At 38.4% G+C, this 125,544-nt stretch overlaps 1 protein-coding gene and 1 pseudogene across 1 annotated transcript; one reads left to right on the top strand and one right to left on the bottom strand.

Moving 5' to 3' along the window:
• Positions 1 to 13,148: 13,148 nt before the first annotated feature.
• Positions 13,149 to 13,443, bottom strand: LOC130707399 (transcription and mRNA export factor ENY2-like; annotated as a pseudogene).
• An 8,176-nt stretch (positions 13,444 to 21,619) lies between these two features.
• LOC130707137 (peroxisomal multifunctional enzyme type 2-like) lies at positions 21,620 to 97,415 on the top strand. The gene is made up of 16 exons (XM_057540368.1): positions 21,620 to 21,629; positions 23,156 to 23,290; positions 25,221 to 25,280; positions 26,558 to 26,579; positions 26,680 to 26,726; positions 28,551 to 28,635; positions 29,721 to 29,908; positions 36,029 to 36,120; positions 51,620 to 51,644; positions 53,231 to 53,359; positions 56,575 to 56,682; positions 58,130 to 58,359; positions 60,845 to 60,896; positions 67,049 to 67,120; positions 83,930 to 84,038; positions 96,909 to 97,415. Exons 1-15 carry the CDS (start codon positions 21,620 to 21,622, stop codon positions 83,941 to 83,943), a joined length of 1,269 nt encoding a protein of 422 aa, XP_057396351.1. The 3' UTR covers positions 83,944 to 84,038; positions 96,909 to 97,415.
• Positions 97,416 to 125,544: the final 28,129 nt, after the last annotated feature.

Raw genomic sequence — 125,544 nt, 5'->3', positions numbered from 1 at the left:
ATGTATGTCAATTATTTCTCAATAATTGGAAAACTGGAAAAAATAGAGAAATAAAAAACCAAACATAAATTAAACTTTTGTTCATTTGAACATTTTCTTTCTGGCTACCTAGAAGATTTCATCTTTTCTTCAATATTCTGTAATTTTACCATTATGTAGTCAGGTTTAGTTTTGTTTGTATTTATCTTACCTGAATATTCTAAAGTTAGATGCTTTATATATTTTTCATCAGTTTTGGTTAATTGTCAGTCATTATTTACTCAAATATTGCTTTTTCTTCATGTTCTCTCTTCTCTACTTTGGAATTCTTACACATCTCTTTGACCTTTAAGTTTTTCCAGTATTTCATGTTTTTATTTTTTCCATGTGCTTATTTCACGTATTTTATCTGACCTATCTCAGGTCACTAATTCTATCATGTGTAATTTGATAATAAATACATTTTTGAAATTCTTAATCTAGTCATTATGTTTTTATTATTATTTTAAAAAATCCATTAGATCATTTAAAATTTTCCATTCATGGCTTAAATTTTCAATCATTTTTTATTACCTTGAACCAAATAAGAATAATTATTTTGAAATCTATTATCTGGAAGCCCTTGGTGTCTGTTTTATAACCTTTGATTTCTCCTGGATTTTGTTCACATTGTCTTGTTTCTTCAAATGCCTGGCCATTTAAAACGATATGCTGGAATATATATGTGTGTGTATATATATATATATATATATATATATATATATATATATATATATATATATACACACACACACACATACACACACACATACACATGCACACATATATATTCATATGTATATTATTTTATATATAATATATTCTAGAGTATACTTAAATATGTATATTCAGCATATGTTAAATATATATGTATATGTGAAAGATAATTTAAAGTTTTTAATATAGTATAATATGCATAATATTCATATTATCTAGCATAATATATAATACGCTAGACTTTATATAACACCAGCTGACATTTTTTAAACAATTTTTAAAAATTGAAGTATAGTTAATTTACAATGTTGTGTTAGTTTCAGATGTACAGCAAAGTGATTCAGTTATACATATGTATATATATCTATTCTTTTTCAGATTCTTTTCCATTATAGGTTGTTACAAGATATTGAATATAGTTCCATGTGCTATACAGTAGGTCCTCATTGTGTATCTATTTTATATATAGTGTTGTGTATATGTTAATCCCAACCTCCTAATTTATCTTCCCCCCATACCCCCTGCTATCCCGTTTGGTAACCATAAGTTTGCTTTCTATGTCTGTGAGTCTATTTCTGTTTTGTAAGTAAGTTCATTTGTATCATTTTTTTAGATTCCACATATAAGTCATATCATATGATGATTGTCTTTCTCTGACTGACTTACTTCACTTAATATGATATTCTCTAGGTCCATCCATGTTGCTGCAAATGGCATTATTTCATTCCTCTTTTGGTTGAGTAATATTCCATTGTATATATATATATACCATACCTTCTTTATCCAGTTATCCATTGATGGACATTTGGGTTGTTTCCATGTCTTAGCTATTGTAAATAGTCCTGCTGTGAACATTGGGGTACATGTATATTTTTGAATTAGAGTTTTCTTCAGATATATGCCCAGGAGTAGGATTGCAGGATCATATGGTAACTCAACTTTTATTTTTTTAAGGAATCTCTCTACTGTTTTCCACAGTGGCTGCACCAGTTTACATTCCCACCAACAGTGTAGGAGGGTTCCTTTTTCTCCACACCCACTCCAGTATTTATTATTTGTAGACTTTTTAATGATGGCCATTCTGACCGGTGTAAGGTGATACCTCATTGTAGTTTTGATTTGCATTTCCCTAATAATTATCAATATTGAGCATCTTTTCATGTGCCTGTTGGCCATCTGTATGTCGTGTTTGGAGAAATATCTATTTGGGTCTTCTTCCCATTTTTTGTTTGGGTTGTTTGTTTTTTTGATATTGAGCTGTATGAGCTGCTTATATATTTTGGAAATGAATCCTGTGTCAGTAGCATCCTTTGCAAATGTTTTCTCCCAGTCTGTAGGCTGTCTTTTCGTTTTGTTTATGGTTTCCTTTGTTGTGCAAAAACTTTTAAGTTTAATTTGTTTATTTCTGTTTTTGTTTCCATTACTCTAGGAGACAGATCCAAAAAAGTATTGCTGCGATTTATGTCAAAGAGTGTTCTGCCTATGTTTTCCTCTAGGAGTTTTATAGTATCCAGTCTTTCATTTAGGTCTTTGATCCATTTTGAGTTTATTTTTGTATATGGTGTCAGAGAATGTTCTAATTTCATTCTTTTACATGACCAGTTTTCCCAGTACCACTTACTGAAGAGACTGTCTTTTCTCCAATGTGTATTCTTGCCTCCTTTGTCATAGATTAATTGACCATAAATGCATGGGTTTATTTCTGGGCTTTCTATCCTGTTCCATTGATCTGTATGTCTGTTTTTGTGCCAGTACCTTATTGTTTTGATTACTGTAGCTTTGTAGTGTGGTCTGAGGTCAGGGAGGATGATTCCTCCAACTCCATTCTTTCTCAGGATTGTTTTGGCTATTCGGGGTCTTTTGTGTCTCCGTACAAATTGTGAAATGTTTTGTTCTAGTTCTGTGAAAAAATGCCATTGGTAATTTGATAGGGATTGCATTGAACCTATAGATTGTCTTGGGTAGTATGGTCATTTTAACAATATTGATTCTTCCAATTCAAGAACAGAGTATATCTTTCCATCTGTTTGTGGGGTCTTTAATTTCTTTCATCAGCATCTTATAGTTTTCAGAATACAGGTCTTTTGTCTCCTTAGGTTTATTCCTCTGTATTTCTTTTGGATGTGATGGTAAATGGGATTGTTTCCTTAATTTCTCTTTCTGATATTTTGTTGTCAGTGTGTAGAAATGCAACAGATTTCAGTGTATTTGTTCTGTGTCCAGCAACTTTACCAAATTCATTGATGAGCTCTAGTAGTTTTCTGGCAGTGTCTTTAGGATGTTCTACATATAGCATCATCCCATCTGCAAACAGTGACAGTTTTACTTCTTCTTTTCCAATTTGGATTCCTTTTATTTCTTTTTCTTCTCTGATTGCTGTAGCTAGGACTCCCAAAACCATGTTCAATAAAAATGGTGAGAATGGTCATACTTGTCTTCTTCCTGATCTTAGAGGAAATGCTTTCAGCTTTTCACCATTGAGTATGATGTTAGCTGTGGGTTTGTCATATATGACCTTTATTATGTTGAGGTATGTTCCCTTTTTTCTCCCTTTCTGAAGTGTTTTTTATCATGATTGGATGTTGAATTTTATCAAAAGATTTTTCTGCTTTTATGCTTTTCTGAGATGATCATATGGTTTTTATTCTCCAATTTGTTAATGTGTTGTATCACATTGATTGATTTGAGGATATTGAAAAATCCTTGCATCCCTGGAATAAATCCCACTTGATCATAGTTTATGATTGACAGTTTTATATCCAACTGAATTATCAATTAATACTGAGGGTGAAATGAAGATATTTTCAAGTAAAATAGGAAGAGTTTATCAACAGTAATCTCTGTTGGTGCTGCATTGTGTTCCCTCAAAATTCTTCTGTTGAAACCCTGACCCCTAGGACCAGAAAATGTGAGTGTATTTAGAGATAGGGCCTTTAAAATGAAGATTAAGTGAAAATGAGGCTGTTAGAGTGGGCCCTAATCCAATCTAACTGGTGTCATGTAAGAAGAGGAAATTTGGACGTACAAAGGGACACCAGGGTATCTGCTGCAAGAAAAGACCATGTGAAGACACAGTGAAAGGCAGCCATCTGCAGTCATTAGGAGAGGCCTCAAAGGAAACCAAACCAATCGACACCTTGATCTTAAACTTCCAACCTCTCCAACTGTGAGAAAATAAATTGCGGTTTTTTAAGCCAGTAGTCTGTGGTATTTGTTATGGCAGCCCTAGCAAGCTAATGAAGATTCTTATAAGAAGTACTAATACTTTAACTCCTAAATATTTTCAAATCGCATCACACATATAAAATATTCCTGCAGTATTCTGACAGAAGTACACAGGGGTTGGGGCGCTGAACAACACAGGGGTTGAACAACCCCTTGAACAGCACAGGGGTTGGGGCGCTGACCCTCTGTGCAGTTGAAAGTCCTCATATAATTTATAGTTGGTCCTTCATATCCATGGTGCCACACCATGGATTCAACCAACCTCAGATCTTGTAGTACTGTAGCATTTACTATTGAAAAAAAATTCACCCATAAGTGGTCCTGCACAGTTCAAACTCATGTTGTTCAAGGGTCAACTCTAGATAAGAATGGTCACAGGCCAGAGATCAGCCAGGGGGTTCTAGCCATTCTGTTCTCCACAGCCACACTAAGCGTTGAGGATATCAATATTTCATGCACATCTGTAACCCATTCATGACACCTCATCTGGGAAGCTCTTTTCTAAAGGATAAACTTCAGGAAGAAGTAAAATGATCTCATAAGGAATGTCTGACATTCATGGAGGAAGTTTCTTTCTATATATCAACTGAACCCCAGGCAGAATTTCAGGATGGCTATTAAAAAAAAATTTTTTTATAAACAGAAGGACACTAACTGATGACTTCTCAGAGAGCTGAGCAACAATCTTCTTTATCACCTTTACCTTCCAGGTATGTTTTCCTGCTTCTGCACTTGGATTCCAGTAAGTTGTGAGGATAGGTCTGTGAGTATAGCCCCATTCTCTGCTTTGGGTTTCTCTCTGGAAATACAAAGATTTTTGTTTGATCCTAGTTTTATAATTCTCTTTTTGTATTTATCATCACTATGTCCTTTTTTAATTTATTATTTTTAAAAATTTATTTTATTTTTGGCTGCGTTGGGTCTTCATTGCTGCACGTGGGCTTTCTCTAGTTGCGGTGAGCAGGGGCTACTCTTTGTTGCAATGCACGGGCTTCTCATTGTGGTGTCTTCTCTTGTTGTGGAACACGGGCTCTAGGTGCCAGGGCTTCAGTAGTTGCGGCACGTGGGCTCAGTAGTTGTGGCTCGTGGGCTCTAGAGCGCAGGATCAGTAGTTGTGGCGCACGGGCCTAGTTACTCCACATCCTGTGGGATCTTCCCGGACCAGGGCTTGAACCCGTGTCCCCTGCATTGGCATGCAGATTCTTAACCACTGCGCCACTAGGGAAGCCCATATCATCACTATGTCTTTTGGACCGAGATAGTATATTGAGAGTGTGAACAAATGGAGACTTAATCGGAAACCAAGCATAGCCATTATTCAGAAAGTTTCAGATTCCTCTTTGCCTAAGATATTGATTTCTGAGACACCACATGAGGATTCATATGTTCAATTCAGTTGTGTTAAAGTGCATGACAATACCCAAAATGAAACTTCACGCTTGAAAATTGGACACCACTGAAGCTATTTAGTAACTATTTAGAAAGCATTATTTTCACCTTGGAAAATAAACATTAAAGTTTATTTATGCTAGTAAAATTATGTTTCCAAAAATGTTACTTCTGAGGCTTAGTTTATCTTAGTATAAACTAGTTGTTCTCTTTCAGGGGTTATGCCCACCCCACCCCAACTGAGGACATTTGGCAATGTCTGGAGGCAATTTTGATTTTTGTGACTTGGGGGGGGTGCTACTGGCATCTAGTGGGTAGAGGTCAGGGATGTTTCTAGACATCTTACAATGCACTGAACAACCCCACATAACAAAAAAATTATTGACCCCAAATTTCAATAGTGTCAAAATTGAGAAAACCTACATCATTTGACTGTACTCACCATACAAAAGCAAAAATCATTTAGGAGCACCTGTTGACACTTTTTTGTCCCCTGAGATTCTGTTACCAAGGCTGTTGCCCCAGAATCATACCCCTGCCCCTCCCTCGAATGGAAACCAGTTGTTCTTATCTAAGTTCAGGAGGAAGCTGCAAAGAGAAAAGCAAGGACTGGTTAGAACAACTAGACCCAAGATGACAGAAGATTTGACTTCCAGTAGACCTTGATCCTCATTATACGCTCATTGTAATACGTTAGCATGCTAAAGGGCCCATCCACCAGCACCATGACAGGTGACGATCGCCTTGACAACAACTGGAAAAGCCCATACAAGGACTGAAAAAGAGTGTTGCATCAGTTCTGTGTCCAAACCACAACCCTGTTCTCAGATAAGACGTGAGTATGCCTCCCACTCTTTCCAATTCCCTCCCTTTTACCTCGGCCCTCCTAAACATATGGTGTCTCTGTCCCAATTGGGTTGTGAAGTTGATTTGCGAACTCAATTTGCGCTTCTCCATTCTTTGGCCATTAATGAAAGCTTGTGCTGTTCCAGTCTCAGCATAGGTTTCATTATTGGCTGTGCGAATCTGAGCGGAAAAAGAACCTCCCTGGGCGTCGGCGCCTGGCTAGGACTTTAGTGAGGGTCCAGTTGACCAGTTTGGTAACAGTTCCATTTAGGAGGTCAGCCTGGGGTCCCAGGACTCTGCATTTTTCCAGGTGGTTTCCATCCAAGAGGTCCAAGGATTACATTCTAAGAAATCTTTTTTACCCCTTGCTATTTCTGAAAGCTACTTAAGGATAGGGGCTGCATCCTCGCCTAAATCCAGAAAACGCTTGTTGAGTGAATGACAAAACGATGGATGAAAGTATGAATGAAGTTAGGGGAGTCAATCATTTTACTACACAGGTCCCAGCAGCTCCCGTTACTTACGGCCGCAGAACGGGCCCTTTCAAGCCAAGCCTCTTGGGCAGGCTCTCGCCGCGACTGGAGGCATGCTGGACTACATTTCCCAGAGTTCCAAGGGATCGCTGCGCAGGCGCACTTGGAAAACTCGGGCGTCTCTCTCCTCCGCAGAAACTGGCAGGTCGTTGCCGTCCTGCCCCAGCCTGTCCTCCTGTCCTCCTTGTCCCGCAGTCTGAACTCCAGTAGTTCTCCTCGTGTATGTGTGTCGCTGCAGGCTAGACTTATGGCGTCGCCGTTGAGGTTCGACGGGCGGGTGGTACTGGTCACCGGCGCGGGGGGAGGTGAGTACGCGAAGGCTAGAGGGCCGGCGTCCTCCAGCGGTCCGGGATCCACACGCAGCTGTAGCTGCGATCTCAGCATCTGGGCTGCGGGCAGCGGTGGCGGGGCGGCTTGGGGAGCGAGCGACTGGACTCGGTGGGGTTGAGGGTGGGAGGACGGACAACGATTGTTCTCCGGGCGCCTAATCGGCTGAGGATGGTGAGGAGGGGCTGGCCAGCCTTGAGTGGGGAGCCAGAAACTCCTGGTGCAGCCCACTTCTCCACCCGCCCCAACCCTGTGGGAGCTTCTCAAGGCTTCAGATCTTGAGAGGAGAGAGGCCCGGCTCGGCTGCGGGTTGCAAAACTAGGTAAAATTCATCCCGACGCCCGTCTGTGCGTATCGATTGCGACTCTTCCTGTTAATAGACTCCCTAGGCCTCTGTCAAGTGTTTTAAACGTGGCGGAAAAGCCGCCTGGGGGCTGGAATCACCCCCGCAGGAGTAGAGATGTCAGCCCCTTGCCTTTGAAAAGTCAATCATCTTTCCCTCTGTCGGATGATTTTAAGTTCTTGAGAGGACCTTCTTTAAAAAAAGGCATCTGATAAGAGTCCTCCTTTTTGGACTTTGTGTGTTTATCAAGCGGATTGCAAACTCCAATGCCTGCAGGACTCAGGCAGGTGATAGAGGAATAAAATGAGAGTGGGGTGGGGGCAGTAGGAAGTAGAGAGCAGAGACCTTTCTGAAGTGAGCCAGATCTTCCTGTATTTCAGAAGCCAAGTGGAGATTGGTTATGTGAAATAACCCTATTTTTATTTCTATTTATTTATTTATGGCTGCATCAGGTCTTTGTTGCGGTGCGCGGGCCTCTCATTGCGGTGGCTTCTCTTGTCGCAGAGCCGGGCTCTAGGCGCGCAGGTTTAGTTGCTCCACGGCATGTGGGATCTTCCCGGACCAGGGCTCGAACCCGTGTCCCCTGCATTGGCAGGCGGATTCTTAACCACTGCACCACCAGGGAAGTCCCCAAATAACCCTATTTTTAAAGGACAAAATTTAAGACAAACCACTCATACCCACACGGATGCTTTGCAGTGAGGTTTTACACTATTTCCCACCTGTCCATGATCTCTGTAATCTCCAAGTGCAGGGATGTTGACCTTACGGGCCTTTGATTACCCACTGGTAGTGCCTTATACCTAGAATGGACCTAATGCAGAATTAATATGAATTATCTATTAGAAGTCACAAACAGTGGAATTCTGACAGTTAATTCATACGTATTTTCACGTCTCCATTTATAAAATGGATTCACATGCTTCCTTTCAGAAAATATCTTTAGTATTAATTGGTGGCCAAATGTTTTCTATCCGTAGCTATATTTATTCTAAAATGATTATGTTTTTGGGAAAACATTTTGTTTACACTTTGCTTTTGATGGAAATAATTAAGTAAAGCACTCATGTTTTAAACCTCTTTTGACAGTGAGTGATTCACAGTATGAAATACATTTTATACCAGGACCTGGTATGCACACACACACACACACACACACACACACACACGCACCATATTTGAAACAAGCTCATGACACGGTACATAGTAAATGCAGTGCACTTTGAACGTTTCTATTCTGTTTCATTAAGTAAATGCAGATTACAACCCACTAAATTGATTTTGTGAAGTATTAATGGGTTGTGACTAGACAGTTCTGAATTTAGCACCTCCTGTTCATGAACTGATCCGTATTTTAAAGAGCCTGGATTATGATATAATTACTAGCCATTAGATTTGAATACTGATCTGGGGCAGATATAATTTTGTGGTAAAGTTGAGACTGTCATTAGGTCTACACTGGGCCATCATTATGAAAGAGAGATTGAGATCTAATTCCAGTCCTCTCATGAAGACTGTTGTCCTTGAGGTCTTGGGGTTCTCATTTAAGGATACATATCTGTAGAATTGAGGCACTGCTAAACATCCCAGGAGGGTGTCCGTGAATGCCTGCCAGGCCTGTGTCTGGGAATTAGTCTGACTCCAACCCACGCATGTTCTAGAGATGAATAGAAATATCTTTGCACTATTCAGGTGCTGTTGTTTAGCTTGGAATATTGAATAGTTTAATGGGAGACCTGGAAGGAGAGGTTTAGAATTGTCTAGGATTAAGGGAAACAATTTTGCCGTGATGGGTGGTATAACGGGAATTCGTATTTATTAGCTGATTGTAGTAGTTGCTGGGGATGTAGTTGTGAGAGTGGTGGAGGTGGGCCGTGGAAGAAGGGAGTCTGGCCATTGTGAATTTGAGATGGTTATAAAATAGCAAGCTGTAGCTCTGGAGATAGTGAGAAGTGTGTGAGTAGTTGGAGATTCTGGAGTCAGGAGAGGTTTCGAAGTCATTTGACTTCCTTTGATTGGTAAAGCTAGAAGGTGAAATAGTCCAGGAAGCTAATCTCAGAGGCTCTGTCAGCTTGAAGCAGAGAGAAGTCTAACCCACTGAAGAGAGCACTGAACAAGCACTGTGAGAAAAGAATCAACTGATATTTGACAGTGCTAAAGAAGTTAAGGTCAGAAGAGAAATGGGGGAGAGAGGACGGTTGACAATGAACTTCGGTGTGGGAGAAAGTTAAGACAGGATTTAAAAGAGGATTAAGAGAAAATAGAGGCTCTTGGCTTTAACTTTTTGTGCATTTTGACTGTAAAGATGTGCTGGGCATTGTGGGAAATGTAAAAGAATGACATAATCTCAACCTACAAGGACCTTCTAGTTTAGTTGGGGAGACAAAGACACATAAAATATTTAAATAATGTTTATGTAAGCACAGATATAAAAACGTTGGAGGACACTTAACGAACCTGTTAATGGACGAGTGGTGTTACAGGGAAACAGGGAGGAGAATGTCACTTTTAACTTTACATACAGATTTGTGTACAGTTTGCATGGGCCTTTATGGTAAAAGTAGATTACTGACATATCTTTTCAGAGAATTGTATAGCTTGGTTTTGAGATAATTCTCTGATTAACTTAGATCAATCTCTACGAGAGACATACCCCATTCCTTTCATCTGATGATTTTCTACTTTGTTACCTTTTTTTTTTTTTTTTGCGTTCTGGTTATGAGTATTTGATTTCTCTGAAAACCTCATGTTTCGAGCAAGTGCTTCAGCCTAGATCTGATAAAATATGAGGAGACTTGAGTTATTATATTGGGTGGGTTCTCTCTCATCCATTCAGAGTGGATTAAATTTTAAAATAAATTATTTGGTGATCTTTTGGTTTTGGAAAACTTTATAGTTTGGGTTCTTTTTAGAAGAGCCTGATAATTTAGCCATCTCAATATTTGTTTACATGTTTATCAATTAATTCAAATTAAATTTAAACTACCAATTAAATTTCTCAATTACATTTTAAAAAACGTGTGCACGGGGCGTCAGGGGCACAAGGCGGCGCCGGCCTGGCGCGGCGGCCGCGTGGACCGGCGCCCGGGGCGGCAGAGCGGGGGCGGGGCCGTGGTTCCGGAGCGCAGCCCCGCCGCCGCCGCCCGGGCCGAGGCGCTAGGGCACCGGGGACGCGTGGTGGGCGCAGGGCAGTGACGCCGGCCCGGGCAGAGGCTGCCGGAGCGCCGCAGGCCTGGAAGTCCGCGCGGGTCGCCTGGAGACGACGCCTCCGCCAGGCCCTGCTCGAGCCCGCCCCGCGCCCAGGCGCACTTGGCCGCCCGGTGCCCACGGCGCGTTGGGCCTCAAACCATGCCGGTGTCTGACCAGGCGTTTGTCACGCTGGCTACCAATGACGTCTACTGCCAGGGGGCCTTGGTGCTGGGGCAATCATTGCGGGACCACAGGGCCACCAGGAGGCTGGTGGTGCTGGTCACCCCTCAGGTGTCCAGCCTGCTCAGGGAAATTCAGATTATCCACATTGACACCAGAAGAAGTGAAACCCTTCTGCTGACCAGTAACAATGGGAGACATGGAGAATGTTATCAAAGGCTTATCTGGGGGGAAGGACCTGGGCCTGGGCAATTGTAAGGGATGTTCTGTAAAACTGGGCAGACTAAATTTCCATGCAAAAAGGAAAAAAACAAAAAAACAAAAAAACGTGTGCATGTTAAAATAATTTAAACAATGCAGAAGTAAGCTTTCCACCCCTTGTTGCTAGTTACATAATTCTGTTCCCCAGAGGTAACCCCTAATTGCCTGTCTCTTATATAGTCTTCCTGAGATATTCTCTGCCTATACAATTTATATGGGCACGTATCCATTTTTGGATGTATAAATTTACACCTCATACCTTTGAGTGTGAATTAAATATTTCCTGTGTGTGGTGATTATGTAGTCAAGGTTCAGAGCAGGATATAGAAACCACTAGATATTTGAAACAGGAAAGGACTTAATTTAAGCAGTTGGGTTTTAGGCAGTTCCTCTTGGAATTCCTTATGGAACAGTATAAAACTGGTCCATTAGGGGAGCCACTACCTCTGAGGCTACCATTGGAACTGCCACAGCCCAAATAGCCACTGGCCCCAGGGATCTAGAGAATGGAAGCTGCCATCCAGAAATTAGGGAGCTAGATCTAGAAGCTGCCACTATACCTGCTTAATACCTAGGAAGCCTCAAGAAATCAGCTTCTTAACCAACAGTAACATCCAAAAGTCACAGTAAGGTGGCTTCTGCCTCATTCCCTCCTTCCACATTTCATGCAAATGCGTTTAATGGTGGAACCCAATTCACATCTAGCGTCCATCCTAGAAGCTAGGTAGAATGATAGGAAATGGTAGGTAGAATAGGTGGAAAATACAGTTTTAAGCTTTCCAACCCCTGAAAGTAGAAGTAGGTGAAGTAGAGGCTGAGAGTACCAATGAAAGCTCTACCTTTGTAATGTAATTAATTGCTCACCAGTTACTTTGCAATAGGGATTGAGTTGAGTGGACCAGAAAAATTATGCTAACATTTGCTCAACCTTCTGATTTTTTTCTTTTGTTTTCAATAGGATTGGGCCGAGCCTATGCCCTGGCTTTTGCAGAAAGAGGTGCATCAGTTGTTGGTAAGTTGATACATTTTTCTTTTCATTCAGTAGCTAGGAACTAAAATACAGTCTTCACAAGCCAGAGGCCTTTGTATTCACATCAAATAATTTGTTAAGGTCAAATTTCATCACTAATTTTTTCTTGTGCCAGCAAAATTTTTTTCCCCATTGAGGCTAACTTTGTAACTTACTTTTTAAAGTGAACTAGTTTCACAGAATTTGCAACTTAATAGAACTGAGAAAGATGAGCCGACATTCATTATATAAAAGGAAATTCTTGAATTTGGTCTATTGTGGGCTGTAATTTTTCGATGTAGAAGACTGGTGCAAGATGAATCCTTGTAAGTGTAAATATATTGATAAGGTAAGAAATAAGTGCATTTTCATAACTAAATGTTTGGAATCAGGGAATCGAAAGTATTTTTTTTTTAATCTCTTTCATAAAAATTTTTCAAATGGAAGCTTTTATAACAGTTAAAAATTTTTTAAATTAAAGGGGCACTTGCATGAGTTTTATTATGGGGGGATCAGTTGGAAGATGGTGTATTGAAGAATACACCAAAAGTGGGAGGTTTTAGTAATCTTAGTGGTTTGCCTGATGTACTTGGCAGTTGGTATGGACCTAGGAGTGGATTTGTCTACAGCCAAGTCTTTGTGGGGAATATCTAAATGAGTGCCAGGTAGGTACATAGGGCAGATGTATGGCCCAATATTTATTAATATCTGTCCTGGGCTAAAATTGTTGGCCCACATTATTGTCCCCCCAATCCCAGTTTTCCTACATCTTATCAGGGAATACAGAGAGCCAAATTTCTCCCAATTTGTTTACGGAGATGTGTAATAAAAGACTGAACAAGCAGCCAGGTTTTCTAAACAAAGAAGACCTAAGCAGGATATTGAATATACTTTTCTTCCTCAGCATATATCTTTTTTTTTTTTTTAATTCATGAGATATTTATTAAAATAACACATTTAGGGAAAAATATCAATACAATTGTATACATCATTACTGAAAACTGTATACCATCATACAAAAAAGGATTTTATTTTGGGAAATCAATTCCTAATTTATGGCAAGTTTTACTTTCAGAAATAAAACCACAAAACAACACAATCTAATTCAATCTTAACGGCTGGCATGCTGAGCAAGGAATGTTCTTATTCTTTGTAGGAGCTCCTTCTTTACACTGTCAGGTACCAGGGCTCTGCCTTTTGGTGTGATTTCAGCCACCAAGTCATCAACAGTAACGTGTTCTAGTCCTTTTTCTTTAATTACCTTTACAGTGTGCCTTCAACTGATCCTTCCAGCCACATTCAATTAATTTAGCTCTCAGCAACTCTTTGAGGCCTTCTCTTTCTCCGGTTTCTATCAACTTTTGGTTAATTGCTGCTCTCATCTGCGCACCTTTGTTCATCTTGCTAACCACACTCTTCGGCTGCCCGGACCTAGCATATATCTTTATGGAAGGGACACAGCGACTTTGGATGTTCCTTGTTTAAGGTCATAGCCACTGGCTGTTAATCCAGTCTACTTCTTGGGGCAAGGACAAATTTTGATATTGTGGTATTTGGTCAGGGCGTGTATAGTTCAGGCCTTTTTTGCCAGGTTTTCCCCAAAATATTTCATGTCAGGGCCTAAAGGCACATGTTGTTACTTTTTTTTTTTTCCTTTAAAAAAAAATATTGTTATTTATTTATTAATACTTAAAACTTTTAATTTATTTACATCTTTTCCACTCAATTCCGTAAGTGCAAGTATCTCATTTTATCTTTTGTATCTCCTAAAGTTCTGAGAATGTTGCCTTTTGTAAAGAAGGGACTTTGTTCATTCCTTCCTTTATTGTTTGCTGTAGCCCTTTTCAGGGGGTGGGGCGGGCTGGGGAGTGGTTGGTGTGTCTTTGAGATTGGTTGAATAAATTTCTGCTTTTTTTGTTGTGACTAAGTTATAATCTTAGTTTATAAACTTGTTTTGTAAAACCTTTTGCAGCAGTATGTGTTTATGTGGATCAGTTTTCCTATATTTATTTATTACCTTTGAATTTGTTGAACTCAGATTGGAGTTTTTCAGTTCTAAGAAAAAGGTAAACAGGGACAGTGTATCTGTTTATTTTGTCATTGCCTCAGGGATGGTATCGCAGCAAGTGCTTGTGAGAGTCCAAAAAGGCAGAAAATTAGTGTTTTGGGAAAAATATTTACCAAACTAGGCTGGAGAGCCAGATTTAGTTTAGCTTAGTTTATGTGAAAATGTAGAACTTTTCACTGATATTTTCTACCACTTTTTAACCTGTGACCTAGCTGTGAACTTTCTGGGCTACCAATGGGTTTTGTTCTTCCTTAACCACCACTACCCTCTGCTTTAATTTTTTTAAAACACAGATGCCCTGAGTCCAGGTTGTATCATGTGCACTAACATTTCTCCTGTGTTAATTTTGTTCTGCTCAGCATATTTTTACCTGAGTAAGCAAAAAATAGTAAAGAGGAGTAAGCAAACCTAGGATTTATGACATCAGAGTATCTTGTTTGTGGAAAAATTACTAATCAGTTAATCCTATGACTAGCTCAGAGGCCAGTAAGAAGTAAGACCTTAAGAAATGGAGTACCTTGTTTCTCATATAAGTCAACTTTTGCTAGGTTATGCCGAGTTAACAGACAAATCTCAATGGTTTATAATAATAAAGGATAATTTCAGGACTTCCCTGGTGGTGTAGAGGTTAAGAGTCCACCTGCCAATGCAGGGGTTACAGGTTCGAGCCCTGGTCCGGGAAGATCCCACATGCCGCGGAGCAACTGAGCCCGTGCGCCACAACTACTGAGCGTACGCTCTAGAGCCCACGAGCCACAACTACTGAGCCCGTGTGCCACAACTACTGAAGCCCATGTGCCTAGAGTCCGTGCTCCGCAACAAGAGAAGCCACTGCAATGAGAAGCCCACACACCTCAATGAAGAGTAGCCCCTGCTCGCCGCAACTAGAGAAAGCCCACGCACAGGAAGGAAGACCCAACACAGCCAAAAATAAAAATAAATAAAATAAATAAATTCATAAAAAAAAAAAAGGGTAATTTCATACCTACCTGACCTTTCAGCTTCTGGTCAGCTGTGTCTCTGCTTTATGTGTCGTACTAATTTCAGGATCCCAGCTGAAGGAGCAACTTTCATCATGGCTGTTCTTCCGGCAGAAGGAAAATAAAAATGGATCCCCTTGGTGTCTCATAAAGCTTCTGTTTAGAAGTGGCATGTCATTTCTACTCACCTTTCATTGGCCAAAGGAAATCACCTGGCCAAGCCCAAAGTTAAGGGTATCACTTAAGGGCTTCCCTGGTGGCGCAGTGGTTGAGAATCTGCCTGCTAATGCAGGGGACACGGGTTCGAGCCCTGGTCTGGGAAGATCCCACATGCCACGGAGCAGCTGGGCCCGTGAGCCACAATTGCTGAGCCTGCGCGTCTGGAGCCTGTGCCCCGCAACGGGAGGGGCCGCGATAGAGAAAGGCCCGCGCACCGTGATGAAGAGCGGTCCCCGCACCGCGATGAAGAGTGGCCCCCGCTTGCCGCAACTGGAGAAAGCCCTCGCACGAACCGAAGACCCAACACAGCCAAAAATAAATAAATAAATAAATAAATAAATAAAAATTAAAAAAAAAAAAAAAAAAAAAAAGAAAAGAAAAAAGGGTATCACTTAAGATATTCTCTTCATGTAAATATGATTGCTATGTTTTATATTCCGTAATATAAAGCATTATGGGAGATTTAAATCTGGGTATAAGAACTGCTAAGCCTGTGGCTGATAATTACAACAAGGGACATTTGGTTTCGTACACGTTACATCTTTCAAGAAATGTTCGCACATGTCTGAAGGAAATGTTGGGAATGGAATAGGTTTGAGATTTCCTCAGTAGGTGAGCTGTATCGAGTTCTCTGAATATTAAGTTTTGTCTTGAGGGCGTGAACACAAAGAAGATGGAAGTGTTCCAGCAAGGAGAACCTCTTTTTGGACAGTAAGAAAGGCAGAATGCTTTCTATTCTTGAACTGGAGGAGTAGCATTTTTGGGTAATTGAAACTGCAATCTTTTGAAGTAAGATCGACATGATTTCTTTTCTGTACTGCAGTTGCATAATCACTGGTAAAGATGAGTTACAAGTTCCTGTGGTCTGATGCCAGAGCCTGTGTTTTTAACCGCTGTGTGATCCTGATAGCCAGAAGGTGAACTGCAGTGGGGAAAGTGAATTGTCTTTGAAGTTAGGTCAGGCTATAAATCCTGTTTCTGCTGTCTAATTACATGACCTCTGAATATTAGTAGCCACCTTACCTAATAACTTCCAGGATTATGATGGGGATTAAATGACATCAAGAATTAAAACCTTTTGTAAAGGGGGTAAAAAGCGAATAATAGTGACTGCCTACCGTGTGCTGGGCACTGTGCTCAAGATTATGTCAAAGTGAGCTTAGGGGGCATCCCAGGCTGGCGTGAAGTCATCTAGGGGAACAAAGTGAGAGATGAGAGATCACAGGAGGTCAGGTCATGTAGGACCATTTAGTTCAGAGTAAGGACTGGCTTTTACCCTGATTGAGATGGGAAGCCATTGGAGAGCGTGGAGGAGCAACATGACCTCATTTAAGGTTTAAGTGGATCATTCTGAGTGCTGTGTGAGGAATAGGTTCTAGGGGAGCAGGCGTGGAAGTGGAGAAGTACGTTGGGTATATTGGGGTCTATTATCCTATTAACAATTCTTGTCCACACTTGTGATTTTTTGTTAAAAAAAGAAGAGGAAGCAGAGAGATCTGTCAGGTTATTGCAGTAATCTACATAAGAGATGGAGGTGATTCAGACAGGTGGTAGGGATGGAGGTGGTGCAAAGAAGTTAAATTCTGGATATATTTTGAAGGTAGGTATGGCAGGATTTGCTTATTTGCTGATGTGGGTTGAAAGGGAGAGAGAAGGATAAAGTGGTGGTTTACCGAGATAGGAAAGACTGGAGGAGGGCCGGATTCGCAGAGAGGGGACATTCCCAGTAGACTTTCAGATGGGGATAGTAGGTAGGCAGTGGGACATAGGACTCTGTAGTTGGGGGGACAGGTTGAAGCTGTGTAAATCTGTTTTCAGTTTCTAGGTGGTATTCAAAGCCAGGAGACTGGATTAGATTACCCAGGTGGTGAGTGCATATAAACAGGAGATAGGGTCCCAGCACTGAACTCTGGAGGGGACTCAGTCTCTCATTTTCAGTTTCTTCTCCCTTTAAGGAGACCTTTGATGCCTTCTTGTTGTTGAGACAGATTAAGTCCCTTAAATTAAAGAGACCTAATTTAAGACGTTGCTTTCTAAACTGTCACAACATTTTGGAGGTCTTCAAATATTTAGATACATTTATGGCCATTCTGGAAAAGACTCTGATGAACTAGGGTGATTGTATCTTTCTACCAAACGTGAAAATAGTATGGCAGCTCTGTGTTTTCCGCCTTTTCTTTGGCTGTCAAGAAGCTTGAGGGTAAACCTGACACTGTCCCCAAATAGAGTAACTACCATTAGCATATGCTTTGAGTAGGCTTCTCTTTCTCTGATGTACGTTTTCTTAATTTTTCCGTTTTTTAATAGTCCTTGCACATTTAAGCCACCTCAAATACTTTTTGGTAGCAGTCAGGACATGAACAGAATACAGGAAGAAATCCCCATTGGGCCCACAGCTCTAAAATCAATGAAATGATTCTTAATGCTATTGTTTGCTATCGGAAACTTTATCAAAATAGGAGGAAAGGCATCAAGCATAGAAAACAGAAATGTCTGGAAGAACATCCAAGAGATGGTTAATAGCAGTTACCTCTGGGGTAAGACAAGGATTAAAACGACTTTTTGAGTCTGCAGGGTTTGAATTTCTTGAAAGCATTAAAAAAAAAAAAAAAGTAAATAACCTCTCCAAAAAATAAGTACACTTGTAGTATAATATTGCCCGTGTCATCTTTTTATATGCTTCTCAGATTACTCATTGTAAAGGATTTCACTCACAGAATCAATACATATGCAAGTTATTTTGATTTTGTAAATTTGGAAGCACCATTTTACTTTGGAAATAAAAGTCGTTTATAGATATGTCATTGGTAGTGGATATGACTCAGCTGGTGTCAAACCCTTGGATTGAATAAATATATGAACACGAATATGTGTAAGCACAGTGATAAAGCACTCTTCAAATACAAAGCATTATAACATTATTACTCTTGATAATTAAGTGGCAAGTTAGAAACTGCTATATAAGCAATTTCCCGCACTGAGCTACAGCAAAAAGGACGAACTACTTATAGTAAAGTGAAGCAGTAAAGTGAGGGCAGACTTTAAGGGATCTTGAAAGTTAGGCAGTGAATAATTAGGGTTCCACTGCAGATTTTGAGCAAGGGGATGACGTAGTATAAAGGCTGCCTTTGGGCCATTACCCAGCAACAGTCTGCTGATTGCCTGGAAAGATTAAGATTGGAGGCAGAAGACCACCGGGAAGGCAACTGTAGTAATCTGGGCATGAAATTATAGAATAGGAAAGAAATGGCAGTAAACGATTCCTCGAAAGAACTGGAAACTCCTCAGTGCACAAACTGTCTACCTTGCGAGCTTAAAGCACCTAGCACAGTGCTGGATACAGAGTGGGAACAGAGTGAACATTTGAAGAGTCATAATGAAATTGATGTCAAGCCTTGATGGCTCAGTGACATGTGCTGTTCAGAAATGGGAGAAAGGAAAGAGTACCTGGGAAATAACTCACCCAGCAAACTGATGTTGAGAAGATGGGACAGTTTGAGGAAGATGATAATCAATTTGCTTTGCTTTTTTTTTTTTTTCCTATCAAACTATAAGTGACGTATATTCCCTCAGCTGGTTTAGCAGCCCTGATATCAGGAGACCCAAAGCATGTTTCTTGCTCTAGTCTTTGGAGCCAATAGTCAGGGCTGAAGGATAGCAAGAAAGAACAAGAAAACCAACTTCTGAGAGCAAAGTCCTGTACACAAATAGGATTGCTAAAGACAAATCCAGATTTCTCAATCTGGTTTTTGTAACAAAACACTGGAAAACAATGTATGTAATGCTCATCAAATAATATTAATGCTCCAATGTTACCTCTGTTTCTCTTTCAACATTTCAATAAAGGAACTTATGATCTGCAACACGTATAAAGAATTAAAATCTTTTATAAGTAAGGGACACGTACACATCTGTAAGAAAGAAAAACACCCCAAATGAAACGTGATTTAAGCAGGCAAAACAATAAGAAGTATAAATGACCAATAAGCCCATGAAAATAATGTTACCTTACTAGTGCTCAAAGAAATGTAAATTAAATAATGAGCTACAACTTGTAATCATTTAATTGTTATACTGAAAAGAATGATGATGTCCAGTGTTGGGAGGATATGGGGAAACAGGCATTGTCACAAACATGGTTCTGTTTTCAGGCTTGGATAGCTGATAACTTGATACTTTGTATTTAGGTATCCATTTACCTATTAATAGAGTACTTTTACAGGCTCCAAGTGTGTTTTAGAATTCTCTGGATTCTTATATCCCTGCTCTAGTGGTTAGCATATTGCAGGTATTTAGTAAAATCTTGGGGTGGATTTTTAGTAAAAAACCTTATGTAGTCTTTAGTAGACTATCCAAGTCATTGATTTATTTAAAATGACAGAAATAGGAAAAAGATTTTACATCTTAAAAAAAAAAAAAAAAAACTCTTCAGAGCTATAAACTGGATTTTATATGGAGGATTTACAAATATATCACTTTGGGGGATATTTTGATGGTTTTAGCTGAAAAGACTCTGTCCTTAACTATCATAATCTTAACCATTTTTACTCCCTAATTTAAGGCTATTTGTTTGACTGGGGTGGCTGATTTACTGTTTCTTCTATATTCTCCCCAAGCACATGTGATTTTTTTTTTTGTTTGTTTTTTTTAGTGGAAATAATTAGGATAAAAGAAACTTGTTTACAGCATTAGAGGAGCAGAGTGGTATTGTGGTAGGTCCAGGTTCTAGTCTGAATTTTGCCATTTCATACAGCCTTGGAGCCTGGACAAGCTTTGGAGCCTGGAACAAGTTACATAACCTTTCCTAAACTTTGCTCTTCTGCGAAAATAGGAACAACTGTTCCGGCCAAACTCCTAAAAAGCTGTATGGAGATCAAATGCAGCAATGTACATAGATGGGTCTTTGAAAATGTAAGGTATATACATACCAGTATAAGGCGGTAATGGTATTTTAAAATATTATTGTGATTAGAATTTTAGTCATATATTTAAGCTGAACAGTGTCACATAGTGTGGATGCATTTCTCTTTGTATACAATCTGTGAACATTGTTGCTATCCAAGCCCTTCAGCGTGTAACCAGTGCTTTTCTAGTTAAGCCTGAAATCCCTGTGATTTAGCTCTGGTGATAGTGGGATAACTGAGTGGGGTCAGTGTTAAGTTTGTACTCTCTAAGGTGGAGACTTGTCTTGAATAAATCTATTCTGAAACTGTTTCACTGCACATCATTGATCTCAATAATTATTTATACAGTCTTCAGTTCTTACCTTTGCTTGCACTTGGTTGCACTTTGAACAGTTTCCACTTGGGGGTAGTGTTTCATTTCACAATTGAACAATTCTTTCTTTACTTTAGTATGGCCTTTGCCAGTTTGCTCTTGAACTTTCTCTTGCTTAGTTAAAAAGGGTCTTAATAGACTGTTAGCCGCATGTTTTAAAATCTTGATTTTTAAAAACTGTTTCCTGTCATTTGAGTAATTGTACAGAAATGAATAATTAATAGGAATTTAGTCTTGAGAATCTTAACACTTTTTTTTTTAAATCTCTGAGGGATAATGTAAGCCTTTTCCCCATTATTTTGTGTCTTTGCGGCATTTTTTATTTGCAGTAAGGCTGTTAAGACTATATTGTTAGAAAAAATATATCCCAGTCCACATTTTGAAAAACTCATTTCCTTTAAGAGTAAAAGCACATTAGGCTAGCTTTGCTCGGTATCATCCCTGTATCTCCCTTTACCACCCAACCCCACTTGCAGCCCTCACTCCAGCCCCCACCAAAAGAGACCCATTCTTGAAAAGAAAAACAGATCTTGTGGGTTTTTCTTTTTTCCCCAGGTATGGTAATTATCAATTTGGTAATATTAAGAGACTTTAAATTTTAGTATATACCTCTATGCCATTTATTAATTAGTAATTTTTAAATTGTTATATTCTGCACAGTGTGCAATAACCCTATAAAAATGATCACTTTGCAATGCAAATTAATTCTTTGTCCCAGGTATTTGTTTTAAATTCTGTTTTTTCCAAGTTATTTGGCATTGATCTATATATCTTTTCATTTGTTTTTGCATGTTATTTTGTAAATAATTAAATTATTGTATAAATTACCTTCGTTATCATATTATTTAGTTATGTTGGCTTTTATAAACTTTATGATGCAATTAGTGCATTAGTGTAGTTACCACATACTTAACTTTCAGTAGATTATAAACTCTGAGGATAGGCACCATTCTTATACATCTGTAGATTTCTGTAGATTTCCTTGCAAATAGTAAATGTGCAATTAATGTTTGTATCTATATAATTGGATATAGGGAGATGTTATGTGGTAAGTGTGGTCAGTTGTTAAACATATAAATTACATATATGCTATAATTAGTGACTGAACACATATTAGTTGTGTATGTAATTTTTGACCTCTTTCAATAAATAGTTTTTATTTCTTTTTTTGGTAGACCATGACACACTATGTTTTATAAAAATTCACGTGTGCTTCTCCAAGAGTTTAATATTGTGCTTGTTCTTTTTTTTTTTATAAATTTATTTATTTTTGGCTGTGTTGGGTCTTCGTTTCTGTGCGAGGGCTTTCTCCAGTTGCGGCGAGCGGGGGCCACTCTTCATCGCGGTGCGCGGGCCTGTCACTGTCACGGCCTCTCGTTGCGGAGCACAGGCTCCAGACGCGCAGGCTCAGTAGCTGTGGCTCACGGGCCCAGTTGCTCCACGGCATGTGGGATCTTCCCGGACCATGGTTCGAACCCGTGTCCCCTGCATTGGCAGGCAGGTTCTCAACCACTGTGCCACCAGGGAAGCCCCTTGCTTGTTCTTTATCACCATTCCTGTAAACAAAGACCTTCTTGACGTGGAGAAGATATTTCACATTGTGTATTTAACCTTTCTTTCTTTCTTTCTTTCTTTTTAATTATGGTAAGAACATTTAATATGAACATTTAACAAATTTTTAAGTGTACAATACAGTATTATGCACTGCAGGCACTATGTTGTATGGCAGATAAGATCTATAGAACTTATTCATCTTGCATTATTGAAACTTTATGCCCACCGATTAGCAACTCCCCATTTTCTCCTCCCCCTAATCTTTGCAACCACCATTCTACTCTCTGATTCTATGAGTTTGACTATTTTAGGTACTTTGATGTAAGTGGAATCATGCAGCATTTGGCCTTCTGTGACTGGGTTACCATATTATCTTCAAAGCTCATCCATGTCATTACATATTGCAAAATTTCCTTCTTTTTTTAAAGGCTGAATAAATACATTGTATTTATGTACCACATTTTCTTTATCCATTTTTATCTGTCAGTTGATATTTAGATTATTTCTACATCTTGGCTATTGTGAATAGTGCTGCATTGAACATTTGGAGTGCTGTTGTCTCTTTGGTTCCTGATTTCAATTCTTTTGAATAAATACCTGGAAGTGGGATTGCTGGATCGTGTGGCACTTCTAGTTGTAATTTTTTGAAGAATGTCCATACTGTTTTCCTGTGTATTTAATCTTAAAAGTGATCTTTAGGTTTTTTTCTTTTCTTTCTTTTTGCTAAAAGTGGTTTGAATCATGGTCTTTTTCTTTCTAAAAAAGGAGAAGCATTGCACAGTTAAAAATTTCATGACATGAACCTGTGTTTAAATATTTTTCTGCTTCATATCTATATATGTATATATATTTTTTCATATCTATATTTAAAAACAAAGAGGCATGTTTTGAAAGTACGTATCTCATGGTGTGTTCAGTAAGATGGGAATATAGTAGTAGGGAATTAGGAAGTTGACTGAAGAAATACACTAATAATATAATTTCATTTCCAACTCATATTTTTAAGGTCTAGAACTGAATTCTTATTTGTTTATTTTTGCATTGCAGTGAATGATCTAGGAGGGGACTTCATGGGAGTTGGTAAAGGCTCCTTAGCTGCTGATAAGGTTGTTGAAGAAATAAGAAGGAAAGGCGGAAGAGCAGTGGCCAACTATGGTACAATATTTGAGAGAACTATACTGCTTGTTTTATATTTCCTCCACTGATGCTGTTTCTCATGTTAATAAGTATTGAGCAAATATCTTGGCATTCCAGTATAATTATGAAATTAGATTTTACCTAAGTCTGCCAAAGATGTTTAGTGACGTATTTTTTAAACTTTTGATGTAGATTATTTCATGAGTCTAACTTTTATTCAGTTGTCTATTTAATATTTTTAATAATGAGCGCATGATATAATCAGTACATTACTGTAGATGTGAATATGAATATGCTCTTTTCTTAAAAGACCTGCCTTAGCTAAAAGGTCTTATGTATTTCTACAGAGTAACATTAAATTCTTCGTTTTAAAATTGCTTTTAAAAAACATTTCTTAAAGTAATATAGTGTAAGAAGTGAAGTGCCCCCTTTCTGCACCCAGCCTTCATATTACATTCTGCACAGGTGATCATTGCTGTATGCAACTTTCTTATCTTTATGAAAATGTAAGAGTCAAAGTTAGGCATTAGAAATAAAGACAGCAAATACAACCTGTATGTTTGATGTATTGATTCTAATAGTATTTGTAAGGAATCCTCTTGAGTAGATTTACTTTAAAAAGCTAGTGCTTACTGACTTTTCTGCAAATTAGATTGTTTTTATGGACCAGGGAGAAAATTAGATTGCCAGTGACTTTATTCTGAAATTTTAGAGGAAAGGAAATAGGATATGATTTGTTTTGAGAGTTCAAGGGAATAATGAGACAGACATTTTAGTATCTTATTTCCACATTGAGAGTCTAGAAAAATGTTTTCAACTTAAAAAAATTTCTGGGGTTTTAAAACCTATTTTGTAAAGATAAAGATTTCAGACTCTCTTCCCTGCCCCTCAGTTTTGATATTCAACCTGTATCAATCAGGATTCAGTCAAGAAAACAGAAGCCCCTCTCGGTTTTCCAAGTGTGAAGGGTTTTATACAAAGAATTAGAGACTTACCATTGGAAGGTCTGGGCAGGTGCATGTCAGGGAAACTGTCGATGACCATCGCAGCTTGTGGCAGGTGGTTTTCAAGAGCTCACCTGGATGTGCTGTCAGTCTCACATCTGCCGCCTGCTCACAAGATTGCCTGCGTTTACAGTCTCTTCCTACTTTTCCTCCCTTTAAGCGAGTATTTCTTTTTGGCAGATCTAACTCAGGAGCTTATGGGTCCCAGGGAAGGGACCTGGCTCCCGCTGTGATTGCAGAGGAAGTAGAAAGAGGCAATGGTGATGTTGAGTTGACAGCTGACCATTTGACACACAGCTCTGGGGATATGAGCCCTTCTCCTGGGCTGATTAGCAGAAAATCACAAATCCGTAATATTTCATTGAGCTTTTCTTTTTGTAGTTAGTATTACAAAAACAGTAGGTTTGTTTTCCAAATGTAGTGATACAGAATTGAACATGCTTTTTCAAATTAAACACGCTTCTCCTTCCCTCCCTCTGAAAGTCTCATTTGCATCCTTAAGGGGAAGTGCTTATGTGGCTATTTAAAATTCAACAGAAATGAAATAAAATAGATTATTCCATTTGTCGTACTAGCCACACTTCAGGAGCCACATGTGGTTTGTGGTTACCATGTTAGTGCAGAAATAGAGCATTTCCATCCTCACAGAAAGTTCTGTTGGACCATGGTGTCTTGGATATTATTTGTCAAATACTTCTCATTTACCCCCTCTCTCTTTTTTTTTTTTTTTGGTAGGTTAAAGGATTGCCTTAGGGACTAAATTTCTTTTGTAACATGTATCATTTATATTTTAGTTTGTTACGTGCCTGCAATATAAATGTATTTTCCTTGGAAATGAGTTCTGTTGAATGAATAGTATCTGTCATGTGCTCTGAGCCACAGAATTTAGAAGTCCTTTGTAAGGGATATTACTGAAGTTTTGTCCTAATTTCCCTTTCCCTCAGATTCAGTGGACGCAGGAGAGAAGGTTGTGAAGACAGCACTGGATGCTTTTGGAAGAATAGGTAATGTTTCTTTGCATTTATGGTACTAACAGAGCAGCTTCTACCTTTCTAATGAAATATTTTTTATTTCACTTTTGTTTATTAAAAACTCTTTTTTGGTAATCAAATTTTTAGATTTGTTTTAAATTTTAATTTTTTTACATACCCTAATCTTATTCCACAAAGGGCTTGAGGTGACAGTTTTTATGCATGTATGTGTTGAGTTTGTTTTATATTTTTTTGTACTTTAAGAGCCTTTAAAAAAACTTGTAAGTATTCTCTAAGTTTCCTTTTTATAATAATTTAATCATACCCCAAATATATTTAGAAAATAAAAAATAAATCAGTATTTTGGCAATAGAGGACCCAGTGGAATATTTTAGATAATTATAATGATTCAGATGAAAATGATTCAGTATCTTGCAAATTAATTAAGATGAATTATATAAAATAAAAATCTTCATTTTTAAGAAGCATTTCAAGCATTTCAAATATATTGTTTAATTTTCCTGACTTAGTCCCATACATTGTTAGTAAAAGGTTATTGAATTACTAGAGGGAAACTACTGCAGATAAGCCCAACGTGTTTATAATCTGAAAAATGTTAATTTTTGTAGTTTGAATGTGTTTCCCCCCCCTTTTTTTGGTCTAGCATATATATTTTTCTAGCTATATTTGGTTGAGCTTGTGAGAGACATGTTCACATAGTGTCTGACACAGGGATAGAGACCACAAAGTTCTGAAGTCATAAGGTGAAAATAGCCACAAGATGGTGGTTGAACCTTAAGAAACAATCCCTTCTATTTTATAGTGAGAATGCAATTATGTATGAAGACAGGCCATCAGTTTCTAACTCTAATGGTTTCCTTTCTGGGCTTTTGACTTTTGAGTGGCAAGGAAAAATCTTTTAAACTTTTAACTTTCCCAGTGAATTTTGAAGTTAATTGAGGGATGGTTTACGATTACCACTGAATTCTAAGAACCTAAGAGTTGTGTGACTGCTAATTCTGTAAATAAGCTCACAGAAATTTGGCAGGAGGTAGAGGTGGAAACATTTAGGTATGTAGACTTGAGAGGAAAGCACTGCTATAATGGGGTACTTATTGTGCTTTTGTGAATCCGATTTTTTTTTACTATAGGTATAAAATTGTGTTCTGCTAGCACTTGTTACCTATTATATCTACTTTTCCATGGGCAGGGGGGAGGCAGGGAACGCTTTTGAAAGAAATGTGTTGTAAGCAAAGGCAAATTAATATGCTTGCTTTTATATTTGTGACTTGAATATTTTTATATTGTAGATGTTGTGATCAACAATGCTGGGTGAGTATTTCTTTTTAAATTTCCAATAAAGTAATGTACATGCAAACTTTTTTTAAGTGTTGACTTTCTCTTCTCAACATATATAATATCAGTTTTTTAGAATTTTGAGGGACCGTTCCTTTGGTAGAATAAGTGATGAAGACTGGGGTAAGTTATTTTAAATATACGTTCTCTGGAACATACTTATCCATTTAGCCTTCTAATATTTGATACATTTCCACACTTAAGGAAAAACTTGCTTCTACCTATTTTTGCTTCTGCTAATATAACTGATGATGAGTAAGCTTTACAACTGAAAATGAACAGTTGGAAGAAAAGGCTTTTGTGACTTCGTTCGTTTCCCTTTTTCTCTTTGAGAGATTGTCAGCGTTTTCTTGCAGTATTAGTTGTTTCTAACAGCCTTTTGCATGCTTGTCTGGCTGTGTGATTCTTATTTCAAGAGCAAGAGTAGGCTGTGGAAGAGAGTCTGAGGCACTAAAAACGATGGAGATCTGAGAACTGGGTGGGAAAAACCTAGATATAATTTTGAAACTTCTAATAAGTAGGAAAAATTTCCATTAGGAATGTCATGTTGGAAAGATTGAGTTTAGATGATGAACAGTCACAGTTATAAAATTTTTTTATCCTGTTTGCTCTTTTTTGCCCTTACTTTCATTGGCTATCAGAACTAAAACAAGCATTGGTGGCTGCGACGGTGGCAGGCATGGTAACTGAGATGAATTACATCATTGTTTATAGAGTGTGTTTCTGGGAAATATTGCCAGAAGTTCTTTTGGAAGAAGGAAGATATCTTTCTGACTTAGAATTAAGCAAAGACGGCTTTTAGCTTCCAATTCCCTTGTAATAACTGGAGAAAAAAAGGAGCTGAGAAAGATAGAATTTGTTGGCAGAGGGGACTTAAGTCGGTGCTTTGCTTTGAGCTCTGATGGGGCTGGAGTGTGTCCTCTTCTGGTTTCATCAGAGTAAGATTAAATCTGGAATTGTTTGTTTATCTGCATCATCCTCCAAGTTGTCTGTTCATTAGATTGACATTTCAGAAAGCAGGCTTCTCTGTCTCTCTTTTTCCCTCTTTCCCTCCCCCTCTTTCCTACACCTCCACGCCCCGACCCCCAGCTCTCTCTAACTCATTTGCAAATCCTGTTAAAAATAGGGATTTAGGGATATACTGAACATTTTTTTTTTTTTTTTTTTTTTTTTAAAGGATTTTCTTATTTATTTATTTATTTATTTATTTTTGGCTGTGTTGGGTCTTCGGTTCGTGCGAGGGCTTTCTCCAGTTGCGGCAAGCGGGGGCCACTCTTCATCGCGGTGCGGGGACCGCTCTTCATCGCGGTGCGCGGGCCTTTCTCTATCGCGGCCCCTCCCGTCGCGGGGCACAGGCTCCAGACGCGCAGGCTCAGCAATTGTGGCTCACGGGCCCAGCTGCTCCGTGGCATGTGGGATCTTCCCAGACCAGGGCTCGAACCCGTGTCCCCTGCATTAGCAGGCAGATTCTCAACCACTGCGCCACCAGGGAAGCCCTGAACATTTTATAAACATTTCTTGATGAAGAACTGAGTGGTTTTTGATTATGCTTTAACTAACGTTTGTGTTGAGTCCCAATTATGTATGTAAAATTCTTGGTTATTTGTATTATGAATTTTTATATAAAATAGGCAAAAATTAAAGATGGCATTGCACTTAGATATGCATAGGCATCGTATTTAGGTGGCATTATATTTGTGATAAAGTTAGATATATTAGATAATAATCTAATCATAAATTATCGGCAAAATAGGTATGAATTATTGATTGGTTATGTAACTGGAACTAAAGCAAAAATGATTACTCAGAGTGCAATGTGACAATAGCTGATTTTGAATGCTAGGTATAAAATGAACATCTTTGTATAAGTAAGTCTTTGCTTATGTTGATTCTGAGATAGGTCTGTCTAAATTTGACAATATTCATGATAAAAATGTCTTGTTTTAGATATCATCCAGAGAGTTCATTTGCGGGGCTCATTCCTGGTGACCCGGGCAGCGTGGGATCACATGAAGAAACAGAAATTTGGAAGGTAGAGTTGTATGTGGCTGTCAAGGGGGTTTGGAGATGCCGTGTGTGGGTTCTTATGTCCAGAGGAAAAGAATTGCTTTGACGTTGAAAAATACACCTTCAGATATGCACAGGCTTTTTAAACGTAGTTTTGGAAGATGCCTCCCCGTTACATTGGTGTCAGTCATAGATTAGCGAGGTGGACAACTTAGTATTTCTTTTCACCTCCTACTTTTCATTATTAATGATTCTCCTGCTATTCTCTGATATTTTAGCAGTACAAACATTGAGGATTCAGCAGTACTTTATTCTCTAACCAAAATATCATTTTTTGTGCCCAGTGACCAACTGGGGAGAGATGAGTGGCTGTTTTCTACTGGCTGACACTGGTCAGACATGAGTTAGTCTTTGTAAACTAGGAACGGTAAGACTCTTATAGTTGCGTCTGTGTGACTCAGACGTGGCAGACCTAGTAAGTGGCCCCATGCTCTCTAACATAAAAGTTATTCCTGTTAACTCAGGGTTCACACACATCTACTAGAAGTAAATTGCGTGTGATATCTGTTCTTATTGGAGAGTTCTAGTATATCTTGATACTAGCAGTTTCTGAAAGTCAATGATAGGATTTACTTGTTCTACTAAGTAGAGTAAGTGAGATTAGGTCAGATTATGAGATGGTATTATTTAATATGAGGCATTTAATATTATCCAGAAAGGGAAAGGAGCAAAGTTCTGAGGACTAAAGAATTAGAACTTCATGATCTAATATTTCTTACTAAAATTTTAACTTGTAAATTGGCAGTTTATTTTATGTTTATAAATACTTATTGTTTTCAGTACATAATGAATATACATTCTTACACTTGAATTCATTTGATCCTGACCAGGGATTCTTTCTAAAACAATAAAATCTCACAGTTGAATTTTGAGAGATTACTTTTATTATTTATATTAATTTAGATATATGAATCATGACTTTAAGAACCTAATGGCAGTATACAGAGTTGCTTTTGACAGGTATAATAGTAATGAAAAAAAAAATGCTTAGAGTTGCAACATTATCAAAATATAGAAAAGATGATGTTGAGAGATTGATTTTCCTTTTAGGATCATCATGACTTCATCGGCTTCAGGAATATATGGCAACTTTGGCCAGGCAAATTATTGTGCTGCAAAGCTGGGTCTTCTGGGCCTTTCAAATTGTCTTGCAGTTGAAGGCGAGAAAAGCAACATTCATTGTAACACTATTGCCCCTACTGCTGGATCACGGTTGACCCAGAACATTTTGCCTGATGGTAAGTAGTTTAGTTTTTTTTTAATGCTGTTCCTCACATACCTGTGTGGCGTGAGCTTTGTAAAAGTATTTAATTTTTTGAGTAGCTAAAAAAATTTCCTTACAATTTAAAAAAGCATAATGTGTAGTTTATGTTCATTATAGAAAATTTAGGAAAGCACAAACAAACAAAATGTGACCCATAATTCTACCACACTCAGCTAAACTTTTTCTCTTTGTGTAGGTAGACATACATACATTTTTTCTTTACAGAATGAGGTAATACCATTCTTACTGGTTTATAATAATAATTATTTAAAACAATTAATAGATTGTTTTTTAGGGCAGTTTTAGGTTTATAGAAGAATTGAGCAGGTAGTAAAGAGAGTGCCCATATACTCCTCCTCCCACACAGTTTTACATCAGTGTGCTACATTTATTACAGTTGATGAACCAGTATTGATCAATGTTTATTTATTTATTTATTTATTTATTTGGCTGCATCGGGTCGTTGAGGCATGTGGGATCTTTCGTTGTGGTGCGTGGGCTTTTCTCAAGTTGTGGCACGTGGGTGTTCTCTCTCTAGTTGCGGCGCATGGGCTTCAGGGTGCGTGGGCTCTATATTTTGTGGCACGCTGGCTCTCTTGTTGAGGCACGTGAGCTCGGTAGTTGTGGCACCCGGGCTTAGTTGACCCTCGGCATGTGGGATCGTAGTTCCCTGACCAGGGATCGAACCCGCATCCCTGCATTGGAAGGCAGATTCTTTATCACTGGACCACCAGAGAAGTCCCTGATTGATTATCATTAACTATAGTTAATAGTTTACTTTAGGGCTCACTCTTTAGGTTGTATGATTTTATGCGTTTTCACAAATGCATGATGTTACGTACCCACGATTCTAGATCATACAGAATGGTTTCACTCTAAAAATCCCCTGTGTTCCATCTCTTCATCCTCTCCTCTTTTTCCCAAATGACTGGGAGGATTGAAGCTCATTTCTTTTTATCACTACATAATATTACATGGTATGTAGGTGCCACAATTTGTTTTTTCATTCACCTATCGTGGAACATTTTGATTGTTTCCAGTTTTTGACAGTTGTGAGTGAAGCTGCTATAAACATTCATGTGCAGGTTTTTGTGTGGACGTAAGTTTTCAACTCATTTGGGTAAATATTAAAGAGGATAATTGCTGGATTGTATGGTAAGAGTGTCTTTAGCTTTGTAAAAATTTCCAAACTGTCTTCAAAAATGGCTCTATCGTTTTTCATTCCTACTAGCAGTGAGTGAGAGTTCTTGTTGCTCCACATCTTTGCCAGCATTTATTATTGTTTATCTTTTGCATTTTAGTTCTTTTAATAGGTGTGTAGGGTATTTCATTGTTTTAATTTGCAGTTCCCTAATGACTTATGATGTTGTGCATTTTTTTCCTGTGCTTATTTGCCATTTATTTGTCTTCCTTGGTGATGTGTCTGTTCTTATTTTTTGCTTATTTTTAAATTGGGTTCTTTGTTTTCTTCTTCTTTTTTGGGGGGGGGTTCTTTGTTTTCTTGTTGTTGAGTTTTAAGAGTTCCATGAATATTTTGGAAACAAGTTCTTTATCAGATATGTGTTTTGCAATATTTTTTCTCAGTCTTTAGCTTGTTTTTTAATTCTCTTTAGTCTCTTTCACTTTTGAAGGATAATTTCACTGGGTACAGAATTCTGGGTTGGTAATTTTTTTCTTTCAACACCTGAAATCTTTCACTCCACTCTTCTTTTGCTTACATGGTTTCTGAAGGAAAGTCTGACATAATTCTTTCCTTGTTTCTTTATGCATAAGGTATTTTTTCCCCTCTGTGTTCCTCCAAGATTTTCTCCTTGTTTTTTCCGCAGTTTGAATATAGTATGCATAATAATAGGTGTAGATATTTGGCAATATTCTACTTGATGTCTTCTGAGCTTCCTGGATCTGCGGTTGGTATCTGTGATTAACTTTGGAAAATTCTCAGCCATCACTGCTTAAAATATTTCTTCTGTTGTTTTCTTTTTTTCTTCTACTTCTGGTATTCCCATTATGTGCCTGTTCTATCTTTTTATTTTAATTAATTAATCGATTAATTTATTTGATTGGGCCGGGTCTTAGTTGCAGCAGGTGGGCCCCTTTAGTTGCAGCTTGCAGGCTCCTTAGTTGTGGCTTGCAAGCTCCTTAGTTGCAGCACGTGGGCTCCTTAGTTGTGGCATGCAAACTCTTAGTTGTGGGATCTAGTTCCCTGGCCAGGGATTGAACCCGGGCCTCCTGCATTGGGAGCGTGGAGTCTTAACCGCTGCGCCACCAGGGAAGTCTCAATGTATCTTTTGTAATTATACTACAGTTCTTGGATATTCTATTCCCTTTTATTTTTTTGTCCTTTTTTCTCTTTGCATTTCATTTCAGTTTGGGAAGTTTCTGTTGACATATATTCAAATCAAGCTTACTGATTTTTCATTTCAAAATGTTATATTGTTTTTGTTTTTTAGCATTTCCTTTTGATTTTTTTAGCATTTCCTTCTGTCTGCTTACAGTAGTCATCTGTTCTTGTAAGTTGTCCACTTTTCTCCATTAGAGCCCTTAGCATGTTAATCACAGTTATTTTAAACTCCTAGTTTGAAAATTCCAAAATCTCTGCTATATTTCAAGCTGGTTCTGAGGCTTGCTTTGTCTCCTCAGCCTGTACTTTTCTTGTCTTTTAGCATGCCTTGAAATTTTTGTTGAAAACTGAACATGATGTATTGGGGTAGTAGAAAGTGTGGTATACAGAGCTTTATTGTGAGGTTTCATGTTTATCTGGCTAGGAGTTAGGTTGCGTTTATTGGTTGCTGTAGCTGTTGGTGTCAGAGGCTACATTTTCCTCTTTGTCGTTGTTTTTGTGTCCCCTGTTGTCTTTGGGTTTCCCTAGGTACTCTTTGTGTTTGCAGCTCTCTCAGTTGTAATCCACTGTTGTTATACTGGAGGCCTGTTGAAGTGTCTGTAAATTATGGCGAGGGGAAGTGTTCTATAATCTTATGATTAAATCCGCAAGTTTTTTAGCAGGTCAAAGTCTCTGGACTCTGAGCTTCAGTAGAGTTTTTTAGCCTTTTTTTTTTTTCTCCCCTTATTTGAGACAGGAAGGCTAGAGGAGTTACACTAGTCTAATTGCTCTTCCCTTAGGTCAAATAAGGCTCTGGTAGCTTCCCTTGAGGATAGGCCTTTGTTAAGGAGAACAGAATGCTCTGGGCATATTTCAAAATGATTTTGTCTTATTGATTTATTTATTTTGTTACCCTCTCCCTTTTTCTCTGTAACATTTCAAAGCAAATCTTAGATGTTGCATTTCACCTAATAAATACTTGGAAATGTGTCTCTAACAGATATGGACATTATAACCACAATGCCAATATCACACCAAATAAAATAATTCATTACCATTGTCTAATACCAAATTTATATGAAAACTTCCTCGTTATCTAAAAAATATCGTTTTAGAGTTAGTTTATTCCACAATGGTCTAAACAAGGTTCACAGTCGTTTTGTTACTGTATCTCTTAAGTTTTATTTAACATATGATAGTTCATTCTCCTTTTTGAAAAAGTGCCAATTATTTGTTGAAGAAACCGCGAGTTCATTTGTCCTGAAGACTATTCCTCATTCTTGATTTGGATTGCCTTTGCACATTTGTGGAAAATCAGTTGACCATGTATGTATGTGTGGGTCTATTTCTGGATTGTTTGTTCTGTTGTATTGATCTCTGGGCCTGTCCTTTTACCAATACCATGATGTTTTGATTACTATATTTTTATAGTAAGTCTTGAAATCAGGTAATGTGAGTCTTCCAACTTTGTTCTTTGAAAACATGAAATATAAAGTTTTAAATTTAAAAATTTAAATGTATGATTGAGAGCCAATGCTTATTTATTTAGTTATATAAGAAATAGAATACTTGACTGGTGGAAAACTGTATGGTTTTTGATACTCCTGGTTTTAACATATATCTAAAAAGAAAATATCTGTAATACTTTAAAAGTAGTTTCTGTGAAACAGTACAAAACAATTGATGAGTGAAATTACTTTAGAATTAGCTGCTTCATGGCATACAAATGCTTATTCACAGTACCATTTTACTTCCCACGTTTGAGCTAACATTCATTTTAGAACTTGGGATTTGTAATACCAAGTATGTACTTGCTAGCTTTTCCTAAGAGCTGTGCCTAACCAGTTTGCTTTAGTGTAGAATAGCTATTTGTACCTGAGATCTAATTTTTTTTTCCTTTTCTTTTGTCAACAGGGCCATTTAAAAAAGTCCCTTATTTTAAAAAAAAACTTTATACTCTCATGTCTTATTGAAGGAATTCTTGTTAAAGAACTGGATTATTTAAGTATAATGCTACATATATATGCACAACAGTGTAGGTTACTGGCAAGAAGTAAAGTATCAAAATGTAATGCATAGTCATGAACTCACTGCTCAACCCAAGAATTGGAACATTACTTGCATCTAACTTTATACCTTCTGTTCTGTTCCTCTGCTTCATGCCAAGAGATAACCACTATTTAGAATTTTATGCTTATCATTTCTGTGCTAGACTCCTACCTTAGTCACTTTTTGCCATTGGCTGTAGACTTTCTTGGGGAAGCAGCAAGTTTCCAAGAAAATATTGAAAACTTGAGCTTTTAAATTTGCTTTCCTTTGGGAATGTAGCTTCCATTAATTTTGACCTCTAGAGATGTTAGGTCACTGTTTAATGTAGTATCTTTTATGCCCACCAAACCCTAGTGAAAGATGTTTGGAGAATAAGATCTACTTTAGACAAATAATTTAAGTTTCTGGACCTGCTTTCTCTTCTGTAAAGGAAGAGAGTTGTTACAGATCATTTTTAAAAGCCCTTCAGATTCTGAATTCCTGTTATTTTAAATTTTGGTATTTATTACTTTTTTATAGTTTAGAAAAAGCCGAAAATTTATTTTGCCTCAGCATTTTTCCTCTTTTCCTCTGAAATATTAACTTACAGGCTGTCAAAGGAATTATTTGTTAAAGAACCAGGTGTTATGGGTAATGTGCGGAGACATTTGCAATTTCATTTCCCCCTTTGAAATATATTTGAAAAATGGAAAGTCATGTATGTGACTTACATGTTTCTTACATGAAATGAAACATAATCTTAGGATGAATACCCATGAACTAACTTCCCAAGCTGTATTAGTTATTTACTGCTGTGTAATAAATTACTTCAAATTTTGTGGATTAAAACAACAAGTATATATTATCTCACAGTTTCTGGGGTCAGGAATACTGTAAAGTGAAAGGTTCTTAGAGCTGCTCTTTAATTTACAGGGACTGTAAATGTCATCTTTGTCACTTTAAAATATAAAACTGTATTTTGTCCCTTCACAGTTAAAATTTACATTTATTTGATTCTTTAAAGATTATAAGATGTATTTACAAATCGTGTCTCCTTTGAGCCTTGCAACAACTTAGTAGAATAGGCAGGTAACGCATTTTAATTACCATCTTACAGATGCAGACACACGTCCAAGAGAGTTGAGCACTGTGCTCAGTGCCCTAAATTGCCTACATGGCAGGGCCAGCAGTAAAATCTAGGTGTTCATGCTCCTTGTGTAGTACCTTTCTGCTCTGTTAAGTTGCTCACAGAAGGTATGCAACAGGAAAATATTTCTTACACTTTGTGACTCATCAGTCACGGTTGCAAGGTCCATTTTACATCATCTTACTGCCATTACAGTTGTCAAGGCTGTTTTGTAGTTTTCTAGCTTCTGGGAGAGCAAAATAGTTTTGGGAATGAATGGTATCTAAGTTCATTATGCTATGTATGCCTTTGCTCACCAGTCTTTGCCAAGGCAGCTTTAACTTGTCTTCTAAACAGTACGTTACCCATCTTGGAAGGGGATATCTGATGCCTTCTGTGTTAGAAACCTGAATGTCTCCATTGGGATGAAAAGATTCTTCTGAAAGCCTTGGATGTTAATACTAATTATTTATGTATATCTAATTTTTTTCTTATTTATTTAAAAAGTCTCTGAACCTATAATTTTATAAGTGAGGAATTTTCAGAAAGTAAAATGATTGATTGAATATGTATATATTCTTATTGATAGTTTTTTTTTTTTTTTTGGCTATTTATTTCAGATCTTCTGGAAGCTCTGAAGCCAGATTACGTGGCACCCCTGGTCCTTTGGCTTTGCCATGAGAGTTGTGAGGAAAATGGTGGCTTGTTTGAGGTATTCTGCACCTTTGCACTTTCTCCCAAAGCAATATTTGTGTAATTAAATATAAAAAATCATTCAAAAATCAGTATTTTCCAGTTGTCCACATTTGTAAAAATCTGCATCAGTTGGTATCACTTGTATATTTTTTAATATTATGTATGTGTTACAGTTAAGGAACAAGTATGACTAATGTCCTTTTTTGAGAAAGTAACAGCAACTTTGTAAATTGTTCTTCCCTAGTTCTTCATTTCTGATATTCTTGTCAAATGAAAATGTGACTGGCTGGTTTGATGTGTTTAGTCAGATACAGAAAGTCTCATTTGGTTAGAGATGCTGAGTAGTAAAGTGAAGGGACAGAGGTGGTGGTTTAAAGTCAGCCAGGCCAGGTTTTGATTTCTTGCTCTGGTAATTGCTGGCTCGCTGGAATATTGTACAGATTAACCTCCCTGAGTTTTAGTTTTCTTGGGGTTTTGTTGTGAGAACTGGAGATCATATTTTTAAACTCTTAGCCTACCTAGCAGTCACCCCTCAATTTTAACTATTATATCAGTATAGCAGGAATTCAGTCTGGGTATGATAGATCAGTAAACACAACTTACTATTTGTATTAACTTTAAAAATAAACTTTGCTATGTTTCCCTATCGCAAAGCTTTACATGTTTGCTATAAAAATAAAAACCACACATAATCCTACCATCCAGTGAGGTTCAGTTTTCACTCTATAATCAAAGTCCCTTTAGATTTCCTTATGCTGTTTTATATATTTTTTGGTCCTCATTTGAGTTTGATCTCTTTTTTCTTTTCTAGCATAAACTGTTATATTTTAGACCACCCCCCTTTATTTGATTCTCTGTGGTAATATAATAATAAACCTGTTGCATGCAGAATACATGACATCCAAAGATATTTCTTGGTAGCAAAATTACCTGGCTCAGTTTGAAGTGAATGATATATTAGCCTGATTTATTTGAATAAAAAGCTGTTTAGTAAATGAAAAACAGTCTACACCTGTCTATGCAGAGATAGGCACCTCTGCTTTCTTTTTTTTTTTTTTTTTAATTCATTTATTTATTCATTCATTTATGGCTGTGTTGGGTCTTCGTTTCTGTGCGAGGGCTTTCTCTAGTTGTGGCAAGTGGGGGCCACTCTTCATCACGGTGCGCGGGCCTCTCACTGTAGCGGCCTCTCTTGTTGCGGAGCACAGGCTCCAGACGCGCAGGCTCAGTAATTGTGGCTCACGGGCGTAGTTGCTCCGCGGCATGTGGGATCTTCCCAGACCAGGCCTCGAACCCGTGTCCCCTGCATTGGCAGGCAGATTCTCAACCACTGCGCCACCAGGGAAGCCCACCTCTGCTTTCTTAATCACAGTCGTTGATTGTGAATTGTGGAAAATTAGAGGTGGAAAGAACTTTACAACTCTAGATTTACAGAAGAGAAATTTAATAATATCAAGCCATGTGGAGCTCCAAATTTGGTCTGCCTGTCTTTTATCTCATTAAGGAATTAAACAAAAATTCTTTGTCTTTTACATTTATATTTGTTATTAATTCTGTGAACAAAAATAATATATGCTTTTTGTAGAAAACTTCAAATATATAGGGGAGTTTATAGAGGAAAATAAAAATCACCCACATTACCACTATCGAGAGATAACTCCTATTAATATTTTTATGGATATTCTTTTCCAGTCTTTTATTAGATGTGCATTTTACACGAGTAGTCTTTTTATTTTAGGTATACAATTTACACACATACCCAGACATGCACAGATAACTAGGATAATGCTGTAGATGAAGTTTTGTATGTTGTTCTTTTATTTTACTATACTGTGAACAGTTTTAGTAAGGGACATTTGCTGTGTGAGATTGAGTGCAAAATACAGTAAGAGCGGTGTGTAATATCCTGACTTAAACCTTGAATGTAAATTGACACTTTGTTTGCCAAGTTTTGATAGATATCTAGAGTGGCAGATAGAGATTTTTTGGATCGACTGGAGCTGTCGTTTCTAGCACCTGCGAGGAGTTTGCAGCTTGTTGCTTCACTCCCCAAATATGATAAAAGATGATATTTTTCTTGCCTGTTATCAGTACCACTGCCACTTTAACTACTCTGACAGCATCAAGGCCGATTGTCCTGTTAATATACGTAAAGGAATGAGTGATTTTTAAAAAGCCATACCCTTGAGCGTAGAGCCACTGAGAAGTGTGCTGTCTGCTGGTACAGTTTCTTCTGTTATATGCATGTGGAACACTGTAGTTGTGGTGTTTGAAGATATGACAAACAGATTTTCTTACATCAGACATTTTCTTCTGAGGATTTCCTTGAATGGCTTCTAGAAAAAATACCATCTTTCTGTACGGTGATTAATGTATTTGGTCATTTGCCATATTTCTATATAAAGGTGTTTCATTAAAATGAGTATATGTAGTTCATTAAGTCAAATCCTGGCTTTATTTTTCTTTGCTTTTTATTTTTTTTTGATTCATTAAGTCTTTCTAGAAGGACATGTATTTCAAGTGATGTGCTGGGCAAATTTGGTATTTATATTGTTTAACCTTCATGGTTACTTCATGAAGAGTGTATTATTATCCTGATTTTATATAAGGGGAATCTTGAGTTTAGGGAAGTCAAATTATTTGACCAGGAATCAGACAGCTAGTCTGTAGAAGAACTGGTATCGCACCTTGGTTTCTGTGCAAAGTCATGCTTTTCTACTACATGCATTTCTGCTATATTGTGTTGCTTTATTTTTCTACTCTGATAACATGAATAGTGCAAAGTCATGCCGGCCAACGGAGTTTTGTAGAGCTGCATTATTTTCATCCATTGTCATCTAGCATTCGGATACTCGTAAAAAGATAGCTGCCTGTTTTGTTAATTTCATGAAAATTCTATTAGTAATTTCACATTAGATGGTATAACTTCTTCCTCCTCTTTTTGGTAGGTTGGAGCAGGAAGGATTGGAAAATGTAAGTCCCTTTTGGTTTTTGGTTTGCCATACATTATTTCCATATCTTTAAACCTGCATATCCAGGTAGAGCTGGGTAAAGACCTTGTCAAATGCCGAACCATTGGATTTAGTGCACGCATAATCAAACTCAAACATTGTTATAGCAACAGGTCTTCTAAAACATGGAAGTTGTCCTGCAGGCCTGTGGTATTTTCAAGGATCTTTTCAGTTTTTTTCCTATTAGCAGTGCTTATTCAATATTTGTCCTGTCCTATTCAGAACTGGCTGTTTCTTCAGGCAGCACAGTCTCTCTTTATATTGATGTTTGTCTTCCCATGTCTCCGGCACCCCACATGCTTGTTCAGCAGAGTAGTGAGTGGGAGGGAGGGCGTTTTTTGAAGATGGGAAGAGCTCTGTCCTAGGCAAGTTCTCCAATTCTCTCAGTGATTCTTTTCTTCCTTGGAGCATGAGACATCAGAAGGAGACAGTGGGGAATCACACTGGACAGCTTTGTAGAAGAGAAATTGCAGCTGATCTATAGAAATTATTCTCCTTCAGCCCAACAGTAAATTCATCTGGCTTAAGTCCTCTTTTACCCCAGTTCTTAAACCTTGTGAGCTCCAAATTGGATAATTACTTTATGGTGTTTAAAAAAAATTGTGAACATTCCAATATCCCAATTCAAGTTTTCAGTTGGATGCTGGTATCAAAATTAATTGAATTATTTAAAAGGCTGCCATTACTGGATGACATTGTTACAACATATTGTAGAATATTATTAATGACTGTTCTCTAAGTTATGAAGGAACTTATTCAAACATTTTTAAGTGTCTTATGACATCTTTTAAGAAAGGAAGATCAGTTGTTGCAATAAAAGCTGTATATGGGACTTTATCAATAAGAAACCTCTAGAAGCTTCTGTCATTCCCCAGGACAAATCTTCAATTTAGTAATCATCAAAGTCTGACCATTCTGTTTAAATAAGGTTCTGTTTATTCCTCAGGCTTTTTAAAAAAGACACAATGTTAAAAATTATCTTCATGGAACTTACGCAGCAATGATGATTTTTGTGAATCTGGGCAATCTAGTTGACTTCCCATGGACAAGGAGGAAGAGCAAAGGGAGGAAACGGGAGAACTATGTGGGGTTGTCTGATATATTAATTTGATTATCTGGAGTCTTTGGCCTGTTATCACCACTAGTTTTCAGTTTGCTATTCAACAAAGCTCTATTCTGTTCTGTTACCTTAAAGTGTATTATCTAAGTGATCTGTGGTGATGAAGACAGTCTTTTGGTGTGATTATATATAATTTAACTTTCTGATTCAGCATTTCATCCTACCTTTAGTAGTATCTGGCATAGTCAGAGGAGGGAGAGGTTTTCCCTTCAGCTTCAAATATTAGAAAAAGAAATTTGACATCCTAATGGGTTTGTTATTCTTTTAAAAAAAATTTGTAGTAAAAATCTTTCGAAGTTAGAATCTTTTTTCCAAATTCCATTTTTCTTGAAGTTAAAAAAAAAAATTCAGGGGACTCATGAATTCTGCTTTCTGTCTCGCTGTTAAACTGTGTGTTCAGTATCTTAGTTTTGTTTCTATAACCAGTACGATGGGAGCGGACCCTTGGAGCCATTGTAAGACAGAGGACTCAGCCAATGACTCCTGAGGCGGTGAAGGCTAACTGGACGAAGATCTGTGACTTTGATAATGCCACCAAGCCTCAGAGAATTCAAGGTAAAGAGTCCCAAGTCAGTTCAGTCCTGGTTGGGGAATCAGAGGCAACAAAGCATTCTCTTCTCTTATGGAATTGTCTTCTTAATTGTGATAACTTAGATGCTCAAATCATCTAGAGCACATTTTCTGCTCCAGTAGGTATTAGAACTCTCCAATTTAAGGTATGTATGTTACTCCCACTGTCAGTTTTTCAGTTTTCTTATGATCCTGATTTTTTGGTATATGTGTGATGGAGAGGATGGTAGGAGGTGTTTACCCATTTGTGCTCAATGCATCTATTCCCCATCTGGTGGTTGGTTTCAAAGTCTTGCCTTATCTAATCACATGCTCCTTATCTGACCTGATTTTTCCTTATTTCCCCAAAAGTTTATTTAAGTCTTATATTATTTAGGCTTAGGTCTTTTCTCTCTAGTGAATAGATTTTGCTTTGTTTTAGCACTTTGTCTTTGCTACTGTTTCTCTGCCTTTCTAAGATGCCTCTTATTCCTTTTATCACCTCTGCTAATCTCGGTGCTTCTTTAGAAAAACTCAAGCCCCAGATGTTCAACAAAACTCCCCAGATATTCTGGGCTTCAGAAGATCTCTTTCTTAGCTGAACTCTTACAACTTGAGCGTCTAATCATGACTGCTTTCCACTGCTTTTGTTTCATAAGTGTGTGGTTTCTTAGCTGCATAGTAAGTTCCTTTGGAGGCAGAGAATGTATCTTGTATGTCCTTTTATATTTGGTGCTAGTATAGTGCTGAACTCATAGAAAGGATTTAGTAAATGCTTGTTACCTTGAATTATTGAATCATCTATGATATGCCACAGGAAGAGATGGCCAATAAAAGTCACATTATTTTTTCTATTGTAACTCACATATGTATATAGTATATGAAATTTAAAGGACCTTTCTGGGAAGGATCATGAATCAGGATTATTTTATAGAAAAATCTTTTTTTCCCTTCCTAGTATTATATTTAATGTTTGATAGAAGAATATATCTGAAAAATGACTGTTCTTTTTTTTTTTTAATCCCAATGTTACTTTCCCGTCTGCTGGTACACTCACTGAAATATTCATTGTACTTTTCTCAATCAGAGGATAACATGATTGTTATGTCATTAGCGGTAGCATTTTCTGTATTCTTTTTTTAGATATTTGAGATAAATTTAGTCTCCGAATAGCAGTCACCTATCAATGAAAATTAGGAAAAGGAAAAAGGAAGAAGTATCTTAAAAACTCTTCTCTGAGGTCAGAATTCCATTTTATTGCCTTAAAAGTATTAGACTAATATAAAGAAAAAGCTAACAATGAATTATATAGTTATAAATGAAAAGATACCCCTAGTATTTGAAGTACAGTTAGAAAAAAAATGTTACACTTTCTGTAGAATCACGACTTTCCAAGCACCCATTTCATCATTCTCATTTTACAGATGATGGAACTAAATCCCAGAAAAGCTGAGTAAGTGGCCCAAGCTTTCTCAGTGTTTGAGCCAAGAGTTAACTCCGGTGGTCTGTCTTTGAGTGCAGTACCACCAGCCTGTACCGAGGTTACTTTCAGTTAAATAGCCTCCCATCTAGGCAGCAGCCTAAATGGGGTGGTAAGAGGAGGATTGGTAGGCAAGAAACCTACCTAGTGTCACCAGGAATGGCAGAGAGCCCTGGTCATCTCACATTCTGTAGTTTAGTTATAGTTTTTGTCTGAGTTTAGAAGGAGGTTTGTTAGAAAGGTCCCAGAGCTTTTGGAACCTTATGGCATATGTGGATACTCTGTGAATCTCCTTTATTAACCTTTCAGACCCCAGAATAGCAGCTTCTGAATTCTGTCCATAGTCGCTGGTCATAATGGTGGTTTTCTCTGGAAGAATTTTCAGTAATATTTTCTGAGCAAGTTACCTGTACAGAGACCTGGGGGGTAATCTTGACATTGTTGCATCCTGGAGGAGGGGTGATGGTGGGGAGAGAAGGAAAATTAGTTGTCCCTCCACCAGATGGAAATTGCACATCTGTGGACAAGGATCCGACTTTACAGAGTTGTAAAAATCACTCAAAGACTGCAAAGCTCAGAGCCTCTTTGGAATCATAACGTGGGGAGAGTATGTTGGAAACACCCAGTTATCTTTGGTCTGTTCAGAGTCTCACGATTTTTTCCTGCAATAGCCTGACATCATACAGTCAGTTCATGAATGCCAGCGAAGGTTCTGCAGCAGGCTTGCTGGATGTTATAGGAATGATTGTCTAAAGCATTGTAGCTTTTCTTAGTCACGTCTGTAACAAAAGCTTTTTTTTTTTTTTTTTTTGGAAATAGCTTACATTTATTTGGATTTCACCAGGAGAATATTAGCTCTTTAGGATATTTGAAAGATGATGCTTTTATGATCTTTATGTAATAGGTTTACCAAAGCACTCTGTCTTATTTAAATTCCAGTGATCCTAAAGAGAAAATTCAGTTCGTTCATCCTTATTTATCCTGAAGTTGATGGACTTGAATCATTCATGATTTAAATTTTTTTTCAGTACAAATGAAATATAGTTCAACTATATAGGAAAAATCTGGAAGTTTGTCCTGTGGGTCACTATTTCAATAGCACTGTAAAATAACTGGCTAGATATTTCACATATGCAAATGCTCTTCCCACACCCTAGTGGGACTGATTTTTCTTTTAATTAATTTTTATTGGAGTATAGTTGATTTACAATGTTGTGTTAGTTCCTGCTGTATAGCAAAGTGAATCCATTATACGTATACATATATCCACTGTTTTTTAGATTCTTTTCCCATATAGGTCATTATAGAGTATTGAGTAGAGTTCCCTGTGCTATACAGTAGGTTCTTATTAGTTATCTATTTTATATATAGTAGTGTGTATATGTCAATCGCAGTCTCCCAATTTATCCCTCCCTGTCTCCCTCTCACTTGGTAACCATAAGTTTTCTACATCTATAACTCTGTTTCTGTTATGTAAATAAGTTCATTTGTACCATTTTTTTAGATTCTACATATAAGTGATATCATAGATATTTGTCTTTCTCCTTCTGACTTAACTTCACTCAGTATGACAATCTCTAGGTCCATCCATGTCACTGCAAATGGCATTATTTCATTCTTTTTTTATGGCTGAGTAATATTCTATTGTATATATGTAGCACATCTTTATCCATTCGTCTGTTGATGGAAAAAAGCATTATTATTGTTATTTATTCCTTTTTTTAGAATCAATTGGCGGTATAATTGAAGCTCTAAATAAAATAGATTCAGATGGAGGAGTTTCGGCAAATCATACCAGTAATGTGACATCAACAGCTACATCAGGATTTGTAAGTGGAAGAGAAAGCCTAACGCTTTGCCTTCTCTGGAGACTTTTTTTCTTTTCTTTCCTTTTTTTCTTTTTTCTTTTCTTTTATGCAAAAAATGCTTTTCCAAGCTATTAATTTATTGTTAAATAGGAAAGGTGAGTGACCATAAAATTTTATAGAACATGTACTGAATGTTTATAAAATTTGAATGAACATAAAGCTAAAATATTAAATGTAACTTTTACTTTCTCTTCTTCAGTGTAATAAACAAGTGTTTTTTTTTGTTTTTTGGAGCATTTTTGATAATTGTCCTTCAGTCACTTTCTAACTCTTTAGAAAAGGATATTTAACTTAGTGCCTCTTTTGAGTCATTTCTTTTAAGGAAAAGCATTGATAGGTTGTATTTTGGAACTATTTCAGCATGGCTGCAAGTAAAAAGTCTCCCATTGTGTCAGAAATTCTAAGAGAGCTGTGGTTATAGCTCTTGTGAAGTTTGCTGATTAACTATCTCCAGTACTTCTTTTTTAAAAAAAAATTATAGTGCATAAATAATAAGAAATAAGTCATTTGACACATTCAGTTGTGGTGCTTTGTGACTTAGGGGAGACATAGTGATGAAATAAACAATCTAATTGTAACCCTGAGAATATGATCAGTTTATAAATGTGATTTTACTTTAGAGCAGGGGTTGGCAAACTTTTTTGGTAAAGGGCCAGATGGTAAGTATTTTAGGCTTTATGGACCACGTACTGTTTCTGACACATTATCTTCTTTTTCTTTTTTTAGACCACTCTTAAAAAAATGTAAAAACCATTCTTAATTCTCAGCTGTTGTTTGCTGACTCTTGCTTTAGAATGAAAGTGATCAAAAATTGGACATGATTCTTTTATAACCTAACATATGCTTCACAAATTAGCTAGGCATGTCATTAGCATGTTAATCACAGTTATTTTAAACTCCTAGTTTGAAAATTCCAAAATCTCTGCTATATTTCAAGCTGGTTCTGAGGCTTGCTTTGTCTCCTCAGCCTGTACTTTTCTTGTCTTTTAGCATGCCTTGAAATTTTTGTTGAAAACTGAACATGATGTATTGGGGTAGTAGAAAGTGTGGTATACAGAGCTTTATTGTGAGGTTTCATGTTTATCTGGCTAGGAGTTAGGTTGCGTTCATTGGTTGCTGTAGCTGTTGGTGTCAGAGGCTACATTTTCCTCTTTGTCGTTGTTTTTGTGTCCCCTGTTGTCTTTGGGTTTCCCTAGGTACTCTTTGTGTTTGCAGCTCTCTCAGTTGTAATCCACTGTTGTTATACTGGAGGCCTGTTGAAGTGGCTGTAAATTATGGCGAGGGGAAGTGTTCTATAATCTTATGATTAAATCCGCAAGTTTTTTAGCAGGTCAAAGTCTCTGGACTCTGAGCTTCAGTAGAGTTTTTTAGCCTTTTTTTTTTTTCTCCCCTTATTTGAGACAGGAAGGCTAGAGGGGTTCCACTAGTCTAATTGCTCTTCCCTTAGGTCAAATAAGGCTCTGGTAGCTTCCCTTGAGGATAGGCCTTTGTTAAGGAGAACAGAATGCTCTGGGCATATTTCAAAATGATTTTGTCTTATTGATTTATTTATTTTATTACCCTCTCCCTTTTTCTCTGTAACATTTCAAAGCAAATCTTAGATGTTGCATTTCACCTAATAAATACTTGGAAATGTGTCTCTAACAGATATGGACATTATAACCACAATACCAATATCACACCAAATAAAATAATTCATTAACATTGTCTAATACCAAATTTATATGAAAACTTCCTCGTTATCTAAAAAATATCGTTTTAGAGTTAGTTTATTCCACAATGATCTAAACAAGGTTCACAGTCGTTTTGTTACTGTATCTCTTAAGTTTTATTTAACATATGATAGTTCATTCTCCTTTTTGAAAAAGTGCCAATTATTTGTTGAAGAAACTGCGAGTTCATTTGTCCTGAAGACTATTCCTCATTCTTGATTTGGATTGCCTTTGCACTTTTGTGGAAAATCAGTTGACCACGTAGGTATGTGTGGGTCTATTTCTGGATTGTCTGTTCTGTTGTATTGATCTCTGGGCCTGTCCTTTTACCAATACCATGATGTTTTGATTACTGTAGTTTTATAGTAAGTCTTTTTTTTTTTTTTTTTTTTTATAATTTTTTTTTTCCCCTACTTTATTTATTTATTTATTTTTATTTTTGGCTGTGTTGGGTCTTCGGTTCGTGCGAGGGCTTTCTCCAGTTGCGGCAAGCGGGGGCCACTCTTCATTGTGGTGCGGGGACCGCTCTTCATCGCGGTGCGCGGGCCTTTCACTATCGCGGCCCCTCCCGTTGCGGGGCACAGGCTCCAGACGCGCAGGCTCAGCAGCTGTGGCTCACGGGCCCAGCCGCTCCGCGGCATGTGGGATCTTCCCAGACCAGGGCTCGAACCCGTGTCCCCTGCATTAGCAGGCAGACTCTCAACCACTGCGCCACCAGGGAAGCCCTATAGTAAGTCTTGAAATCAGGTAATGTGAGTCTTCCAACTTTGTTCTTTGAAAACATGAAATATAAAGTTTTAAATTTAAAAATTTAAATGTATGATTGAGAGCCAATGCTTATTTATTTAGTTATATAAGAAATAGAATACTTGACTGGTGGAAAACTGTATGGTTTTTGATACTCCTGGTTTTAACATATTTCTAAAAAGAAAATATCTATAATACTTTAAAAGTAGTTTCTGTGAAACAGTACAAAACAATTGATGAGTGAAATTACTTTAGAATTAGCTGCTTCATGGCATACAAATGCTTATTCACAATACCATTTTACTTTCCACGTTTGAGCTAACATTCATTTTAGAACTTGGGATTTGTAATACCAAGTATGTACTTGCTAGCTTTTCCTAAGAGCTGTGCCTAACCAGTTTGCTTTAGTGTAGAACAGCTATTTGTACCTGAGATCTAATTTTTTTTTTCCTTTTCTTTTGTCAACAGGGCCATTTAAAAAAGTCCCTTATTTTAAAAACTCTTTATACTCTCATATCTTATTGAAGGAATTCTTGTTAAAGAACTGGATTATTTAAGTATAATGCTACATATATGCACAACAGTGTAGGTTACTGGCAAGAAGTAAAGCATCAAAATGTAATGCATAGTCATGAACTCACTGCTCAACCCAAGAATTGGAACATTACTTGCATCTAACTTTATACCTTCTATTCTGTTCCTCTGCTTCATGCCAAGAGGTAACCACTATTTAGAATTTTATGCGTATCATTTCTGTGCTAGACTCCTACCTTAGTCACTTTTTGCCATTGGCTGTAGACTTTCTTGGGGAAGCAGCAAGTTTCCAAGAAAATATTGAAAACTTGAGCTTTTAAATTTGCTTTCCTTTGGGAATGTAGCTTCCATTAATTTTGACCTCTAGAGATGTTAGGTCACTGTTTAATGTAGTATCTTTTATGCCCACCAAACCCTAGTGAAAGATGTTTGGAGAATAAGATCTACTTTAGACAAATAATTTAAGTTTCTGGACCTGCTTTCTCTTCTGTAAAGGAAGAGAGTTGTTACAGATCATTTTTAAAAGCCCTTCAGATTCTGAATTCCTGTTATTTTAAATTTTGGTATTTATTACTTTTTTATAGTTTAGAAAAAGCCGAAAATTTATTTTGCCTCAGCATTTTTCCTCTTTTCCTCTGAAATATTAACTTACAGGCTGTCAAAGGAATTATTTGTTAAAGAACCAGGTGTTATGAGTAATGTGGGGAGATATTTGCAATTTCATTTCCCCCTTTGAAATATATTTGAAAAATGGAAAGTCATGTATGTGACTTACATGTTTCTTACATGAAATGAAACATAATCTTAGGATGAATACCCATGAACTAACTTCCCAAGCTGTATTAGTTATTTACTGCTGTGTAATAAATTACTTCAAATTTTGTGGATTAAAACAACAAGTATATATTATCTCACAGTTTCTGGGGTCAGGAATACTGTAAAGTGAAAGGTTCTTAGAGCTGCTCTTTAATTTACAGGAACTGTAAATGTCATCTTTGTCACTTTAAAATATAAAACTGTATTTTGTCCCTTCACAGTTAAAATTTACATTTATTTGATTCTTTAAAGATTATAAGATGTATTTACAAATCGTGTCTCCTTTGAGCCTTGCAACAACTTAGTAGAATAGGCAGGTAACGCATTTTAATTACCATCTTACAGATGCAGACACACGTCCAAGAGAGTTGAGCGCTGTGCTCAATGCCCTAAATTGCCTACATGGCAGGGCCAGCAGTAAAATCTAGGTGTTCATGCTCCTTGTGTAGTACCTTTCTGCTCTGTTAAGTTGCTCACAGAAGGTATGCAGCAGGAAAATATTTCTTAACACTTTGTGACTCATCAGTCACGGTTGCAAGGTCCATTTTCCATCATCTTACTGCCATTACAGTTGTCAAGGCTGTTTTGTAGTTTTCTAGCTTCTGGGAGAGCAAAATAGTTTTGGGAATGAATGGTACCTAAGTTCATTATGCTATGTATGCCTTTGCTCACCAGTCTTTGCCAAGGCAGCTTTAACTTGTCTTCTAAACAGTATGTTACCCATCTTGGAAAGGTATATCTGATGCCTTGTATGTTAGAAGCCTGAATATATCCATTGGGATGAAAAGATTCTTCTAAAAGCCTTGGATGTTAATACTAATTATTTATGTTTATCTAATTTTTTTCTTATTTATTTAAAAAGTCTCTGAACCTATAATTTTATAAGTGAGGAATTTTCAGAAAGTAAAATGATTGATTGAATATGTATATATTCTTATTGATAGATTTTTTTTCTTTTTTTGGCTATTTATTTCAGATCTTCTGGAAGCTCTGAAGCCAGATTACGTGGCACCCCTGGTCCTCTGGCTTTGCCATGAGAGTTGTGAGGAAAATGGTGGCTTGTTTGAGGTATTCTGCACCTTTGCACTTTCTCCCAAAGCAATATTTGTGTAATTAAATATAAAAACTGATTCAAAAATTAGTATTTTCCAGTTGTTCACATTTGTAAAAATCTGCATCAGTTGGTATCACTTGTATATTTTTTAATATTATGTATATGTTATAATTAAGGAACAAGTATGACTAATGTCCTTTTTTGAGAAAGTAACAGCAACTTTGTAAATTGTTCTTCCCTAGTTCTTCATTTCTGATATTCTTGTCAAATGAAAATGTGACTGGCTGGTTTGATGTGTTTAGTCAGATACAGAAAGTCTCATTTGGTTAGAGATGCTGAGTAGTAAAGTGAAGGGACAGAGGTGATGGTTTAAAGTCAGCCAGGCCAGGTTTTGATTTCTTGCTCTGGTAATTGCTGGCTCGCTGGAATATTGTACAGATTAACCTCCCTGAGTTTTAGTTTTCTTGGGGTTTTGTTGTGAGAACTGGAGATCATATTTTTAAACTCTTAGCATACCTAGCAGTCACCCCTCAATTTTAACTATTATATCAGTATAGCAGGAATTCAGTCTGGGTATGATAGATCAGTAAACACAACTTATTATCTGTATTAACTTTAAAAATAAACTTTGCTATGTTTCCCTATCGCAAAGCTTTACAAGTTTGCTATAAAAATAAAAACCACACATAATCCTACCATCCAGTGAGGTTCAGTTTTCACTCTATAATCAAAGTCCCTTTAGATTTCCTTATGCTGATTTATATATTTTTTGGTCCTCATTTGAGTTTGATCTCTTTTTTCTTTTCTAGCATAAAGTGTTATATTTTAGACCACCCTCCTTTATTTGATTCTCTGTGGTAATATAATAATAAACCTGTTGCATGCAGAATACATGACATCCAAAGATATTTCTTGGTAGCAAAATTACCTGGCTCAGTTTGAAGTGAATGATATATTAGCCTGATTTATTTGAATAAAAAGCTGTTTAGTAAATGAGAAACAGTCTACACCTGTCTATGCAGAGATAGGCACCTCTGCTTTCTTAATCACAGTCGTTGATTGTGAATTGTGGAAAATTAGAGGTGGCAAGAACTTTACAACTCTAGATTTACAGAAGAGAAATTTAATAATATCAAGCCGTGTGGAGCTCCAAATTTGGTCTGCCTGTCTTTTATCTCATTAAGGAATTAAACAAAAATTCTTTGTCTTTTACATTTATATTTGTTATTAATTCTGTGACCAAAAATAATATATGCTTTTTGTAGAAAACTTCAAATATATAGGGGAGTTTATAGAGGAAAATAAAAATCACCCACATTACCACTATCGAGAGATAACTCCTATTAATATTTTTATGGATATTCTTTTCCAGTCTTTTATTAGATGTGCATTTTACACGAGTAGTCTTTTTATTTTAGGTATACAATTTACACACATACCCAGACATGCACAGATAACTAGGATAATGCTGTAGATGAAGTTTTGTATGTTGTTCTTTTATTTTACTATACTGTGAACAGTTTTAGTAAGGGACATTTGCTGTGTGAGATTGAGTGCAAAATACAGTAAGAGCGGTGTGTAATATCCTGACTTAAACCTTGAATGTAAATTGACACTTTGTTTGCCAAGTTTTGATAGATATCTAGAGTGGCAGATAGAGATTTTTTGGATCGACTGGAGCTGTCGTTTCTAGCACCTGCGAGGAGTTTGCAGCTTGTTGCTTCACTCCCCAAATATGATAAAAGATGATATTTTTCTTGCCTGTTATCAGTACCACTGCCACTTTAACTACTCTGACAGCATCAAGGCCGATTGTCCTGTTAATATATGTAAAGGAATGAGTGATTAAAAAGCCATACCCTTGAGCGTAGAGCCACTGAGAAGTGTGCTGTCTGCTGGTACAGTTTCTTCTGTTATATGCATGTGGAACACTGTAGTTGTGGTGTTTGAAGATATGACAAACAGATTTTCTTACATCAGACATTTTCTTCTGAGGATTTCCTTGAATGGCTTCTAGAAAAAATACCATCTTTCTGTACGGTGATTAATGTATTTGGTCATTTGCCATATTTCTATATAAAGGTGTTTCATTAAAATGAGTATATGTAGTTCATTAAGTCAAATCCTGGCTTTATTTTTCTTTGCTTTTTATTTTTTTTGATTCATTTAGTCTTTCTAGAAGGACATGTATTTCAAGTGATGTGCTGGGCAAATTTGGTATTTATATTGTTTAACCTTCATGGTTACTTCAAGAAGAGTGTATTATTATCCTGATTTTATATAAGGGGAATCTTGAGTTTAGGGAAGTCAAACTATTTGACCAGGAATCAGACAGATAGTCTGTAGAAGAACTGGTATCGCACCTTGGTTTCTGTGCAAAGTCATGCTTTTCTACTACATGCATTTCTGCTATATTGTGTTGCTTTATTTTTCTACTCTGATAACATGAATAGTGCAAAGTCATGCCGGCCAACGGAGTTTTGTAGAGCTGCATTATTTTCATCCATTGTCATCTAGCATTCGGATACTGGTAAAAAGATAGCTGCCTGTTTTGTTAATTTCATGAAAATTCTATTAGTAATTTCACATTAGATGGTATAACTTCTTCCTCCTCTTTTTGGTAGGTTGGAGCAGGATGGATTGGAAAATGTAAGTCTCTTTTGGTTTTTGGTTTGCCATACATTATTTCCATATCTTTAAACCTGCATATCCAGGTAGAGCTGGGTAAAGACCTTGTCAAATGCCGAACCATTGGATTTAGTGCACGCATAATCAAACTCAAACATTGTAATAGCAACAGGTCTTCTAAAACATGGAAGTTGTCCTGCAGGCCTGTGGTATTTTCAAGGATCTTTTCAGTTTTTTTCCTATTAGCAGTGCTTATTCAATATTTGTCCTGTCCTATTCAGAACTGGCTGTTTTTTCAGACAGCACAGTCTCTCTTTATATTGATGTGTGTCTTCCCATGTCTCCGGCACCCCACATGCTTGTTCAGCAGAGTAGTGAGTGGAAGGGAGGGCGTTTTTTGAAGATGGGAAGAGCTCTGTCCTAGGCAAGTTCTCCAATTCTCTCAGTGATTCTTTTCTTCCTTGGAGCATGAGACATCAGAAGGAGACAGTGGGGAATCACACTGGACAGCTTTCTAGAAGAGAAATTGCAGCTGATCTATAGAAATTATTCTCCTTCAGCCCAACAGTAAATTCATCTGGCTTAAGTCCTCTTTTTCCCCAGTTCTTAAACATTGTGAGCTCCAGATTGGATAATTACTTTATGGTGTTTAAAAAAAATTGTGAACATTCCAATATCCCAATTCAAGTTTTCAGTTGGATGCTGGTATCAAAATTAATTGAATTATTTAAAAGGCTGCCATTACTGGATGACATTGTTACAACATATTGTAGAATATTATTAATGACTGTTCTCTAAGTTATGAAGTAACTTATTCAAACATTTTTAAGTGTCTTATGACATCTTTTAAGAAAGGAAGATCAGTTGTTGCAATAAAAGCTGTATATGGGACATTATCAATAAGAAACCTCTAGAAGCTTCTGTCATTCCCCAGGACAAATCTTCAATTTAGTAATCATCAAAGTCTGACCATTCTGTTTAAATAAGGTTCTGTTTATTCCTCAGGCTTTTTAAAAAAGACACAATGTTAAAAATTATCTTCATGGAACTTATGCAGCAATGATGATTTTTGTGAATCTGGGCAATCTAGTTGACTTCCCATGGACAAGGAGGAAGAGCAAAGGGAGGAAACGGGAGAATTATGTGGGGTTGTCTGATATATTAATTTGATTATCTGGAGTCTTTGGCCTGTTATCACCACTAGTTTTCAGTTTGCTATTCAACAAAGCCCTATTCTGTTCTGTTACCTTAAAGTGTATTATCTAAGTGATCTGTGGTGATGAAGACAGTCTTTTGGTGTGATTATATATAATTTAACTTTCTGATTCAGCATTTCATCTTACCTTTAGTAGTATCTGGCATAGTCAGAGGAGGGAGAGGTTTTCCCTTCAGCTTCAAATATTAGAAAAAGAAATTTGACATCCTAATGGGTTTGTTATTCTTTTAAAAAAACATTTGTAGTAAAAATCTTTAGAAGTTAGAATCTTTTATCCAAATTCCATTTTTCTTGAAGTTAAAAAAAAAAAATTCAGGGGACTCATGAATTCTGCTTTCTGTCTCGCTCTTAAACTGTGTGTTAAGTATCTTAGTTTTGTTTCTATAACCAGTACGATGGGAGCGGACCCTTGGAGCCATTGTAAGACAGAGGACTCAGCCAATGACTCCTGAGGCGGTGAAGGCTAACTGGACGAAGATCTGTGACTTTGATAATGCCACCAAGCCTCAGAGAATTCAAGGTAAAGAGTCCCAAGTCAGTTCAGTCCTGGTTGGAGAATCAGAGGCAACAAAGCATTCTCTTCTCTTATGGAATTGTCTTCTTAATTGTGATAACTTAGATGCTCAAATCATCTAGAGCACATTTTCTGCTCCAGTAGGTATTAGAACTCTCCAATTTAAGGTATGTATGTTACTCCCACTGTCAGTTTTTCAGTTTTCTTATGATCCTGATTTTTTGGTATATGTGTGATTGAGAGGACGGTAGGAGGTGTTTACCCATTTGTGCTCAATGCATCTATTCCCCATCTGGTGGTTGGTTTCAAAGTCTTGCCTTATCTAATCACATGCTCCTTATCTGACCTGATTTTTCCTTATTTTCCCAAAAGTTTAGTTAAGTCTTATATTATTTAGGCTTAGGTCTTTTCTCTCTAGTGAATAGATTTTGCTTTGTTTTAGCACTTTGTCTTTGCTACTGTTTCTCTGCCTTTCTAAGATGCCTCTTATTCCTTTTATCACCTCTGCTAATCTCGGTGCTTCTTTAGAAAAACTCAAGCCCCAGATGTTCAACAAAACCTCCCCAGATATTCTGGGCTTCAGAAGATCTCTTTCTTAGCTGAACTCTTACAACTTGAGCGTCTAATCATGACTGCTTTCCACTGCTTTTGTTTCATAAGTGTGTGGTTTCTTAGCTGCATAATAAGTTCCTTTGGAGGCAGAGAATGTATCTTGTATGTCCTTTTGTATTTGGTGCTAGTATAGTGTTGAACTCATAGAAAGGATTTAGTAAATGCTTGTTACCTTGAATTATTGAATCATCTATGATATGCCACAGGAAGAGATGGCCAATAAAAGTCACATTATTTTTTCTAGTATAACTCACATATGTATATAATATATGAAATTTAAAGGACCTTTCTGGGAAGGATCATGAATCAGGATTATTTTATAGAAAAATCTGTTTTTCCCTTCCTAGTATTATATTTAATGTTTGATAGAAGAATATATCTGAAAAATGACTGTTCTTTTTTTTTTTTTAATCCCAATGTTACTTTCCCGTCTGCTGGTACACTCACTGAAATATTCATTGTACTTTTCTCAATCAGAGGATAACATGATTGTTATGTCATTAGCGGTAGCATTTTCTGTATTCTTTTTTTTGATATTTGAGATAAATTTAGTCTCCGAATAGCAGTCACCTATCAATGAAAATTAGGAAAAGGAAAAAGGAAGAAGTGTCTTAAAAACTCTTCTCTGAGGTCAGAATTCCATTTTATTGCCTTAGAAGTATTAGACTAATATAAAGAAAAAGCTAACAATGAATTATATAGTTATAAATGAAAAGATACCCCTAGTATTTGAAGTACAGTTAGAAAAAAAATGTTACACTTTCTGTAGAATCACGACTTTCCAAGCACCCATTTCATCATTCTCATTTTACAGATGATGGAACTAAATCCCAGAAAAGCTGAGTAAGTGGCCCAAGCTTTCTCAGTGTTTGAGCCAAGAGTTAACTCAGGTGGTCTGTCTTTGAGTGCAGTACCGCCGGCCTGTACCGAGGTTACTTTCAGTTAAATAGCCTCCCATCTAGGCAGCAGCCTAAATGGGGTGGTAAGAGGAAGATTGGTAGGCAAGAAACCTACCTCGTGTCACCAGGAATGGCAGAGAGCCCTGGTCATCTCACATTCTGTAGTTTAGTTATAGTTTTTGTCTGAGTTTAGAAGGAGGCCCGCATATCTAAGGTTTGTTAGAAAGGTCCCAGAGCTTTTGGAACCTTATGGCATATGTGGATACTCCGTGAATCTCCTTTATTAACCTTTTAGACCCCAGAATAGCAGCTTCTGAATTCTGTCCGTAGTCACTGGTCATAACGGTGGTTTTCTCTGGAAGAATTTTCAGTAATATTTTCTGAGCAGTTACCTGTACAGAGACCTGGGGGGTAATCTTGACATTGTTACATCCTGGAGGAGGGGTGATGGTGGGAGAGAAGGAAAATTAGTTGTCCCTCCACCAGATGGAAATTGCACATCTGTGGACAAGGATCTGACTTTACAGAGTTGTAAAACCACTCAAAGACTTTGCAAAGCTCAGAGCCTCTTTGGAATCATAACGTGGGGAGAGTATGTTGGAAACATCCAGTTATCTTTGGTCTATTCAGAGCCTTTCATGATTTTTTCTTGCAATAGCCTGACATCATGCAGTCAGTTCATGAATGCCCGCGAAGGTTCTGCAGCAGGCTTGCTGGATGTTATAGGAATGATCGTCTAAAGCATTGTAGCTTTTCTTAGTCATGTCTGTAACAAAAGCTTTTTTTTTTCTTTTTTGGAAATAGCTTACATTTATTTGGATTTCACCAGGAGAATATTAGCTCTTTAGGATATTTGAAAGATGATGCTTTTATGATCTTTATGTAATAGGTTTACCAAAGCACTCTGTCTTATTTAAATTCCAGTGATCCTAAAGAGAAAATTCAATTCGTTCATCCTTACTTATCCTGAAGTTGATGGACTTGAATCATTCATGATTTAAATTTTTTTTCAGTACAAATGAAATATAGTTCAACTATATAGGAAAAATCTGGAAGTTTGTCCTGTGGGTCACTATTTCAATAGCACTGTAAAATAACTGGCTAGATATTTCACATATGCAAATGCTCTTCCCACACCCTAGTGGGACTGATTTTTCTTTTAATTAATTTTTATTGGAGTATAGTTGATTTACAATGTTGTGTTAGTTCCTGCTGTATAGCAAAGTGAATCCGTTATACGTATACATATATCCACTGTTTTTTAGATTCTTTTCCCATATAGGTCATTATAGAGTATTGAGTAGAGTTCCCTGTGCTATACAGTAGGTTCTTATTAGTTATCTATTTTATATATAGTAGTGTGTATATGTCAATCCCAGTCTCCCAATTTATCCCTCCCTGTCTCCCTCTCACTTGGTAACCATAAGTATGTTTTCTACATCTATAACTCTGTTTCTGTTACGTAAATAAGTTCATTTGTACTATTTTTTTTAGATTCCACATATAAGTGATATCATAGATATTTGTCTTTCTCCTTCTGACTTCACTCAGTATGACAATCTCTAGGTCCATCCATGTCACTGCAAATGGCATTATTTCATTCTTTTTTTATGACTGAGTAATATTCTATTGTATATATGTACCACATCTTTATCCATTCGTCTGTTGATGGAAAAAAGCATTATTATTGTTATTTATTCTTTTTTTTAGACTCAATTGGCGGTATAATTGAAGCTCTAAATAAAATAGATTCAGATGGAGGAGTTTCGGCAAATCATACCAGTAATGTGACATCAACAGCTACATCAGGATTTGTAAGTGGAAGAGAAAGCCTAACGCTTTGCCTTCTTTGGAGACTTTTTTCTTTTCTTTCCTTTTTTTCTTTTTTCTTTTCTTTTATGCAAAAAATGCTTTTCCAAGCTATTAGTTTATTGTTAAATAGGAAAGGTGAGTGACCATAAAACTTTATAGAACATGTAATGAATGTTTATAAAATTTGAATGAATGTAAAGCTAAAATATTAAATGTAACTTTTACTTTCTCTTCTTCCGTGTAATAAACAAGCGTATGTTTTGTTTTTTGGAGCATTTTTGATAATCGTCCTTCAGTCACTTTCTAACTCTTTAGAAAAGGATATTTAACTTAGTGCCTCTTTTGAGTCATTTCTTTTAAGGAAAAGCATTGACAGATTGTATTTTGGAAATATTTCAACATGGCTGCAAGTAAAAAGTCTCCCATTGTGTCAGAAATTCTAAGAGAGCTGTGGTTATAGCTCTTGTGAAGTTTGCTGATTAGCTATGTCCAGTACTTCTTTTTTTAAAAAAAAATTATAGTGCATAAATAATAAGAAATAAGTCATTTGACACATTCAGTTGTGGTGTTTTGTGACTCAGGGGAGACATAGTGATGAAATAAACAATCTAATTGTAACCCTGAGAATATGATCAGTTTGTAAATGTGATTTTACTTTAGAGTAGGGGTTGGCAAACTTTTTTGGTAAAGGGCCAGATGGTAAATATTTTAGGCTTTATGGACCACGTACTGTTTCTGACACATAATCTTCTTTTTCTTTTTTTAGACCACTCTTAAAAAAATGTAAAAACCATTCTTAATTCTCAGCTGTTGTTTGCTGACTCTTGCTTTAGAATGAAAGTGATCAAAAATTGGACATGATTCTTTTAGAACCTAACATATGCTTCACAAATTAGCTAGGCATGTCATCACTAAATAGAAAAATACAATATCCAATTAGATAAAGGATAGTCCTGGGTAGGAGCTTACGGTAAAATCTAATTATAACCAAAACCATTATGAAGGAGTCTGATTTACAAGCATTAAGCAGTGTTTTGCTCATCTGTTTCTACTGACTTTTATAAAATAGATCTTATAGAGCCATTCATTATCCCTGTTTATAATAAGTTTTTTATTTTTTGTAATTTTGAGTAGCTAACAGTCACTGTATTAATAGGCTTTTCCATCATCAGAGACAGGAAAGTTGAAAATGAGATATACTATCTGTTAACAAGAAGCGGGCAAGAAAAAAGTACTTATTTGTAAATGAAGTCTTTTTCCATACATTATAATTGATTTTATTTAAAAAATATAGTGAAACAATTATGATACCCTATCAGATTTAGTAAAATGACATTCTATTCACAAAGCTAAGTATGTAGCAGTTAATAGTTTTGAAAAGTCAGAAATGTAAAGATTTGACAAGAATATCAGTGAAAAAAATAACTTTCTACAATTGTTCCATAGGCTGGAGCTATTGGCCATAAACTTCCTCCATTTTCTTCTTCTTATACGGAACTGGACACTATTATGTATGCCCTTGGAGTGGGAGCATCTCTCAAGGAACCGAAAGATTTGAAATTTATTTATGAAGGGAGTTCTGATTTCTCCTGTTTGCCTACCTTCGGAGTTATTCTAGCTCAGAAATCTATAATGGGTGGAGGATTAGCAGAGATTCCTGGGCTCTCAGTCAACTTGGCAAAGGTATGCATAATAAGAAACCTTTATTTTGCTCTTCTTCTCTTTCTTTAAATATGATTGGTAAATGTCACATGCTGTGTGTGTGTGTGTGTGTGTGTGTGTGTGTGTGTGTGGTGTCTTAATACAATAGTTTATAGTGGTTGATTCAAGGATAAAGATTTAGCATGTCTTTTGATTTTTCTTAAAAAGAAAAAAAGGGTAGAGAGTTGAAAAGGCAAGCAAAAAGAAGACAACAATAATTATGTACAGTCCATAACCCTGGCATAATGTTATTAATTCTCTCTCTGCCATTACATGCTATTTGACCAAGGGTAAATAACTTCTCTAAGCTTCAGTTTCCTTATCTATAAAGTGGGTATGATAATCCTCACCTGACGATAGTGATGAAGGAGCAAGAGTGAAGAATATTTGAAGCAAAGAGAACAGGTGTAAAAGGCCCCGAGGCAGGTGCATACTTACCTTGTTTTTGGAACAGCAAGGGGGTTGATACAGCTATAGAATGAGCAAGGGGGCAGTGGTAGGAGAAGAGGGCCTTGTAGTCATCGTAAGAATTTCACCTCATACTCTGATTAACATGGGAGGCCATCTGTAGTGCTTTGAACTGAGGAATGGTATGATCTGGCTATGTTCACTCACAGGCTCATTTTTGCTCCTCTGTGGAGAATAGATTTATGGGAGCCAAGCATGGAAGCAGGGAAACCAGTTTGGAGTTGATTATGGTAATTCCAGCACTAGTCTGGATATGCATGGAAAGAAAGAGGAGTCAAGGAGGAAGGTTTTTGGTCTGGTTAACTGGGATGATATATATGCATATATACCCATATATTTAGAATTAATTATGTACAATGTATTTAACATGTATAGTAGTTACATATGATATATTACTATGTATAATAAAATAGATATATACAGTTACTTTAAGGTGGGGATGATCAGGAGTTGGTTTTGGACAGATTTGAGATGCCTAGTACACATTCAAGTGGAGGTATACAGTGGGCAGTTAAATATGTGAGTTTAGAGTTTGCGGGGGAGGCCCTACTGGGATTCGTAGCATTTAAGTGAGATTTAAAGACATGAGGCTGGGTGAAATCACCCATGTGTGAATGTAAGTAGAGAAAAGCCTGAGTTTGGTGAGAGGTGAGAGGTGGAAGAGATGAGGAGGAGTGAGCAAGAGAGACTGGGAAGGAGTGGCTGGTGAGGTATGAGGCGTATCAGGAGAGTGTGGTATTTGAGAAGCAAAGTGAATAAATGGTTTCAAGAAGGGAGGAGCAAACAATTGTGAGAAGGCTTTGGGGTTATTTTATTTCTTGAAGTGAGGGTCAGGCCATGAGTCCAGTTGATAACTGTTGAATCGTAGACTTTTGAACTGATTTCTGTGATTTTGACTGATTGGAGAACCCATTTACTGGAGGATCGATTAGCTTATTGCTGCTCTGAGTCTATGAGAATCTACGGTTATTTTATTAAAGTATTCGATGAAGTTGGAAGGGAGGCAAGGAATAGATGCCAGGCAGTTTGTTGTTTTAGTCACTCTCCCATGGTATTTGTTGCATACAGTTCTTCTGTTTGGGTAATGTCAGTACAAACAATTAAAGTAAATGTTTCAGAATTCTTCCTCAGAGTTGGAAGGAGTTGGAAATCATGAATAGTGTTCAAAATCTGTCACTGGGGATGATAGCCGTCTTGGGATTTGAATCCCAGTCTTCCTAACCTTGAGCTTCCAGGTCGTATGATAGTGAGGCAGTCCTTCATTTGTCCTCCCATCACTACCCTCACCCCTTTTCTTTTTCCCTTCTGGGTTCTGAGGAAGACTGGGAATTAAACTGTCCCATAGCAGTTGAGTGTGGTCATTCGGATATATGGGTCAGGTTTTGTTTTTACTGTCCTATTGTATTCCTACATATATTTTTATATTCTTGCTTTGATACATTGAAGTTAAGTGGCTCTGATGTTGCACGGGGTCTTTAGTATTTACTCTTACACTAAGGAAATGTTGACATTGGCAGTGCTTTTACTTGAATGTGGTTGTAAGATTTATATTAATGTTTTGGTTGTGTCATTTGTATTTGGCAGGTGTGACCTGAAATTACTTTACTAGTACTGACCTATTTGTTCATTTTTATTCAATAGATATTTATTGGATACCTGCTATGTTCCAGGCGCAGTGACGAGCACTGGAAATGCGCCTAGTTTAGTGTCTCCATTGGCAAATAATCCACAGTTATCAGTCAACAAAAATTTATGAATGTCAAGAAAGAACACAAATGTATCTTTTCTATTCTAGAGAGCTGACAGTCTTTAGATTGGGGGACTGATTATTTCTGAATCATATAATTAAGAAGTGGGAGCCAAATTGAGACAGATAGTTTGGGGGAAGTAGTCGCGTGAACGTGTGGACAGTGAAATGCCACTTGTGATTAGCGGTATCCACAGAAGAAGCTGTGGAAAAAGAAAGTCTACTAATAAAATTTTGCCTGCCCTAATGTAGGTTCTTCTTGGGGAGCAGTACTTGGAGTTATATAAACCACTTCCCAGAGCAGGTGAGTTCTTGATCGTTTTATTTTCTGACTAACCTTCCAAACTGTGTCAATGTGTTAAACTGGCATAGAGCAACCTAAATAAACTATATTATAAGTTATTCATGTGCATGTCAGCCATTAGAGTAGATTGATGTTAACTAGTACCTATTTTGGTTGCCTTAAACTTTGTCCTATTTGAATAGTCTTATTTAATAAATTACTTCAAAATACTAAACATCTGGTCAACAATTGAAAGGAGCATATTCTGTGTGTGTCCTAAACTTAGTGATTGTGTATAATCAGTTATGATTCCCATGAATATGATTCTTCACTCTTTTCTCAGGTATTTGTGTTGGTACTGTTTTTCATAACGTAAACAATGTTAAAAGATACAGAATGTCTTGTAATTAACTTTTTTCTATTTTCTTTTAGAGTAAGTAAAACCAAGGCTGTCTTAATAATCAGTTTATTTTTCTCAATAGTATCTTACTTGTTCAGTAAATCTTCTCTATCTTTTCACTTTACTTTGATATGTTTGTTTTATGTTGCTACTCTGATGTCAGAATATTAATTATATACTGACCATGTAAGGTGGTAAAATAAAAAAAAAGTCTTTTTCATTTCACATTATATAATGTAGAGGTCAGCAAATAGCTAGAATTGTACTTTAATTTTTTTTGAGATTTTAATTTAAAAAAAATTTGTATTGCTTAATGCTGAATAATTCTGTTTCAGTGTTAGTGTTACTTGTTTCTGGTTGTTTTTGTAGTTCTTCGCTGTTTTTTTCTTCTTCTTTTAGTTTTTTCCTTTGTGGTTTCATGCTTTTCTTTTGCTTGTGTTCCTTTCTCTTTTGTTTTTGAGTATCTGTTGTAGACTTTTGATTTGTGGTTACCATGGGGCTCATAGATGTTGATCTATGACTGTGTTTAGTTGTTTTAAACCAGGTAGTCCCTTAAGTTCAAACACATTTTAAAAGCTCTACATTTTTTACTCAGTTCCCCCATACTTTGTGTTTTTGTTTTTTTTTTTTAATTAATTAATTTTTATGGCTGTGTTGGGTCTTCGTTTCTGTGCAAGGGCTTTCTCTAGTTGTGGCAAGCGGGGGCCACTCTTCATCGCGGTGTGCAGGCCTCTCACTATTGCGGCCTCTCTTGTTGTGGAGCACAGGCTCCAGACGCGCAGGCTCAGTAATTGTGGCTCACGGGCCCAGCTGCTCCACGGCATGTGGGATCTTCCCAGACCAGGGCTCGAACCCGTGTCCCCTGCATTGGCAGGCAGATTCTCAACCACTGCGCCACCAGGGAAGCCCCCATACTTTGTGTTTTTGATGTCATAGTTTACATCTTCATGTTTATCCCTTTAGTGATTATTGTAGTTATACTTGATTTTACAATTTTTTTTGTTTTAGTCTTTGTACTAGCTTATTTAAGTGGTTGAGCCTCAGCCTTCCCTATATATTTGCCTTTACTAATGGGATTTTTTCTTTTCTATAGATACTTAATTCTTGTTATAGCTTTTTCTTTTCCACTTAGAGAAGACCCTTTAACATTTCTTTTAGGGTTGCTTTAGTATTGATGCTTATCCTAGAAGTTCTTTATCTCCCCTTCAATTCTGAAGGATAATCTTGCTGGGCAGAGTATCCTAAGTTGTAGGTTTTTCCCTTTCAGCACTTTAAATATACCATGCCACTCCCTTCTGGCCTGCAAAGTTTCTGCAGAACAATCAGCTGATAGCCTTATGGGCATTCCCTTGTATATGCTCTTTGTTTTTCTTTTGCTGCCTCTAGAATTCTCTCTTTAAGTTTTGCCATTTTTATTATGATATGTCTTGGTGCGGGTCTGTTTGGATTCATCTTGTTTGGGACCCTCTGTGTTTCCTGTACCTGGCTATCTGTTTCCTTCTTCAGACTTTGGAAATTTTCAGCCATAATTTTCATTAAATATATTTTTACCCCCTTCTCCCTTTCTTCTCCTTCTGGGACCCCTATAATGGAAAGTTGGTATGCATGATGTTACCCCAAAGATCCTTTAAAATGTTCTCATCTTTTTTCTTTTTGCTGTTCTGATTGGGTGATTTCCATTTTCTATCTTCCAGATCACTTATGTGTTCTTCTGTATCACCTAGTGTGCTGTTAATTCCTTTTAGTGTGTTTTTCTTTTCAGTTGTTGTATTCTTCAGTTCTGATTGGTTCTTTTTAGAATTTTCTAGCTCCTTGTTAAAACTCTCACTGTATTCAGCTATTCTTTTCCATAATTCAGTTAGCATTCTTATTACTAATGCTTTGAATTCTTTATCTGGTAAATTGTTTATTTCTATTTCATTAGTTGTTTTTTTCAGGAGTTTTCTCTTGCTCTTTCAGTGGAAACAGATTCCTCTGTCTTTTCATTTTGCTTATCTATTTCTTTATCTATTGAAATTTGGTGAAATAGTTACCTATGGTGGTCTTGAAGGGGTGTTCTTTTGTGGGCATGTCCCTATACAGTCTGCATGTGCCCAGTGGCATTGATGGGAGAGCTGGATTTGATGTGAGCACAACTTATGTCTTTTCTCAAGGTGTGCTGGCAGCTGTCATCTTGGTAGGGGGTGGGGCTGGAGATGGAGGGGTAGGGCCAAGCCAGATGTTAGGTAGAGCTTCCCCTCTGCTTCGTGGCTGTTACCCCACTATTTGGTGCGGGGGCAGGTCCCAAGTTGCTGGAGCAGAAGCCCTGAGGGTCAGGTCTGAGCTGGCTAAGTTTCCTTTAAGTGTGTGCTTCCCCCCCCTCCCAGCACTGGCACCCTTACTCCAGAGGGGAGCAGTGGTGGAGCAAGAGGGGCGGGTGTGGAGCATGGTGACGGTCAGTGACGGTCGGAGCATGGTTTTGTTTTGTTTGTTTGTTTGTTTTAACATCTTTATTGGAGTATAATTGCTTTACAATGGTGTGTTAGTTTCTGCTTTATAACAAAGTGAATCAGTTATACATATACATATGTTCCCATATCTCTTCCCTCTTGCATCTCCCTCCCTCCCACCCTCCCTATCCCACCTCTCTAGGTGGTCACAAAACACAGAGCTGATCTCCCTGTGCTATGCGGTTACTTCCCACTAGCTATGTATTTTACGTTTGGTAGTGTATATATGTCCATGCCACTCTCACTTTGTCACATCTTACCCTTCCCCCTCCCCATATCCTCAAGTCCATTCTCTAGTAGGTCTGTGTCTTTATTCCCGTCTTGCCACTAGGTTCTTCATGACCCTTTTTTTTTTCCCCCTTAGATTCCATATATATGTGTTAGCATACAGTATTTGTTTTTCTCTTTCTGACTTACTTCACTCTGTATGACAGACTCTAACTCCATCCACCTCACTACAAATAACTCCATTTCGTTTCTTTTTATGGCTGAGTAATACTCCCGGAGCATGGGTTTCGTTTGGCATGGCCACCATCAGAGATCTGGGGCCCCTGTGCAGCCACCAGTAATGGCTGCCCCCTCGCTGCTCAGTTGCCATGTAGAGTTTGAACCTCCTCAGTGTCTCATGGCTGAGCATTTTCCTCAATCATGGCAGCCCAGAGTGTGAAGCTGCGACACGAGGCACATGGTGCTGGCGTGTTCTCTCAGCTCAGGCTGGGGACCAGGGCAGTCGTAGGAAACCAGTCAGCTACCCAAGTGGTTTCAGTCTGCCCTCTCTGCCCTGCCTCGGGGGCACGTAAGTGTTCACCTGCTCCCGGAGTCCAGGCTTCCCACAGCCCTCCTGTTAATCCCACTGGCCCTCCAACCAGCCAAGGGGACTCGTGTTCCCCTTGTTGGACACCAGGGCTGGGGCACCCAATGTGTGACTTGAACTGCTCACTCCCCAGGGAAGGTCTCTTCCCGTGTAATCTCCTTTTTCCTCCGAGTCCCCTCTCAGGGACACAGGTCCTGACCTGATCGCTTTTCTTCCCTTTCTACCAAATTACCGATGGGTCTTTCTTATAGTCTTGGTTGTACAGGTCTTTCTGTTAGTCTGCACTTAGTTTTCGGTGAGAATTGTTCCACATGTAGATGTATTTTTGATGTGTTTGTTGGTGGGGAGGTGAGTTCCGTGTCCTCCTGCTCCACCGTCTCAGTTTGAGTCTTCAGTTTAGTGTTACAGCCTAAGTTTTCACACAGCCCTTTTTTTAATCTGAGGCAGTGTGCAGTGTGTGGTCAGGTGAAGAAGTCTGGCTTTTATTTTAAAGACAATAGATAACCACTGAAGGACTGAAAGGAGAGAATTATATGATCAAACATGGATTTTAGAAAGCATCAACTCTGGCTCATGTTTGTAATGCTTGGATTTTAAGGGAATGAGATAGAGAGAAGGAGATTTTCTAAGAGACTGTTGTAATAATCTAGGTTAGAGACCGTGGTTGATTGAATAGGATTGTGGGCATGGGGATGGATATAAGTGGAGAAATTATAGAGATATGTAGGGAGTGGACTTGGTGTTTGATTGGATGTGGAGTTGATCACCTGAGGAGATCATCAGCAATTTGACAATTATTTTTTGATTACTTCCTAACTTCTAGGCTTTCTGCTAGGGTTGTGAATAAATGGAGAATGGAAACAAATCTGGACTCTGCCCTCATGGAGCATGTAACCTAGTTGGTGGGGAGGGCAGCCAGTAATCAAAAAGCCACACAAATAAATGTACACTTGCAACTATATGTGATGAACATTACAGATGAAACATACGTGATACCATTAGAACTTAAAATAGAAGGATTTGGCATAATCAGGTTGGTAATCAGGTTGACTTTGGGAAAAAAATAACTTCAGACGTAATAGGAGAGCATGTTTTAAAGTTGGTCAGAGTGGACATGCAGGTACCTAGTTAGAAGTCTGTTGTGGTAGTTCAAATGAAATGATGGTAGCTTAGGCTAAGGTGGTGGTGGAGAGATGGAGAGAAGTGGGAGAAGCAGAGAGAGATTTAGGAGGTGAAAGTGACAGCAATCTAGTTATCCTTGGCGTTTCTTTTACCATCTTTCACACCCAGGCGGGTACCAAGTTCTTTGATTCTCTCCCTTCAATACATTTAGAATCCTATTTCTGTCCCCCTCACTTTGACCACCATCATCTCTAACTTTCTAAGTGTTCTCTCTGCCTCCATTCTTTTTTTTTTTTTTTTTTAAAGAGATTGGAGTTTATTTATTTATTTATTTTTGGCTGTGTTGGGTCTTCGTTTCTGTGCGAGGGCTTTCTCTAGTTGCGGCGAGCGGGGGCCACTCTTCATCGCGGTGCGCGGGCCTCTCACTATCGCGGCCTCTCTTGTTGCAGAGTACAGGCTGCAGACGCGCAGGCTCAGTAATTGCGGCTCACGGGCCCAGCTGCTCCGCGGCATGTGGGATCTTCCCAGACCAGGGCTCGAACCCGTGTCCCCTGCATTAGCAGGCAGATTCTCAACCACTGCGCCACCAGGGAAGCCCGCTGCCTCCATTCTTGCTCCCTTCAGGTCTGCTCATCTCACTGCAGCCAGAATATTATTTCCAAAATGCAAGTGTATTTGTCACTTCCCTGTTAAAAACCCCAGATGGCTGTTCATAGACTTCAGGATGAAGTCAGAAACTTTTCATATAATCTAGCTTCTCCCAGTCTCTGCATACTCCAGTCTTGCCACATACTTAGACACTATTTTATGAGGCAGGGGTCATGCTGAAGTTTCTGGCTTGGCAGTTGGGTGGATAGTACCATTCATTCGTATAGGGAACAAAAGAGAAAAACAGGTTGGAGAAAAAGATTATGAGTTCACTCCCAAATAATTGTTAATCCATCAAGACATTACCAGTTAAATAATGGAACAGTCCCTAAAAGAACAGAGTAGTTAGAAAGAAACACTGTCTAACTGAAGCCCATAGAGTAGAGATTTGAGAAGGAATGGGGTAGCTGGTGTTGGCTGTATGCTTAACAAGTGTTCATTGAATGATTGAAAATTGTTACTTTTTACAACCTAATGTATCAGAATTATTGATGTTTCAAATTTGGTGACTCAGGTATTCTGATTGCTTTTAATGTTTATGATTCAACATTATATTGAAAATTATTCTAAATCATGATTTTTTAGTTTTACTGAACTTACAGTGGAAGTTATGTTAATTTCTCTCATGTCTTCATATAACTTATGGTCTTTAAAACAGTCTCCTTATTTATTTATTTATTATTTTACTTTCCATTTTTAGGAAAATTAAAATGTGAAGCAATTGTTGCTGACGTCCTGGATAAAGGATCCGGTTTAATAATGCTTATGGATGGTAACTCATTTCTAGTTCTTATAATAATATTGTTAGATTCATAGGCTTTGTATGTAACATAATACTTTATCACAGAAGTTGATTAATAAGTTTCTATTTATCTTCCAATTGTGAGAAAGCAAGATTAGTGTTCTAAAAATTCATAAGCTTTTTTAGAAAATACGGGAGGAGGGGGTGGAGTAGATTGGGGTAGAGGTCCAGAGAGTGGGACATTTCAGGGGATTTGTAACAACATAACCAAAGCACAGAGGTGAGAAATGTGGCTGGTATAGCAAACATAGAGGAGAATTATGCTTCCTAGAGTATGTTTTTTGGCAGGAATGAATACATAGACTGCCCTCAGTTGATAATTAGGCTACGTTGTAGATACTCTTTTCTGTGTTAGCTCTTTGGAACTTCAAACGTATTTGACCCCTGAATCATTCTTATAAATGGTAGTTAGGTTCTTAACCTTGCACATTCAAACCTATTGAACTTATAATGGGGTTTAAACACCATAACCACATTTTATTTGCAGTGGAAAAAAAGATGATAGTAGTTTAATGAATGTTGAAATACTAGTAACTATACATAAGCCAAAGATACATTGCTTAGAATTTATTTGTTTTAAAGTTTAAGAACAATAGAAATAGATAAACATTATAAAAAATTTTGGAAATAGCAGTGGAAAGTTTTTGTCTGGTATTTGGAATATAGGCTTTATCATTTTTGTTCTAAATACATAGGAGGTTATACTGAATATATTGTTTTGGAACTTGCCTTGTTTTTACTTAATAATATATTGAGAACATTTTTAATGCTCTTAAATATTTTTCTACTACATTGTTTTTGTTAACTCATAGTTTACAAGGTAAACTATGTATTTCATCATAGACACATAGAACATGTGTCTGTTCTCTCTCTTTCCCTCTTCCTCCTTACCCCTCTTCTTTCTTTTTTAAGGTTTTGGTATTTTCTTACCACTCCAAATATTGGCTAACATTTGGCTGGAACTCTCCTGGTTTTCTTTTAGTCTTCTCACCATTCTACCAAACGTCTACCACAAAAAAGTTGTGCAGTAACCTTAGCTTTAATTTTTACTATTCTTTCTTGATCTACTCCATTTATTTAGCTATAGCTTGGTAATGGGTAATAATGTATTAGAATTTGTAGATAAAATATAGATGAAATTAGATATCCAATTTTCTGTGTAATAAGGATAAAAGTCTTATTTTAAATGCAAATCACCATGACTTCCCTTATTTTTTGTTATAATTATATTTTTCCTTATTATACAATTCAAAATCATATTCCTAGTATTATAGTGCTGGTGATTTAGGTGATGCTCAAACTGTCACCAGGAAAGTAGTCAGTAGAAAGAGGGACAGCTGTCTTTCATTCATTACTTGCTTACTTATTCACTAACTTGCTCAGTCACATCGTTTGTTCATTGATTTACTAATTAATTTAATACATATTTATTAGGTGCCTTTTCTGTCCCAGTTACTATTCTAATTGCTGGGAATATGATGGTGAGCAAAAAAGCCGTGATCCTGCCCTCCTGAAGCTTATACCTTCATTCTCACTTATTTCTTCTTTTACATTCCAGGCTCTATTGAGGACTTCAGCAGAATGTTTGAAAATTTGGGAGTGTGGTTATCTGTATTTTATTTTAATTTTTTAATTTTATTGAATTATTGAATTTTAGTGGATTTACAATGTTGTGTTAAATTCTGCTGTACAGCAAAGTGATTTAGTTATACATATATACATTCTTTTTCATATTCTTTTCCATTATGGCTTATCACAGGATATTGAATATAGTTCCCTGTGCAATACAGTAGGACCTTGTTGTTTATCCATCCTATATATAATAGTTTCCATCTGCTAATCCCAAACTCCCAATCCATCCCTCCACCACCTTCCCTTCCCCTAGGCAACCACAAATCTGTTCTCTATATATCTGAGTCCGTTTCTGTTTCGTAGATATGTTCATTTGTGTCATATTTTAGATTCCACATATAAGTGATATCATATGGTATGTGTCTGTCTCTTTCTGACTTCTCTTGGTATGATAATCTCTAGGTGCATCCATGTTGCTGCAAATGGCATTATTTCAGTCTTTTTTATGGCTGAGTAATGTTCCAGTGTGTGTGTGTTTGTGTATCACATCTTCTTTATCCGTTCATCTGTTGATGGACTTTTAGGTTGTTTCCATGTCTTGGCTATTGTAAATAGTGTTGCTATGAACATAGGGGTGCATGCATCTTTTTGAATTATAGTTTTGTCTGGATATATGCCTAGGAGTGGGATTGCTGGATCATATGGCAATTCTATTTTTCGTTTTTTGAGGAACCTCCATACTGTTTTCCATAGTGGCTGCACCAATTTACATTCCTACCAACAGTGTACAAGGGTTCCCTTTTCTCCACATCCTCTCCAGCATTTATTATTTGTAGACTTTTTGATGATGGCCATTCTGACTGGTGTGAAGTGATACCTCGTTGTAGTTTTGATTTGCATTTCTCTAATAACTAGTGATGTTGAGCATCTTTTCATGTGCTTATTGGCCATCTGTATTTCTTCTTTGAAGAGCTGTCTATTTAGGTCTTTTGCCCATTTCTCGATTGGGTTGTTGTTTTTTTGTTGTTGAGTTGTATGAGCTGTTTGTATATTTTGGAAATTAAGCCCTTGTCGGTCACATCATTTGCAAATATTTTCTCACAGTCTGTAGGTTGTCTTTTCATTTTGTTTATGGTTTCCTTTGCTGTGCAAAAGCTTGTAAGTTTGATTAGGTCCCATTTGTTTATTTTTGCTTTTATCATAAGTGGAGTTTTTATCATAAATGGATGTTGAATTTTGTCAAGTGCTTTTCTGCGTCTATTGAGATGATCATATGATTTTTATCCATACATTTTGTTAATGTTTGGTGTGTGACATTGACTGATTTGCAGATGTTGAACCATCCTTGGATCCCTGGGATAAATGCCACTCGATCATGGTTATAATCCTTTTATGTATTGTTGAATTTGGTTTGCTGATATTTTGTTGAGGATTTTTGCATCTGTGTTCATCAGTGATATTGGCCTGTAATTTCCCTGTGCCATTCTTGTCTGGTTTTGGTATCAGGGTAATATTGGCCTTGTAGAATGAGTTTGGAAAAGTTTCCTCCTCTTCTAATTTTGGAAGAGTTTGAGAAGGATTGGTATTAATTCTTCTTTGAATGTTTGGTAGAATTCACTTGTGATGCTGTCTGGTCCTGGACTTTTGTTTGTTGGGAGATTACTAATTCAGTCTCCTTACCAGTAATTAGTCTGTTCAGGTTTTCTATTTCTTCATTATTCAGTCTTGGGACATTGTGCATTTCTAGGAATTTATTCATTTCTTCTAGGTTATCTTATTTATTGGTGGTATTCATAGTAGTCTCTTGTGATCCTTTTAATTTCTGTGATATCAATTGTAACATTTCCCCTTTCATTTCAGATTTTATTTGTTTGTGTTTTCTCTCTTTTTTTCTTGGTCAATCTAGGTAAAGGTTTGTCAATTTAGTTTGTCTTTTTAAAGAACCAGCTCTTAGTTTCATTGATCGTTTCTATAGTTTTTTTAGTCTCTGTTTCCTTTATCTCTGCTCTAACATTTGCTATTTTCTCTCTTCTACTAACTTTGGGCTTCATTTGTCTTCTTTTTCTAGTTCCTCGAGGTGTGAAATTATGTTGTTTGAGACTTTTCTTGTTTCTTAAGATAGGCATTTATTTCTATGAATGCCCCTTTAAGAACTGCTTTTACTGCATCACATAAATTTAATTTAGGGTGATTCATTGTTATGCCAGTTGAATTTTAACAAACCAAATGGCAGTCTTTTTTTTTTTTTTTTTTTTTAATGAAGTCCCTGATCCTAAACCTCAAAGACTACAACTATAACTACTTTGGTGCAGATTTTTTCAGATGTTTTTCTAGGTGAACACACACATACACACAAACATAATTTCTCTCTCTCTCTCTTTTTAAAATTTATTTATTTTTATTTATTTATTTTTTTATGGCTGTGTTGAGTCTTCGTTTCTGTGCGAGGGCTTTCTCTAGTTGTGGCAAGTGGGGGCCACTCTTCATCGTGGTGCGCGGGCCTCTCACTGTCGCGGCCTCTCTTGTTGCTGAGCACAGGCTTCAGACGCGCAGGCTCAGTAATTGTGGCTCACGGGCCCAGTTGCTCCGCGGCATGTGGGATCTTCCCAGACCAGGGCTCAAACCCGTGTCCCCTGCATTGGCAGGCAGATTCTTAACCACTGCGCCACCAGGGAAGCCCCCAAATGGCAGTCTTTTAATGTTTGTCTTTTATAATTGTGCTTGAACAGCTTAGTGTCCTTCCAAATAGAAATAGCATAGTAAAGTTAATCAAATGCCACTACATATTAATGAATGAAATTGTTGAATATATACCCTAGATGCTTAAAGCATATTAAGAAAGTGACCTTTTAATTACCTTATTAACCCACCTCTGTCAATCTTAATGGTCAGAGAGCTACTGGTATCCAGACTTAGTAGCTTCTTATTAGTCCTCATGCTCCTTAACCTTTTTGTAATATTTAATATTACACCATGTTGTGTACCATCATGCTGAGTGCACCATCCTTTTTAATTCTTTATTTCCCTTTTATTCTTCGGTGAGAAATATTTTACCTTCTTAAATGAACCTATGAGTTAATCTCCCTGACTTCTGCTTGTCTCTTTGGTAATTTCCTCTGTCTACCTGTCTTTTCAGAATTTTTGATTGAGGTTTCAGCCTTCTCCACTTTTTGGTAGGTGTTTTCTTCCTGGGTGATTTCATTTACTGCCTTATCTTCAACCATCACCTGAGTATTCATAACTCTGAGTCTGTTATCTTCAACTCTGATCTTGCCATATCATATAACAATTCCATAGTTCCACCCACAGTGCCAAATGGTTACTAGACTGTTGTCATATATAGTTGACCCTTGAACAATGTGGGTTTGAACTGCATGGCTCTACCTATACTTGGGCTTTTTTTCAATAAATGCATACTACAGTACTATACCATTTGTATAGTTGGTTAAATCCACAGATATGGAAATACAGATATGGAGGGCTGAGGGCCGACTGTAAAGTTATGTACGAGTTTTCAAATGCATGCAGGGTTGGTGCCCTTAACCCCCTTATTCCCATTGTTCAAGGGTCAAGTGTAGTTACTGCAGATACATGTTCAAAATAAACCTGTGATCTTCCTCTCCACTCCTAAATGTGCATCTTTTCTTATTTTGTCTTAGTTAAGAACATCACCTTTTGCTGAGTTAAACTAAGAAACCAGAGTTATCCTTGACTTTTCTCTTCCTCACACCCCATATCCAGTCCTTCACCAACTCTTACCACTTCTATTTCCTGAATATTTAAGGATTTTACTCTATGCTCCTCCTACCCAAGTACTTGTACCCTAGTACCTCACACTTGATAGCTCATTTTAGTGGCTTTCCGACTGCTTTCCAGTCTTTCATTACCACCCTCTTGCCACCCACTTCCCTGCAGCCTCCAGAGGTTAACACATCTGAACATGTGACTTCCCAACTTAGAAACCTGCGATGATTCCTACTTGGTCATCTTACTGTCAGACTGTTCAGCATGGTTCAAGTTTGCATCATTTGGGATTCTTTCAGTGGCAAGTAATAAAACCAATTCAAATTGGCATAAAACTTTTTCATATAACGGAAAAAAGTCTAGATGGGTAGGACTGGCTATGAAGGGAAATCATTGAATGAGTCAGTGTTGTCCAGGCCATCTCTCTGCCCGCTTTATCCACAGGCTCCATGTGGTAACCACCCTGGCAGCTCCAAGTTATTCTCATTGTGGTCACAAGATGGCAGCCAAGAGGTACAGCCTCATAGTCGCATCTCAAATCAAGCAGCAGAAGAGAGACCACTGGGTTCTCCCAAAAGCCCCAGTGAAGACCTTATCTGGTCTCAGTAGCTGTTATTGATTATAAGCCAATCCCTGAACTCATCACTGTAGCTAGAGATTGTGGGTATGCTGATTGGCCTGCATCTATACATGTAGCAAAGGATAGTGTGTTGGGGAGCCCCAAGACTTTCCCCAGATTTGGTGATTTGTCAGGAGGCCCACAGAACTCACCATATAGTCATACTTATGACTTATGAATTTGATTTATTATATCAAAATATACAAAGCAAAATCAGAAAAGGGGAAAGCATGCATGAATAAGTCCAGAGGAAATCAGGTAAAAGCTTCCAAGAGTTCTTTCCCTGTGGAGTCATCCAGGACATGCTTAATTTTCCCAGCATCAAATCATGACGGCATGTGAAATGTCTACCAAGACTCAGCGTCTGAGGTTTTCATCAGGAGACTAGTCACGTAGGCGTCTTCTGCCAGAGTGCATACCAAAATTCCAGACTTCTAAAAGGAAAGCGGGTATTTAGCATCAACCACATTGTTTGTGCAGTTTGTGCACAGGGAACCACTCTTCTCAGTGAGGGAACGTTGGGAAACTTCTCAAAATTTTAAGTTCCCAGATGTCAGCGAAGGGCCAGCCTTGCAGGCGAACCTTTCTAAGGACAGCAGCCTCAGGCCTGACACGGTAACTCTTCTGCACTGATAGGATCAGCCCCAGCCAGACCACAAGGCCTGAGGGTGAATCAGCGATGACACCAGAGGAAGTTTAGAGCATGGGGTGCCACATCTCAGAAGTCTACCCTAAGGTTCCTTTGCCTTTTCACCTCGTCACCTGGCAAACTCCTCTGTATCCTTCAGCCTCCCCAGCGTGGTCCCTGTGCGAAGCTATTCGTAACCCACGCTAGTAGAACAGCCTCTGTTTGCTGCTCGCAGGACTCTGTGTGTGTATTTTAAAGCAAACCATCTGAGAAAGCCGAATTGTATGTTGGAGAGAAATAGATTTGAATAATAATCTATTTAATAAGAATACTACCCCAACATTAACTTTATCCTTGAAGTCAATGACTATTGCAGCAAAACTAAACGATAATCCAATGCCGTGGAGAAATTCTGAAGTTGAGAAACCTCAAAAGCTGAAAGTTAAGGAAGGTGATTTTCTGAAGAGCAGAAGGTTTTAGGTCAGTGTGGACTAAGCTATTTAAGGGGGGAGAGGAAAGACAATAACCCATTCAAAAACCCATAAGTAGGCAAAATAGAAAAACTGCAAGTGTCCACTAAAAATCTAGATTTATATTACATGTGTCTGCAGTATATTGGCTGAAGTTGCCTGGTAAGTGACATCTAGCTATCAGGGTTATCGTAGCTTAAAAAATAAAAAGATATCTGAGGAGGTGAAATGTTGAGGCACTAAAATTCAAAATTTGCTCATGGGACAGCTGTTGATGGCCTCATGGAGAATCCGTCTTTTAGACAGTTCGGTTGCATAACTTTTGAGTCCACAGCTGATAAGAGTCAGAAAACAGAAGTAGAAAACGCCGTGAGTTGGGGCAGTGTTGGCCAGGGGAAGTTTTTGAAGGCAGCATGGAAGAAGACATAAAATTATGTCTAAAAAGTATCACTTCAAGTGAGTTTTATGTGAAGGGAGATTGAACAGCTCTGTCTTCCTTAGTGTCTTTTGAAGTTACAAGCATGTCAGTAAAGAACAACGATGGGTTAAATCAGCTGTCAGCAAACATTTTCTGTAAAGGGCTAGAGAGTAGTATTCTAGGCTTTGTAGGCCACATATGGTCTCTGTAGCATCTTCTTTTTTTAAAAACAGCTTTGTAAAAAAAGGTAAAAACCTGTCCAAAAACAGGCCAGGGTTGCGGGGGGCGGGGGGAGCGGTGGATATGGCCTTCAGGCATAGGTGCTGAGAGTGCCAGTTTAGAAAACAAAATATTGAACCGTCACCTTTATTTGCTTTGAACAATTATGAAAATATGAATTCATATGAATTATGGAAGTGTGAAAGGCCCTCTCCCACTCCCGCACCCAGGCAGGTAAAACCACACGGCACACGCACTGGCTGTGCCCCCACCAGCCACACGCTGCACTCCCTGTGTCGGCGAGTGGCACCAGCATCTACCCAGTTTTCCAAACCAGCAACTCCAGTATCCCCTTGATCTTCCCTTTTCATCTCCATCAACATTCACGAACCACTACCCTCTATTTAAACATTACTGTTTTAGACATTTCAATTCTTCTGAACTGTTTTCTTAGACAAAGCTTTTAGGGGTAGGATTATTGGGTCAAAGGGTAAGAGCAGCTTGTGACAGTCCTATACAGCCAAGAGGTTTCATTTGTGCTTATCCCACTTTGGGAGGTGAGGAAAGGAGAGCAAACATGTCAGCATGTTTATGAATGGCGAGTTCTGTCATAAAAAACAAAAGTCTTATACAAAAAGCCTTATACAAGTCAATGCCTGTGGACTGCAACAGTCCCTTAGTTCCTAATGTGACTAAATCTTGTATCACCAAGCAAGAGAAAGCAATTGAAGCAATATGACTTAGACCTCTGATTCAAATGAGGTGTCTGTGGAAGTAAAGTGGGCAGGAAGTGCGTACTGCTGTGTGCAGATGCTGGGCCAGGAGGAGCAGGGCCCTGCATCTGATTAGGAACCCGTCATCATCAGAAGATACAGTCCTGTTCACAGACTGTATCATAAGAAGGTGGGTAGTACTGTGTGTTTCAGCGATCTGACTCTTTTGCCTTTTTGAATAATCAACTGAAGTTGGGGTTCCGTGGCAACCAAGCCTCAGTCCAGAGTGAGCCATCACTTTGGCCCATGTCCCAAGGGAGGACACCTGGGCAGTAAGAGTATTTCACCTTAGATTTCAGATTGGGAGATTAGAGAGAGGGGCTTTTGGTACCACTACCTTCTGGCCCACTGTCCCCTATAAAAATAGACCTGTCTTCTTTTTCCTCTGCCCAGTAAAGGGTACTCAAGTTTATTGGCCTGTGGAGGTGAGTTAGGACAGATTGGAATAAACCATTTCCCCTCACTCTTCACCTTTCAGCCTAATGTGTGAGCTATTCCAGATATATGGTTTTTGCTACATGTAACCATACTGATTCCCAAATAACAATTTTCAAGCCCACCAATGGATAGTCAGTTAATGACTGTTTATTGAACTCCTAATGTGCACTGGGCATTAAAGATTTAGATGGGAATAAGGAAGAGAGAATATCTGATCTTAAGCAGCTCATTGCATGAGTGAATCCAATTTTACTGTTACTTCTTAATGATTATTATCATTAAAAGGAATTCTTATTCTTTAGCAGATGTTCAGTGGTTTCTCTGGTTTGATTTAAATTGCATTTTAAAATTAATTAGAGAATGAACATTTTTCCATGAGTTGTTTAAGGAGTATGTATTTCTCCACGTGTGAATTGTCAGTTTCTATTCTTTAGAGTTGACAATTGAAAACAAAAAAATTCATTTGACAGATGGCAGTGAAACTCCGAGAAGTTGATGAGTTGTCCCAGGTCATACTGGGAGAGGTGTAAGAGTCAGACCAAGAAACAAACTCACCATCTCCTAGTTTGTGTTTGTTCTACTATGCATTCCAAGCAGTATCTTTAAACATATCTTTCCATCCCTATCTTTTAAGGTAATATGATTTGTCTTAAAATAGACTCCTTAATTAAGGAGATTGGGGATCCGAGAAGCGCTGTGTCTATAAAGCTAGCAGTACTTTTGCTCTGTAACTTTGGAATTATAGAAAATTATCTAACTAAAGGTGAAATAGGAGAAGGCTGGGTATTGTATAATTAATTGGACCAGAGAGGCCAATCTTTGGCATTTTTTATTTCTAATTCTTGCAGAGTTGAAAATATGCTTCTCACTTGTACCTTATACCTTCTTTCTTTATGTATTGAAGTTTCATTCCCTAAGTGCCTTTTTACAAAACCTTAGGGACTCATCTCTTCTGGACCTCCACCCCTCCTCCAATATCCAAACCAATATTCTTTGTATTTTTCTGATAAAATCTTGTAGTTGACAAAGTCAACTTCTTTCTTGAATTAATTAGGCTTATAACTATAACTATTATAAAAGAATAATGCTTAGAGGCCTAAGACATGGTCTATTAACTCCAATTTCCATACAGTAGCTCATCTTTATCTTCTTTGTATATCTAAAAAGTAAAATTATTACTACTGTAAACATATTGAATTGCTGTAGGACTATGACTTTATCACACAGCCATTTAAAAAAAAATCCCAAGTTACAAATCTCCAAAATTAAGTTAATTAAAGTGTTTAGTTGATTTTCATTTCATAAATTCAGTGAAAATTGGCTTAATTGCTTATTCAGTAATTAGACTACAACAGAAAATATTGACATTTCATATTCTTTGTAAAGGCATTGAATTTTGTAAATTGTGTTCACTTTAACTCACCTGAAAATCAGTTCGAGACATAGGAAAGCAAATGAAAACTTCAGAAGTTTTTAAAAATTTACTGTATTGAAGTATAGTTGATTTACAATGTTGTGTTAATTTCTGCTGTATAGCAAAGTGATTCAGTTATTCATATATATACGTTCTTTTTCATATTCTTTCCCATTATGGTTTATCACAGGGTACTGAATATCGTTCCCTGTGCTATACAGTAGGACCTTGTTGTTTATCCATCCCATATATACTAGCTTGCATCTACTAATCTCAAACTCCCAATCCATCCCTCCCCGCCCCACCTTCCCCTTGGCTACCACAAGTCTGTTCTCTATGAAAAACTTCAGAAATTATGATAATCAAATGGGTCTGCTTTCATACTCAATTTCACTTCTATATCTCAAAGATTGAGTTTCATCATGATATTTTATTCTAAGGAGAACGTTAGAAAGTTACCTGATATAATAATGCATTGATTGGTGTAGTTGAAATAAAGAGATTATCTATTGCTAAAATGGATTAACTAACATCACAACTCAGGAACATATGCAGGCAACTAGTAATAGCTCCCTAGTTTTATGAGCCCCCTTACATACTTAGGCTTAATTTTATTCGCTTTCTGACTTGAAACAGCCAATGATAAGGAAGGGAATAGTTGCCCTTGGCTGAAAACTCAAGTCCTTTTGCTGCTGGTAACTTGCATGAAAACTGGGCAAGCATTCTCTAGGCTGGTTTCCTAGTTGTTAAGAGCTTGAACTAGGTCATCACCAGAAGGTCTTCTGGTTTCAAGATTTTAGGAGTCTATAAACATTAAAGTTCCAATCTTCCTTTGAAACCAATTATTTCACTTTATCAAGTAGGAATAATACTGTATATAGATGTCCAATGAAAACCAGTGATGAAAAAAGAGAATTGGCATAGTCAAGATGTCAGCAGTCTTGGTGGAAAGAAGGTGGCGGGGGCCTGGGTTTTTCAGCCTCTTTGGTCACCTTTCATTTAATATTTGATTCAAAGAGTCTCCGTCCTGCTTACAATGCGAACTCCCATGTCCCTACCAACATGTCCAAGTATTCTTGGGGAGGGGAGCAGTGGTTAATAGTTTTTCTAGTCATCTTTTGATATAATTTTCTGACTTCATTGAATTAGCAGTCTCTCATCTCTCCTTATTCAGTTATTCCCTTCTTTTATCATTGCATTGGATCTAAATGCAGAACAGCATTCATTTTTGCTCATATTTTATCCCAAACCATTTACACAAGGTAGTTATGTGTACTAGACCAGGAATGAAGCATTAGGATTAACACAGAGGGTTTACCTCACAGCTTAGCCCAGTAGGCTACTTGTGGAATATACTAGATGCTCTGGTTCTTAGTAGTGCCTTTGCCACTCCCACTGTTGAAAAGCCCCAAATAGGCTGACTCCTCTCACGTCTGCCTTCCTTACCTCCCACGTCTCCATGCTTAATAAAGCCAATATACCTAACAGTTTAGCTCTGTTTCTCAACCAGGCCATTGGAGCTCTTTTCACAGCTAGGGAGGATTTCAGTGTATATGCCTAAACAAAGATAATTCTTTCTCTAAAAGGAATTCTGCCTCTCCCTTACAAATATTTTTTTCCTTTGGGGCAAAGTAGGATGGCAAGTTAGGGAGAAGTGAGTAGGGAAACTTGGAGGCAGCTTGGGAAGAGGATGCTGGGACAGGGAACTAGCATCCCTGAGTTGCCCACCAGCTGCAGGACCCAGTGCCAAGGGTTTTACAAGTATTATCCCAGCTAATCATCACGACAAGCCTACGAAGTAGATAATATCATCATCCCTATTATAAAGACAAGGAGACAGGTTTGGGGAGGTTCAATAACTTGTTCAACAGCATATAGCTAAGTGGCAGATCTGGGATTTGGATACAGGCAATCTTTGTAAATCACTATGAAACACTGCTGCCTTATCCATTATGCCGGCGCCCCACATACATGATTGCATTCTATTCCTGTGAGTTATGTGCAATTTTCATCATTTTTTCCAAAGAGAAAACTTTCCCAAAGTCACAGAGTTAGGATGTAGTGGCGCCAGCAATCAAACCCAGCTCACGTCACTAATCTCCTAAGTCTGTGTGGCATGTTGCCTTGATGGGCTTTCCATTTAAAATATTGATATACCTATACTTTTCCTTGGGTTTAACAAGCAGAATTTATAATGATCCCATTAAAAATTTGCCAGGTTTTATAGTAAACATCACAGAGTTGATGCCTAAGGACATTTATTTTCAAAGTTTACAGTGTGAGCAATAGAAAGAATAGGAGAAAGTGCATCAAAGAAGATTAAAGAAAACACTTTCAGATAGTAAAAATACCATTGGGCAAGAAATACACATACTTAGGATTGTGAGGTATGGGTATTGTTCTAATTTTGGAATTCCAAACCCATGGATTCTGGTAAGAAACATTTTACCGGGTACTTCAACTTGTCAAAAATAAACGGACTGGCAAGTATGAAAACATGCATTGTCATTTATGTTAAACATTGCAGTGAAAATACTGAATTTTCATTGTCTTTTAAAATTACTGTGCCCACAGAAACATTTTACACATAAAAATTATGGAAATGGTAATAAGGATGTTGAGTCTGTTTTTAAAAATGAGCTTAATAGAGAAATTAAGAGAATTTAAAATCAATAAAATGAAACATCAGTCAATATCCATCCCACTGGATGCTTGAATTCCTTTTTTGATGTACCTGGTGGGTGTTTGTGCCGCCTTTTCTTGGTTACCTCTAGTGATAGAGAACTCTGTTTTTCCGAAGGCAGGGAGGGACTTTCGTAGGAAAACAGGCTGTGCTAAGTGTTACATAATTGAGTGTAATGATGAAATATGTTTTCTGGTATAATCTGTTGATTTTTTTGTTTTTGCTTAATGAAGCAGGAGAGATTAAATTCCTCCTGTAGAGTTGGTTCAAATTGTTTTCAACAAACTTATGGTTACTGAACGGGAAAGGGGGGTGGGGGAGAGGGATAAATTAGGAGGTTGGGATTAACATATACACCCCACTATATATAAAATAGATAACCAACAAGGACCTACTGTATAGCACAGGGAACTATACTCAATATTTTGTAATAACCTATAAGGGAAAAGAATCTGAAAAAAATAGATATATATGTATGTATAACTGAATCACTGTGCTGTACACCTGAAACCAATACAACATTGTAAATCAACTATATTTCAATTGAAAAAAAAGATACATTGTACAACACAGAGAATATAGCCAGTATTTTGTAGTAACTGTAAATAGAAAATAACCTTTAAAAATTGTATAAAAGTAAAAGAATTAAAAATTTTTTTCAAAAGAACTAATAAAAATAAATAAATACATAAATATATAAAATCAAGCCACACCCCGCCAAAAAAAACCCCACAAACAAATCCTTTTCAAAAGGGAAGGAATATGAACTAAGGGGAACAATGTTAGCCTTGGAGTCAGGAGGCCAATCCCAACTTCACACAGTGGTGGGTCTGAGAGCCAGTCCTGTGATTCCTGAGCATCCCTCCTCTTGGCTGTTTTCTTGGTGCATCTCTTGGGGTTGTTTTAAGAGTTAGATGAAAATGAATGTGAAATATGTTTTTTTAATAGATCTTTATTGGAGTATAATTGCTTCACAATACTGTGTTAGTTTCTTTTGCACACCAAAGTGAATCAGCCATATGCATACACATGTCCCCATATCCCCTCCCTCTTGAGCCTCCCTCCCACCCTCCCTATCCCACCCCTCTAGGTCATCGCAGAGCACCGAGCTGACCTCCCTGTGCTATGCTGCTGCTTCCCACTAGCTAACTGTGAAATATGTTTTAATAAGACCACTTTATAGTTCTGTGCTTTATGAGTCATTAAATTGGGAGAGACAATGCTCTAAATGTAGTCAGATGAGTGTAGAGTTCAGTGATGCAGGAGCTTTGCTTACTTATACAGGGGTTGTCAGGCCCTGGAGCACTTGCAGGCAAGAGTTTGTCTGTGTGGGGGTGTGGGGTGGGTCCTGGTTGTCAAAGTTCTGATGCCAGGAGAGGGAGCACGTGTTCCAGTCTACCTGCAGATGGGTTGGATCTTTCTTTCTGGTAGGAGATGCTCCCAGCTTCCCTTCCCTGAAGCTCTTTGTCCCAGATTCATTCCATCAGCCCCTGGGGACCCCCTACAACATATTGGCTGGTTCCCTTGAGGGCTGAGGTCCTGATCTGATTTCAGCAGGTTGATCATGGCTTTGGGACCCCACCCAGCTCTGTTCACTTTTCCTAGGGTGAGACTTTACTCCTCATCTGATGGTGAAGGGCCTGCCCTTATGGGGCAGATTTCTGGGACTCACCCATTACCCATCTGCTTTCTATCATTGCTGGCTTAGTTGTCTCAACCGTATCTTCTATGTTTTGGATTGGATTCACCTAATACCAAACCATTTCCCAAACATGCCTCTGTTTTCTAAACTTCTGAGACAGTATGTCTTAGACCTGTGGTTTTCAAAATATGGTCTCTGCAGGCTCTTCAATAAGTGGTGCTGGGAAAACTGGACAGCTACGTGTGAAGGAATGAAATTAGAACACTCCCTAACACTGTACACAAAAATAAACTCAAAATGGATAAAAGACCTAAATGTAAAACTGGATACTATAAAACTCTTAGAGGAAAACAAGAAGAACACTCTTTGACATAAATCACAGCAAGATGTTTTTGACCCACCTCCTAGAGTAATGGAAATAAAAACAAAAATAAACAAATGTGACCTAATGAAACTTAAAAGCTTTTGCATAGCAAAGGAAACCATAAACAAGACAAAAAGACAGCCCTCAGAATAGGAGAAAATATTTGCTAACTAAGCAAGGGATTAATCTCCAAAATATACAAACAGCTCATGCAGCTCAATATCAAAAAAACAAACAACCCAATCCAAAAATGGGCAGAAGACCTAAATAGACATTTCTCCAAAGAAGACATACAGATGGCCAACAAATGCATGGAAAGATGCTCAGCATCACTAATTATTAGAGAAATGCAAATCAAAACTACAATGAGGTATCACCTCACACCAGTTAGAATGAGCATCATCAGAAAATCTACAAACAACAAATGCTGGAGAGGGTGTGGAGAAAAGGGAACCCTCTTGCACTGTCGGTGGGAATGTAAATTGATACAACCACTATGGAGAACAGTATGGAGCTTCCTCAAAAAACTAAAAATAGAATTACCATATGACCCAGCAACCCCACTACTGGGCATGCAGCCTGAGAAAACCATAATTCAAAAAGAGTCATGTACCACAATGTTCATTGAAGCTCTATTTACAATAGCCAGGTCATGGAAGCAACCTAAATGCCCATAGACAGACGAATGGATAAAGAAGAAGTGGTATATATATACAATGGAATATTACTCAGCCATAAAAAGGAACAAAATTGGGTCATTTGTAGAGATGTGGATGGACCTAGAGACTGTCATACAGAGCGAAGTAAGTCAGAAAGAGAAAAACAAATATCGTATATTAATGCATATATGTGGAATCTAGAAAAATGTTACAGATGAACTGGTTTGCAAGGCAGAAATAAAGACACAGATGTAGAGAACAAATGTAGGGACACCAAGGGGGGAAAGAGGGGTGGTGGGATGAATTGGGAGATTGGGATTGACATATATACACAAATATGTATAAAATAGGTAACTAATGAGAACCTGCTGTATAGCACAGGGAACTCCACTTCGCTGTACAGTAGAAACTAACACAACATTGTAAAACAACTGTACCCCAATTAAAAACAAACAAAAAACAAACAAAAAAACTAAAAGTAAAAAAAATGAAAACAAAATATGGTCTCTGGACCAGCAGTATTCGTGTCTCCTGGGAATTTGTTAGAGAGGCAAGTTTTGGGGCCCAACTTCAGACCTACTGTATCAGAAGCTCTTAGGATAAGGTCTCGCAATCTCCCTCCAGGGGATTCTGGTGCACATTACTGTTTACGCACCCCGTCCTGGACTGTCTGGTTGCCCTCCGTGAAGGCAGATTAGGCCACTTCATCTCCCCCTCCTCCCTGTACTAGTCCGAGAGTAGAATTTCTGCCTGGGGTCAGGTTTCACTCTATCTCTACCATCCTGTTGCTCAAATCCATCAAAAGGATCATGATTATTTCTACATATAAATAGTCCAGGTTAAGTAAGATTACCATGGGAGCATAACGAGCCACGTATTCTGGTGCTGTGATTTACAGACATCCATCCTGACCTGAACTAACTGGGTACTAATTCTGCAATGGCAGACAACATGCAATTTTTTAAAAAACAAAAGAAATGCCACAGGAGGGAGTGGTGGGGATGGTGGAGGAGCTCAAGGGTTTGAAGTCCGCTAGGATATTACCCTATATCACACTTAGGATAACTTCCCTGTACTTCCTTTTTCTTTCCTCTTATTTTTTCCTTCTGTTCTAGTTCTGATTTTCTTTCTTACAGGAGCAGATGAGTAGTTTGACAATGCTACTGGCTAATGAAAAGAAGAGAGCATTACCTTATTTATAGACTTTGGGCATTACTACCTAGCGGCTTAAATGTGAAAGCTGAGGTATGTCTTCATGATTGCTACTTAATTTTCTCAGGAATAACTAAGTAGGAGCTACAACATCTTTGTTTAGCAGCTATGGTTTTCATTAAATTTAATTAAGTCTCCCAGAAGCTTTAAATTTAGGGTAACTTCAAAATTCTGGTGGCTTCTGCTAAGTATAATTATATTCGCTTTACAGCTGCCATGGTTTGGGAAAGCTGGCCTGTCAGACTTAAAAATCTTTAACAAGTTCACCAGTACTTTGGTTTCAGAGAGTCCATTTCCAAGCTCAGCCCTCCCTTCCCTCTCTCCTTTCCTCCCTCCCTCACTCCCTCTTTCTTTCTTCCCCTTTTGCAGAAGGCTGTGGCTAATGTGAACTTAGCAAAAGCTGCCCAGTTATGCTTACAACCTCACTAATGAGTTGAGGTCAACATTTCTGAGGTTACTTTTGCCAGAAGGATTCTAAGACAGTCTTGGTTGACCACTGGGGTAAGTTGGGGTCCCTGAGTTCACTAGATTCTGTGTCCAAAGAACCAAGTGGACACAAGGCCTGGAGAGGATGAGAACAAGGGTCTGAGGCTGCCTTAATGGCAAACACTCACTGCCAGATTGGAAGGAGACTTAAGTGCCTGGAGCTCCCCCTCACCTTCTGTTTAATCCTTTTTCCTTTGAAATAAGTACATCCTTTTTAAATCTAGATTTAGAAGGGACTGTGCAAATTTGCTCTGAAGGTAGTGCAGTAACATTGCAGAAAGCCTTTTGATGTAACCATCAGTGTTTTCCAAATGACAAACTGTGTCATGAGAAGGAATTTGCTCCAGGTCGGTTTTCTGAACCCTCACCTGTGCAGTCCTGCAAACTGAGGTGGGCATAGGGAGGAGGAGGAGGAGGAAGAGGAGTTATTAAACAGCTACAGTGTGCAAAACTGGTCCTCCAGGCTCCAAGATTTTCATACCTCTTCCTCAGAGGTCCCAGAACAATTGCATTTTTGTACTTGTGCTGTAGTTTCATATCAACATTTTTCTCGCCTAGCTAAGAGTATAATGTATCATTGCAAAGGTAATGAGAGAAGGTTGTCAGGAGTTTGATGAAGTTCAAAATTGTTTTTGTACTCTTGATATCAGCTACACTTCCCTGGGTCTGAACACAGATTATCCAGGTCAATTCTATTTCTTTCGAAGTAAACAATTTTCAAGTTGCAAGCAGATGCCTGTACCACTTGTGTACATTCTATTTGATTCCAGCTGTAATCCTGGGCACATTTAATGACATGCATAATTGTTATGATGATCTGTTGTCACTGGGGATAAATATCAAGCAGTTGAATAATTTGCCTTAATTAGTACTGTTTTAATACAGCTAAACAAACCAAATGTTTTTAAGTTTTGTTTCCCTTTGATAGTTGTTCAGTATCTATAATCATATTACTATAATCATTTTTTCTATATTATTAGTTTTCCTGCTATCCATACAAAATAGAAATATTTCTCTCCAGTTCAGGATTGAATATGGACTGGATGTTAGATGATATCAAGGAATTTTATTAAGGGTAGCAGTGGTGTAGTGCTTATGTAAGAAAATGTTCTTACGTTATAGAAATGCACACTGAATCATGTAGGACTGAAGTGATATGCTAGTTGATTATACTATTCTTTTGTACATATTTGAACATTTTCATGATAAAAAACTCATGGATTGGAAGAATTAATATTGTTAAAATGACCATACCATCCAAGGTAATCTACAGATTTGATGAAATCCCTATTAAAACACCACTGGCATTTTTCACATGACTGGAATAAATAATTCTAAATTTTGTATAGAAACACAAAAGACCCTGAATAGCCAAAACAATCTTAAGAAAAAAAGAACAAAACAAGAGGTATCATCATACTCCCTGAGTTCAAGCTAAACTACAAAGCTTTAGTCATCAAAACAGTATTGCGCTGGCACAAACACAGGGACATAGATGAATGGAACAGAATAGAGAGCCCAGAAATGAACTCACACTTACATGGGCAATTAATCTATGACAAAGGAGGCAAGAAGATAGAATGGGAAAAAAGACAGCCTCTTCAATAAATGGTGTTGGGAAAACTGGACTACTTTCTCACACCTTATACAAAAATAAACTCAAAATGGATTAAAAACTTAAATGTAAGACCTGAAACCATAAAACTCGTAGAAGAAAACATAGGTAGTATGTTCTTTGACATTGGTCTTAGCACTATTTCTTTGGATATGTCTCCTCAGGCCAGGGAAACAAAAGCAGAAATAAACAAATGGGACTACATCAAACTAAAAAGCTTTTGTACAGTGAAGGAAACTATCAACAAAATGAAAAGACTGCCTATTGAATGGGAGAAGATATTTGCAAATGATATATCCAATAAGGGGTTAATATCCAAAATATACAAAGAATTCATACAATTCAATATCAAAAAAACAAACCACCCAATGAAAAAAGGGGCAGAGGACCTGAATAGAAATTTTTCCAAAGAAGACAAATAGATGGCCAACAGACACATGAAAAGATGCTCAACATCACTAATCACCAAGGAAATGTAAATCAAAGCCACAGTGAGATACCACCACCTCACACCTGCCAGAATGGCTATCAAAAAAACAACAAATAAAAACTGTTGGCGAGGATGTGGAGAAAAGTGAATCCTTGTGCACTGTTGGTGGGGATGGAAATTGGTGCAGCCACTATGGAAAAGAGTATGGAGTTTCCTCAGAAAAATAAAAAGAAAAATAATGTATGATCCAGCAATTCTACTTCTGGGTAGTTATTCAGAGAAAATGAAAAATTAGTTCAAAAAGATGTATGTACTTCACTGTTCATTGTAGCATTATATACAATAGCCAGGTTATGGAAGCAACCTAAGTGCCCATGAATAGATGAATGGATAAAGAATATGTGGTATATACACACACACACACACACACACACACACACACACACACACACACACAATGGAATATTACTCAGCCATAAAAAAGAATGAAATCTTGCTATTTGTGACAACATGGATGGACCTAGAGGGTATTATGCTAAGTGAAAAAAGTCAGACAGAGAAAGACAAATACTGTATGATTTCCCTTTATGTGAAACCTAAAAAACAAGACAAATGAACCAACATAGCAAACCAGGAACAGAATCATAGATACAGAGAACAAATGGGTGGTTGCCAGAGGGGAGGGAAGAAGGGGGATGAGAGAAATAGGTGAAGGAGATTAAGAAATATGAACTTCCAGTTACAAAATAAATGAGTCACAAGTATGAAATGTTCAGTGTGGGGAATATAGTCAATAATAATGTAATATCTTTGTATGGTGACAGATGGCAACTAGACTTATTGTGGTGATCATTTTGAATGTATAGAAATATTGAATCACTATGTTGTGTAATGGGAACTAACATAGTGCTGTAGGTCAATAATACTTCAAAACCGAACAAACTCATAGAATAAGAGATCAGATTTGTGGTTACCAGAGGCAGGGGTGAGGAGAGGGGGCATCTGAAGGTGGTAACAAGGTACAAACTTCCAGTTATAAAATAAATAAGTACTAGGGATGTAATGCTCAACATGATACATATGATTAACACTGCTGTATGTTATATATGAAAGTTGTTAAAGTAAACCCTAAGAGTTCTCATCACAAGGAAAAAATTTTTTCTTTTATTTTGTATCTATATGAGGTGATGGTTGTCACTAAACTTATTGTGGTAATAATTTCATGATGTAGAAGAGGCAGATCTTTACGCTGTACACCTTAAACGTAGTTAGTGCTGTATGTCAATTATATCTCAATAACATTGGAAGGAAAAAAAAATTAGCCCCCTCATACACGTGCACGCCATAATGCAAAGCTACCGCATTTGATCCGCACACACAGAGTGATCCCGACCCCCTCTGCCCAGTTTGAAAAGATGAGCAAGGAAGCCTAGAAAATGCTAGGGTTACTCTGCAGTCCTTGCGACAACCAGAAACACCCCCATGTGTCCAAATGAGCCTAGGAGGCTGGCATCTGAGTACTTGGTGCAGGGCTGGGTGGGGTCAAAGGGTGGGAAAGGAAAGGAAACCCTCTGCATTCAGGCTGAGACTGCACGAGATATTCGTGCTGGGGGAAGAAGGGCTCCAGTCCCTGAGGCTGTGTTTCTGGGGCACTGCTGTCCTGTGGCTCTTGCCTCCTACCCATCACATTCCCCTCCATTTCCAGAAAGTGGTTCTTAGGTGCTCCCTACAAACTCCATCTACTTGCTGATGGCTAAAATCCCCGTAAGGGGAGAAAGCATTTCAATCTCTAATCCATGATAAGATATATAAAAGTAAACACCTGGTTGAGATGAAGCATTGGCATTCATTTACCCTGAGGTCTCATCAGTCAACAAGTGTTAAGTGTGGAAATGAGAGCTTTTCCTAACGAGAGGGGAAGAAGGTGGTGAGGATGGTGCCTGGAAAGTGGAATAGGCCGCTCCTGACTCATTCTGGTCTGTGTGTGGACTGACAGAGGCCCTCCTTGCTTCTGTGGCCTCTGGCGCCTGACGTAGGGAAGACCCTGAGGGAAAGCCCTGAGGTGTGCTTCTGAAGCAAGAAGCCTTCCTGTTCTATTTGGCCAATGGAAATCAATTTCATTGCTCTACAGTATGAGGTTTTCCTTTTTCCAAATGTGACAGGGGAAGAGGCCTTAGAGGTTCAGAGATGGCAAGTGTAAATTAGGGAGCTAGAACCAGACAATGGCAAGCATGGCTGACACGTGTCCTCCATCTACTTAGGTGCTAGGATGGCGACATCATTTTGGATATTTTAACCACTGAGTTTTCCTCTCTGACTCTGTTACGTGGAGACTGGGCTGCACAAGTGAAACAGGTGATCTCTGATACCTAATACAGTGTGTTTTTACCTTGTATTAACAAGGTGCTTTTAAATCCTTGCTCTTTACCATAAATTAATTGTAGTTGTTAATATGCTTTGGCATTGTCTTAAATCATTGTGTTAGCTGTGAGAAGATCATTCAGAAAGGGTTTTTTTTTGTTTTTTTTTTGTTTTGATAAAGATTACCCATGATTGCTCCCTGAACTATCTCACATACAGTATTAGACATAAGGTAATCTGTACATGATTTTGCTCCATGACCAAAAAAACAGTGCTTTGTGCAAACCTGCTTTGTGCCAGGGACTCTAATAGAGCCTAAGCTATGTTTTAAGTGTCTTGTAAATGGCTTGGAGTGCAGAGGAATAAATTAAGATGACTCTAAGGGGATGTGAGTCCAGCCACATTCTCACCTTTCCTGCTCTTATGCTTTCTCTATTGCAGTCGTTAGTCTACTGAGGACGTGTTTTTACCTCTCAGAATTGTTCACGAGCTATTAAAGTGTTTGCAATAAGAGAGGCTAATACCAGATTGCCCCCTCCCTCTGAGTATGGAGAGGTTTTAAAATGAAGAGGGACTTACTGACTTGCTAGTAAATGTTGAACTCTTAAAAGTGCTTTAGAGAAATCATGACCTGGTGAGCAGTTGGCATCTGCCTTCGGAAAAGGAGCTAAGTTTTTCCTTCATTGGGCTTTTATCCGAATCAGAAGATCAGTAACAGTGATGTGATACTGAGACAAGGGCAACAGTGCTCTAGTAATGAAGCAGAGGGAATGTGGAAAATTCTGAAAATCTTGGCAAGGGAAAAGGATCCAGGATCCAGAATCCAGAAGGCCACAGAATCAGTAGCAGTGACTTTAGCAAGTGATTATGGAATCCAGGATCTCTAGAGTAGGTGAGGGCTGCAAATGAATTCTTGAGGGTTTTAGCTGTTTTTCTAACCTTTTTAACCTTAAAGTTGGTGTGTGTTGAGAAAAGTCAGTATCTTTCCAGATTGGAGGTTAGTGCAGAGGGATTTATGCAGCGGTTTTCAGGTCGTGGTCATGGCATCAGCGGCATCAGCATCATCCAGGAAATTGCTAGAAATGCAAATTCTTGGGCCCAGATCAGACCTACTGAATCAGCAGTTTGCTTTAACAAGTTTCCAGGTGATTCTGATGCCTGCTTAAGTAGGAGAGCCACCTGTCTACATCCTTTCAGTGGATCCCACCCATAGGTGTGTGGGATTTCCAGAACTCTTTGTGAATCGGTGAGATTGGAGCTTGGTTTGTAAGCTCTCGTGTAGTGAATGAGTAAATAGGAGGTTGAGTTTTGGCAGCTAAAGTTGGCCACAGATTTAAGAACAAAATTTCTTTTTCTAAAAATCTGGAGATATTTTGCCTCTTCAGTACAAAATATTCCTGAAACTAAGAAGGAAAGTACTGACTTAAAATGGAAAAGGAAAAAAGGGTGATTCTGGGAAACACCAGGACACACACCTGACTGGTTATTAGTTGACAATATGAAAATCACTGTGCCCCAAAGAAAACTTATTTGATGATATTAAATGAAATTTTATCCAAATGAAAGCATATGAAAAGGAAATATGGATGGATAATTACCATGAAATTGTTGAATTTCAGTAAAGGCAATTTTTCATTTGTAGAAATGACATTTTTAACTCTGTACCAGCTCAGAGAAACCATCAGCAGGAAGAGTCATGGGAGTTTTAGTCATTTTTAGCCTTGGATCAGTTATATAACATGTTTGTGATGCGAATCAAATGGTATAAAGATTAAATATGAAGGCCCTCTTGCAAATTGTTTTATGTGTAACGTGTTCTTCACGTTAAGGTCAATTCATTCGGTAATATAAGGAATTCCAATGAGAATATGGAATTTTATGAATATTTTCTTTCATCAATGTAACAAGAATTTAAGTGACTACCATGTGGACAGCATAGTAATAGTGTTCTCACCCTTCCTCCAGACAATGTTAGGAAGAGTCAGCCACATTCAGGGGGTGGTGGTGATGGGATGAACTGGGAGATTGAGATTGATATATATACACTAATATGTATAAAATAGATAACTAATAAGAAAAAGCTGTATAAAAAAATAAATAAAATAAAATTCAAAAATTCAAAAAAAAAGAAAGAAAGAAAGAAAAAAAAAAGAGCCACATTCATATGAAGGGTGAATAAGATTTTTTGACCACAGAGATACACCGCTATGGAAAAGATACAAAATTAAAAGTAACCGAACTTTACCTCAAGCCAAACCAAGGCTTTTGAAAATGAGAACCCTTATATGCATAAAGGAGAAACCATATACAAAACTAAAAATATCACCTTAGGAATGCCTTACCTTTGAGTTACGGGGCTCTTAATTTTCTAAAATTACCCCTTCCCTTGTGTGGATATTATATGCTGAGCTAACGATTCCTTATTGAGCATCCTTTTTGGCTGAATAGCTTCCCTATCAAACTATCCCAGAATGGTCAAGACTGAAATTGATTTTTAGAAGATTGGGTGTATCAGACACTGACTAAAAAAGGATTGCCCAGTTCCTCATATGTCCACTCTATGACTTATTCTTCCCATTATATGTTTTAGAAATCAATTGTGAATCAGGTTTCCGTGAGTCATTTTTGTAAACAATAGTCTTTTGAATCTTCTTAATAAAATATGTGCTTTCTGCCACTAGATGTCTAGAAAAAAATGGAGTAATATATCTTCCTCGCAGCTCTAGTGAGGATTCTTTTATGTTAATATTCTTTTAAACAAATGAAGCTTCAGGATAAAAGTTCATTCAGCAATGTCTATGGGAAATAAATGATAAGCCACAGGCCATATTCAGAAATGCAATCAGAAAAGAAGGCTAGCTTTTAACTTAGGGCTGGTTTTTAACTTTGTGGGACATAAAGTCATCCTAGAAGGCTGGCGATAGGTAACTACATACATACATAATATTTATATATCTAACATACATATCTAACTAGGCAAAAGTACTTCTTCCCATGGCAGGCCAAAGTCAGTATGGGAAGAAAACCTTCATTGTATTTAAACAGTGAGAATATGTGAGATTAAGACTTTGGAAGGCAGAATGTGGGAATAAACGTTAAAATGAGAGGGCTTCCCTGGTGGTGCAGTGGTTGAGAGTCTGCCTGCCAATGCAGGGGACACGGGTTCGAGCCCTGGTCTGGGAAGATCCCACATGCCGTGGAGCAACTGGGCCCGTGAGCCACAATTACTGAGCCTGCGTGTCTGGAGCCTGTGCTCCGCAACAGGAGAGGCCGCGGTAGTGAGAGGCCCGCGCACCGCGATGAAGAGTGGCCCCCGCTTGCCACAACTAGAGAAAGCCCTCACACAGAAACAAAGGCCCAACACAGCCATAAATAAAAAAATAAAAAATAAAAATTAAAAAAAACGTTAAAATGAGAGGAAGAGGATCTATTATTTCAACTATAAGCCGAGTGTTTGTATACATTATATCATATAGTCCTCAAAAGAAGCTTCAAGGATAATATCTCCATTTTACAGATGAAGTACCAACAGATCAGGAATATCCTCAAGATCATGGACTAAAAATAGGGGTTTATTGTAGAAATCTTATCAAAGACCCAAATCTTCGGTGCTGGGATGGTAAAGTCCAGGCAATGCCAGAGCTCTGATGGGGTAAACAGTTGATAAAAACATACGTAAACTGACTGGCACTATTCCTCATTTACTGCCTCCTCTCAATGCTGCTATTCCCTGAGTTTACTCATAAAATCTTGGCCAAAGAAATTGTTCAAAGGAGGTGGATAAAAGTCCAGTATCCAGAATATATAAATAACTCTTACAAATCAACAATAAAGAGACAAATAATCCAAATAAAAACGGGCAAAGAATTTGAATAGACCGTTATCCAAAGAAGATATACAAATGCCAATAAGCATGTGAAAAGATGCTCAACATCATTTGTCATTAGGGAAATTCAAATCAAAACCATAATGAGATACCCCTTCATAGCCACTAGGATGTGGAGAAATTGAAACCCTTATTCATTTTGCTGATGGGGATGTAAAATGGTGTTGCCACTGTGGAAAAGTTAGGCAGTTCCTCAGATAGTTAAACATAGATTTATCACATGACCCAACCATTTGACTCCTAGTTATATACTCGGAAGAACTGAGAACATATGTCCACACAAAAACTTGTACATGAATGTTCGTTGCAGTATAATTCATAATAGCCCAAAAGTAGAAACTCAAATGTCCATCAACTAATGAATGGATGAACAAAATATGCTATATGCCTGCAATGGAATAATATTCCACCATAAAAAGGAAGAGGCACTGATATCTGCTACAACGTGGGTAAACCTTTAAAACGTTATGCTGAGTGAAAGAAGTCAGCCATAAAAGGCTACATATTGCATGATTCCATTTATGTGATTGATCCAGGATAGGAAATTTATGGAGACATAAAACAGATCAGTGAGCAAGAGAAGGAAATGGAAAATGATGACTAATGTGTATGGGTGCTCTCTTGGGGTAACAAAAATGTTCTGAAATTAAATAGTGATAATAGTTGCACATTCTTGTGAATATACTAAAAGACCAGTGAATTGTACACTTTAAAAAGGATGAGTTTGATGGTATATGAATTATATACTAATAAAAAAACCCTTTATAGCTCAATAAAGCAATAGAAAAATTAACAAAATCAAAGGCTGTTTCTTTGACTAGATAAATGAGATTGACAAACTCTAACAAAAATGTCGAGGAAAAAGAAGGTCGATAAAATTAAATATGATACAGAAAGAGAATGGTCAAATAAATACAGATACAACAGGAATATTAAAACAAATAATAAAAGATTAGAGAAACATCTCACAGTAGTATGAGCTTGATATATCAGGAATGATGACGTATCCTGCCCGTGTTCTCAAATGGCTGTGGGCTTAAGGTTTTATCTTTCCTGGGAGGGCCATGTTGGGGGTGTGAGGGTAGGGTTGGGGGGCAACAGCAATCTTTGAAGGGGCCTCAAAGGGAGAAGGAGTCCCTTTAGCCCAAATCTGCAGCAATGGGCAACCAGCGAACTGGGAAATTCCTAGCATTTCTGCCAGTGACCTGGAAGTTTTGGCTAGCCTGGGTCCTAGCATTGTTACCGTCTATAATGAAGCCCGAGTGGACAGTTACCACTAGATGGCATCACAGTGCAGCTAGCCAGGATGAATTTGAACTGTGCAACTCTGCAACTCTCGGTCCGTGGTTTAGAAGCTCGTCCTGGACACTTCATTTAGTCTCACAATTAAACATCTCTTCATTTACATGGCTAATTTCTAATGTTTGTATTCTACTTATCCAATTATGGCTTTTTCTCTACTGTGAATGACTGTATGTGAGAGAACTCAAAATGTAGATGAAGTGGATACATTCCTTGAAAAATATAAAATGTCACAACTAGCACAAATATAGAAAACTTGAATCGTACATATGAAATCAATTGAAATGGCATTTAACAACTTCCCCTCCCTGGAACCCCAAGCTTAGATTGTTTTACAGGTAAATTCTAAGAAACTTTCAAGAAACAGTTGTTTTCTAACCTACACTGGATATTCCAGACAATGGAAGAGAAGAAAAACTGCCTGACTCATCTTATGGACCCAGAGTAAGAACTAAGCTTCACAGTGTGTCTGTGAGCGCACCCTCTGCCAGGAGGGGCGGCTGCCTCAGCACCGGGCAGACATTGGAGCCTGGCCTTTGCCCACTGAGTCCAAAAATGTGTCACCAAGGTGCCAGGTTCTTCCCGCTCCCTTCTTCCTCAACCTCCCCAGCAGACGAGAGCTCCGGGTACTCAGGATGAGAGACCTCGGCTGGTGTGTGGAGACTCCAAGTCACACCAGGACCTCCTGATTAGAGGAAACTGAGGCAGAGAGAAGGGACTGCACCACTCCCTCCTAGGGCAGCTGGGTGAGAAAGCCCTTCCTTGGTCTGCGTTGAAATCTGCTTCCCTGGGGCGCTCCCTGAGAACAAGACCTGCTTGAGCCGCCCAACTGGGAAGGTAAACAACTGGCTGGGAAGAAACAGGGTCTCCTGATCTATCTGTGGTGCTAAGGTTAAAGACTGAGGTCTAGGGAGGTACTGGCTACCACACACTGGGGACTTGAAGCAGATGAAGGACAGACCAAGATAGTGAAGGGTCTTGATTGGAGGAGCCAATGGCAGCTGGGTTAGCTGTTTAGCATACAGCTGCTGTGGCTGGATAGCACAGGATATGAACGGTGTTGGGAAAATCCCATATTAGCCAGAGGCTTCTCTGTTATACTGATATCATTTGTCTATCAATCCGCATGTAGGAATTTCTGCAAGACAGACTGTATCTAGGAGTTAATTTATCCAAGACTGCACATGCTCTATGGGGAAAAAATTAAAATGTAAAGAAAAGGCATAAAGGATGATCTGAATAAATGGAGAAACATTTCCTGCTCTTGGATGAAATGACTAATATAATGAAGACGGCAATTTTCCCTAAATTATCTATAATTTCAATTCAATCCTGATAAAAATTCTGTTTGGATTTTTTGATGAATTTGATAGCCTTTACTTGAACATTTATACAGAATAATGAAAGTCCACAAATAGTACACCAATATCTTTTTAAAAATTGTAAACACATGAGAGCTATGCTCCTAACAAATGTGCGGTACAGTATTGCTAACTATAAGCAGAATGTTGTACAGCCGGTTTCCCGAACTTTTCCATAGTCAGCCAAGTTTGCAAAAGAAAAGTAAACGGAATAACATTCCCTGGCAGATATTAAGACATGCTACAAAGCCATAGTAATGAAAACAGTGTGATATTGGTACAAGGACAGACAAATCGATCAATGGAACAGAATAGAGAGCTCAATGTGATTTGTATATTGAGTGGAAATTAATATATCGTAAAGGTGGCACCACAAGTCAATGGGGAAAGGAAGGATTGTGTAGTACACTACTGGATGGACAGGCACATTATACAGAGAAGAATAAGATTGACCTTGTTATAACACTATATACAAAGGCAGATTCCAGATGAATGAAAGACCTAAATGTGAAAGTTTAAACTATCCAGTTATTAGAAGAAAATGTACAATTTCTTTGTGATCTTAAGGTGGGGAAGGATTTATTAACTAAATCCTCAAATGTGAAATCTTTAAAAAAAAAGTTGATTTCGATTACACCTGGGCAATGTTATTGTTGATACAATGATTAGAATGTTAACAGACATTATAAATAAAGTGCTAATGCCAACAAGGGACTGATATCTGAAAACTATTGCAAATTAACAAGAAAGAGGTACAAACTCTAGTGGAAAGTGGTGAAGTATGGGAAAAGAAAATTTACAGAATACATACAAAATTTTACAAGAACATATGCAAATCAAAGAATATACATTGTTTATGAAGAGGCAGAGAAATGCTGGTAGGCCATGGGGATTTACAAATATACATGTGAAGAGACAAAGGAGTTAACGAATAAATAAGAGAGGAGTCTGTGTGGACCAATAAACTGAGTCCCACCAACTGAGGCCTGTAATCTCAGTCTTCCAAGGAGACCCAAAAAGAAAAGGAAAGCAAAAAAAATTGAAGATATCTGTCTTTTTTAAAGCTCCAAACCCACCCTTTCTTTCTAGTTTTATCCCTTGAGGCTCTGTAAATATCTTCTCATTAAATAGGTAACTTCAGAGGCTGTCTTTTTTTTTTTAACGTCTTTATTGGAGTTTAATTGCTTTACGATGTTGTGTTAGTTTCTGCTGAATAACAAAGTGAAACAGTTACATGTATCAGAGGCTGTCTTGATGATTATCTGAAGTGATGTATGTAGGGCAGCTGGCACAGAGTATATACTCAAATGCTAGTTTCCTCTTCCTCACTTTAATGCTTTCTTTTTCATCCCCCTTCCCCCTACCAGTTCTTTATTTGAACCTTCAAAAGTTTTTCACTGTTGGGTTCATTTCTGTTTTTCTCTATCGCTTTTGAAGCGTGGTCACGTATTCTCTCCTACAGGTGTGTCTCCTGATTAACCCTCTTCTGGAGATCTCATGTCTATGGATGCAGCCTGGGAGAGCACGAGGGGTTTCTGAAGCCATGTCACCCTGATGACTCGGGTGGAGTTCTTGCCCCCCAGCCCTCCATCCCTACCCCAGAAATCTATCATGTAACTCCTGCTGCTAGCGAACGCCCTTTCTCTCCCATCCTCGTGCTATACTTTCTTAGCCCCAAGGAAAAAAGGTTGTGGATACCTGTTGGATTTCATTTTGTTCAGTTTGCCCTCAGCCTGTCAATTGTGCTATCAAAGAAGCTCTCCAGGTTTGTGTCATTCCAGAATTTGATATACGTATTGGGTAGATTTCCATGGTGCTTCTGGGCAGAACAAGGACAAATTGAGGGATGGTACAAAACGCAGGTTTAACTTCAACGTAGGGAAAACTTTGAAAAATCAGAATGGTCTCAACATGGAATGGGTTTCCATGGAGGGTAGTGAATTCCTTGTCAGTGGAGATGTTCCGAGTGTGGCTGCTTGATCAAGGGGGGGGGGGGGGTGGAGTCCCGTGGATCTCGACCCTCCTGTCACATTAGAATCATCTGGGGAGTTGTTTAAAGCTCCCTGTGCTTGCCCCTTTCCCTCGTTTAGTCTTCTTTAATTGGTTCCACATGGGAGCAGACATCAGATTTAAAGCTTAAAACTCCCCAGGTGATTCCAATGTGCCCCCAGAACTGAGAGAGTCTACTGTAGAAAAAAAATTAAAGTTCAGAAAGTTGGGTCTGACAACCTAAAACTCTTCCTTTCATCTTGGAAATGATATTATTTTAACTTCCTATTTGGTATCGAGTCGGTGCTTAGGTGCTTTTGGACGCTGACCTCCTTTTCCTCCCCATGTTTTCTTTCAACTAAGCTCTCCCCCGTGTCCACCCAGAACATCTTTGTGGAAGACAGTTGGTTGCCTCTCCTGTGGCCCCTCTTCCTCTTGGGTGCTGGTGTGTTTTGCTCCCTTTGAGATCAGTTGCCTTAAAGTGCTCTGTTGCCCTCACACACTGGAAATCACAGCACTTTCTCCAGAGGGACAGTTTTCTGTAGAACTGGCCATTTTAAATAGTAGCACAAGATTGAAGAAAACACATTTAAATGTGGAAAGGCCATTGACAGTAGCCGTAAGTGTAAATTTTCTGTTTTTGGGCCCATATGTTGAACTGGTTTAAAAAGCCCCAGATTCTTGTTTACTTAGTTGGAAAACACATTAAGGAATGATTACAGGGGCCTCCATTTAGGGGCGCTTGTTAATTATCTGCTTCCTGCAGAGAAAAGATGAGGTTGGGTGGAGGAAGGGCATAAAGGCAGAGAGAGAGAGAGAGAGAGGAATCAACTGCAGGACCCCAGCCTGTAATAGAGGTAATGACCTGAAGTCCCCTCATCACAGAGTCTACATCCTGTTTTTCTGTCGAGTGAACTTATCTTGAAATCTGAGATGCCCCTTCCCCTTTGTCCTTTTCAGACTGGCTGTCTGCTCTTTCCTTCTTTTTAGCTGCCTTGAGAGCACTGGACACAGTGCCATTCTATAGAGTTAATTCTTATGTCTCTTGCTTCCTTTCAAGAAAAAGATCAGGGCTTGACATTATGACAGGTCTCCTCAAAGACCTGTGAGAGGGTAAAGTTCTTTAAAATATAATCATTTGCTTCTAGGCGAATAGCAGCAATTCTTGTTCCCAAACTTTAACCTTCCAACCATTAAATGTTAAATGTAAATAAGATAAACCTTTATATTGCCTTAAATACCTTCCTTTAAAAAATTTCTTTCTCAGATAAATTTTCCCACCTAGTTTCATGGATTTCTTCCCTTAACCTGACAGTTGGCCATATTTACTCCTTCCTAAATTCTTTTTTTTAAATTGAAGTATAGTTGATTTACAATGTTGTGTTAGTTTCAGGTGTACAGCACAGTGATTCAGCTCTCTGTTTTTTCAGATTCTTTTCCCTTATAGGTTATTACAAAATATTGAGTATAGCTCCCTGTGCTGTACAGTAGGTACTTGTTGGTTATCTATTTTTTAAAATTTTTGTTTATTTTTAAAAATTAATTAATTAGTTTATTTTTGGCTGCATTGGGTCTTCGTTGCTGCGCCCAGGCTTTCTCTAGTTGCGGCGAGCGGGGGCTACTCTTCGTTGCAGTGCATGGGCTTCTCGTTGCAGTGGCTTCTCTTGCTGCAGAGCACGGGCTCTAGGCGCGCAGGCTTCAGTAGTTGAGGCACGCGGGGTCAGTAGTTGTGGCTCGCAGGCTCTAGAGCGCAGGCTCAGTAGTTGTGGCGCACGGGTTTTGTTGCTCCGCAGCATGTGGGCTCTTCCCGTACCAGGGCTCGAACCCGTGTCCCCTGCATTGGCAGGCGGATTCCTAACCACTGCGCCACCAGGGAAGCCCCTATCTATTTTATATATAGTCGTGTGTACATGTTAATCCCAGACTCCTAATTTATCGCCCCCATCCCCTTTGGTAACCATAAGTTTGCTTTCTATGTCTGTGGGTCTATTTCTATTTTATAAATAAGTTCATTTGTATCTTTTTTTTTTAGACGGCACATATAAGTGATATCATATGGTATTTGTGTTTCCCTCTCTGGCTTGCTTCACTTAGTATGATAATCTCTAGGTCCATCCATGTGGCTGCAAATGGCATTATTTCATTCTTCTTTATGGCTGAGTAATATTCCATTGTACATTGTATATATGTATCACATTTCTTTATCCATTCATCTGTCTATGGACATTTAGGTTGCTTCACTCTTTCCTAAATTCTTAAAATGGGGTGCATGGGAGTATAGTTTTTAAGCCACAAAGAAAATTTTGTTTGTCTGTTACCTCACTGATAAGCGCTTCTGTTTTTTGCTGGGTCGGCTTTATTGAGCTAAGGCTGAAATGCAATGCTCTCCACTCAGCCATCGCATTGCCCTTCTGGAACCGAAGTTACTACGTCACCCTTGGCTGGAACTCTGGATTCAGAGGAGAAGCTGAAGGATGGTAACAGGGGCTTTGTAGTTATGGAATTATACCCTTTCCTTGAGCGAATAGAGAAAAGCACAAGCTTGTGTTTATGTTGGTCATTTTTAACTCATATCCTTTTGGGGGGGGACATTAAAATGCTGCTCATGAAACACAGAAGTGCTAGGCTTCAACTGTGTGCCTTCAGCACAGTTGGCTGACATGCAGTGCCCAGCAGGCTTCTAGAGCAGCGGTCCCGACCATTTTGTCACCAGGGACTGGTTTCGTGGAAGACAATTTTTCTACGGACCGGTGGCGGGGGGTTGGGGGGAATGGTTCAGGCAGTAATGTGAGCGATGGGGAGCGGCAGATGAAGCTTTGCTCGCTCGCTGCTCACCTCCTGCTGTGTGGCCTGTTCCTAGCAGGCTGCGGACCAGTTGGGGACCCCTATTCTAGAGAACAAACCAGGATGATGGGGTTGAGGAGTTTCACTTTTGGCTTAGCTTTGTTTGACATCCAAAGATTTCATTTTAGAAGTTTGGTGCCCCAAAGGTCTAGAGATGGATAAGTGTTTATGGCTCCAGGAAGCTCTCAGCGGTTCTGAACTCCCTTATGAATCATTTGTGTGACTGTAAGAACTAGGCTTAAAGAACTCCTAGACAAGAGTCAGTACCCCTTGGCCTGGTGGAGGCTGATGATGTTGGCATGACCATGTGACAGATGCACCACCTCCTTAAAGCTTTTGGGAGCCTTTCCTCAGTGGAAGGTGCTCTTACCCTGGAGAAATGGGGACTATTAAATTAGGAGGAATTGTGGTGTCTTGGCCCAGCATCCAGTAAGAGGTCCTCAGAGCAGCACAGCTACCCCACCTCTGGGTCCTAGCTACCTGGAACTTTTGGTTAACTTAAAAAAAATCACCAAACAAAATCACACACACAAATTAGCTCATGCTGAATGGGTGGCAGCTAGCAGGAATCATGTTAGCAGATATGATGGAAATGAGTTTTATTAATTATATAATTTTGAACTATCTGAATTCAGCTAGTTACACCAGACCCATTTGATGAATCAAGAGATCATGAGTATGAATAATGCCTTGGTATACACTTGCCTTATTTCTGAGTAAAGTTCCATGTTTATATGATAATCATTGATCTTCTCTCGCTACCATTATCAACAGTTCAAGCAGTCTTCCCAATTATGTTTTTATTTTCTTGTGACCTACTTCTGAAAAAATGTAGATGCCTTTGATCTAGACTATGATGGTCTTGGACCTGCTCTGCCTGAGTTCCTTTTTTTTTTGTCCTTCTGCTGCTGTGCTCTCTATCACGGAGGGGCTGACCCACGAAGGCTGTGGTTTACCAAAGTCTTGTGTTTGCTAGCTTCTCACTGACTTTAGCCAGTGGAGGCACTGGTGAGATCCCCAAGGGAGGTTGGGAGAAGCCAGGGTATTTTCCCTCCTCCCTCTGCCTTGGGCTGATGCTCTGGCAGCAGGTGAATTTATCACGTGGCTCCAGCTCCCACTGTACAGGCTCTGCGTGCGTCAGGCTTTGTTGGCTGATGGACTGTCCTGAGTTCCAGCAGTACCACCTCTTCTCTTTGTTCTCCACCCTAAAGGTGGTATTGGCATCCTGTTGTTGCTAATATCTGGGTTATGGCATCATCACCTGTTCGACTCTCAGCTTCTCCATCACCTGTGTTACCCATTCTGTGCCTTCAATCCCCTCTGTTTTAAATACTTGCAGTGGTACATAATCAACCTCCTCGTTTTGTAAAGAGGAATTTGAAGTCCAGAGAGATAAAAGTGTGCTTCCTAAGGCTATCTGGAAGTCAAACTTCTAGCATTTCAAGCACTGACAATGCGGTTAAGAATCCAGAAGAAAACAGTAATTTCTTTGATGTGAGTAGCTATCTGAAAATGCTTACACTAATGCCCAAACATCAGCCCCCCAAGCAGACACTCATTAAGCCTATTATTTCTGTTTTTTGCAAACAATTATTCAAGTTGTTGTCACTAAAATTCTCCTGGAAACTGGTGCTCATATTTGCCTGGTGACAGCATTGCGCCCAGGCTGTTGTTTCATTGACTAGAGCTCTCATAGCCTGGAATGGTGGTGAATGTATCTCCCCAGGCACCTAATTTACTGTTAACTAGAGACTCAGCCAGTGGAATCTGAGTTGATAATTTATAGAAGCACAGAGAACTGAAACCCCCAAACACAGGACTAAATAAATTAGTGGTTTCATTTTCCTGACACAATGAGAAGCCAGAAATGGGGAGTTGCCGGCAGTAATCCCAGCTTAACGATGTCGGGGCTGAGACCTTCACTGTGGTGGTGGCCATGCAGGTCTACTGCTTAGATCTTCCTTCAAGGAAGAATTTGCCGTCTTGAGAGACTCCAAATGCAACGCTTTCGGGATCTGCCTCAGCTTTTGATGCAGGGCCACACTTTTCCCAGGCAGCCCCCAAGTAATGACTGAGCATAGCAGAAGACACTGGGGCATGGCCATTCTTTCTGATATAGGATTCATCAAATGGACAGTCTCTGCTCTGGAGGTTCCTGTTGGCTTTGCTGAAATTTTGTGAGATTTGCATCTTAATTCAAGGCTCCTCTTGTTCAATACTGCCTTCTTCCCCCTTTCCTCTCATAAGCGTGGTCAGATTTTCAAATCAGAAAATCTGAAGGCCTTTGTGGCCCAATCCCCTACCCCCCTCCAATACCACTTTTGATCTTTACCCTCCCAATAATGCCAGAGTTGCACTCCTAACTCTGATTCAGTGTCTGCTTCCTGGAGGTCCTGACAGCACTTCTCTTGGCCCTTCCCTACTATTTTTTTTAAGTTAAATATAGCTGATGTATAATATTATATGTTACAGCTGTACAGTGTAGTGATTCACAATTTTTAAGGGTTATACTCCATTTATAGTTATTATGATATATTGGCTATATTCCCTATGTTGTATCCTTGTAGCTTATTTTATTTTTTCATTAAAAAGAATTTTTTAAAATAAATTTATTTTATTTTAAAATAAGTTGGGTCTTTGTTGCATTGGGTCTTTGTTGCTGCACACGGGCTTTCTCTAGTTGTGGTGAGCAGGGGCTACTCCTTGCTGTGGTGCACGGACTTCTCATTGCAGTGGCTTCTCTTGTTGCAGAGCATGGGCTCTAGGCACGCAGGCTTCAGTAGTTGTGGCACGCGGGCTCAGTAGTTGTGGCTTGCAGCCTCTAGAGTGCAGACTCAGTAGTTGTGGTGCACAGGCTTAGTTGCTCCGCGGCCTGTGGGATCTTCCCGGACCAGGGCTTGAACCCATGTCCCCTGAATTGGCAGGTGGATTCTTAACCACTGCACCACCAGGGAAGTCCCAAAATTTTTAAAAAATTTTATATTGGAGTATAGTTGATTTACAATGTTGTGTTAGTTTCAGGTGTACAGCAAAGTGATTCAGTTATACGTCTACATGTATCTATTCTTTTTCAGATTCTTTTCCCATTTAGGTTATTGCAGAATATTGAGTAGAGTTCCAGATACAGTAGGTCCTTGTTGATTATTTTATATACAGTAGTGTGTATATGTTAACCTCAACCTCCTAATTTATCCCTCCCCCTCCTTTCCCCTTTGGTAACCATAAGTTTGTTTTCAAAGTCTATGAGTCTGTTTCTGTTTTGTAAATAAGTTCATTTGTATCATTTCTTTTAGATTCCACATATAAGTGATATCTTATGATATTTGTCTTCCTCTGTCTGACTTACTTCACTTAGTATGATTATCTCTAGGTCCTTGTAGCTTACTTTATGCATAACAGTTTGTACCTCTTTGTCCCCTACCCCTATATTGCCCCTCCCCCTTCCCTTTCCCCAGTGGTAACCACTAGTTTGTTCTCTGTATCTGTGAATCTGTTGCTTTTTTGTTATATTCACTAGGTCGTTGTATTTTTTAGGTTCCACATATAAGTGATATCGTACAGTATTGTCTTTCTCTGTCTGACTTATTTCACTTAGCAGAACATGGATCCAGATCCATCCATGTTGTTGCAAATGGCCCTTCCCTTCTATTTACTCGAGGCTGTAGAATGGTGCTCCCACCGGCAGCATCTCAGCACTGTGCCCATGCTTCAGCAGAATGCAGCACTACCAACTGATTCCGTTTTTCTTTTAGGAAATTTTACTGTTTTCATTTCTTAGGCCAGAACTGTGTTGTATAACTATAGCAACCACAAGGGAGGTGGGGAAATGATTTTTGTTTTAGCTGAACGTATCACAGTCCCAACAAAATTGAATTCTGCTACTGAGAAAGAAGAAAAGAATAGGTATTTTGTAGGCAACAAGGAGTTTTTGGCCCACTTTATTTTCATATCTGGAAAACCTTTTTTTAAAATTGAAACATAATTGATGTATGCTATTATGTTAGTTTCAGGTTACTACATAATAATTTGACATTTGCATACATTATAAAATGATCACCATAACTCTAGTAGCCATCTGTACATGTACAAACTTTTTACAATATTACTAACCATATTCCTTATGCTGTATATTATATTCCTGTGGCTTATATATTATATATTATATAACTGGAGGTTTGTACCTCTTATCTTCTACACCTACTTCACCTCCCCACCCCTCCTTCTGGCAACCACCTGTTTGTTCTCTGTGTGTATGATTCTGTTTTCATTTTGTTTGGTTTGTTTTTGTTTTTTAGATTCCACATATAAGTGAGATCAGGTGGTATTTGTCTTCCTCTTTCTAACTTATTTCACTTAATATAATACCTTCTAGGTCCATCCCTGCTGTTGCAAATGACAAGATTTAATTTTTTTATGGCTGAGGAATATTCCATTATAATTTTGTAATATTCCACATCTTCTTTATACATTTGTCTATGTCTATCTTAGGTTGCTTCCATACCTTGGCTATTTTAAATCATGCTGCAAGAAACATTGGAGTGCATATATCTTTTCAAATCAGTGTTTTTGTTTTCTTTGGATAAATACCCAGAAGTGGAATTGCTGGATTGTATGGTAGTTCTATTTTTAATTTCTTTAGGAACCTCCATACTGTTTACCATAGTGGCTGCACCAATTTACAGTCCCACCAATGAGGCATGAGGATTCCCTTTCCATATCCTTGCCATTACTTGTTATTTGTTATCTTTTTGATGATAGCCATTCTGGCAGGTATGAGGTGGTATTGCATTGTGGTTTTGATTTGCATTTCCCTGATGATAAGTGGTGTTGAGCATCTTTTCATGTGTCTGTCGGCCATCTGTTTCTCTCCTTTGGGAAAATGTCTATTCAGGTGCTCTGCCCATTTTTTTAATTGGGTTATTTGTTTTTTTGATGTTGAGTTGCATGAGTTCTCTATATATTTTGGATATTAACCCCTTGTCAGATATATTGTTTGCAAATATATTTTCCTATTCAGTAGGCTGCCTTTTTGTTTTGTTGATAGTTTTCTTTGCTGTGCAAAAGCTTTTTAGTTTGATGTAGTCCCGTTTGTTTTATATTTATTTTTGTCTTTGTTTCCCTTGCCTTTGGAGACATAACCAAACAATTATTGATAAGATCAGTGTCAAAGAGCATATTGTCTGTGTTTTCTTCTGGGAGTTTTATGGTTTCAGGTCTTACACATAAGGCATTAACCCATTTTGAGGTTATTTTTGTATATGGTGTGAGAGAGTAGTCCAGTTTAATTCTTGTTGCATGCAGTTGTCCAGCTTTTCCAACACCATTTATTTAAGAGGCTATCTTTTCCCATCATATTTTCTTGGCTTCTTTATTGTAGAATAATTGTTCATATAAATGTAGGTTCATTTCTGGACTCTCCATTCAGTTCCATTGATGTATGTGTCTGTTTTTGTGGCAGTACTATACTGTTTTGATTACTATAGTTTTGTAGTATGGCTTGGAATAAGGGAGCATGATACCTCCGGTTTTGTTCTTCTTTCTCAAGATTGTTTTGGCTATTTAAGGTCTTTTGTGCTTGCATACAAACTTTAGAATTATTTGTACTAGTTCTCTGAAAAATATCACTGGTATTTTGATAGATATTGCATTGAATCTGTAGATTGCCTTGGGGAGTATGGTCAGTTTAACAATGTTCATTCTTCCAGTCTATAAGCATGGTATATTTTTCCATTTGTTCGTGTTGTCTTCAGTTTCTTTCATCAATGTCTTACAGTTTTCCAAGTACAAGTCTTTTACCTCTTTGGTTAGATTTATTCCTATGTATTTATTCTTTTGATGCAATTGTAAATGGGATTGTTTTCTTAATTTCTCTTTTTGATAGTTCATTGTTGGTGTATAGAAACACAACAGATTTCTGTATATTAATTTTGTATCCTGCAACTTTACTGAATTTATTTATTAGTTCTGATTTTTTTCGGTGGCATCTTTATGATCTTCTATATATAGTATTATGTCATCTGCAAACAGTGATAGTTTTACTTCTTTCTTTCCAATTTGGATTCCTTTTATTTCTTTTTCTTGTCTGATTTCTGTAGCTAGTGCTTCCAATACTATGCGGAATAAAAGTGGTGAGAGTGGGCATCCTTGTCTTGTTCCTGATCTTAGAGGAAATGGTTTTAGCTTTTCGCTGTTGAGTATGATGTTGGCTGTAGGTTTGTGATATTTGGCCTTTATTATATTGAGGATATTCCCTCTCTACCTACTTTCTGGAGAGTTTTTACCCTAAGTGGATGTTGAATTCTATCAAAAGCCTTTTCTACATCTATTGAGATAATTATATAGTTTTTGTTCTTCAGTTTGTTAATGTGGTGTTCACCTTATTGATTTGTGGATATGGATCCATCCTTGAATCCCTGGAATAAATCCCACTTGATCATGGTGGATGATCCTTTTAATGTATTGTTGAATTTGGTTTGCTAATATTTTGTTGAGGATTTTTGCTTATATGTTCATCAGTGATATTGGCTTGCAATTTTGTTTTTTTGTGGTGTCTTTGGTACCTGGTTTTGGTATCAGGGTAATGCTGGCCTCACAATGAGTACCTTCCTCTGCAATTTTGAGGAATAGTTTGAGAAGGATAAGCATTAACTCTTCTCTAAATGTTTGGTAGAATTCTCCTGTGAAGCCGTCTATTCCTGGACTGTTCTTTGTTTGGAGTTTTGTTTGTTTGTTTATTACTGATTCAATTTTATTCCTGGTAATTGGTCTGTTCATATTTTTTATTTCTTCCTGCTTCAGTCTTGGAGGATTGTGTGTTTCTAGGAATTTATCCATTTCTTCTAGGGTGTTCATATTTTTAGCATATAATTGTTTGTAGTAATCTCTTATGATCCTTTGTATTTTGGTGATGTTTGTTGTAACTTTTCTTTCCTTTCTGATTTTAGTCACTTGGGCCCTATCTTTTTTTCTTGGTTAATCTAGCTAAAGATTTATCAATTTTGTTCATCTTGTCAAAGCAGCTCTTAGTTTCATTGATCTTTTGGTTTTTTAGTCTCTATATTTCATTTATTTCTGCTCTGAGCTTTATGATCTTTTTCCTTCTATTAATTTTGGGTTTTGTTTTTTTCTTTTTTTAGTTCCTTTAGCTAAAGTTAGGTTGTTTATTTGAGATTTTTCTTGTTTACTGAGGTAGGCTTATATTGCTATAAACTTCCCTCTTTAAACTGCTTTTGTTGTGTCCCATAGAGTTTGGATCATTGTTTCCATTTTCATTTGCCTCCAGGTATTTTTTGATTGCCTCTTTGATTTCTTCAGTCACCCATTGGTTGTTTAGTAGCCTATTGCTTAGCCTCCACATGTTTGTGTTTTTTTGTAGTTTTTTTTTGTAGTTGAGTTCTAGTCTCATAGCATTGTGGTCAGAAAAGATGCTTGATATGATTTCAATATTCTTAAACTTGTTGAGACTTGTTTTATGCCTAGCATGTGATCTATCCTGGAGCATGTTCCACGTGAACTTGAAAAGATTGTGTATTCTCCTGCTTTTGCATGAAGTGTTCTATAGATATCTATTAACTCCATGAGGTCTAATGTGTCATTTAAAGTGAGTGTTTCTTTATTGATTTTTCTGTCTGGATGATCTGTCCATTGATGTATGTGGGATGTTAAAGTCCCCTACTATTATTGTGTTATTGTTGATTTCTCCCTTTATGTCTGCTAATATTTGCCTTATATATTGAGGCGCTCCTATTTTGGGTGCATATATATTTACAATTGTTATATCTTCTTCTTGGATTGATCGATGATCATTTTGTAGTGTCCTTCTTTGTCTCTTGTAACAGTCTTTATTTTATTTATTTAATTTTATTTTTAAAATTTTTATTTTATATTGGAGTATAGTTGATTAACAATGTTGTGTTAGTTTCAGGTGTACAGCAAAGTGATTCAGTTATACATATACATGTATCTATTCTTTTTCAAATTCTTTTCCCAATTAGATTGTTATAGAATATTAAGCAGAGTTCCCTGTGCTATACAGTAGGTCCTTGTTGGTTATCCATTTTAAATATAGCAGTGTGTACATGTCAATCCCAAACTCCCGAACTATCCCTCCTGCCACTCTTCCCCCCCTGGTAACCATAAGTTCATTCTCTAAGTATGTGAATCTCTTTCTGTTTTGTAAATAAGTTCATTTGTATCATTTTTTAAGATTTCACGTATAAGCAATATCATATGATATTTCTCTTTCTCTGTCTGACTTACTTCACTCAGTATGACAATCTCTAGGCCCATCCATGTTGCTGCAAGTGACATTATTTTATTCTTTTTAATGGCTGAGTAATATTCCATTGTATATATGTACCACATCTTTTTTTATCCATTCTTCTGTCGATGGACATTTAGGTTGCTTCCATGTCTTGACTATTGTAAACAGCACTGCAATGAACATTGTATCCTTTTGAACCATGTTTTTCTCCAGGTATATGCCCAGGAGTGGGATTGCAGGATCACATGGTAGCTCTCTTTTTAGTTTCTTAAGGAACCTCCAAACTGTTCTCCATAGTGGCTGCACCAATTTACATTCCCACCAACAGGTTCCCTTCTCTCCACACCCTGTTCAGCATTTATTGTTTGTGGATTTTTAACAGTCTTTATTTTAAAGTCTATTTTGTCAGATTTAAGTATTGTATTTTGGCTTTCTTTTAATTTCCATTTACGTGTAATATCTTTTTCCATCCCCACACTTTTATTCTGTGTGTCATTAGATCTGAAGTGAGTCCCTTGTAGGCAGCATATATACGGGTCTTGTTTTGTTTAATCCATTCAGGTACCTTATGTCTTTTGACTAGAACATCTAGTCCATTTATATTTTAAGTAAGTATTGATAGGTATGTACTTTTTGCCATTTTGTTAATTGTTTTGGGGTTGTTTTTGTAGTTCTTTTTTTTTTCTTCTTTTGCTGCCTTCCCTTGTGATTTGATGGCTACCTTTATATTGTGTTTGGACTCCTTTTTCTCTATTTTTGTATCTATTTTTGTATCTGTTACAGGTTTTTGTTTGTGGTGACCATATATATATGTGTTTATTTTAAGTTGGTGATCTCTTAAGGTTGAATGCATTCTTACAACACTGCATTTTTACTCACCCGCTGTTGCCCTGTGCATGCTTAATGTTTTTGACATCATATTTTACATCTTTTTATGTATCCCTTAATTACTTATTGTGGATAAAGATGATTTTTACTACTTTTGTCTTCAGCCTTCCTACTAGCTTTATAAGTAATTGATCTCCTACCTTTACTGTATGTTTGCCTTTACCAATGGAATTTTTCCTTTTATAATTTTTATATTTCTAATTCTGGTCTTTTCTGCTTAGAGAAGTCCCTTTGACATTTCTTGTAAGGTGGGTTTAGTGGTGCTGAGCTCTTTTAGCTTCTGCTTGTCTGTAAAACTCTTTATCTTTCCTTTATATCCGAATGACAGCTTTGACAGGTAGAGTTTTCTTGGTTGTGATTTTTCCTTCATCACTTTTTCTTTAATAATTTTTTTTTTTTTTTTTTTGGCTGCGACGTGTGGCTTGTGGGATCTTAGTTCCCCGACCAGGGATTGAACCCAGGCTCTCGGCAGCGGGAGCATGGAGTCCTAGCCACTGAACTGCCAAGGAACTCCCTCCTCTCATCACTTTTAATATACCATGCCACTCCCTTCTGGCCTGCAAAGTTTCTGCTGAAAAGTCAGCTGATAGTCTTATGGGAGTTCCCTTGTGTGTAACTAGCTGCTTTCCTCTTGCTGCTTTTAAGACTCTCTCTTTATCTTTAATTTTTGCCATTTAAATTACAGTGTATCTTGGTGTGGACCTCTTTGGGTTAATCCTGTTTGGGACTCCCTGTGCTTCCTGGAACTGGATGTCTGTTTCCTTCTCTCAGCTTAGGAAAGTTTTCAGCTATTATTTCTTCAGATAAAGTCTCTGTTCCTTTCTCTCTCCTACCTCTAGGACCCTTATAATGTGAATGTTCCTACTCTTGATGTTGTCCCAGAGGTGTCTTAAAGTATCCTCATTTAAAAATGTCTCTTTTCTGTTCACCTTCAGTGATTTCCACTACTCTGTCCTCCAATTCACTGAGCTGTTCCTCTGTATCATCTGATCTACTGTTGATTCCTTCTAGTGTATTTTTATTTCAGTTATTGTGTTCTTTAGCTCTGTTTGGTTCTTCTTCATATTTTCTTTTTGTTAAATTTATCACTATGTTTCTCTATTCTTCACCTGAGTTCATGAAGCATCTTTATGATCATTACCTTGAACGTTTTATTGGGTAGACTGCTTATCTCCACTTCATTTAGTTCTTTTTCTGATGTTTGTCTTGTTTATTCATTTGGAATATATTTCTTTGTCTCCTCATTTTGCCTAATTCTCTGTTTATTTCTATGTATTCAGTAGATTGGTTATGCTTCCCAATCTTGGAGAAGTGGCCATATTAGAGACATCCTATGGGGCCTAGCAGCACGTTCCCCTCTGGTCTTCAGAGATATATGCTTTAGGGGTACCCTTATGTGGGCTGTGTGGGCCCTTCTTTATGGTGGGGCTGACTATTGTGGGTGTGCTAGTAGACGGGGTTTGACCACCACCCGCCCCCAGCCAGGTTGGCTGCCAGGCTCACCTTGTGCAGCAGATGCTGACCTGCTGGTGGGTGGGGATAGGTCTCAGCATGGCTGGCTGTGTGGCCTTGTGGGTCCTGGGGCCAGTGTTGGCTCTCTGATGGTCAGGGCTGGGTCCCTTGTAGGCTGGCTGTGGGGCCGAGGAGGGTCGGGGCTGGTGCCAGCCCACTGGCACTGGGTGGGCCGGTAAGCCCCTGGTGCTAATAAGCTAGCAGGAGGACTCCAAAGTGGTGCTTACCAGTACCAGTGTCCTCCTGGTGGAATGAGCTCCCCAAAATGGCTGCCACCAGTGTTTATGTCCCCAGGGGGAGTCCCACTAGCCTCTTGCCTCTTTGGGAGGCTCTCCAAGATCAGCAAGTGGGTCTGACCCAAATTCCTTTCAAATGACTGCTTCTGCACAGGGATTTGGAGTATGTGAAATTTTGCATGTGCCCTTTAAGCTATTTACCAGAGCCCTCTGGCTCTGCCATATACAAGTTCTGCTGGCCTGCAAAGCCAGGTGTTCTGGGAGCTCATCTTCCCAGTGCAGGAACCCCTGGCTGGGGAGCCCCATGTGGGGTTTGGAACTCTTGCTCCTTGGAGAGAACCTCTGTAGTTGTGGTTATCCTTCCAGTTGTGGGTCACTTACCCCAGGGGTATGGCTCCTGAGTTTACTACATCTCCACTCCTCCTACCCATCTCATTGTGATTTTTTTTTTAACTTATTTATTTTTGGCTGCATTGGGTCTTCATTGCTGCGTGCGGGCTTTCTCTACTTGCAGTGAGTGGGGGCTACTCTTTGTTGTGGTGCGCGGGCTTCTCATTGCGGTGGCTTCTCTTGTTGCAGAGCACAGGCTCTAGGCACACGGGCTTCAGTAGTTGTGGCATGTGGGCTTCAGTAGTTGTGGCTCACAGGCTGTAGAGCACAGTCTCAGTAGTTGTGGCTCATGGGCTTAGTTGCTCTGCCGCATGTGGGATCTTCCCGGACCAGGGATCGAACCCGTGTCCCCTGCATTGGCAGGTGGATTCTTAACCACTGCACCACCAGGGAAGTCCTCATTGTGATTCTTTATATTTTCAGTTGGGAAATCTTTTCTGCTAGTCTTCAGGTCATTCTCATCAATAGCGTCTCTGTAAATAGTCGTAGTATTGGCGTGCCCATGGGAGGAAGTGAGCTCAGGGTGAGCTCACCTCTTCCTACTCCATCATCTTAGCTACACCTCCTCATTTCTGGAAAATCTTGAGTTTATGAAAGCAAAATGTCTGTTGATAACATAGATGGTAGTCAGGTGTGAGGAAGAGACGGCTGACCATTGGCTCTTTGGTATAGTTTGGGGAAAGGTTTTTGCCACTGGAAAGCAGAGGAAAGAAAGATGATGAGTCTCCATTAGTAAGTTCATGGTTATGATAGGAATCCCTTGGTCTAAGCTAGTGTCCTTCTGTAACACGTAAGGAAACTGAGGCCTAGTGAGAGTAAGCCTTCTTACTTGAAGTATTTATTGAGCACCTACGAGTATATATTGTAAATGCTTGGGATTCATTAATGAGCAAAACAGGTGCTAAGGCCCCACCAGCAGGGGCAGGATGGGTGTTGGAAGCCAGGTGTCTTAAATGCCCATTGCTGTATTGCTCAGGGCCAAAAGGACCGTAGCTTTAAGGTTATTTAAAATTCATGTAATGTAACTATTATGACTGGAATCCATCAGAGGTTTGCCTGGTTGCTTTGAGAGGTATTGGGAGATTCTGAAACAATCCTTTTGCCTTGTGAATCTGATTGACCTCCAGGCCATTGATAATATCTGCTGACTACCTCCCATATCCCAACCCGCAATCTTGTCTTGTCTTTTTCTCCTCTCAGGTTTTTTCTACCCTGTAAAGGGGAGGGAGCCAGAGCTGACAAATTAAGTCTCATTTCTCCTTTCAAACAATACTTGAAAGGGAAATAACCCATTTGGTAGGTAGGTAGGTATCTTTAGGAATTTGCCTTAAGTTGACAGGTTACTTTTGAACAAAACGTGAAAAAAGGGATTGAGAACTATTTTGAACAACCATATCTAAATGTTCATAACAAAGAGTTTGTCACATTCTTTTTGGAGAAAGATATCTTTTCTAATGATGCTACCATTATTTAAAACACTTTGGAATTCTTCCTATCTTACTGGTTTCAGAACCACTTCATAAGTTACACAAGAAGGTTGGTGTCATTACTTCATAGGAAGATTCCAGTTGATCAAAAGACCATTTACCTTATTTTCCAGATCTGGCTCTGAATGTCTTTGTCTATTCTCCAAATCAAATCTACCCATAAATGATGAAAAGTTGTCACCACTGAGTCTATGTCATAAACTAAAGGGAAATTTAAAAGAGGTGTTCAGAAATATTTTGAATAAAGGCGATATTGTTGGTGTAAAGTTACAGACTCCCGAGGTGTCTAGTTGGAAAAGGTATACCCTTTATTTTGTCAGGTATTGAATCACCTACTCTATGAGCAGTCCAAATATATATTCAGGTAATCTGCCCTATTCAAATCTAAGTGAGTATTTTTTAAAATTGAAAAAATTTTAACTATTATTTTTATTGACTGAAAGATTCTTTAAATTCTACTATGCTTTACAATTTTCAAAAGTTTCATACACAAGATTTCATATAATCCCATAATAACCCCATATTTAATCCCCTACCCCTATAATGCCCCTCCCCCTCACTCTCCCCACTGGCAACCACCAGTCTGTTCTCTACATCTGCTAGTCTGCCTGCTTTTTGTTTTATTCACTAGTTTGTTGCATGTTTTAGATTCCACACATAAGTGTGGAAATCTTTACTTAACTTTGTTCCATTAACATTTCTCATTTTTTAATGAAACACCTGTTAATGTCCTTCAGAACATTAGTTTGAGAGACATACCATTAAACTGATTATTTCTATCACAGATTGAAGGGGCTGTTCTAGAATTTGATGAAGTTAAGAAATGTTATACAGTTAAACATGTCCATTCCCAGCTCGTAAAAATATTCCAGAGAAGCTAATTCTAATGCTAGAATCAGAATCTGGCAAGGATGAAATGATGTAGAAGTTGGCAAGAGGTTATGCTATGGTAATTAAAAGGTTTTTCCATGTTAAGCACAGATCATTTTCAGAAAACGCTGAGAAGTATTTGTTTTGAATTCCAAGGAAAATTAAAGAAAATGTAATTACAATATACTCAAAATGTACTTCAATTTTGAATAATCTCTCTAGGGATATTATATAAATGTAGTATTTGATCTTTTGCTTCAAGATAATATTTATGGCTGCTGTGAAAAGAGAGAGAGATTTACAGTAATGATATCAGTGTTATTTTACATTAAATACACTAATGCCAAATTGGTTATTACCAGAGTCAAATTAGCATACCAGGAGCAGATGGAATGGAAACTTCTGGAAATGAAGACTAAAAACAGCCATGGGAGCTGGCCCTCCCTTCTGGAGTTTCTGTACAGCATCATTCCTCCTTGGAATCCCGACTCCTCCGCAGTCCCACCATGCTGTTCTCCCTGTCTATGTGGATTGACATATTGTCCAAAGCTTAAGTTTTATCACAGTTACCACCTCCTCCATGGAGTCTTTTCTGATCTTCTCCAGGGGCCTGTTACTGCACTGGGGAGTTTTGTATTTCTGTTTGTCTTATGACATTTCATTCTGCCTTGGTTATGGTATATGTTAATCTTGTCAAGACCATTTCATGCAACCCACACGCCACCTTGAAATCCTTGTTTGCATCTCTTATATTTAGCCAACACACAGCTAGTGTCCAGTATTTATGAAATGAATAGTGAAAAAAAAAAAAACCCCAAACACCCAGCTACTTCCTATAAGTACTCTCATAGCGAGAGCAACTGGTAAAAACAAAATGGGCATCTGAGGACAGTCCCCTCGTTGTTCTGTGTTGGCATTAGCATTAATGGTCTCCCCAGGACACCAGTTTGTACTCCAGGAAGAACTTAAAGTCTGTAATTTCATCATTGTGTCTCTAAGAGTCAGTTCTAATTTAACCAGCAGAATATTTCTCAGTATTTCTGTGGCAGGGACTGTTTTTTTTTTCTTTTTTTTAGTGTGTTATTACCTTAAGATGTGTAAATTCTTGGCAGCTGTCTGGATTAAATAAATAAACAGAAACAAAGGATGATATGAAATAAGAACATTTAAAAGGTCCATTACCTCTTGACTTTGAGCAATTGCCTAATTACCTCAAGTTCAAAGCTAATTTATGGAATCCCACGTAATAATGACTTACATTTGTCTAGCGATAGGAGGTTTCTAAGGTGCTTTCATCTGTGGCATTCATTCAATCAATCAACTAGTCAGTCAATTAACAAATCAATCCTTCAACAGACATTTCTTTAGAGCTTATTACATAACAAACATGGGCAAGCATGGTTTGGGGATTTCTAAAATAAATAAGACAAAGGTACTGCCCTGTAAAAGTCTTCAGTCTGGTGAGGGTAGACAGAAATATAGACAAATAAATGAGGGAATTCCCTGCTGGTCCAGTGGTTAGGACTCCGTGCTTCCACCGCAGGGGGCCCAGGTTCCATCCCTGGTCGGGGAACTAAGATCCCCACAAGGCGCACGGCCAAAAAAAAAAAAAAAAAGCAAGTAAATGACGGAAACGTGATCGAAGCTTGTGTACACCTCAGTGGTGGAGGCAAAGGTGGCGAGTGGGCCATTCTCATTAAGGGAGGGGGAAAGTGGACAGGAGAGCATTCATAGAGGAGCAGTCATTAAGTGAAGTCTTATCTGATTCTTACTAGTGTCACTATTATACATGGTTTACAGCTGAGAACCTGACTTGGGCGTGAAGCATCTTCTCTGAGGTGACCCTGCTCTTAAGATTTCAGAAGCAGCTTGCATCCCACTGCACAGCGTCTCTCCTGCACCCCCTGAGATTCCTGGAGTGTGACTCTCGTGTTCTAGTAGTGATGAGAAAGGGAAGGTAAAGCCAGAGAGCCGGAAAATCTCTGGCTTTATGCCAGAGAGGGTTATGTTTATGCAAAATGAGCTTGGTTCCCAGAGTAAGAAGAAAAACAACTTGATTGAAAATGTTATTCATCCATAAAGAAAGGGAGAAAGCCAAACCCAAAGGCAGGGTTTAGAGCTGGAAACAATGGCTTTGTTAAGATTTACAGGCCTGTGGGATTTCTCAGTTGCATAGGGTATTAAGGAAAGTTGTTTGAAAAATATTCAAATTACGTTGACATCGTTTTCCCTAGGCAATATGGAAACTCACTTTTTGGTGGTTGGGCCTCTATTAACATAAAACTTCGGAGGAAATGAGGTTTAAAAGGATGACCCCCTTCTTCTGCTGTCACCACCCACACACTCCAATTTAATTTCTTCCTTCCTTATTCTGTTCACTAAAAGTCACTAGTTTCTTTCATGGGATGGATGCTTCTCTCTAGTCGTACTTCTGGTGTGTGGGGCCACCTTTCACTAGGTTGGTGGCATGTTGATTTGTATCAAGTGCCTTAAGACGCCCACATTCATTTAAGACCACAATGGCAAGAGTAACTTAACATTGGCACATATTTTCTTTTCTCTCTGAAGGAGAGCTTAATAGCGGATGTTAGAATGTAACATCATACAGAGGTTTCTAATATGAGCCAGAACTGCCCAGATACTGTGATTGAAGGGGATTTGGTCTTTTTCTTTGCCTTTGTACTTCATGTCATCACATAAGAGTTAGGAGCTGGAGTGATACATTTTATAAATTATTAAATTGTAAATTTAATAATTAGGGAAGCAGGTATTTTAACTTACCTGAAAACAAAGTTCCATTACTCCAGTGGACTAGGTGTCCCCTTATGTTTATAGTAATTTACAGGTTAGAAGATGTTTCAAATACTCTCTTTTGGCCCTCACAAGAACTCCAAGGGGAGGCATATGAAATCTTTTTAACTGCAAATTTTTTTTTTAACTCATGAGGAAACTGAGACCCAGACAGGTTAAGGCTAGGCTCTAGCTAATAATAATGCTTTTTGGTGTATCTTCTGGACTAGTGTTGCTTAGTTCTGTTAAAAGATAAACTGAGGCATATTCAAATTTTAAGAGTTTATTTCAGCAAAAATTGATTTGAATCAAGCAGCACCAAATGGGAGATGGTTAGGATGCCCCCCATACAGGAGCTGGGAGAAAGACTTTTGTAGAGAAGATGCAGGGGAAGCAAAGCGAGGGAATTATCCGATTGGCTGAAGCAGTTGCATTATTTGGAAAAGCTGAGTTGGCTGTCTGCGATTGGTTGTCCTTAGGTTTCACTTTCTTAACCTTGAGGCATTACAGGCTTAGGTTTTGGTTGGCTTATGTAGGCTGCTAATGTATTAGAGCCACCTCAGTCAAATGGTCTCCTTGTTTAATTGATTTAACCGTTCTTCATATTATATTGCTTCTTTGCAGAGAAATTGTCTCATGGACACACACGGTGCCTCTAGTCCTGACCTTCTATTTCTCAAACGTGTGTGATTAGTTGCAAGGGAACCTTCGTGAGAAAATGCATGATTCTTTACCAGCCCATCCCACTTACAAGAAAAGTAGTACAAATCATATATCCCAGTGGTACAGTAGTTTGAATTACTTTAATATACAAAGAGCAGCACATAATTAAATTCTAAGAATCAAGAATCGTATTTCTTTTACTGGGAACACCTGCGTCAGAAGAGATTTAGTCTGGATGAATACAGCCCACTAGGGATCCTCATTACAACACTGTGTGCAGATTAAATTGTAGAGAAATAACAGAAGGAGGTGATATTACCAATGTCAACCCATTTTCTCAGGCCACGCTAGCCTGGAGTTTTAAAAGGGGTCACAGCAATGGTAATAACCCATATTTTTAGCTTTTTATCTCTTTGGCTATTACAAATCTCCATGTCCTCCCCACCCAGCCCCAGCGGAGTCCCAGGGGTTGTCTCCTACATGTGCTCCAGTTCTGCCCGCCTCCTGTGGGTTCCATGATGCGTTTCCTTCCTCCCCTGCTTCAGCCCCCGTGGTGGTAGGCTGGTTGCCCTCATAGGGGACACAGATTTTGCTCTCAGTTGGCAGCCTTCCCGGGTACCGTTCTTGCCTCTGCCTCTGATTTCTTTCTTGGAGTTCTTGATGTGAGCCAGGCAGAAGCGGGACATGCAGTCTTCTCCCTTTTGGGATGTGCGTGGATTTCATAGCAGGGCAGCACTGTTAGTATGCCTTCTCTTTATTTTTAGATGGACAGCCTTCTCTTTTTAGCACTGAGTCCATGAGGGTAGGTAGGCCATGGACAGAGTGGGGGAACATTAAAACTATATTAAGACCATCACCTTGTCCTCCCCTTGGTTCCTCATGAAAATACTTATTAGTGTTTTCTGGCAAACACTAATACCTATTAGCTGCCAGAGGAGCCCAGAATTTCAGCACAAAATAGAGCCTAGACTCAAGCTTAGGGGACCCCAAATATCAATATTTGTGTTCACCCTGGGGCTGATTTTTTTCGCCTTCTATTTTTCTGTGCTCTCTTTCTTGTACTCTTGGCTTCTGTTTCTTTGGTTACTTGAAAAAATTTTTTAAATCTTAGTTATTGAAGTGAAAACTGCTTTGAAAGGGAGAACGCCCTAGGTGAGATCTATCTCCCTGATTGAAGGGAAAGAAATGAAGGAGATCCACTGAAATAAAGTGAGTATTTCCAATCAGAAGGGGAATATTCTACGTCCCTCAGTGGTGAGTGACACCAAATCAGCTGGAAAGGGCTCTCATTCCTAGAGCTAAGGAATAAGGAATCTAGAGCTCACTGATACTGTACATACAAAACAAAACAAATCTAAACTGCGATATAAAAGCAGCGTTTAAAATTAACCAAGGGAGGCAGAGCTTCCTGGATTTGGATTTGTGGGTGGCAAGTATCTAGGTGCACTGCCCCTATTTTACTGTCCAGAGTGAGGTAATAGTCCCTGCTCTGAATTGGGATTTTTGGGGGGAGACATTCTCTCCCTTTACATTCCCAGCATCTTCCTAAACCATCCTGAGTCCTCGTCTTTTCTTTATTCTCACTTTATTAGAACCTCAAAGAGGATCAGAGGTCACCTGACAATTTGAACTCTGTTTGTAGGAAGGTGTTTCTCAATCAAGACAACACTTAAAAGGCAGCATGACCTGGGGAAAAGAATGTAGTCATCTGGGTATCAGGAGACCTGGAATTTTCTTTTCTGATAACTGTGCCACCTTACCAGGGAAGCTCCCTTCTCTACCTCTCATCCCTGCTCTCCCCCTCTGCCTCTGTGGGTCTGTTTCTTTGTAAACAGGTTTTATCTACGTGATCCCTCCTTCTCTAAAGTTCTGAGTATATAATTTTGAAAAGCTCCTCCCACCCAAGGAGTTTCTTCAGACCCCAAGGAAAAGTCTCTAGTTGGGAGGGGAGATGTTTTCCCCTACATTTATTGAGCACCTCGTATGTAACAGGTGCAAGTCACCATTCAAAGCGTCCTTTATGTGTGTCATTTAATCCTTAATGATGATGGTAACACACACTTATATAGCACTTCCTCTGTGCCAGACTCTGTTCTAATTAGTTTACATACATTCACCCATTTAAATCCTCATCATGAAGTGTATGAAGTTGGTATTATTATGATCTTCCTTTTGTAGGTGACCACTGAACCTTAAAGGAGAAACAAACATAGTGCCCTAGGGCCTAAGGCTGACCTCAATATTCATAAACCAGGACAGGACAATCATCTTCTCTTGACAGATGAGGAAGATGGGGTTCTAACAGGCTAAGGAAAACTGCCCACAGTCACAGAACAAGTAAGTAGCACACTTGGAAATCAAACTCACATCTAATTTGTTCCAGAGCCCACATTCTTTCCATTTTGCTGCTTTTCCTCCCAGAGACGTTTTTGCTTTGTCATAAACCGCAGAGCAGAGCATGGCACTTTTAATGAAGGAAGAGTTTGCCAAATGAAAAGCAGATTAATGAGATATTTGGGATGCTTTGCAGTAAATAAATCTCTTTCAGAATTCTCATCTTCTCCCACTCCCATCATTAAAGCCATAACAGTAACAATTACCTCAGCCTGGTTGAGGCCGTGTGGGAGTGTCTGTTGCCCTGGGAAGACACTGGGGACCCACAAAACTTTCCTTGAGCTGACTGAGCCATAGGTCAGAAATTGGATATATCAGAGTTTGGCTTTCCCTATCAGAGCCTCGTCTTGCCCCTCCTGTTTCTGGCTGTGTCTTGAAACGCGGTTACTTGAGGAGAGAAATAGAGCTTAAAATCGGGTCAACATTAAGAATATTAGAAATGTCAACGTCAACCTGTTTTCCGAGACTTAGAGCACCATTTGAACACGATTGCCCGAGACTTGAGTAGAGTCTATCTTTTTGCTTTTTTATAATAGGTAATCTTAGCTATTCCCTGGGAATTAAAAAATATCCCTTTGAAACTGAGAGGCCAGAGCAGAAATGTAATTATTTCTATGTGATATACAACTGAATTTAAAGCCAAATGCTCACATTTCTATTCAAGAGGAATGTGTGTCTACTTACGCTGGTGTTGAGGGTCTGGGGGATGTGAAGACAAGCAAGTCCCAGGCCCTTTCTCTAAGAGCTAGGTATCTACTAAGGGAAATGGGGTGTAAGCTGTAATAATCTGTGCTGCGAGGGGAAACATACCATGTACTGCCCATCTGCCACAGACCAGGCATTGTGTCAAGTACTTTATACAAGGACATGGCAAGATGGGTGTATTAGCCCCATTTCTAGGTGAGGAAAGCAAGACTCAGAATAAGTTGTCCTGGGCCAACAGCACTTTATGAATATGGCTGATTCAGACTCAGGTGGCTCTAATGACAGACCTGCACTCTTTGCCCTAGGATTTACTGTTAATTAGGCAGGATCCATTTAATGGTTTAACGTATTAGGTATCCTTCATGGGATTTAAAGATTCACGAAATTAGCTCACCAAGTTGTGTAACGTTTTGAGATGACAATTTTTGACCTGGGGTATTTTGAGGAGTCTTGGGCAAATCAAATAATTTTCAGCTTTTTCAAAGGAATGTACAAAACAGAAAACTTTACCCATTTCTTGTGCTTTTATGTTGGTGGGGTGAGGCTTATGGATGGTCTTTGGTTGAGGGATAGAAGAGGTCTGGATAACCCAGACAGCTACATTACTTGGTAAGAAATAGTGGTTTTGAAGTATGACTTGGCTACTTTAAAGTGGCTGTATCAGCCCCGTAGCAGTTAGCAGTTGGATGCGGCTACCAAAAAGCCAGTCTTAAGAGTAGTATCTCTGGTGGGGGAGGTAAGAACCCCACTCTACTTCGCCTTGGTCAGACCTTAGCTGGAATACTGTGTTAAGTTCTGGGGAATGTAGACTAAGATAAATATAAAGCAACTAGGACACATGCAGGAGAAAGTTTGGATCACAGTGGGGAAATGAAATCTGGACGTTTGGGGAAATAGGGCTGTGCAGCTGAAGAAAAGGCTTGAAGGGCTGAGATAACAGTCTTCAAACATTAGAAGGATTGTCTTATGGAAGAGGAATGTTGATTTTTTTTTCTCTGTGGCCCTAAAAGATGCAACCGGAAGCAACAGGCTCTGGGGAAGTGGATTTGTCCTTACAAGGAAGAATTTTTTGTTATATCTGCCTAAATATGTTTTATCTGCCTAAACATGTTGAGATTTTTTTTGTTGTTTTAGAAAGTGGTGGATTCCCAGTCCCTGAAGGTCCTAGGACATGTGCCAAGTAATTACTTGGTGGAGCCATGGCAGAGGAAATTCAAAGGTACCACGGATTGGATTTCACAAGCATCAAAGTCCTTCCCAACCCTGAGCATCTCAGTACCTGTGGACTGTCCTTCCGGGCTTTGCCTCCACCTTTGTCACTAGGGTTGGGGTATGTTTTGGGGAGATGGATAGATGGATGGGTGACGGGGAATAGGAAGAATGTACAATGGCAAAGCAGTTACTTGGTCCATTCAAATTTGGTCTGCCATTTAAAAATTTTGCCTTTCCTATGTACTCATTTGCTTGCCTTAAACTCTGGGCACCTGGAGGCCTTTGCTGTAACTGTGATCCTCAACATAGTACCCCATCTCATGCAATTGGGTTCTTATAAATGTTATTTGACAATGATTTTTATCAGGTATCAAGTATTGTCAGGCTCCAATAGTAAGCGAATCTAACTTTGCTGTATGTACAAACTGTAGGTTTGTAAAGCTTGTGGCTGCCTCCCCTCTCAGGGGAAAGACAGAACCTGAATTCTTTTCCAAAATTTCAGTGAGATGGAAATTTCGGGGCACCCAAGAGATGGAGAACCAGTCAACGGGCTTCACACTTAAAAGTAGCCTTAAAAATTACCTATATGCTAGTTGCACTACTCCCAGCTCCCTGTCAGGTAGCAATCTTCAACTGTTTTGCAAGATCTCTAGCTCTTTTTATCCAATTCAGGACTGAAAGTGATTGACAGAAGGTTTTTGCTCATAGTCTACAGCTGAACTCTTGTGTCAACAGTAAATATTCCAGCAGAAGGAGTGGGGGTTTGATCATTTTACTGCTTTCTGCAGGGCAGACTCTGTGAGCTCATGGCAACATCTAATCTTCAGTGACCCCAGTTGTCACACCCAGGAGTCGGTTTCTCTCTAATCCTTTTCAGAGCTATGAACAGCAGGGAAACATGATTTATAGACCAAGAGGCATTTTAATCATGGGATTTGTGAGCATTTCATATTCCCTTCCTCATGATGGATACACTGCCCATCCTTTGGAAGAGACACTAAGATGTCGGTCAGATCCTGTTAACCTCATTTACTTCCATGAATTCATGTCAAGTGTATTAGGTTCATGCAGGAGATTTTCAAAACCCTACCAAATGGGTTTAGAGGAAGATGGGGCTAACTTCAGATTACTTCTTTAGGCCAGAGGTTTTCCTAGGCACCAGTAATCATCTGATTCTGCTTTCTAAGGCTGCTTGCTTTACTTACAATTCATACGTAGAAGCTAAGTCCCTGATGGAAAGGTGTTCTTTACAGTTGTGGGTTTTACCTCAATCTCTGGGCTCCTTTAAAAATAAACTTCGAATATTCTTCTCAACCCTAGTTATTTGAACTCTCTGAGTCTCAGCTCAGTTTATTAACATTCTTAATTTGCAGTGGATCTGTATGTCTTATGTCCTTAATACATTGCTTCACACAGGGACACCAGCTCAGGAAGATTTCGTCTGTTGCAAATTTATGAGGAAGTTGAATATTTATTTTTGGTACTTTTTCACCACCTCCCCAACATCTACCTCCTGACCAGATACCATTTCTTCTTTTTCCTGTCTCTACATTTCCAATCCCATTCAAAAATGGCCCAATCCTCAGCCTGTTTTCCCCTAGTCCTTGCTAAAACAATGGCTGATGATGGTTTAAATTAAGGCACCACTTCTCATGAGGTTCCTTGTATTTTAATAAAAATCTTTGAAGGGTAAATATTCAAAGTACTGCTTCTCTATGGTTAAATTTTAGGCAGTGTAAAAAACAGTTTTAGATGGAGATGAAGGGAGTTGGGTGGATTACACAGGACATGGGATGAACAGGGCTGTCACTTTTGTTCAGTCACATGAACATGGTGACAGGCAAGCATAAATGCAGAGATGGCATTTCTATGCTGGTGTGGGGAAAAAGAAGAGAGGCCACTGGTCAGGACATTGTTTGGCCTAGGGAGGAAGAAGATCGAGTACTTTGGCAATTTATTTAAGCTTTTGTTTTTTTGCGGGATAGGGGAGCAAGTAGGGGAGCTCATACTTGAAGCCGAATCCGGCATCTGTACCCTAACACCGAATTAAATCTCAAGACAGAGTTTTGGGTGAAGTAGAAAAGAATAGCTTTATTGCTTTGCCAGGCAAAGGGGGCTAGAGCAGGCAATTGCCCTCAAAACTCTGTGTCCCTGACCCGGAGAGGGTTGTGAGGAGTTTTATAGTAATCGGTCAAAGAGGAGGGCGTGATCAGCTCATGGACATTCCTCTGATTGGTTGGTGGTGAGGTAAGTGGGAGTCAGCATCATCAACCTTACGGTTCCAACTGGTTCTGGGGTTTGTGTGTTTGTGGGTAGCAGTTAACTTCTCCCCTCTGGTGGGGCTTTCAGTATCTGCAAAACAGCTCAAAGATATTGTTATGTGTATCCCTTGAGGGGGAACCAGGACCCTGCCCCAAGGCTGCAGTATTGTTTCTTTTGACTATTCCTCCCTTGTCTGCATCCCCTCCCTTCCCTAATCAGCAACTATTTGAACCTTCTCGTTGGAACTCAGGGAAGGTCATGGAGGCTGAATGAAGCCTATTTCCTGTAATCAAGAAATGGGGGACACCGATATAGGCTTTTGTGCCCAGGAGCCCCACAGAGTCCTGCTAGGGATCATACTCAGTGCAAGGAGATGTGGAAAATCCAGAGATAAGGAATCTTGGCCTCTACTTTACAAGGGATCCTACTCTATGTTGTGGGGGAAATCAGACACATTCATGAAGAGTCTGCCCGAGTGGAGAATGGGAAAAGAGTTATCACAGAGGTACAACTAGCATGCTGGGAAAATGCTGGGTCCATTCTCACTGGGATATCTGGAAGGGCTTCCTGTAGAAAGTGGGATTTTTTTTTTTTTAAATATTTATTTATTTATTTATTTATTTATGGCTGTGTTGGGTCTTCGTTTCTGTGCGAGGGCTTTCTCTAGTTGTGGCAAGCGGGGGTCACTCTTCATCGCGGTGCGCGGGCCTCTCACTATCGTGGCCTCTCTTGTTGCGGAGCACAGGCTCCAGATGCGCAGGCTCAGTAATTGTGGCTCACGGGCCTAGTTGCTCCGTGGCATGTGGGATCCTCCCAGACCAGGGCTCGAACCCGTGTCCCCTGCATTGGCAGGCGGATTCTCAACCACTGCGCCACCAGGGAAGCCCCGAAAGTGGGATTTTAATTGAACTTTGAAAAATTATACTTTTGAAAGAAATGACTTGAGTAAGCGCCTGTCCTCTGATGGAGGGAGGGAAGTCTGGCCTAGTTGAGTGGAGGCGAGAAGGTGAGTGTTATACTTAGTCTGGAAAACTCAGCAGGGTCTTCAATCCTAGGGCTTTGAATGTTCGGTTGAATATTTTAGGTTTTATTCTTCTCGCATTGGGAAGCCATTTAAGATTTGAGCAGGGGAATAATATTCTTAAAGAAAATAACTATGACCAGGATGAATTGAAGGGAGGGAGGAACGACATACTCATTTGTCTACAATTTGGGGAAGAGAGGAAGATTATCTCTAATTCATTAGATGTGCATTGTATCAGCAGGAGCAAAATAAGCAGCATATCTTGATACATAAATCCTCCTCCCATATATGCATTCTTTTTCACCAGGGAGCAAGTATTTGGCAGCCAAGTTATCTTTAAAGTAATAATAAGGAAGCTATTTGGAATAAGTGTTTCAGAACCATTTGTTACTTTGCACAGACCTATGAACAAATAGGATTGAGCTAAAGCATTTACAGTGGTATGTGGTTCTGCAGGGGCTGCCACACTATTATATATACTTTTATCTTGGCTAAACTCTAGCTGTTGCCACTGCTATTACTCAAAGAACTGAAGTGTCAACAAGCTAATCAAAATAGCAAAGTGGGAG

Source organism: Balaenoptera acutorostrata, chromosome 2, assembly GCF_949987535.1.
Source record: "Balaenoptera acutorostrata chromosome 2, mBalAcu1.1, whole genome shotgun sequence".
NCBI classification, from domain to species: Eukaryota; Metazoa; Chordata; class Mammalia; order Artiodactyla; family Balaenopteridae; genus Balaenoptera; species Balaenoptera acutorostrata.
Note: the sequence above shows the minus strand (reverse complement) of the source record. Positions and strands in the feature narration are given on the sequence as shown.

Coding starts and splice junctions, on each gene's coding strand:
- LOC130707137 (XM_057540368.1), top strand. Junction 23,291..25,220: donor AAGAGCAGTGGCCAACTATG/GTACAATATTTG, acceptor CCTTTCCCTCAG/ATTCAGTGGACGCAGGAGAG. Junction 26,727..28,550: donor AATAAGTGATGAAGACTGGG/GTAAGTTATTTT, acceptor GTCTTGTTTTAG/ATATCATCCAGAGAGTTCAT.